The 144,179-nt window shown below is 44.8% G+C and overlaps 1 long non-coding RNA gene across 1 annotated transcript; it reads left to right on the top strand.

Moving 5' to 3' along the window:
* Positions 1-51,442: 51,442 nt before the first annotated feature.
* Positions 51,443-117,057, top strand: LOC115088818. Its single transcript, XR_003855909.1, has 3 exons — positions 51,443-51,548; positions 90,719-90,860; positions 116,920-117,057. It is a non-coding gene; the product is annotated as an uncharacterized LOC115088818 (long non-coding RNA).
* Positions 117,058-144,179: the final 27,122 nt, after the last annotated feature.

Here is a 144,179-nt window from a genome sequence, read left to right as displayed (position 1 = left end):
AAAGTGGTAAATAATAATGGAAATAAATATTAAAAGAGTCTTGCAGTGTAAGAGTAGGGGTGAGGGTGTATGAGAGGATTATTGTGTGTCTTGATAGGCCTTGATGAACAGCCAGGTTTTTAATTCTTTCTTAAATGTTTTTAAATTTGATTGTAATTGTAGTTCTGTAGGTAGTGAGTTCCAAAGTTTAGAGCTGGCGAGTGAAATTGCACATTCTCGGACTGATATGAGTTGAGCCGATCGTACTGAAGGGATTGTCAGGAGGGCTTTGTTGGCTGAGCGTAAATTTCATTGTGGAACATGAATTTTGATTGCTGCATTTAACCGTCAGCTTGCTCCTCGTATAATATTATGTGTAAAATGGTAAGTATCTTGTATTCAATTCAATATTTTACTGGAAGCCAGTGTAGCGATGTTAAGATCGGGGTTATGTGTTAATACTTTTTGGTGCCTGTTAAAATTCTGGCCACTGTGTTCTGTAGGATTTGCAGGGGACGTATAGTGGAGAGTGGTAAACCAAGCAAGAGAGAATTATAATAATCTAAATTGGAGAAAATGAGCAATTGTAAAACTGTTTGGAAATTGTCTGGGTTTAGAAATGGTTTTAATCATCTCAGTGTTAGTAATTTATGATATCCTTCTTTTATTTTGGTCGTTATGTGTATTATAAAAGATAGTTTGTTATCTATGATAACTCCTAAATTGCGTGCATGGGTTACAGGGGAAATTGCTGACTTTTGGTTCTCCAGTATTAGGGATGTAGGAAGTGAAGTGCTTGCTTTCCTTTCAAGAAGTATTATTTCTGTTTTTTTATGTGTATTAAGAGTCTCATATGGGTTAGACATTGCTTAATTATAGAAAGATACATGGCTATTTTCTTATATGTTGCGTCAAGTGTGTTTTGAATTGGAATTAGTATTTGAATGTTATCTGCGTAAAGATAATGTGTCAGGACGAGGTCTGCAAGAAGGTGGCAGATCGGGAGCAAGTATATGTTAAAGAGAGTAGCGGATAAGGCTGAGCCTTGAGGAATTCCGTTTTTTAGATAGATTTTGTTGGAAAGAGTATTATTAATTTTCACTTGGTAATTCCTATTTGCTAAGTAGGATGAAAACTATTGATGTTTTTTCTCAGTTAATCCTATTTCTGTTAGACAATCAGTAGGATTGTGTGGTTTACCGTGTCGAAGGCTGCTGATAGATCTAGGAGGATTAGCAGATAGCTTTGACTATTGTCAAAGTCTCTGAGCACTGAATCATTCAAAGAAAGAAGAATTGTTTCTGTACTGTGATGTTTCCTGAAACTGGACTGTGCAGGGAATAAAATGTTGTTCTTTTCTAGGTGTTCAGTGAGTTGGTATGTACCACTTTTTCAATGATTTTGGCAAGGAACAGCAAATTAGATATTGGACGATATTGCATATGAAGTGGACCCTTGGCCTGGGGCAGGGTTTGTCTGGCTCTCTGGTTGGACCCAGAGGGCGCCTGCCACCAGGAGGCAGAGTATAGGAGGAGATGGTCTCAGGTGGCCCTCGTAGGATCTCAGAAGAGACAATTCAGGGTAGGCCCACTTCCACAAGGGTGCACAGTCATTGTCCATAGAGGAAGGCTGGAGGTCACGGGAGGTGAGCAAGAAGAGTCCATATGGAAAGCAGGGGTCGGTACCAAGAGATCAGTCCAGAGTAGTTAGCCAAGGCAAGGTTGGGCTCCAGAAGGCAATCAGCATAGTCAGGTCACAGGCAGAGGTCCAGGCAAGTGGCAGGCAAGGATGGTCAAGGAACAGGCAAAAGGTCAGTACCGAGAAGATAGTCCAGGGGTACTACCTTGGAAGGCGAGACGAGGGAACTGGAGACATGGGAGACACTGAAGACACAAGGACGCTGGAACTGTAGGACGCTGGAACAGAAGGACGCTGGAACAGAAGGTACTTGGATCAGTAGCCACCAGAGTGGCAACCTGGCAATGGATCAACCAGAGCGAGTGTTATTCTGGACCTGGGTCCCAGCCACCACAGAAGTGGATGCCAGATGGAACGGAAGTCCCAGGAAGCCAGAACATGGGATCCAGAGCAAACACTGAACCAGGAGCAGTGGAATGACCTAATTCCAAGGCAAGGTGGAAGTGGCAACTGAGCCCTTTTGTAGGGCTAAGAGGTAACTCCCTGGGAGGAGCTTAGGGGTGGGGCCCCAGAATCACACCCTCACTGTCCCTTTAATTAGGGAAGAGAGCTGCTGGCCTGCCCCCTTAGGAGGAGCTGTAGCAGGGAGCAGGACCCTGGACAGCGACGTCCTGCTGCAGCCGTGCAGAAGGAGCCGGGGGAGGGCTGTGGACAGGCCCCGAGGTAAGCGGTGGCGTCCAAGCCACTGAAGAGAAACCAAGGGCAGTTCCAGACACAGGAGAGGTCCTGGCTTCGGCAGCCTCCTGCCACAAAGCACACAGAGTCACCAGCAGCTTCCTGCTGTGTTAGGGAAGGCCCGGCACGGCTCCTGCCATGCCGGCAAGATGGCGGCCGGGCTGCAAGGACCCCCGGCGTTGATGGCTCCTGCTGCGGGCAGGAGAAGGCAGGCTGCATCCTTACCGAGTCACGAGATGGCAGCGACGTCAGCGGCCCTGCCGTGGAGGTAAGAGGCGGCTCGTGGCTCCAGCCATGGGCCGCATCGCAACAGATGATAGTTAGAAAGGATATCCCGGTCAAGATTATTCTTTTTTATGATGGGTTTTATTACAGCTGATTTTAGGCTATCAGGGTAGTTTCCTTCCCTGAGGGATATATTGATAATTTCAGTAACAGTCTTAGTTATTGTGGTTTTCATGGCTTTGATCGTAGGTATAGGGATGTTGTCAAATGTGTGGTTAGCAGAGTTCAGGTTGTTAATGATTGCCTGAATTTCCAGTAAAGAGGTTAGATTGAAATTGGTCCAAATTGGTATATCCTTTTTTTCCATCCTGATGTTTTATATATTATCAGTGAGGTTGTTGGTAATTAGGTTATTAATTTTCGCTTTGAAAAAAAACACATGTTTATTTACCCCTTCAAAAAAATGTAGAAGATTTGTGAGGCAAGGCTTCCCTTGAGTAAATCTATTCTGGCTATGTCCCATTAAATCATGTCTATCTAAATGTTTTGTGATTTTATTCTTTATAACAATTCTATGATTTTTCCCAGCACTGAAGTCAGGCTCACCTGTCTATAGTTTCCCAGATCACCCCTAGAGCCCTTTTTAAATATCGGGGTTACATCTTCCAGTCTTCAGGTTCAACAGATTATTTTAATGATAGGTTACAAATTAATTTAAATAGGTCTGATATTTCAATTTTTAGTTCTTTCAGAACCCTGGGGTGTTTGCCATCTGGTCCAGGTGATTTACTGCTCTTCAGTTTGTCAATCTGGTCTACCGCATCTTCCAGGTTCACTGTGATTTGGTTCAAATCATGTTGGAGAAGCTAGTGTTCCTGAAAATTATTCTGCTTTTGCTTGGGTTTCCAGATTTGACATGTGAGTTACAGGATAAATGAAAGGAATTTGAAGCTGTAGCTCCTCTGCCTGTCTGCCAGCTGGGCATCAAATACCAGCAATGGGGCCTAGATCCTGCATTCAGCAACATCCAGTGACTAATTGACTGCATCTGCCTGCTTGACCCCAACATTGCCAGTTGAGCCATTCTTCAACAAACACATTGCTGCAGCCTCCAAGGTCCAAGAAGCCATTTTGAGGGCCACAATACACCAATGTTGAGTCCTGCTGTGTCAACAACACTGCCAATTGGGCAACAAATACACTCCTGCTTCCTCCCAGGCCTTAGAAGCCATTCTGAAGGCCACAACACATCAATGCTGAGACCTACTGTGTCCCCAATACCACCAGTTGGTCCACACTTTAATAAACATACTTCTGCTGCCTCCCAGGCTTGAGAAGCCATTCTGAGGACCACAACCAACCAACGCTGAGTCCTGCTGTTTCCCTAACACTGCCAGCTGAGCCACATATATCTTGCTTCTTCCTGCCATATCTCCAAAACCACCACTGGGGTCAATATACACTGACACCTTTTGCCTTCCTTGCCCTGTTTACTATCACTGGGGCTAACATGCACTGACACCTTCTGCCTGCCTTACCCTATTTATCATCACTTGGGGCCAATACACACTTACACTTTCTGCTTGCTTTCCCTTTTTACCATCACTGCAGCCAACAACATGCACTGACACTTCTGCCTCCCTTGCCTTGTTTACCATTAATGGGGCCAACAGGCACTGACACCTTCTGCCTACCTTTACCTTTTTACCATCACTGGGGCCAACATGCACTGACACCTACCTACCTTGCCCCTTATACCACTATTGGGGTATGATTAACCCTGCTACCTCCTGACACGGCCCATCAACAACACTGGGTAGTATTTGTTCTCAAAAGATGCATTGAGGTTGATATTCAAAAAGGTTTTCCAGGTGAGTTTTGAATTACCTGGACAACCCTCCAAGTTTTAAATTTCCTGCCCCTCTTAGCAGTCAAATTTTAGTTTGGAAATTTATTACTCTGCTAAAGTGTAGCCAGATAAAAAGAGGAAGGGTAAGGATCATTCTGGGGCACATCTAACTACTGTTTAACTAGTGTTGTTATTGGGCACTAGCAGGAAAAACATACCAGGGTAGGTATGGTTGGGTAAATCACTGTGTTAAAGTTACCTACATTAATTTATCTGAGTTACTTTGACTCGGTGTATTGATATTTGGTGGAACATTTATATGGTTATGCTCTGCTGAATATCCAGCTAAAGCTACCCCTTTTAATTTTTTTGCTCCCCAGCTTACTCATTATTGACTTCATTATTACTATCTAGCATTAACAACACCATTTCCTCTAATTATTCTTTACATTGTTTTCTCTTTTTCATGTCCAAGTATCACCATTTTATGCAGTACAAAAATTATTTCTATTATTCCTTCATATTTTGAACTCAAAATATAGCTTCAGTGTTGGACTATCAAGGCACACATACATCAGTAGCACACCTGACCTTTAGTGAATATGCCATCTGAGACTTATATTGTAGTTTTATTAATTTTACATTTGTGTTGCACTTTCCTAATCCTATAGTACAGAGAGGGCACAGTACTAGTGAGTGATTATGCTAGTTACATTCAAGTTGGCTACAATTACTGGGCTGAAAGTACTTTGGGAAGAATAGGATGATTTGCCAAACTGCTTAGCATATGGTAGTTTTCATTTTTTTCCAAATGTTTAGAAATCTAAAAAAATATTTTGATGTCTTCTATATTTTTTACTTTCAACTACAAAACTGAAGTGACTAGTAGAAATTGAGGTTTAAGTTGAGCTGTTGCAGAGTGGTTGTTTGATGACACAAAAAGTAAAAATCAGGATAATTTTCAAAGGAAAATTTAAATGTGACATACTATCATAATAAGTTTTAAAAGCCCATTTTCACAGGCTTTTGAAAATTGCTACAATATATGCCATTGAATTGTCAATAGGTTTATCCTGCATTAAGGGGTAGATTTTAAGAAATTGCGCACGGGTGTCCATGTGCGCGTGCTACTTGGCACGCACACATGGATGCCCGATTTTATAACATGCGCGAGCTGGCATGCGTATGTTATAAAATCAGGGGTCGGCGTGCTCAAGGCGGTGCACAATTGTGCAACTTGCACATACCGACATCCGCGGCCTTCCCCTGCTCCCTCCCAGGCTGCTCCGATTTTGGAGTGGCCTGGGAGGGAACTTTCCAACCCCCTAACCTAACCTCCGTTCCCCTTCCCCTAACCCTCCCACCCCCTAGCCCTAATGTAGAGCCCCCCCCCCCCCCCCCCGAAACCTTGTCCTACCTGTTGCGCCTGCTTCTGGCAGGCACAGGGTGTGCGTGCTGGCAGCCTGCTGGCATGTTATCCCCCAGCACAGCGGCAAATGTCTGCTGTGCTGAGAGCCTCTGACCCCACCCTGCCCCACCCCCGGACCACCCCGCCCCTCCCTGCCCTTTTTTCGAAGCCCTGGGATATATGCACCTCCCGAGGCTTTATGCACGTCACCGGTCCTTTCTAAAATAGGCCCGGCGTGTGTAACCCCACCTACGCGTGTAAATCCAATGGGCTTTTGAAAATCTGCCCCAATGTGAACTTAGTTTCTGTTAAATGGGCTTTTGAAAATTGCTACGATAGTATGTTTCAATTATATTTTCCTTTGAAAATTATCCTGTATGTGTTTTACCTTTATATAAGTCACTGAATAATCTTCAGCTATGCAAAAGCTTATCATAACATCATTTTTGCTTGATATCTTCTTGTTTTATTATGATACTTCGTGGTCCCTTAATTAAATCTAATACAGTAAAAGCCCCTTTAGCCAATATGCATTGGGAATAGGCTGCTCAGGTTAATCAAATATCCAGAAATGTCCAAGTGCCTTTTGCTTGCTGTTCTAGGAGGTAGCCTGCAGGGACTAGGATGAGATGAGAGGGGTCCTACAACAGTGGACAGAATACAGAAGAAAGCTTCTCTGTTCCCTAGTCCAACCCCTTCCCTCCCGTCCTTTCCTCTTCTATCCTGTCCCTTGCAGGAAACAGAAGGGAAGGGTGTAAAGAAGGAGAGGATAGAGCACAGAGCAGAGCAAAGTTATTCTGATAGCTAATCTATCCCTCCCTCATGTCACTCCTCCCCACAGAATTCCTGGCTGAGATGCCCATTACTTGGTCATTGCAGATAGTTGAATGCTGGATAATGGGACTTTTACTTTATATGCTACATTTCTAATTTGTGTAATTTAGGAGTAGGTGCCGGCAAAAAGAGAGAGAGAATCAGACATGCAGAACGATATATTAAAATGGATTATCAAGCCAACACGATATTTTTTAGTTTCATTTTTTTGTATTTTTTCAAGGTTAGATGTGAATTAGTAAACATTACTGAAATAGAAATTACTTTTAGCTTGTGTTAAAAATAGATATTTATTCAGAAATGTGCTTACTTTTCCAATTATATTTTCACATTGTATTATTATTTTGTGAAGCATCTATGTAAATTACATTAGATATTCTTTAATTTGTTATTTACATTCCACCTTTCCTGACACTTCAAAGCAGATTACATTCAGGTACTGTAGGTATTTTCCCTATTCTCATACACTCTAAGGACCTTGTTTACTAAGCTTTTTTCCCATAGACATAAAATGGGAAATAAATATTAGTAAATCAGGCTCCAAATTATGTACCTGAGGCAATGGACAGCACAATTTGAACCCAAGCTTCCTGATACTCTAACCAACCCCATCCTGAAAGTCGAATTGCACTCTGATGGGGCCATAAACTTATTTGGAGCTGGAACCTCAGGCTAGCTTTCTTAATGTTTCTCTTTCCCAGGGCCTGGATCCTTTTTCTACAGGGGAAAGATCTCTTTCAGGGCCTTAAGTGCTAGGGGTGACGTGGATGTACCTTCCTTCTTTTCCCCTGGGGAGTGGTATCTCTCTTTCTCAATGCGAATGCAGTAATTAGCCCAAAACACCATGCTGGAGCCACTGTATTAGTGTCCAAATAAAAGTCTTTACAGATGGGCAACAAATCTGTAGAATGGCAGTAAAAACAAAATCCTCTGCACAAGGTCTCTTTTCTTATTTAGTCTTTCTCCTCTATCTGTGCATGAATATCTGAACCAGGGTCACAGAAACTTCCACCCCGCAGGGCATGGACAAGTGGAGTTCCCAGGTGGACAGGGCCTTCTTTAGCTGGGCAGAAAACCCCTTCCAACTCATAAAAATGTTAGCTCTATCCTTTGCTCAGAGAGCCAATTTCTCTCTCTCCCCAGGGGGTGAAGATGCTGGATGTGTATTCTCAGTGAACACCATCAAGCCCCTCCAACTACTCCAAAACGCAGCAGCCAGATCCCTCACCAACAGCAAACGCTCCTCACACATCACCCCCATACTAAAAGAACTCCGCTGGCTCCCCATCACACACAGAATTCAATACAAAACCCTCACTCTTATACACAAGTCCATCCACAGCGAAAAGACCGACTGGCTAAAAGACACCCTCCACCCCTCCACCCCTACACCTCACAAAGACACCTATGCTCCAGCAGCACAGGACTACTCGCCATTCCCTCCAACAAAAAGTCCCACCTCGTTTCAACCAGAGAACGAGCAATCTCAATAGCCAGTCCAACACTATGGAACAAACTACCAGAACCTCTCAGAACAGATCCCTCACCACAGAACTTCAAGAAATCACTAAAAACATGGCTTTTCAAAAAAGCATACCCAGCCGACACCTAATACCTCGACGCCTGCACCATTCGACGCTTGCACCGTTCCTACCTCAAAACCTAACCCTAGCCCACCCTCCTCACCACTCTAAAAAACAATGGACCATCCAAACGAATCTACACTGCCAATAGCCTAGTTTTTCTCTATGCTGCTTGTATATAAATGAGACACAAATGGAACTTGTTTTGTCCAGCCCTACTTTCTGTAACTATTTTGTTACTATCTATGAACATACATTAATCTACCACTATGTTTTTATGCATGTATATACAATGATCGTGTAACAGATTAACACCTATTTAACAGTATATTACAATATATAATGTATGCCAATGTGATACCCTGAGTGAATGTCGGTTCACAAAAATAAATAAATAAATACATCTTTACTTTGCTCTTATTCACAGTTAGATGATTTTCTGTTATGTCTCTGGTTTCTCTGATTTCTCTCTCTCTTTCTCGTGGATCCCAGATAGGAGGGATCCCCTTGGAAGCAGGCAGCTTGCCCTGCTCCAATGTAGGAAGGAAGGGGCAGCCAAAAAAACTTCCTCCTGGATCTCAAACTCAAGTCCTTTCCCTTTTAACAAAGCTTAACACTGAGGTTCCTCCATGAAGCAGATCTCTACCTCCTCTGCCCTCATTGAGGGTATGGAAGGGTAAGTATTCCCTAACCTGAGCAGCCCCTGACACAGGGTTCCCCATGCCCTGAGCCCAGGTGGTACCTGTGGTATCATAAGGCTTCTGCCAAGAAAATTGTAAAAACCTGAAAAACAACCCACAGGGAAAATCCCAACCAGCCAGTGAATGGACTGGGAAAGGCACATCCTCCCGAACCTGATCAGGATCCCCAGGCAGGTTGGGCCTGGCTCCTCTGATTGAGCCTGAAAAATTAACACAGATAAAGCTCCTTACTACCTCCTAACTGCTAGCAAACTATAAGGGACTGCCTCATTGTTCTCTGGAGAGGGTTGCTTAAAAAAACCTTTGCAGGGTGATGGCCATTCCAGTACCCTTAAAGGCGAATGGCGCACTGTAAACCTGCAGTCGGACGCAGGTAGAATAGGCGCTATTCAATCCCCTAATGCAATAAGGGGAATAGCGCATATTCAACACGAGTCCAATGCGGAGTAAATTAATAGCACTCATCGCATGCTTTTCTGTCCTGCCTCCTACTTAATATCGTTGTGAGAGAGAGATAAACTCAGCATTGGTTTTCGTGATGACTGTCCGCCGGTAAGGAAAACCGATGCCGATAAACTCGGCATCGGTTTTCATGATGGCTGTCTGCTGGTAAGTAAAACCGACGCCGAGGGTTCAGGAAGCGAACACATGTCAGTCGAGCGTCCATTTCCTGAACCCGACTGTCTATTTTTTTTTTTCATTTTTTTTGTTTCTTGAATTTTTCATCCTACTTAATATCGGGTTCAGGAAACGGATGCTCGACTGACAAGCATTCGCTTCCTGAAACCTCAGCATCGGTTTTACTTAGCAGTGGACAGCCATCACGAAAACCAATGCCGAGTTTATCAGCGTCGGTTTTCCTTACCGGCGGACAGCCATCATGAAAACCGAAGCCGAGTTTATATCTCTCTCTCAAAACGCTATTGGGCGGATTTTCAAAGGGGTATACATGTAAGTTATGCACGTAACCCTGATGGCCCTTTGCCCTTACCATGTGACAGGGTATCCATGCCATTGGCCGGCCCCTGTCACATGGTAGGAGCACTGGATGGCCCGTGCCATTTTTAAAGATGGCGCCGGCCATCCAGTGTTCTCTCCATGTGACAGGGGCAGGCCAATGGCACGGATACCCTGTCACATGGTAAAGGCAAAGGGCCATCTGCGCCATTTTGATTAGTGGCAGCCGATGGCCCGGGAGTGGGAGATTGCTCCCGGGACCACCACTGGACTACCAGGTACCTGTAAAAAGTTTTTTGGGGGGGTCGGAAGGGTGGGGGAAGCTAAGGGATTAGTTTTAAAGGGTCAGGGTGGGTTTAGGGGTTATTTTTGTGTGCCGTTTTTCCCGCCCTCCCCCAAAATGATGAGAACCCCCATGAACAATTTTGTGGGGTTTTCCTATCGTTTTGGGGGAGCCCCCGATTTCTGACAATTTTGAAAATATTGTACGATATTTTCAATCGTCCAAAGCCCGATTCACATCCCTAAACCCTAATCTGCATCACCATTTAATCACAGTTACGTAAATTGCAGTCCTGTGCCTTCCACTGAAAACTTGCCTCCCCATGTGCCATTGCAGTGGATTTAAAGGGAGGCCGTGGCTAACAGGAACCTAATCACAAACCTACTGCTCTCCACTTCCTGCCTGCTGAATAAAAACAAACAACTTGCCTCCAAATCAGAGGGATGGAAGAAGAATAGAGGCAGATCTTCCACTGGGCAGCTTCTCACTTAACTGCCACATGAAGACACTACTTTCTGCTCTCTGCTGGCTATGAACAGACTGAACAGATGGCTCAAAAGCTTGCCTCTCACTGAAGACATGCAACATAAAGACACTGCTTTCCGTCCAACTTCCCACCAGTCAGAGAGACTGAAGATGTGTGGCCTGAACACACTCTTTCCCACCAATGGCTTGCCAGTGGTTTCCTACCCAGCTCCTAACCTGAACACACTTCTTGCCTGCTGGCAAAAACAACATAACTCCCAGTCTGTCCAGGCTCCCAAGCTGTTTCTACTGTATTGAACTAAAAATAAGGGGTCGTCTTATATTTATGGCTGTCATTTATTTTTTTAATCACAGCAATTACATTCTGCTCCTTTGGGCTTCAACTCAATTGGAATTGGGGTTGGAATCTGATGCCCTGAGCCCCTCAACTCACAGGGGACTCTTTTCCCTCACTGTTTTGTTCTCTCTCTCAGCTCGCCTAGTCATGGCAGCTATAGTGATTGGCTGGGGATGATGCTTCAATGTTCCCTTCTGGAAATATGGGCCCTAAATACCGCCACTGGGTATTACAGGTGTGCACATTTTTTTTTTTTTTTGGGGGGGGGGGGTGTTTTCATTTTTGGAATGGGGATGGGCCTTTTCAGTCCACCCCCGGATCGGTGGGTTTTTTTTGGAAATTTTACATTTTTTTTAAACACCACAAAACCCTCCCCAACCCTTACAATTTATTTAAATATAAAGCCCCGCATCCTCCCGACCCCTCAAGACTCACCCAAAGTCTGTGGTGGTCCAGCGGGGGGCTCGGGAGTGATCTCCTGCTCCTGGGCTGGCAGCTGCCAGTAATCAAAATGGTACCGGTGACTCTTTGCCCTTACTGTGTGACAGGGGCTACCAGTACCATTGGGCAGCCTCTGTCACAGGGTAGGGGCAATGGATGGCCCGTGCCATTTTTTTGAAATCATCCATTTTCTATTTTGTTTGCAAATGACTGCACATTTCTACTAAGTATCACCATTATGGGATGACTGGGACTCACTGCACCAGGGGCTGTGAACATTGCCTCCACAGTATCCTCAGCCCCAGCCATCCTGACGAGCAGAAGAAGATCTCATCCAGGAACTCAACACAGGTCCCCCCCCAGGGCAAAGCCACAGGCCAACCTACATGGCTGTCTTCCATTTGTGCCAATACGATAGAACCAGAAAAGATGCAAGTTGACAGTTTGAACAATCTAGCTAGTATTGATGCAACTTGTGCTTAAATCTCTACTCAGAGTTCCCTTTCCTTTTTAAAATAGAAGGGAATTCCTCCATAATTCCTCATTTCAAGTACAGTCACCTTTAAATTAGAGGGTAAGTATAGTGGTTTATACCTTATGATCTCTATAAAAATAAACCTGCTTGGTTACTAGAGATGTGCATGTCTCAAATGAATGCAGAATGCAAAAATGAAACAAATGAGGCCATTTTCTGTTCATTCCTATTTTTGGATATTTTTGTATTTGTGGCATTTTGGGAAAAGAAAAACAGGCCTCCAGTGGCCCTGGCGGGTCTCCCTGGATCCCTCTGACCTCTACTCCTGGCCCATAAAATATATTTATCCTGGCAGGGAATCTCCATGGCCTGTCCCAGCTGTATATCTTAATGGTGCTCATCAATTTGAAGTGATGTCAATTTGGCACCATCATCCAGGTAGATGGAGCTGTTTTTAAAGCACCAGTAGCCAGACAGGGGGACGTGGGTATCACTCCTGCTTTTCTTTACCAAGGATCTAGGAAGTAGGTAAGTGAGGGTTAGGGGTGAAAGTTTTTCACCTCCGGCACATTTAAATAAGGGTCAAGAATCAAGCTAGACTCAAGGCAGGTCAAGGGCTAGATCTAGGCTGAGTAGACTTTAGTTGGCTGGCTCTAGATGGGCCATATTAGATTTTTTTGAGGGGTCAGAGGGGCCCATGGAAGCTCAACCAGGACTACCAAAGTCTTTTTTTCAAATCCATTTGCATTTTGTTATGTTTAATGTTTTTTTTATTTGGTTTGGCAAATGAACCGAACTGAAGAAAAAAACAAACCAAAATGAAAAATTGAGGGCTGCAAATTCTTATTGGTTACTAGTTAAGCCACTAGATGTCACTACTGTTTTACATTGATATTTAGCAAACCATTATGGATGTGAATCGTTTTTTGACGATTTAAAATATCGTCCGATATATTTTAAATCGTCAAAAATCGTTAGAGGCGATATATAATAGGAATTCCCCCGATTTATCGTCAAAAATTGTAAATCGGGGGAAGGGGGAGGGGAAGGGGGGGGCGGGAAAAACCGGCACACTAAAACATCCCTAAAACCCACCCCGACCCTTTAAAATAAATCCCCCACCCTCCCGAACCCCCCCAAAATGTCTTAAATTACCTGGGGTCCAGTGGGGGGTCCCGGTGTGATGTTCCACTCTCGGGCCACGGGTGCATTTGATAGAAATGGCACCGGCACTACCTTTGCCCTGTCATATGACAGGGCAAAGGTAGCGCCGGCGCCATTTTGGTTCCTGTCCCCCGACGTCAGGAGCGTAGGAGATCGCTCCCGGACCCCCGCTGGACCCCCAGGAACTTTTGGCCATCTTGGGGGAGTCTCCTGACCCCCACAAGACTTGCCAAAAGTCTAGCGGGGGTCCGGGAACGACCTCCTGCACGCGAATCGTGTTGCCGTAATGAAAAATGGCGCCGGCCATATGGCCGGCGCCATTTTGCAATACGGCAATATGGCCCGAGAGTGGAAGATCACAACGGGACCCCCCCATTGGACCCCAGGTAATTTAAGACATTTTGGGGGGGTTCGGGAGGGTGGGGGATTTATTTTAAAGGGTCGGGGTGGGTTTTAGGGATGTTTTAGTGTGCCAGTTTTTCCCGCCCTCCCACTGGTCCCCAGGTAATTTAAGACATTTTGGGGGGGGTTCGGGAGGGTGGGGGATTTATTTTAAAGGGTCGGGTGGGTTTTAGGGATGTTTTAGTGTGCCGGTTTTCCCGCCCTCCCCCGATTTATGATTTACACGATATTTAAAAAAACAAAAACTGCGACGATCCGATTCCCTCCCCCCCCAGCCGAAATATAGAGATGTGCTTCGGGTCTAAATATTGTGTCAGGCTTCGTTTCGGGCCCCCCCTGTGAGAATTTTGTTTTTGCCACGTTTTTTTTTTTTCGGGGGCCCCAATTTTCGGGTTAATGTGTGCTAACCCGAAAATGAATTTTTTCTGAAATTTCGGAAAAAAATTCAATCATTTTTTGGCTCTCCCGAACCATTCCAAATTAGGCAATTTCATTGAAATTGCCTAATTCAGGATAAACAATTGCACATCCCTAATGCCGCATCTCATTTCCAAATATAATTGGTTTTTTGTTATGTTTTCACTTATATTGTCTTTGTTAGCCCATGCCCTTTGTCAGGATTATCATACCATATCTGCCAGTTGGGAAACCTTTGAATTGTGCCTTAAATATCCTTAACAGGAGGATAAATGGGTGGTTCAGTGAAGGAAAATGTGCATCCTAGCTGCAATCTATGACAGCAGGGCTTCCCAATATTTGTCAATGTGACCCATTATAACACTTGTAAAGTCACATGTGTCCAGAGCAGGCATGCAGTCACTATCCCCACAGTCCAGCTTCTCCCAACTCTCAGTCTCCACTGTCCAGTTGACCCTTTTTCCTAACTGTCCACTTCTCCAGCAGACCTCTTCTCTTGATTCCTCTCCTCCAGCTGATCCCCTCATTCTGCAGTTACTCATCTCCCCTGTTTATCCCCTTTCTCACCTATCCAGCCTTTTTCGTATCACCCTAGCTGATCCTCTCATCCTTAAACTCAACTGAACCTTTGTCACCCCCATCCCCCATTCTCTCACTTTTATCCCCATCTCTTCTCTTTCACCTGCCAGCCTCATCTCCTCTCCTCCAGTGCCTTCTCTTTCATCCTCCTGGCTGATCCCCTCTCATTCTGAGTTCCTCCCAGTCGATCTTCTGTCATTCCCCCTTCTCACACCCACCACAGCCAATCCCTCTCCAGCTGATCCAATCTTCAAACCCTTCCTGCATCGGAGCCATCCCTTCAAATAGCCCCTTCTTAAAACAACATACTGTCCATGGTCAGCGGCATTTTCCTTGGGGCTCCGGGCAACATTTCTTTCTTGCTAGGTTCAATGGTGCATGAGGAGAGAGGAGTAGTAGCAATTTCCACCAGCTTTGTGCACACTCAGCCCTCCCATCTCCCCATGGCTAGCCCCAAGCTCAACAGAAATCTGCAAGTGCAGCAGCATTAGTAATGAAAGTCAGCCAGTGCAAGCTCTTAGGCCCCCACAGTGGCCCTGATCTCTCCTCATGGAGGGCTCCAGGTTCCCATAGAAATTCATGTGACATTGGGGGCCTCTGCAGGGCCTGAAAGTGTGTGCCGGCTTACAGGCTTCATGCTGACGTCCACTACTAGTGCTGCTGGCATCTGAAGACTGCTACCATTTGAAGCACTTGTGACCCCCAGCTAATAGTTTTGTGACCTCATTTGGAGTCCCAACCTACAGTTTAGGAAGCCCTCAATTACAGCAATGTATTGTTTGAAGAAGGAACTTTGTGCTTTTGGGAAATAATATTACACTATTATAACCAAGAATTTATGCTTTTTGGGGGTTTTCTTTTATCTGAGTTTAGCCACTATCAGCTGGATTCCATGATTTCATTACATACAATATGTAATGAAAGGTACATGATTTACAAGATTGCTAAGAAGATTACAAGTAAATTAAAGGGTATGTTATGTCATGGGGGGGGGGGGGGGGTCAGTACAAGGACACCTGCATTACTAGTGACATAAATGAGAGAGCGTTCTGTTGAACCTTGCTTTATTTTAAACTAAAAAAAAAAAGATGGGATTAAAATTAAAAAGTATCATTCTTAAATGAAATTAGATAAAGTCTTTCAAGTTTAGAAAAATAAGTTTTGCCTTTCTTTATGCCTTGCTTTTTGGTGTACTGGTTAACTGAGCTCTTTCAGCTTGATAAGTGTATGCATGCACACAAAACAAACAATTCAGCTACAGACATGTCCTACTGAGTTCCAGTAAAGTCAATAAGAACTGTTCTTTCACTGGAGACAAATCTTATCAGCCACGATTATTTGTACAGCCATGAATAACTACCTATGGGCACTACAAAATTCTATAGCCTTTGAGTCTGGACTCTAAAAATTCCATTCATCCATCTATGATTGATCTTTTTTCAAAGGCTCTTGCTTAACATTCTTATTCTTCAAGCTAAGCTAATGCATATCAATTTCTAAATATAAAATGTCTTTTATCAAGTGTTGAGGTCTGATCATTCTCAATTTTGTCATAACCTATCAAAATACCTTAAGTAGAAATAGAGGATAGTAAGACCAGATTTAATGAAAAAAGCATAAACAGATGTATTCATAAAAAATTCAAAGGAACAATAAAAGCTTCTCTATGCAATTTTAGCCCCCCTAGCTTGCATAGATATACTTGGCAAGATTGCTTCAGTCTACAAAGTAAGATGATTTGAAATGAACTAATATGCTTTCTGCTTCTGTAATGCACTTGCTGTTCCCCTGGAGGCTTAGCAGCAAATATGGCTCAGACCAAACTGATGAAGTCTTGTAATCTCAGTACAGTAGAAAAATAACCACGTAAAAATATCTCACTTTCTCCATTCTAACACTGCCTCATTTTTAACCATGGGAGGAAACATATAATGAATATTTTAATTGCACAATCAGACATCCTTTCCCATATCTAAGACAAACTTTCTCAAATATGTCCTAGAGACTCCCCAGTCAGTTGGGTTTTCAGTATTATCCACAATGACTATACGTTGGGGACCCAGTACATTCAAATTGATCTCATAGATAGTCATTGTGAATATCCTGAAAACCCAATTGGCTGGGAGGTCTCCAGACCAAGTTTGAGAAGCCCTGTTCTAAGACCATTAGGTTTTTATTCCTTCAATAACTAGGTAGGGTTTAGTTAGAATTAGTACTATCTTCTGTTCTTTGATGCAGTTCAGCTGAGTGTTTTTGCAAAATTGCTTCATTGCTCTACAAATGCTATTGGTTGGGAATTCAGTGTTGAGTTAACACCATGCAGATGGGTAGTAAACCTCTCTTTCTATGGTAATACTAACTTTCAAATTGCTATTATTTTCAGAACAACAATTTAAAATCTCGTCTGTAAAGATTGTATTTTGAACTGTGCTTATAGAAAAACAAATCTTTTAAACACAGGGTATTAATGCTTTTTTTCTTATTTCTTATTTGTTTTGCAAGCTAGGTTCATGAGATGTCTGTAACATGCATTTTAATTTCCAGGATTAAAAGTGATCCCAGAACCATAGAGATATTTTGAGGATTTCTAGTGCCATTTACTAGAGACTTAATCAGCCCTAGGCATGTTTAGAGAAAAGCCAACTTGTACTGATCCTATCCTGGAATGTGGACTTGTTTCCACAATTCATTGAATCAGGAGGGTTAAATGATAAAGATACCAAACAGGGAACTGAAAAATAAACTACAATTCAATCGCAGACCACCTCCAAAGTTTCCTCTGTACTATAGTAGAGGTTGAGAACATATATATTATGCTTCTGAATTTAAGATAAGGAGACTCTAAAGAAAGGGTGACAAATCATTAGGGCTGCAGTTAAAAAGATGACAGAAGCGGTGGTGTGTGTTTGTGTGGATGGGAGCCTGCCTGGATTGTGTGTGTGTATGTTTGTGTGAATGGGAATTTGCCTGGATTGAGTGCATGTGTGTTTATGTGAATGGGAGCTTGCCTGGATTGTGTGTGTGTGTGTGTGTGTGTGTGTGTGTGTGTGTTTGTTTGTGTGAATGGAAGCTTGCCTGGGTCATGTGTGTATGTGTGAATGGGAACCTGCCTGAGTTGTGTTTGTGTGAAGAAAATGTTGTGCCATCCTCACTAGTTCACGACAAGCTCAAGGTGACAGGATATCAAATTTTTTCAGGTATGGAGAGTGGGGGATTTTTCTATTCTTATTAGTTTTAATTATTGGATTTTGATGTCTCTGCTATTTTGAAATGTTTTACTGCTATTTTAGAAAAATTATACATTTTTATATGCATTCTTAATTATTGGATGCTCTATTCGTCAGCTCTTTGGCAATATTCTTTGTATTAATAAGGTTTATTATGCTTGAGTTATATTTCATGATTTTATTGTTTGATGATTTATGAGGTATGTTTCTGTTTTTCCATTGCTGCATTGCATAAATGGTCTGGTTTGTTGCAGTTTCCGGTTCAGTTTCTGTCTCTCCATTTCTATTTATACTTTATGGTGTCTTTATTCTGCATTTGGTGAGGGTACGTCTCTGTTCGACATCTGTGACCAAGGTGGCATATTCTGCTAGCATGTAGTTCCTGTGTAGGGATTGATAAAGCCTGGTTTTGTTCAGCATTCCTAAAGTAGGTGTTCTAGGCCCTGGTGTAGTATCTGCAGTCTTGCTTTTCACAGATAAGAGTTGTTCCTGTTTGAGTGCTGACAGTTAGTACCTTTTTGGTACAGGAAGTTTACTATATCTGTTGCGCTCGGGGGTGGACCCTTGTCCTGGGGCAAGGATGGAATGGCTCTTGAAAGGGAACAGGAGGTAACTGGCCCCAGGGGGCGGAGCACTGAAGGAGACAGAGGCTAGGCAGAGCTTCACCACTGGAAGCCCAAGGTCCCCCTGGGAGGAGCCCGTAGGGACCCAGGCCGCTTGGACTTAGGTGGGCCTCGCAGGGTCTCCTGGAAGAATGGAAGACCGGCGTACCTACAGACACAGAAGGAGCACGGTCAGGTTCGAGCTGGAGCAGGGAGAACCAGAACAGAGTTGGTGATGACAAGGCAAGGAACAGAGCCAGAATCTGGAGGCGAGGTCAGGCAGGCAAAGCTCCAATGTCCAAAGGTCAGTCCGAGGAGTGGTCACCGAAGCAAGTGTCAGATACTGGAGGTCAGATGTAGTCAGGGGCAAGCAGAGGTCTAGAGGCAGGCGGCAGACAGGCGAGCAGGTCTGGAACAGGCTGAGGTCCTTGAGGCAGGCAGCAGACAGATGGACGAGTCAGGAACTAGCTGGGATTGTAGACAGGCGGCAGACAGGCAGGCAGGTCAGGAACAAGCCAAGGTCAGTACCAGTAAGACAGTCTGAGGGTACTACCTGGGAAGGCATATAGACGAACACAGGAACAGGCAGGATTCAGGAACGAGGATGCAGGAACAAGTCAGGAACGGAACTGGAGCAGAAGGATCCTGGAACAAGACTAGGAACAAACAGGAACAGACGCGGAGACAATCTACCATAAGCTGACCCGATTGACACGGCAAGGAAGTGAAGTCAGGAACTTCCTTATACAGTAGATCAATTAGGGCGCACCGCGGAACGCAGGCCCGCCCTCGGCCTTACAAGTGTTGGGGCAGGCATAATGCCATATAGGCTCCAAATGACTTTTATAAAAGGGTTTTCTGGGTGGCACCACAACAATGTATGCTATAGGGCCCAGCCAGGTGCCATTTTGTTATGTACTGGTAAGTGGGGCAGGAGTACCTGGGGATCACTTCTGCACAATTTAGGTATTTTGGACCTGTGACTGGAGTAAGATAGGTTCAGGGGATGTATCAATTTTAAAAGTATGAATTGTTGGAGGGTGCAGGGCTTTTTTCAGCACAGAAAGGGGGTATGAGACAGAGCATGAGACTATTTCTATTGTATGTTGGTTATTGGGAAAACAACAAAAACTCTGTATTAAAAAAAACAGAATGGGGGAGAGGGCCAGGGGCAGCACCGTAATTGTTCGCACAGGGCAACAAAAATGCTAGCATTGGCCCTGCTTGCAGTGTATTAAAATCCAGAAACCCCCTTACTCAATGCAATGGCTAAGGATGCAAAATCCAAGTTTTAATTTAAAGCCAGTTGCTTAATACATTTTATGAATTCTTTACATACTATTTTCACTGAGAAGAAAACACAGAGAGGTCCATCCATATTAAAAAAAACAAAACAAAACCTGATGTGGGAAGTTATCCCAGTAATTTCTCCAGATATTTTGTGGTAGTCGTTTGGTTTTGTTTTCTGTTGAATATCTGTGTAAGGTTTCTAGATAACTTTAGGAATGTTATTTGTGCCGACTGAATTGTCTGCACAAACTTAACAGGATAGCGCTAAGCATACCACCATAAAGCTAAATATGCTAGCCCACCTTGCCATACGTCCAGCCATGCCCCCTTTTGTGCAGACACAGATACCTGGACCAAGGTGGAATAAATTTGAAGGACCAAATTGTATGTAGTAAAAGCTGATTTTACCTGCATAAATCTCTTTTGAAATGGACATTTTAGGGCTTTAGTTGAAAAAGTGAGCTAAAATGTAGGATTTAGATGAGTCACATAGTTATCCTCATCATTTGCTCTCAATTTTATTAAGTACAACTGCCTTTTTGGAATGTAGAAATTGTGCACTCATGGAAAAAAAAAACTTAATCAAGACAATTATACAACTCTGTCCATTCCTTGCACATTTCTTTTACTCACCTTTTCAAACAGAGAACTTTGGACCTGATGACCTAAGCTTTATCCCAATAGGCACAGAATCGAATCTTTGATTAGAAAGCATAGGTGGTACTGCATCTGTGGAAATTCAAGTCACTCTTAATGCTGGTGACAAAGCAGAAAGGGAGCACTGCATTCCCAGTGAATCAGAAAGCAGAAAGTCCTCAGTCCCGTGATAGATTGTTAAACTCTCAGTACAAACCTTCAGTGATTACAAAGAAATCATCTACATATTCATTTACAAATGCAAGTCAAATACAGCTGGACAGTACATGCTTATAAAACCATAGCTTTCAGTACATTTTATTGAATGAAATGCTTAGAACCATTGTTGCAAAGTAACAAACCATGTAAAATATTAGAATAAAAGAAATATATTCATAAATTTAAGCTGAGAAAAGTTTTGTTTAGTCACTAGGAGCAATTTTCAAAGGGATTCGCCACAGTTAAAGAGGGGATAACCAATGAAGACCCCTTTGAAAATCATTCTGTTTCTTTGGGGAAAAGGGAGGTTAGAGTGAACCCCAAAAAGTACATATGGGGATTTCATTTTGAAATCCCCTGCCTTTCTTTACTCTACTTTATCCGGCTTACCTTGCCAGGGCTGACTACTGGCGTCCACCCACCCAGTGAAAAACACTGGCTTCACTCATGCTACCTCATGCAGTCTCTTCTACCCCCATCTCCTGACTCCTACCCAATCTTTCCCCCAACCCTTTCCCTTTCCAGTGACAAATTAGGTTTTTGCCACTTCAAGGTATGGCTGGTGTTATCACACTGATTTTTGCCTCTCCATCCAATTAGGTTAGACAACACTAATGAAGTCTGGGTTCTATACTGAATGAGACATAACCCCAGTATAAATACTGTACATCCAGTTCAGTAAACATATCTGGCATCAACAGAAACTCCTCCAAGAATGGCTGCAAAGCAGAACTAGGAGGATCTCCCAGTTCAAATCACTATACAAAATGTTGGTGGAGGGCTGGAGGGCTACTCTTGTGACCAGCATTGTGATGCTGGGTCACACTGGTGCATGTAGGTCCAGCGGAGGACTGACCCTGCCTTGTTCCTGCTCTGAAGTTTCTTGCCTTAGATCCAGTCCTGCTTGTTCCTGCTCTGCCCGTGCTTGCATGCTCTCATCTCCCATGGTGTGCCTTGAGGCTCTTCCCTGAGTCATGCCGAGGTCCAGGGCTCACGCTCTCCCATGAGCTAGCGACCGCGCTTCCACGCTCTCAACACCAACCTTAGGCCATGCCCGCTTCAGGATCCGTAGGGCTCGCGGTCGCAACAGAAGCATAGCACCCTGTAGCATAACACTCAACATATATTGCAAACCTGCCACACCAAAATAGCACTAACTCCCAGAACTCAAAAAGCAACCTTATCTATGAAAGGGCAACAGGTCGTAGAACACAATACATCTCCTATTGCAAAAACAAAAAAACAAGCAGGATTGCTATATAGTCTTATACAGAAGCTACACACTAGCAGAATATCTGATCTATACCACACACAAGAACATAGAAGAATCCTCAACAAATACACAATAAGTGACCACAAATTACAAATTGAAATAAATAAGCGAAAATTGAAATGGAAACCCCAAAAGTCAGACACTTCATGAAGTTCAACACTGGAGAAAAAAACCCAAAAATGTATTTCTTCCTATTCTATGCAAAATACAAAGATAACAGAGATGCACATTCCCAAAATTTACATAATTCATTCATTAAACTGAAAATAAAAATACTTTTCTCTATCTTTGCTGACCGGACATTTTATTTTTCTAATCAGTGGGTCCTCATCTCTTTTTTTATGCTTTCCTGTTGTCAGTCTACGAACTCCTTTCTCAGGGTCTCCTGCCCATTTTCTTTTCTCTTCTTCTGTTTTTACTTCACTCTCTACATCTCTGACTGATTTTTCCATCAATTCATTTTTCTCATTTTCTTTCTCTCTCTCTCCTTTCTTCTTCGTCTCCAGTTCTCCCTATCCCAGCCCTACAAATCCTCAGCTCTCCCCATATTGCTCCTTTTCGGTCCCCTTGCTCTCCCTTTTTGGATTGCTTCTTTCACTGCTTCCAGCTTTCTGACTCCATTAACCTTTCTCTCAACAGATGCCTCCTTTCTTATTCCCTGAAATCTCTCCCCCTCCCTTGATTTACAACAACCCTCACTTTTGATAGTGCTCTTAAGTCAGCACATACATTAGCATGCTTATATTTACACCCATGAATCTTCACCCCTTACATACCTTGTGTGTGTGTAAAAGTTATGCATCTTCTTTCTGGGCATATAATTTCTACTTTTAGTAATGTGTGGGGACACTGGGCCTGCAAGCCCAAACTTTAGGCCCAGTGATATGCAGCTTCTGGCCCAACTTATTGTACAGGAGGAGGGCTGCCTTTTCCCCATCCTTGAGGGTCAAAAGAAGGCAGAGAAGACTGGCTCGGGTGTGACATTCCCTCCCTTGCCACCTCAAGCAGCAGGTGTTCTACCCACAAAAGATAAGACTCTTCAAGGAAGTAGACTCAGGAGAACCGTGCACCGGCATGGGAAATGTGAATGCTGGTTGCAAATGAGGGGGGCCATTACCCAACACTGATGCATCACAAAGGAGGAAGACAAATATGCTATTAAGGAAAAGGCAAAGTCTTCCAGGTGGTCATACTCTGCTAGGCAGATGGGAGATATTCTTATCAGTGAGGGCAGTATAACTGGTAGACTGGCCCTCTGTGTAACTATTCAGCTATGTTTATGGAAAGGGTGTTGGGTGCATAGAATAGACTGCCAAAGAACATGTTTAAGAGAGAAATGGGAATTAAGTTCAAGAAAGCATGGGAGAAGAATACAGGACCATGTCTGCCATAAAGGCAAGGAAAGTGCTACCACAATCGGAGTGGCTATGCCCCTGGAAAGAAGCTGGCCACATGGGATGGCTGCTATGGTCTATATCTGTTCTCCGAGCATAGGTTTCCATTTTTTATGGGCCTCATTTACTAAGCATTTTCCCCAGATTACCAAATGGCCTAAAGATTGCCACTCCTAGTAAAGATTCAGAGCTAGCCTTCCAAATTGCCTCCTCCAAATGGCCAGTTCACATTAGTCTTTCACTATGCTTTCAACATGCTGCTCATCCCAGTCTTATATAAGTATCATGCTTTTGCACTATTACTGCACTGGCTTGAAACAGGCTCCGTGCATGCTACCCTAGTGCTTCCTTCAAATCTTCTTGGCACAACTTGTGTGCTAGATACATACACTTTTTGAAAAAAACAATTCTCTACTTAACCTATGTGTTGCTAACACTGACTTTCATACTACCTACTCCCTTAACCTTCACAGATAGCACCAGTTACACAGAGGAGTAGGAGGCAGAGCAGGACCCACTGCCAAGAGTTGGAGCCAGACCAGAAACCACCCCACCATCCCCAGCACCAGAGGCTGCCCCAGCACACACCTCCCACCAGTCTCCACTCCTTCTTCCTTTTTTTGTTTCTCCCATTGTAGGGCCACTCTTTGCTTTGCCCCTAGGACCAGAGTAGGAAGGTTGTGGAGTAGTACTCCATTTGGAGGAGGAAGGTCAGGATGGTGTGCTACCTCTGGCCAGGCACACACTGGAGACACCTGTAGCTACTGAGGCTGCATCTTTGGGATGACAACTGCCTCCTCTTGCAGAACACTGCTCTTATGGAGCTGCAAGTATAGATCTGGACTAGCTGTATCAGAATGTGGACACTTCAGGGTGATCTCAAGTGGATGATGGCACAAATGGGGTACCTGGGTAGCGGTCAAGGCTGCTGTATAGCCCCACTTGAGCTGTTAAGCAACTCAGCACCCTGACCCTTAACCCTACCAGGATATTTCTTCCTCAGCTCCTTGGAGTCCTTTTCTTATATCCCTTCTTTGCTTCTTAGTTCCTCTTTCTTCCATTCTCTTCACTGAATATTTGTTACAATAAATTATTTTATATTTTCTATATCTCTGGAATGATTATATTTTTGTTATGTTCATGGGACCTTGCAATCCCTCACTCATTCTGGAGACAGGTGAAACACATCTATAGGTAGGAGGTGCACAGAGAAGGGAGAGGGAACCTTAAACCAGAAGGTGTCAGAAAAAGGTAAAAGATTGGGGATCCCTTCTTCCCAAGTGTGTCCTTAGCTACACATGTCAGTAATCTCATAAAAGCATGCATACCGTCTATGCCATTCAAATCTATCCTGTGGCCGACAAATCTCCCTGCTCTAAAACAGCTTTCATTCCAGCACACAGTTGAACTCAGCAGAAATATATACCATCTCACTGAATGACACCCTCTGGAAACAGAGTCAGGAAAATTCCTTTGCATGGTAATAATTTGACAATTGTATTAAGCACAAACCAATGCAAAGCAGAGTAGATAACAGCTCACAAGTCCCATTACCCTCACAATCTAATACGCAAACAAGTAATCAGTAGCAGCAACATAAAATGCCAGCTACTTCTTGCACAGAAGTTATATTCTGCCAAACCCAGCTTCAGCATTCATTATGGAGAGAAAGCTCACACTTATTTCTTCAGCATCATGCAGAGAATTAGAAAAAATTGTACCCAAGCATGGTTTTCTTCTCACTTGTCCATATATAACTGCTAGGGGCTTTAACCCAACATGCGGTCTATGATCCCAGGAGTAAAATATTGACTTCACTCCCAGCATTCACTCCATGGGGAATTGCTTCTTGCTACAATGCAGTTAGCCTGCTCTCCTAGAATATCTTTACTAAGGGTCAAAGGTCCAAAAGCATCACACCCCTCTGTGAGTCTCATTCTATATGTATTTCAAGTAACTGCTGGTATACCCATTCCTTAAAGTGAGGTGACCCCTTAGTCTATTTCTACTGCTAAGCATTGTCCTCTGATTGCTAATTAGCATTAAAGGTTAAGTATAGGTAGAAGTTAGGGTTGGTTGCCATTTACACTTAACTGTCTCACTTCTTTCAGCTGGATTACACTACCATCATGTGGGTCACTTATTGGCATCAAATATGAAGATACAAAAGGTCAGGTGCTGACTATAACATTAGTAATCTGTACACAAATACAAAGGTCAGTGTATCAGTAATCAAACACATTGCTATCAGATATATTATAATATTCCAGATATATACTAGCAGCTACCACTATCCCAAACAGTACATAGCACATTGATACATATTCCAAAACATCCACATTTTTCTAGCAGTTTTTATCTGCACCTATATTTATTCAAAAGATCTGCACCACTAAGCTTAACCTTACAGGTGAAGGCTTTTAATAATGCAACACATAATTTACAGTTTACAAAAAGCTTTCAAAATCTTAAAATTCTCATGTACTTTAAATTAATAGTATTAGTAAAAGGATGGCTGAGCACATCATAAAAAATCAATTAGAAAATCTGATAAAACACCTTTTAGAGACATTGAAGAACACTAAGGAATATGCATGCATATGTTTGAAATATCCACGCATACAGTTATGAAATTTACATACAGACTAGGGCTGTGCATAGATTTTCACTGATTTTAGAAAAAAGAGTACACATAATTACTATACTAAACTATTTTCCAACATACGAATGCAATTACCATCAGTTACATAGTTACATAGTAAATCATGACAGATGAAGACCAAAAAGATCCATCCAGTCTGCCCAGCAAGGCGTTTAAAGTTGTAACTGCTGTTCTGTGCAGATTATTCCCATGCCTTCTGTTTAGGATTGTAATTGGTGCTCATTGCAGGTTATCCCATGCCTTCTGTTTTATGCAGAAGAAAATTTATTTGTGTGTATATAATTGAAGAGGCCAATATTTAGTAAGCTGGTCGGTGGACAAGCTATCTGGCTAAAATCAGAAAACTTGTCCCAGATATTCAGCAGGATAAATGTCCTGCGGAATATCCATGATTTAGCTAACTTTCATCCTAACTGGCTATATTCAAAAGAATATAGCTGGTTAAGTGGCAGAGATTTTTTTTTTTAAATACTACAGGCCAGTGGCCCAATTCCATGACCCCCAGGTAAGACTTGCTAAATCTGATCTTCTAGGCTGAGCTTCCCCAAACCCCCTCCAAACTCCTCTGAAATGAGTTAAGTACTAGGAATCTGGGATCTGGAATCTTCAAAATATGTCAAAATCACCCCTCTTTTGCCTCCCTCCATCCCCCAACTCCCAACCCATCCCTAATTCTCCCACCCACCAGCAAATGATAATTTTCAGTAGGGATTACAGTAGGTTGCTACCATGATCATGGCCAACACTTCCTGTGTTGCTATACTCAAAATATCCAACATTCCATTTGCATTTTGACCTCTTTCATGCACTCGACCAAGGATTTCAAGTATTGTCTACAATGGTTGTGATTCCTAATATGGAACTCAATGTCATGTACCAGGAATTTGGATTATGCTACCCTGTATATATCACTTTACACTTGTCCACTTTACATTTCATCTGCCATTAAGATGTCCAATCCCCCAGTCTCACAATGTCCTATTGCAATTTCTCACAATTGGCTAGTGATCTGACAACTTTGAACAATTATGTGTAGTCTATAAGTTTGATCACCTCCCCATAGCTCCCTTTTCCAGATCATTTATAAATATACTAGCGGTATCCGGCCACGCGTTGCAGTGGCAGAGTCAGGTTGTTTACCCTCCCTCCCCCTTCCCCTTGCTCATTTACCTCAGTCACTCATCCTCCTCCCCCTTGGTCACTCACCCCCCCTTCCCTCCCCTGTCCCCACTCCAACTCTCTCCCCTCACACTCACCTCCCCCCTCATTCTCCCTCCCCTCACTGTCACCTCCCCCTGCCTACTGCGTACCCTTCAGATCAGAAAACCTTTGTCTTTCTATTTCTGTGGGAAACCCCCCATCTCCCAAAAAAACCCCCAATCCCAACCCTTTAAATCAAATAATAACCCTCCACCCTCCTGCCCCCTTCCAAGACCTGGGAAATTAAAATTGTTGGTGCTACCTGTGGTCTCTCCCTGGGCATCTGTGCGCATTATGTAACTAAATAGGGGAGTGTCTAACCAAATTTGCACTTCCAAATTTGTTTTGTGGTCTGGGGAGGGCTATTTTGGTGCTTTCCCGATATCGTGCAAGTTTAGTGTATGTATTTGTGTGTGAACCTCCCCCTTCCCCCAAAAAACAATCCTATGAGAAAAGTTCTCTTAAATTAACCACCCCACACTCTCCTGCCCCCCTCCGCCAGCCATGTGAAAAACAGTAGCCCCCCTGCCCCCCCAGAGTTGCTGAATGAATGAAACCTGCCCCCCCTCGTGACCCCTCCCCAAGATGTTCGCAATAAATTCATCACCACCCCCCACCCTCCAGACCCCCCCGAGACCTGATAAAAATGTCAGTTGGTGGAGCGGGTGTTCAGGAGCGGTCCGGGAGCGATGTATTGGCATTGATCCGTCGGCTGCGAGCACTGAAACGGGTCCCAACGGCCCTTTGCCCTTACTATGTCAGTGGGGTGGAGCAATTGCAGCGGTAGGTCCTCTGACATAGTAAGGGCAAAGGTCCGCCGGCTGCCAGTCCTGAAAATGGCACCGAGGGGCCCTCGCCCTTACTATGTCACATGGGCTACTGCCGCCATTGGTGTCCCCAAGTGGCATAGTAAGGGAAAGGGCCGTCGGCGCCATGTTGATTGCTGGCAGCTGATGGCCGTAGTGCAGGAGATGTGTCCCGGACCGGTCCTGGCCCCCTGCTGGAGCCTCCCGGACTTCTGTCAGGTTTTGTGTGTGTTGTGAGGACCTGGGAAGTAAATACATTTGGCATGTGTGTGGGGGATGTGAGGAGGGTGGTTTTGTGTCTGTGGGAGGCTGTGGGAAGTAAATCAATTTGGCATGTGTGTGGGGGTTGTGAGGAGGGAGGTGGGTGTATTTTATCTGTAAAGGAAATAGTTATCTTCCAGCGAAAAAAGTGCGCAAATGTGTTAAAATGGAAGTGAAATGTGGACCTGGACTGGCGAAATGATTAGTGTAGCGTGTGTTAGTCTAAGTTGTAACAGATGGCGCTTACATCCAGCAGATGTTGCTGTTTTCTGGAAAAAAGTTTTAAACCTATTGTACCTGTCACAGGTGTGACATATCTGTAATGTAAGTACAGAAGAACCTTCCTGTAGGCGAAATGAAGGATGTGTCCAAATCTGAAAGCAATCGGTTCAGTGGTTTCTGAGATTAGCGATTTTGTCCAAACTATTTAACATTTTTATTTATATAGATTAAAAAGCACTGATCCTAGTATTGATCACATAGGCACCCCACACTTTATATTATTCCATTGAGAGAAATGACCATTCAGTCCTACTCTGTTTAGCCAGTATCTCTAATCCATATTAGGGCACTGCTTCCTATCCCATGACTTTTTAATTTATTAATGAGTTTTGCCTGAGGGACTTTGCCAAATGCCTTTTGAAAATCCAGATGCACCATTTCAACAGACTCACCCTTGTCTACATGTTTTATTTTATTTTATTTATTTATTTAAGGTTTTTATATACCGGCAATCATGAGAACATATCTTGCTGGTTTACATGAAACGGGAGTGCATTAAATACATCAAACTAGAACTGAGGTGACCGAAGGTACAGTTACAATTAACAAGGGTAGCAAAACTTGGTGAAGAGGAAGAAATAGGAAAGAATAAAATGGTTAAACGATATACAAGTCAAATTACAAGTTATGTGCAAATGGCATGATTAATGGCTGAATGTTTTAGAGGAGTCCTTGGATTGTGTCCTTGGATTGTGTCATTAAATTGTGTCTGGGAAAGCTTGCTTGAATAACCAAGTCTTGTCTTTTCCTAAAAGTTAGGAGGCAGGGTTCTAGTCTGAGATCTGTGGGTAAGGAATTCCACAGAAGGGGGCCAGCTGTGGAGGTGGCGCGATCTCTTAGGGTAATGTGTCTAGTCGTTTTCGCAGGGGGAACTTGGAGTGTGCCTCTATAAACATCTCTGGTAGGTCTTGTCGAGTTGTATACTTGGAGAGGGAATTGAAGATCGAGGGAAGTGCATTGATGTATAGTTTTGAAAATGATACATATGGCTTTGTACATGATACGGAAGTATACGGGTAGCCAATGTAGCTCTTTCAGGATGGGTGATATGTGGTCTCTTTTTCTTGTGTCTGTTAGTAGTCGGGCTGCTGAATTTTGCACCATCTGTAATGGTTTGGAATAGGAAGAAGGCAGACCTAGCAATAGGGAATTGCAATAGTCTAATTTTGAAAAAATGACTGCCTGGATGATCGTTCTGAAGTCTTGAGCATGGAAGAGAGGTCTTATCCTTTTCAAAACCTGGAGTTTAAAGAAGCAGTCTTTGGTTGTTTTGTTGATGTGTGCCTTGAAGTTTAGCCGGTTGTCCAATAACACTCCTAAGTCTCTAACTTGTGTGGTATGTAGGTTGGTAGGAAGAGCAATGTTAGGTGTATTGTTCTCAGGAGAGATGAGTAGGATTTCTGTCTTGGAGGAATTTAAGATGAGGTGAAGGCTGTTGAGTAGTTGTTTGATTTTTTGGTGGCATGATTCCCAGTAGTCAAGAGTTTTAGAGTATGAGTCTTTGATGGGGATGATGATTTGAATATCATCTGCGTATAGGAAGTACTTTAGATTGAGGTCAGTGAGAAGTTGGCAGAGAGGAAGCAGGTAAATATTGAATAGAGTCGGAGATAATGAAGAACCTTGTGGGACTCCTATGGTCGAGTCAAATCTTGAGGATTCCTTGTTTTGGAGTTTAACTTTGTAACCTCTGTTATTGAGAAAGGTTTTGAACCAAGATAGGACGGTGCCGCAGATTCCTATGGACGACAACTGGTTTAGGAGGATGGCGTGGTTGACAGTGTCGAACGCTGCGGATAGGTCTAACAAGATCAATAGGAAAGAGTTTCCTTTGTCGAGGCCCAGTAAGATATGGTCTGTCAGCGAGGTGAGGAGGGATTCTGTGCCTCGATTTTTTCGGAAGCCATGTTGTGGGGTGAAGAGAAGATTGTTGTCTTCGATGAAATCTGAGAGTTGAGAGTTCACTAGTTTTTCCATGATCTTGGCGATGAATGGGAGGTTAGCTATGGGGCGGAAATTGTTAGGGTCCTTCGGGTCTAGGTTAGGTTTCTTTAGGAGCGGTGAGATTGAGGCCATTTTGAGATCATCTGGGAAGGTTCCTTGGGCTAGAGAGCAGTTGATGATATTTTTCAATGAGGTGGCTATTGTGTCTGGAACAGATAGAAGTAGTTTGGAGGAGATGTGGTCTGCAGGATGAGATGAAGGTTTCATTCTTGTCAGGATGGTTTGTATTTCCGTGGAAGAGACGGGTTCAAAGGTGTTTAAGCTGACGTTTTTGTGGGCAGGTTGTTGATATGTCTGGAGGTCGGCTGTATTGGAAGGCAGTTGTGTTAGGAGATTGGTGATTTTATCTTGGAAAAACTGAGCGAGTTCTTCCGCTTTGGGTTGTGCCATGTTGCCGGGGATTTCTCGCGGAATGGTTTGAGTGAGGCTGGAGACATAAGCGAAGAGGGCTTTGGCGTCAAAGACCAGGTTGTGAATCTTAGAAGCATAATAGTCTTTTTTTGATTTTGAAGTGAGGGATTTGTACTGGTATAGTGTGGATTTGTATGAAAAGATGGTGATGTCACAAGGGGTTTTGCGCCAAGTCGCTTCTTTTTTTCTTAAACTTTGTTTTAGTTTTCTGAGTTCATTAGTGAACCAAGGTTGTCTGTTGGATGCATTGGTGTGAGATTTTTTTTGTAGTTGAAGGACAGAGCTTGTTGGCTATGTTTTCTGTTATGTTGTTCCAGGAGCGAATGGCAGTGTTCGGGTCGGTGAGGTCTAATAGGGGGAGCTGTGAGACCAATTGGTTGTTAAGGTCTTCTGGTGAGCATCGCCTCTTGTAGTGGAATGAAGGAGAGGGGATGTAGGGAGTGTTGGATTTTTTCAGCGTGAATGAAGTAGAGATGAGAGTGTGGTCTGACCATGGAACCTTTTTGTTCTTCAGATTGGATGTAGTCGTAATGCCCTTGTTGACGAAAATCAAGTCCAGAGTGTGACCCGCTTTGTGTGTGGGTTCGTTGACTAGTTGTTGGAATCCCATAGCAGACAGGGCTGTGATGAGTGTTACACAGCTGTTAGATGGTGAGGGATTGTCTATGTGCAGATTGAAATCTCCTAAAATGATTGCTGGAGTATCCAGGTTGATGAGCATGGTGGTGATTTCAAGGATGGGGGAGACATTGGATTCTAGGAGTCCCGGGGGGGCGTAGACAAGAAGGATTTGAAGATGTTGTGAGGTGAAGAAGCCGACTTCCAGTTTAGAGTTAGAGCTGAAAGGATGTTGGGAGAAGTTGAGGCTTTTTTTGGTAGCCAGAAGGATACCACCTCCTCTTTTTTTCAGTCTCGGGAGTGAAAAGAAATCATAGGTTTGTGTAGATAGTTGGTTTATTAAAGCTGTATCTGAGGGCTTAAGCCATGTTTCGGTAACTGCACAGATATCTGGCTTGGCGTCGGCGAGATAATCATTGAAAATTAGGGATTTCTTCGTTAGAGATTGTGCATTGAAAAGAGAGAGTGAGAAGAGGGAGAGGCCTAGAAGCTGGGTGATTGGTGTAATCAAGATAGGGGTGAGGGTTTTTAAGTTATTGTGAAGGGCTCGTCTGGTAGATGTTCTTTTAGGTAGGAGGCGGTATTGTAGAGTTGGTATTGGAAGAGCAAGAGACATTGTGGATGGTTAGCTGGCTGGCGCAGAGTGTAGGCGGAAGGCAGATGGGAGGATAGGCTGGGATTAGGAGATAAAAAATCGGTTGGTTAGTGCTCTGGAAGAACGCTGGAAGGTTGCTTGCTGAATGGGCGCAGACTGGTTGGTTGCTGAAAGGGTGCAGACTGGTTGCTTGCTGAGTGCTTGCTGAGAGGGCGCAGACTGGATGCTTGCTGAGTGCTTGCTGAGAGTGCACAGACTGGATGCTTGCTGAGTGCTTGCTGAGAGGGCGCAGACTAAAGGGCGCAGACTGGTTGCTTGCTGAATGGGCGCAGACTGGTTGGTTGCTGAAAGGGTGCAGACTGGTTGCTTGCTGAGTGCTTGCTGAGAGGGCGCAGACTGGTTGCTTGCTGAGAGGGCGCAGACTGGATGCTTGCTGAGTGCTTGCTGAGAGGGTGCAGGATGGTTGCTTGCTGAGAGGGCGCAGACTGGTTGCTTGCTGAGTGCTTGCTGAGAGGGTGCAGACTGGTTGCTTGCTGAATGGGCGCAGACTGGTTGCTTGCTGAGAGGGTGCAGGATGGTTGCTTGCTGAGAGGGCGCAGACTGGTTGCTTGCTGAGAGGGCGCAGACTGGATGTTTGCTGAGTGCTTGCTGAGAGGGTGCAGACTGGTTGCTTGCTGAATGGGCGCAGACTGGTTGGTTGCTGAAAGGGTGCAGACTGGTTGCTTGCTGAGTGCTTGCTGAGAGGGCGCAGACTGGTTGCTTGCTGAGAGGGGCGCAGACTGGATGCTTGCTGAGTGCTTGCTGAGAGGGTGCAGGATGGTTGCTTGCTGAGAGGGCGCAGACTGGTTGCTTGCTGAGTGCTTGCTGAGAGGGTGCAGGCTGGTTGCTTGCTGAATGGGCGCAGACTGGTTGCTTGCTGAGAGGGTGCAGGATGGTTGCTTGCTGAGAGGGGCGCAGACTGGTTGCTTGCTGAGAGGGCGCAGACTGGATGTTTGCTGAGTGCTTGCTGAGAGGGTGCAGACTGGTTGCTTGCTGAATGGGCGCAGACTGGTTGGTTGCTGAAAGGGTGCAGACTGGTTGCTTGCTGAGTGCTTGCTGAGAGGGCGCAGACTGGTTGCTTGCTGAGAGGGCGCAGACTGGATGCTTGCTGAGTGCTTGCTGAGAGGGTGCAGGATGGTTGCTTGCTGAGAGGGCGCAGACTGGTTGCTTGCTGAGAGGGCGCAGACTGGATGCTTGCTGAGTGCTTGCTGAGAGGGTGCAGGATGGTTGATTACTTAGAGGGCGCTGTATGGGCGCTGGATGGTTGCTTGGCGGAAGAGAGCTGGAAGGACGTGAGCATGTTGGATGCTGGTTGAGCTCTAGTGCGGTATTGGTGTGAAAACTGCTCGGGGAAGCGAGGGTCGAAACGAAGGGGCGAAACAAAGGGGCAGGCCCCTTTGTTGTGCTCCTTTGTGCGCGCGACGCCCAGCGTGCGACGCCAGGGAGAATGGTGGTTTAAATACCCCGCCGGTCGCACCTGTGACGTCACCGCCGCAACGTTTTTTGTGGGCGGTTCGGGGCGAAGGCTCGCGGCTCGGCTCGGGGCCTACTGGCAGCGTGGGCTCGTGGTCTGGGTCGAGGCCGGCTGGAGGCGAGGGTTCGCGGCTCCAATCAAGGCCGGCTGGAGGCGGAGGATCGCGGCCTTTCGGGTAAGTAAGCAGCTGGAGAGAAGGGCCGGCGATCGGCAAGGGAGCCCGATCGGGATGAGCGGAACAGGAGGCCTTACCCCGACGGGCTTCAGTGCCGATCGCGCAGACCAAGTTCACCGCTGGAGCCCCGTGGATCGAAAGGAGGATGAAGAGGAGAGCGGCGGTTTAAATACCCCGCCGGTCGCACCTGTGACGTCACCGCCGCGACGTTTTTTGTGGGCGGTTTGGGGCGAAGGCTCGCGGCTCGGCTCGGGGCCTACTGGCAGCGTGGGCTCGTGGTCCGGGTCGAGGCCGGCTGGAGGCGAGGGTTCGCGGCTCCGATCAAGGCCGGCTGGAGGCGGAGGATCGCGGCCTTTCAGGTAAGTAAGCAGCTGGAGAGAAGGGCCGGCGATCGGCGAGGGAGCCCGATCGGGGTGAGCGGAACAGGAGGCCTTACCCTGACGGGCTTCAGCGCCGATCGCGCAGGCCAAGTTCACCGCTGGAGCCCCGTGGATCGAAATGTTGGTTAACAGGTTCAAATATATCTAAACAGATTTGTAAAACAAAATCTGTATTATATCTGTTGCGCTCAGGGGTGGACCCTTGTCCTGGAGCAGTGGAGAACGGCTCCCTGGTAGGGACCAGGAAGCACCTGCCCCCAGGGGGCGGAGCACTGGAGGAGACAGAGGCTAGGATGAGCTTCACCACTGGAAGCCCGAGGTCCCCCCAGGTGAAGCTCGTAGAGACCCAGGCCGTTTGGACTTAGGTGGGCCTCGCAGGGTCTCCTGGAGAGATATTAGACAGGCGTGCCCACAGACAAAAGGGGAGTGCGGTCGGATTTGAGGTTGTAGGTCTGATGGAGCAAGGAACACCAGAACAGCGTAGGTGATGACATGGCAAGTTTTTGGAAGCCCACATGTTACGAGTTAAGACTGTCTCAATCCACCCTGAGGAAGCGTTAAGCGAAATGTTAACGTTGGCGGGGATTCCAGATACAGACTTGTTTAAGGCAAAAAGAGAAAGAACTACAACAAGTCTCAAGATAAGTGCATTATGGTTTGGGACAAAGATTCCTTGCAATACTCTTGTCCCTTTGATGAAGAAAAGTTAACCATGGGCTTTTAAATACAAATTTTTGTGTGGAGAAAATGCTATTAAACAGTGTGGAAGTCAGCGGCAAAAATTAGCCGCCGACAAACAGCGTGGCTGCCAGCGGCATAAATCAGCCGTCGCCAAAACAGTTGATTAAAAGAGTTTAATTACAGCAGAAGCAATTTATACACACTGTTTTAAAATGTGTGGAAGTCAGCGGTAAAAATTAGCCGCTGACAAACAGTGTGGCAGCCAGCGACATAAATCAGCCGTCACCGAAACAGATGATCAAAAAAGTTTAATTACTGTAGAAGCAACTCTTCTACACTGTTTCAAAACATTCTATAACCCAGATTTAATTTGTTACAATCATTGAACAACTAAAAATAGTTGATCTTCAGGATTACTAAGTAACTCTTCGTAAGAGTGAAGGTGTTTTTAGTAGGGGTGTGCATTCGGATTGACCGCATTAGTAAAACGCAACTCATTTTTTTTTTACTTAAAAAATTGATTCGACATAAACGATCGGATTTCCCACATATCGAACATAGATATGTTCGATATGTGGGAAATCGCGATTGTTGAGCCAAAATAAAAATTTAAACCCCCTCACCCTCCTTAATCCCCCCCCAGACTTACCACAACTCCCTGGTGATCGAGCGAGGAGTGAGGTCGCCATTTCTGCAATCCTTGGCGAGAAGCATGTGACGTCGGCGGCACGTCGAGTGACGCCGGCGTCACGTGATTCCCGGCTCGTTCGCGCCGGACGGCTCGTTCGGACCCAAAAAGAACTTTTGGCCAGCTTGGGGGGGGGTCAGGAGGCCCCCCCAAGCTGGCCAAAAGTTCTTTTTGGGCCGAACGAGCCGTCCGGCGCAAACGAGCCGGGAATCACGTGGCGCCGCGTCACTCAGACGCGACGTCACGTGATTCCCGGCAAGTTCGCGCCGGACGGCTCGTTCGGCCCAAAAAGAACTTTTGGCCAGCTTGAGGGGGTCAGGAGGCCCCCCCAAGCTGGCCAAAAGTTCTTTTTGGGCCGAACGAGCCGTCCGGCGCGAACTTGCCGGGAATCACGTGACGCGTCACGTGATTCCCGGCAAGTTCGCGCCGGACGGCTCGTTCGGCCCAAAAAGAACTTTTGGCCAGCTTGGGGGGGTCAGGAGGCCCCCCCAAGCTGGCCAAAAGTTCTTTTTGGGCCGAACGAGCCGTCCGGCGCGAACTTGCCGGGAATCACGTGACGCCGCGTCTGAGTGACGCAGCGCCACGTGATTCCCGGCAAGTTCGCGCCGGACGGCTCGTTCGGCCCAAAAAGAACTTTTGGCCAGCTTGAGGGGGTCAGGAGGCCCCCCCCAGCTGGCCAAAAGTTCTTTTTGGGCCGAACGAGCCGTCCGGCGCGAACTCGCCGGGAATGACGTGACGCCGCGTCACTCGACGTGCCACCGACGTCACATGCTTCTCGCCAAGGATTGCAGAAATGACGTCCTCACTCCTCGCTCGATCACCAGGGAGTTGTGGTAAGTCTGGGGGGGGGATTAAGGAGGATGAGGGGGTTTAAATTTTTTTTTTGCACATATGTACATATACCCAACTCATTGGATTTTTTTTATGTCCATATTGGCCGCAAGTGGGACCCCCTTTCGGACATAAAAAATATGAACATAAAATTTTGCTCTGCACATCCCTAGTTTTTAGTAAAATTAAAAAAGAGAAACACTATAAAGACTTATGATTGAGCTTACTGGTTTTTAAAAAAATCTTGGTTAACAAACCTGATTTACCAGTTCTGAGGTCTTTCTGTTCAAAAATATTTAAAAGAAACGAATTTCATCCCCATTAAATAACCATAGTTTAAAAAAGGTTGGTTTTTTAACAGCATGTTTTTCCAACAGAATTTGTGTAATCTTTTATAGCTAGTTATTTGGTGGCGATGACATGGCAAGTGACAGAGCCAGACTCAGGAGGCGGGGTCAATCAGACAGAGGTCAGAATCCGGGGGTCAGTCTGAGGAGTAGTCAACGAGCCAGAGGTCAGGTTCCAGAGGTCAGATGAGATCACAAGGCAGACAAAGGTCAGGAGGCAGGCAGCAGACAGAGAGGTCAAGGAACAGGCCGAGGTCAGTGCCAGAGAGACAGTCCAAGGGTACTATCTGGGAGACATTCGGACAGATGCAGGAAAAAAAGAACGCTAGAATAGTAGGATGCAGGAACAAGGCTGGAACAGTAGGATCCTGGAACAAGACTTAGAACGCAGAGACAATCTAGCATACAATATAATGCTGCCCGATTGCCAAGGCAAGGCAGTGCAGGCAGCGACTTCCTTAAGTAGTTTCTTCAATCAGGGTGCATCGCGGAGCTAGGATCCGCCCCTGGCGGTCCGCGTGCATGCCCGTAGGGGCATGGCCAATGCCACGGAAGATGCCGAACTCCGGCATGAGGCCTGGTACGCAATGGAAGGACCGGCGTCTGTAGCTGTGGGACGCCAAGGCCTGGAAGAGCTTGTGGCTGCTGCTAGGGAGGCTGACCCGTGACCTGCAGGGGAGCCAGAGATGTGAGCAGGCCTGTGCGCAGGCCGGGCGCAGATGGGGCACATAACAGTACCCCCCCCCCCCCCCCGATTTAGGCCTCCCTCTACGCGGTCGTCGCTTGTCAGGGTAAGTCCTATGGAAGGTCTTCAGGAGTTCCTTATCAAGAATGTTGTGGGAAGGTTCCCACGAATTCTTCTCGGCCCCATAACCCTCCCAGGCTAGGAGGTACTCCCATCTCCCTCGACGCCGATGGACGTCAAGGACTTCTCTTACCTGAAGAGATGTGTCGGGTTCGGCAGAGACCCATGGAGGAGAGGTCACTCTACGTGAGGGCCAGGAAAGGAGCAAGGGCTTCATCAAGGAAACCTGTTATGGATGCCCATGACACATAGTAGTTGGAGCTGATACGATACTGCTCCCTCTCTTCGAATCACTGGAAATGGGCAAATGTATTTGGGAGTCAAGCGATGTGAGGGAAGTCTCAATCTTATGTGTTGGGCGCTCAGTCATACCTTCTGGCCAGGACGGAAGAGTGGAGTGGGATGTCTAATGGCATCAGAATGCTTGGAACGTTCAGCTGCCTGGGTAAGGCATTCTTTAACTTGGTTCCACACCTGACGAATGGTGTGGGCCATGGATTGCACAGCTGGAGAAGGAACAGTCAGAGGAACTAGAAGTGGCAGCCAAGGTTGTCGTCCAAACACCATGGAAAATGGAGATACGTCGGTGGCAGCAGCGACGTGGGTATTGTGCGACAGTTCAGCCCAGGGTAGTAGATCAGACCAGTTGTCCTGCTGATCATTCATGTAGGAACAGAGGAATGTTTTTAAGGTTTGATTGGTCCTTTCAGCTTGACCATTGGCCTGTGGGCAGTAGGCCGACATGAAACTCAAGGCAATGTTAAAATTCTTACATAGGGAGCGCCAGTATCTGGCGGCAAACTGTGGTCCTCGGTCAGATACAATTTCCTTTGGGAGTCCATGGAGATGGAAAATGTGCTTCAGAAACAACTTGGCTAATTCTGGGGCCGATGGAAGGCCCAGCAAGGGAATAAAGTGACCCATCTTTGAAAAACGGTTGATGATGACCCAGATTACAGTATTGTTCTGGGACAGAGGCAGGTCTGTAATGAAGTTCGTAGAAATGCTGGACCAAGGCTCGGTTGGAGTAGGCCCCAAGGCCATCTGGTAGGCAGCTTCTGTTGGGCGCAGACATGAATCTACGTAGTTACGAGAATCTTGCACCATGTTGGGCCACCAGTAATAGCTTCATAACATCTCTAGGGTCCTGGCATGACCCGTATGTGCTGCCAACTTGGAATCATGTGCCCATTTCAGAACTTGCTCACATAATCTATGTGGAACGACGGTTTTCCCAGCAGGGAATGTAGTGGTCACGGCGAGGGATACACAGGCAGGATCTATAATATATCTAGGAATGTCAGGGAAATCTTCAGGTTCAAAGGTTCTGGATAATGCATCAGCAAAGAGGTTCTTGGAAGCTGGGCGGTAACATAGAACAAAGTTGAACGTTCAAAGAAGAGCGCCCATTGGGCTTTTTGAGGGTTCAAGAGCTTCTTTAAGGTATTCAAAATTCTTATGGTCAGTGAAAATGGTAAACTTGTGTTGCGTTCCTTCCAACCAGGGGCACCACTCTTGGAGTGCCAAATTGATGGCAATAAGTTCTTGGTCACCAACGGTGAAACGTTGCTCTGTAAGAGAGAACTTGTGTGAGTAAAATGAGCAAGGTATCAATTTATCCTTGGGAGAAAACTGGCTTAAGATGGCTCCTATTCCAATTGCAGAGGTGTCGACTTCAGTGACCAATGGGTGTCTTGTGTCTGGATGCTGAAGACAAGGACCGGAGCAGAATGCTTCCTTGAGTGTCTAAAAGGTGGCTTGTGCTTTGGGAGTTCACACACGAGTGTTAGCCCTTTTCTTGGTCATGGCAGTGAGCAGAGTGGCTAGGGTAGAATAATTGGCAATGAAGCCCCGATAAGAATTGGTAAAGCCAAGGAAATGTTGTAAGGCCCATAGGCCTACTGGCTGGGGCCAGTCTCGGATCCCCTGAACTTTATCTGGGTCCATGGAGAAACCTCGATCAGATATGATGTACCCTAGGAAGGGTAAGCGATTTTGATCGAAGAGGCACTTTTCTAACTTGGCATAAAGATGGTTTTCTCTTAGGCATTGGAGGACAATCCGAACATGCTCTCAATGTGATTCAAGGTCTTTGGAAAAGATCAGGATGTCGTCAAGATATACAACTACGAAGGAGTATGGGAGGTCTTGGAATATCTCATTCATGAGATGTTGAAAGACTGCTGGGGTGTTGCATAGCCCAAAGGGCATCATGGTAGTGACCATCCCTTTTATTGAATGCAGTTTTCCTGATATCTTCAGGTCCGATGTGTACCAGATTGTACGCACCCCTCAGATCCAACTTGGTGAAGATCCATGCCTTTTGAAGACGGTTAAACAGCTCACTGATAAGGGGGCAGGGGATATCGGTCTTTGCGGGTTATGACGTTGAGCCCTCTGTAGTCAATACAAGGGCGTAACCCGCCGTCCTTCTTAACGAAGAAAAATCCTGTGCCAGTAGGAGAATCAGAGGGACGAATGAACCCTTCTTCTAGGTTCTCTTTAATATACTCAGACAGGGCTAGGGTTTCTGGGTGAGACAATGGATAAGTTCTGCCTTTGTGAGGCATTTTTCCTGGCAGAAATTCGATGGGACAACTGAACTTGTGTAACAGAGGCAAGGTATCCGCCTTCTGCTTCGAGAAGACATCTTCGAAGTCTACATATTGCGTAGGCAAACCAGAGAGGGTAGTAGACTTCAGTAAAGGGACACTGGAGATACTTGATGAAGTCATGTCTTCTGGCATTTGGAGCCCCACTGCACCAACTGCAGGGACTGCCAATTGAACTGGGGTTCGTGGACCTGGAGCCAGGGCAACCCCAGGATAACAGGATGTATGGAACATTTCAACACATAGAAGGATATCTCCTTCTCATCGAGAGTGCCCATGGTAAGACGGACAGCCACTGTTCGATGGGTGATGAGCCCTGGAAGTGGTTCTCCTGGAAAGGAGGTGATGCAAAGACTCACATTTAGTGGCTGAAGAGGAATGTTCAGAAACTTGACAATGTTATCCATGATGAAGCTGCCACTTGCTCCGGTATTGACAAGAACAGTGGCAGCGAAGAAATGGGCCTCAATACCCAGAGAGATGGGAAGCAGGAGTTGGGGGCCAGTGACAGTAGCGCCTAAGCTCTGGACCCCCGCCGGGCTCAGGCGTTGCAGTTTTCTGGATGGACCGGACAAAACTGCCGAGTATGTCCGGAAGTGCCACAGTAAAGGCAAAGACCCTCCTTCCTCCACTGGAGATGTTCGGTCGGAGACAGTCTCCCATGGTTCACCTCCATAGGTTCCACCACGGAAGAGGGCACAGGTACTGGAGTCTTGGTGGGAGGACTTAGGACATGGATGGGATGTGGTGTAGGAGATTGGGAGGCATTTACTTCTAGGCGCCTTTGCTGGAGATGATGATCGATCTTCCCGGTGAGGGAAATCAGGTCCTCTAGAGACATGGGAGTCTCATGGATGGAGAGTTCATCTTTGAGAGCGCTGGAGAGTCCATCTAGGAAGATGGCTTGCAGACAATCTTCTTGCCATCCAAGCTCAGTGGCCAGGGTCCTGAACTCCACCGTATACTCAGAGAGGGTCCGCAACCCTTGAGGGAGGTGGAGTAGACTGGCAGCCTGGGTCTCCTAGGGTCTGCTTGAAGAAATCAGCAAACTCAGATAACTCAGAAAGTATGGTATCAGCACGCTCCCATAAGGGAGAGGCCCATGCCAGAGCCTTCCCTTCCAGGCGGGAAAGGATGAAGGTTACTTTAGTGGTTTCCTTCAGGAACAAGGAGGGTTGCAGTGCAAATTGCATGAAGCACTGATTGAGTAAGCCACGAAAGGAGCGTGGATCCCCATTGTATCAAATAGGTGCAGGAAGTGCCAATGATGCTTTAGGCAGCATAGAGGCCGATAGGCCCATGGGGTTGGTCAGAGTGGTATCTCACAGCTGGGAACAAAGCTCTTCCACCAAAGAGGCTAGTGCTTCCAAAACTTGATGATATTCTTTGACTGTGGCGGCCAAACCCGGTAGGGCCTGGGAGGCAGGAAAGTCCGCCGAGTCCATGGCCTTGGCAACCTGTTGTGCTCGGGGGTGGACCCTTACATAAGAACATAAGAACATAAGAAAATGCCATACTGGGTCAGACCAAGGGTCCATCAAGCCCAGCATCCTGTTTCCAACAGTGGCCAATCCAGGCCATAAGAACCTGGCAAGTACCCAAAAACTAAGTCTATTCCATGTAACCATTGCTAATGGCAGTGGAGAATGGCTCCCTGGTAGGGACCAGGAAGCACCTGCCCCCAGGGGGCAGAGCACTGGAGGAGACAGAGGCTAGGATGAGCTTCATCACTGGAATTCCGAGGTCTCCCCCGGGAGGAGCCCGTAGGGACCCGGGCCACTTGGACTTAGGTGGGCCTCGCAGGGTCTCCTGGAGAGGTAATAGACAGGCATGCCCACAGTCAGAAGGGGAGCGCGGTCAGTCTTGAGGTTGTAGGTCTGATGGAATAAGGAAGACCAGAACAGCGTAGGTGATGGCAAGGAAAGGGACAGAGCCAGACTCAGGAGGCGGGATCAATCAGACAGAGGTCAGAATCCGGGGGTCAGTCCATGGAGTAGTCAACAAGGCAGAGGTTAGGTTCCGGAGGTCAGACAAGGTCACAAGGCAGACAAAGGTCAGGAGGCAGGCAGCAGACAGAGAGGTCAAGGAACAGGCCAAGGTCAGTACCAGAGAGACAGTCTGAGGGTCCTACCTGGGGGACGGATGGACAGACGCAGGAACAGAGGAATGCTGGAAAAGTAGGATGCAGGAACAAGGCTGGAACAGTAGGATCCTGTAACAAGGCTGGAACAAGGCTGGAATAAGACTGGAATAGGACTGGAACAGGACTGGAACAAGACTGGAAAAAGACTTAAAACACAGAGACAATCTAGCATACAATACAATGCCGACCTGATTGCCAAAGCAAGGAAGTGCAGGCAGCAACTTCCTTAAGTAGTTCCTTCAATCAGGGCATGCCGCGGATGCTAGGACCCACCGCTGGCCCTACAAGAGACTGGGCGGTCCGCGCACGTGCACAAATGGGCGTGGCCTATGCCACGGAAGATGCAGAACTCCGGCGTGAGGCCTGGTGCACAGTGGAAGGCCCAGGACCTGCTGCTAGTAAGGCTGACCTAGTACCTGCCGGGAAGCCAGAGAGGTGAGCAGGCCCAAACGCGGGCCAGGTATGGATGGGGCGCATAACAATATATGTCTAATTAGTCTTTGTTTATCCAGACAGTCAGTAATGTAGCATCTGTTTTTAAAAAGGGCACACAGGTGATCTGGGAAGCTATAGAAAACTGACCAGGCAAAATGGTATAAGCTATTCTGAAAAACAAAATTAGCCACCCTCCAATCTGCTTGTACCATAGCTGATTTGAATCAGAAGTGAGAGATTACTAAGTTTGTGATTTCATTTTTTATTTATTTCAGAATTTTGGGGTATATACCATCCAGTCCCAGTGATTTGCTACTCTTTAGTTTGTCAGTTTGCTCTATTACATCTTCCTAGCTCACCCTTAAAGAATGTTACCAGTGTAAGAATCTTCCCAACACCCACCTGGGTAAAGACTGAAGCAAGGCATTAATTTAATTTTTCAACTATGGCCTTATCTTCCCCAAATGCTACTTTTATCCCTCAGTCACCAAGTAGTCCAACCAACTCACTCACTGGCTTCTTGCTTCAAATTTATTTCAAAAAGTTTTTTATTTTGAGAATTTGGAAATGAGTGTACAAATAGTTTTCCCATCCCAAAATCCACCCCCAGAAATACCTCTTTCAAATTTGCTTAAAGATATGCATGAAATCACTTCCATTCAAACTTATGCATGCAAGTCCAGTATAATTTAAAAAAATATATATTTACATGGTTAAAACCATATTTTATACTTAGAAATGCTTTTGAATATTATTCCCATTAAGAGCAGAGTTGTTCCTCATGATTCTACTAAATAAAACCTAAATTTTACAAAATGATTTTGAATTCAAAATTACTCTTTGATTACCTGAAATGAGTTTTAAGTCAGACCTATTTGTAAAAGTATTTTCTTGCAGAAATCTTTCACATTCTCATAAAAAAAAAAAAAAAAGTTTAAGCACCAAGGACAGCTCTCATTAGACACAAACTTACACTTTTCATGTTTCTTTTTAGAACGTTCCCTAAAATCCACAGATCAGCAATTTTAAAAAGTTACATGCATTTCTTTTGATCTATAATGAATTGTTTGTCTTGGAGGAACTCCTATCCAGACAGGTTTTCAAGATTGCCACAATGAATATGCATGAGATAGATTTGCATTCAATGGAGACCAAATGCTTGCAAATCTCTCATATGCATTTTCATTACATATATCCTGAAAACCAGACTGGTTACATGTTTCTCCAGGAGAGGGTTGGGAAACACTGCATTATAGTTCAAAGGAAATGCACATTGCTCTAATGGTCTTCTGATCAATCTTCAAAATCTTCTCTCATGCTGTCTGTACCTGGCTTGAGCCACTTTCTGCAAGCCAGCTCAAATCTCCCCTCAGAACTGCTCTTCCTCAAGAAGTGTATCCTTAAAACCATTCTTCTCCCCAACTCCAGAACCTTGGCCCCAGGCTAGATTTCAGTCCAGGGCTGTTTCAGCATGCCACCATTCTTTTCAACTGCATCTGGCACTTCTGTGTTCACTGCAAGTCTCAAGCACTCCCATGGTGGTGGGAGCTGTTCCAAAATCTCTCCACTACTTTCTTGCTCTTTCTCTGTGGTTGCTGACTTTCTCCTGTGCTGCCCAGTTTGGGCGTCACCGTGACCCTGACTTTACTTTTGGGTTCACTAGAAGATGCAGAGCCACCACCGTCGCTCTCTTCAGAGCCATAGTAGCAGAAAGAGCTGAATGGGAATGATCCTGCTGAACATCTCTGACTCCTATTTCCTAATGTGGCACAGGTGCCACTTGATGATGCATCAGCTTTGAACTTTACTGGGTCTATGTCTGCAATGGGCTGTTTGTTGTGAGAGGTTCTTGTTTTCTGAGGAAGTTAGACAAAGGCTAGGAGCAGCTGGCTACTATGGGAGGACTATTTGGTAGCCCTGACTCTTAGAAAGTGGTCTGTGTCAAGGTCAATAGTTTATTTTATTTTGTATAATGAGGAAAGTTTCCAGAGTATGGGTAATGTGCCAGACTACTAGGTGTGTGACATATTACCCATAGGTAAGTGGTAGGAGTGGAAAGAATGATTTTTAACCATTGACTGGGTAAGTATAATGTGGTAGAAAAGGAAATATAGCACATGTGCAAAAACATGGTCACTGATGAAGGGGCATCTGGAGGGTCCATGCCACTGGATTAATTGGTGCTACATCTGGTGCTTCCCAAGGAGTATATTGGTGAGAGTTGCAAGGACAAATCTGATCAGAGGAGTCCCTTGGTGCATCCAACAGCCCTAAGGAGTGAGGAATATTTGGAGTAACAGAGGTGAAAGGAGAGGTGCATTATGGATTACAAAAAAACCCAAAAAAACAATCATTTCAAAGGCCCCATCAGGTGATTTGTCAGAAGCTGTGTTGCAGCATAGAACAAGAGAAGACATTTTGGGATTTGGGAGTTGTATACAGAACTGTGGTGATGGAGATAGTAGTGGGGCTGGCTGGACTTAGGGGAAGAGATACTGGTTTTTCATCACAGAGCTCAGAGCTGACATTATGCCCAAGGGAGAGATGTGCACTATCCTTGAGCTGCTGCTGAAGTGTGATGACAGGATTTTAAATACTGCAAGTATGCATTTGTGTGACTTCTGTTAAAGAAAAGATAGGGATGTGAATCGTTTTTGAACGATTAAAATTATCGTCAGAGAATTTTAAAATTGTCCAAAATCGTTAGAGTGCACGATACAATACAAATGCTCCCGATTTATCGTCAGGGGCATTTGTATTGTATCGTTAAATAGGGCACGGGAATTATTTGGGGGAGGGCGGGAAAACCGGCACACCAAAACATCCCCTAAACCCACCCCGACCCTTTAAAACCAATTCCTTACCCTCCCCCACCCTCCCAAACCCCCCCAAAATGTTAAGTTACCTGGTGGTCCAGTGGGGGGGGGGGGTCCTGGCACGATCTCCCACTCTCGGGCCATCGGCGCCATTTTGGCTGCCACTAATTAAAATGGCGCCGATGGCCCAATAAAAAAAACCCCCACCCGACCCTTTAAATCGACCCCCCACCCTCCCGATCCAATTCACATCGCTAGGGAGGCCCGACCCTTTAAATCGACCCACCACCCTCCCCACCCTCCCGATCCAATTCACATCGCTAGGGAGGCCCGCACTGCTAAAAAAATAACAAAACACCTGACCCTTTAAATCGACCCCCCCCCCGACCCCCCCAAAACCTTTTAAGATTACCTGGTGGTCCAGGGGGGCCTCGGGGGAAGATCCAGGGGGAGGCCTCGGGGAGAGATTTCGTGGCATCAGCTGTTCTAAAAAAAAAAATGGCGCTGATGAGTAAAGTGATGAGTAAAGTGGCCGGCGTCATCTTTAAAGATGGCGCCGGCCATCCAGTGCTCCTACCATGTGACAGGGGCCAGCCAATGGCACGGATACCCTGTCACATGGTAAGGGCAAAGGGGCATCGGCGCCATTTTTTTTTTTAGAACAGCTGATGCCACGAGGCCCCCCTGGATCTCTCCTCTCCCCGAGGCCCCCCCTGGATCTCTCCCCGAGGCCCCCCTGGACCACCAGGTAATCTTAAAAGGTTTTGGGGGGGTCGGGAGGGGGGGTCAATTTAAAGGGTCGGGTGGTTTTTTTTTTTTTTTTAGTGGCGCGGGCCTCCCTAGCGATGTGAATTGGATCGTGAGGATGGGGGGTCGATTTAAAGGGTCGGGCCTCCCTACTGATGTGAATGGGATCGGGAGGGTCAGGAGGGTGGGGGTCGATTTAAAGGGTCGGGCCTCCCTAGCAATGTGGATCTCTCATCTCCCCGAGGCCCCCCCTGGATCTCTCCCTGAGGCCCCCCTGGACCACCAGGTAATCTTAAAAGGTTTTGGGGGGGGGTCGGGAGGGGGGGGTCGATTTAAAGGGTTGGGTGTTTTGGTTTTTTTTAGCGGCGCGGGCCTCCCTAGCGATGTGAATTGGAATCGGAAACGATTCCAATTCACATATCTTAACGATCAGATTCCCCCCCTCCCCCAGCCAAATCTGATCGTTAAGACGATCTGGCACATGATTCACATCTCTATGGACTAAGACCCCTGTAGGGTCCAAGAAGAGAGAGACTGAATGGAGAGATTTTGGTGTGGGAGAAATGAGAGAGAGATTATCACTCTGGATAATTTAGGGAAAAAGATACTTAGGGGATGTGGATTGGAGCTGCAGAGGTTCTGGAAGTTACTGAAAAGAGTGTTGGTTTAACACCTGGGAAGCAGTAAAATTAGGACTGTGATTTTTGGTGAATTAACAGTACAAAAAGGAAATGGACTTTGAAAATGGACTGGAATTGTACGCTGATGTTTTGACTACTACTGTTTGAGTTTTAAAATAAAAGTTATATTGTTTGAAGCACAAGAGCTGAGTGAACATTGGCCTTATTTTGGGAGGTCCTCAACCCATGCCCAGAGCCTTACAGGGAAACCTATCACTAACCCTTGCCCAGAGATTAAATGTGCTCCACCTTGGAGGAGATGCCCCAGTACTTCCCTAAGGCTGGAAGGTGACCTCCAATGAGAGGGGAGATTTCATATGTCTTCTGGGTAATGATTCCGGGTGAGCTGGTGAAAGTGTGTGTGCAACAGGGGAGAAAGAGGTACCACATGGAGAGGATATATAGATATATAGGATATATATATAGATATATAAGATACATAGAGCACAGTTTTCAGATTTGAATACGTTCTGAACAGGTTCAGATTTGATAAGGAAACCATAGTACATCTGAGCCAGCAGATAAAAGAGGATCTGTGGCCTTCCAAACAGATGTCAAGTTTTTAGATGTCATAAAATGACTACTTCATGGAGTAGTTGGTTCTAGAACAGACAAGAGGGATAGCTACTTTAGATCTAGCCCTCAGTGGGAAAACATAACCTGGTGCAAGGGGTTACTCTGGTGGGGCCACTAAGTAATAACAAACATAATGAAATCAAATTTGTTACAATCATTAGAGGGAGAACATTAAGTACAATTATTGCAATAGCATATGACTAAGAATGAAGACATTAATTAAAAGGACCCAGTGCAAATGTTAAAGTTTTGTATGAGGCATGGACATTGTTTAAACAGAGTCCAAATAAACTATAATTACACTATTTTGTGATTACTATACAATGACTGTTGGTAATGTTGGTTATTCCTATCTTACAAACCCCTAGATTCATCAAAATGTGATAACACCTGTGCTAAGAAAAAAGGTGCATGTTTATGGAAATTACTGACTGATAACATACTGCTTTACATTGTGTGGTAATAAAAGAGAGAGGGAGAAGGGAGGGAGAGAGAGAGACAACCTACAAAGGCCTCCTAGTAGTCAAGTATTTATATCTCTATAGGAAGGCCATCTAATAGCTCAAGGTGAGGTGTTAGTTTAGGGTTTAGGGGCCAGTTTTTCATGCAGAGTGAGACATACAAACAGTAGGGGTGTGCATTCATTCCCTACGAATTGGGAATCCACAACGTATAGGGCCCTATTCGTTGTATTCGTGGGGAAGCGAAACATATTGTGATTCCCCACAAATACAACAAATGCCAAATTATTTGGCCGCCTAAAGGAGCCAATTTAAACAAACCCCCCACCCTCCTGAGCCCCCCCAAGACTTACCAAAACTCCCTGGTGGTCCAGCGGGGGGTCCGGGAGCTATCCCCTGCACTCACACCCTCGGCTGCCGGTTTGAAAATGGCGCCAATGGCCTTTGACCTACTATGTCACAGGGGCTACCAGTGCCATTGGTCAGCCTTTGTCACATGGCCATCGGCGCCAATTTGTGCTCCTACAAAAATACCCGGCGATACTGCCTTTGCTTAGCTTATCTGGCAGCTCACCTAATTTTCTCCGAGTTTCTTCACAGTTCCAATGATCAGATACACACTATCTCATTGTTAACCTACTCCACTGCTACACATCTCCAGTATCGCTGGGTATTTTTGAACAGATGTTAAAAGTTTGAGCGATGATGAATCGTTGAAGGCTGATGACATCTCATTGTGGTGGAGGAATATAAAAATTCATTTGATAATAGTGAAAGTAGAGGCTGTAGGAAAGATTCAAAAGTGTAAGAGATTAGAAGAATGCAGCGAGTTGAGGTGTATAAGTAACAATGATTTGGCACAAGAAGTAAAATTCCCGATGTGAAATGAGGACTACAGGAAGTTAAAATTGAATGGATGCTCCCTTAGAAAAATGAAAAAATGAAGAACTAATGGCTTAGAAGTGATCCCCTGAGGAAACCAATAGGTAAAACGAGAGTCTCTTGTCGGGAGTGGAGTAAAGAAAGAATAAGAGAATATTTCAGGAGTTTTTTGAGAAGAGGAAGTTTGCTTCTTTTGGGATATGGGAACTGTTGTAGAAATATTAACAAGAAATGTTGTATGAATTTTAATGTAATCGGTGCAATAGACTATATTGTGTTTAGTGTTATGTGACTATGAGCAATAGACAATATTGTGTTTAGTTTATTATTATTTTTTATATACCAACATTCATCTCAATTGAGATATCAAACTGGCTTACATTCAGGTACTGTAGGTATTTCTCTATCCCCAGAGGGCTTACAATCTAAGTTTTTGTACCTGAGGCAATGTAGGGTAAAGTGACTTGCCCAAGGTCACAAGGAGTAACAGCGGAACTTGAACCTTGGTCTCCTGCTTCATAGTCCACTGCTCTAACCACTAGGCTATTCCTCCTCCCTAAGTGCTAATGTTGGGATCTGTGCAAATTGCTAGTGTTGGGATCTGTGCAATAGACAATATTTTGTTTAGTGTTATGTGAATATGTGCAATAGACAATATTGTGTTTAGTGTAATGTGAATGAATGTGGTAAGAGTGTGAATATTACATGAATTATGCTTATTATTTGTATGTGACTACCTATAGTAGAAACATATAAATTTAAGAACCTGGTTTTAGTTTTCAAATTTTTGAATGGTTTTCACTCCCCTTTATTAAGAACATAAGAACATAAGAAATTGCAATGCTGGGTCAGACCAAGGGTCCATCAAGCCCAGCATCCTGTTTCCAACAGAGGCCAAACCAGGCCACAAGAATCTGGCAAGAACCCACCAAGAAGATCCCATGCTACTGATGCCAGAAATAGAAGAGGCCATTCCCTAAGGCAATCTGATTAATAGCAGTTAATGGACTTCTCCTCCAAGAACTTATCCAATAGAGATGTGTATTCCTTTTTCCCAAAATGAAATTGCCTAATTCGGTATGGTTTGGGGGAACCAAAAAACAAAAAGAATTTTTCCAAAATTTTGGAAAAATTCATTTTTTGGGTTAGTGTGCACTAAGGGCCTGATTTTTAAAAGCATTTACTCGTGTAAAACTGGGTTTTACTCAAATACATGCATTTTATTCGAGTAAATGGGCCTTTGACCCAGTATGGCATTTTCTTATGTTCTTATGATGAGAAATTTGTAGGGGGGCTGGAATTATCTTTGTTATATTTTTAATGATTTTGTTTTAGATATCTGAATTTTGTATAAGAAAATAAGAGCATGCCATACTGGGTCAGACCAAGGGTCCATCAAGCCCAGCATCCTGTTTCCAACAGTGACCAATCCAGGCCATAAGAACCTGGCAAGTACCCAAAAACTAAGTATTTCATGTTACCATTGCTAGTAATAGCAGTGGCTATTTTCTAAGTCAACTTAATGAATAGCAGGTAATGGACTTCTCCTCCAAGAACTTACACAATTCTTTATTAAACACAGCTATACTAACTGAAATAACCACGTCCTCTGGCAACAAATTCCAGAGTTTAATTGTGCGTTGAGTGATTTGTGCGTTAGTTTTAAATGTGCCACATGTTAACTTCATGGAGTACCCCCTAGTCTTTCTATTATCTGAAAGACTAAATAACCGATTCACATCTACCCGTTCTAGACCTCTCATGATTTTAAACGCCTCTATCATATCCCCCCTCAGCCATCTCTTCTCCAAGCTAAAAAGTCCTAACCTCTTTAGTCTTTCCTCATAGGGGAGCTGTTCCATTCTCCTTATCATTTTGGTCACCCTTCTCTGTGATTTTTGTACATCGTTTTGGGCGATAGTTTTATCTGTGAAGCAATTCAGAAATTATTTTAAATAAATTTAAAAAATATATTATAATGAGGGCCTTCATAAAAATGTCTTTGAACCACATTTGGTCCTTATAAAATAGCTGAATTATGCTTATTTGTGCCTAATTATAAGATTATAAGAATCATGTGCAGTTTAGAGTCTTTTTCAGGAAGTTCACTCATAATTATAACCAATATTACTCACAGCTATTGTTTAGTAATCACAGAAGGTAAGTGCATTGGAGTTTAATTCTGATCCACAATACTGCCACTCCTGGCAGTTTCCGGCTTAGTTGTAGACTAGCCCTAGGACTAACTAAGGAGTCAAGCAGTTCCAAAACCACCTGTTTATCTGATTTTACCTCACCCCCTGTAAGTGGAATAAAAAAATTGATGATCATGTAGACTCCACTTTGAATCAGCAGGAACAACTTCATTGCATTCCAGACAGAATAAGACATAGGCACTGGTACAAAAAAGGGGTAAACTTGTTATTGCAGAAACTATTTCTCAAGGCATTTTGTAACATAAACTTGTTATTGCAGAAACTGTTTTGTAATGCATTTTGCAAATTTCTCGATAAGTTGTTTTTTTCAGGCCAGGTGTTGTCTATCTACTGCGGAGCCGGGGTCTTATGACTCTGATTCACTCAGCCTGGAAGCTGGCCACTTTCAGCTTAGAGTGGATAGGGAAAATAACACAAAGGCAAAGTATAAAAACAGCAGGACTTTTCAGGGTGGGCAGAAGCTCATTATCTGTAGTAAGAGGGATGCCTCCCCTTAGTCGGTGTTTCCTGGACGAGTATCTCTGCCCTCGCTGAAGGAGCTTCCCAGCTGATGTTGAATGGACAGATGATGCCTACTCTCCAGTGATGTAAGTTTTTGATCCTTGTATATTGTTAATCACTACAAAAGAGAAGCTTTGCATCTACTTGAGGAGTTGTAAATAAAAATCACTTTCTTGAAAGCGTAACTCATACCTGTTCTTTATTTGGCAATACACCCCCCAACTCTTGAGATAGCCTAGGCCTTTAGCATCCTTTTGAGTGTACACAACGCCACATTGTAGATGGGCGCGCAGAACTCTTGGCAATATCCCTTAGGTTTATTGTTAGAGCCCCTCTTCCTCTAGGGCTATTTCCACATACTCTCTTTTAACTGCTCTCAAACCTGGACTTAAAGCCTGTTCCTTTTGTTTGGATAAAGAGGTATCAGTACCTATATTGCTAGCTTTCACTTGACCTCTTCTTTTTGTCTGAGCAACGGCCTCAGCTTTGCAGTATGAAACCATTAATCTTCAGCCCAGTCTCCAATTCTCTGACAGTTTTAAAAATGCTTAGGAGGCTTATTAAAACAAACTCTTTCCCTGTCTGAAACCAACAAACTCTATTTTGCCATTCCCAGCCCTCCTTTTAACTGCAGAGATTCCCCTTGGATTTGCATGTCAAAGACTGAGCCTCAAAATCCCAACAGCTCTTTTCCTTAAAATGCCTAGAACTGGCCTTTAATGTAATGGTAACTAGCCCTCTATAAAAAGTATGAGTAGAGCAAAGTGCAGTTGATTATGATTTTTATTTCTGGTTATTCACAAACAACATTTCTCAGCTTTGCATTCAGCACATGATATTCAGGTAAGAAACAGTTCTTGTTTCCCAAGCTCCCAGTCTTTTAATAGAGTTTAAATATCACTAAACAGACAATTGCCATCTCCACTACAAGACTTTGGTTCTTCTAGGTCCCATAATCTTCTAATAGATGTAAGCTTCAGCCCAACTTCCTTGGTTCACTTTGCTAATTGCCCTAATTAAGGTAGTAATGCTTCCATCTCTCTGCAATTAGCTTACAAGCCCTTGTTCCTTTTTGTAAATGCAGTCTGTAGCACAACTTCTGAGGCTTAAGGCTTTTGTTTCTTAATTACTAGGAGTTTTTGCCATTTAAAAAGGGAAACTTTTACTTCTAACCTAATTCTCTTTAACATCAGCTACTCTAGCTCCTGTAGAAACTTAACCTTTTAAATTCCAGATAGTAATGAAAGCAAATGCACAACAGTTGACAGCTTCAAAAAAAGAAAAAAAACCCCACCACATTTCAGTATTTAAACCAGGGGCTCTGCATTGCTTACTTATGTGCTTCTTTCCCATTCCTTCCCAGGAATTGTGAAAATCTTTCTCTTGATAACTTAAATAATAGACTTAATTTATAGCTGGGGTCAGGCCTTGGAATCCAGTTCCTCCATCTCTCCAGGTGTGGCTCCATCAGGCTAGGCTCAGCTATCATATGCTGACCCCTGAGAAATCTCTCCCTACTGCTAAGGCTCCTCCTTTGTAGTGTCTGGCAGCCTATACCTGTGCAGTGCTTACTCACTCTGATGCACATTTAGATTCTCCTGGAAAGTAATCTCTAGAGAGGCTTGGAAATGTAGTAATGTCTTGGCAGCATCTTAACTTTAGGCTTATCTGAACCTATTTAGATACAATTTTTATAAGCTTAAAAAGACATCTTTCAGTTCAGGGACTAATACTACCTAGCAAACACCTTACTGTTGCGCATGAAGGTGGACCCTTGGCCTGGTGCAGGATTGGTATGGCTCTCTGGTCGGATCCAGAGAGTGCCTGCCACCAGGAGGCGGAGCACAGGAGGAGACAGAGGCTAGCTGGAGCTTCGCCAATAGCAACCTGGGGTTTCCGCAGGTTGAGCCTATGGGTACCCGGGCCGCCTGGTCTTAGGTGGGCCCTGCAGAGTCTCCTAGAGAGGAAGCGCAGGGGAGTGCCCACCATGAATAAGGATGCGCGGTCAATGTCAAAACAAGAATGTCCAGAGGTCGCAGGAGGCCAGAATACAGTGTCCGAGTGGATGGTGAGGATCAAGGCCAGAGTATCAGTCCAGAATGGTCAGCCAAAGCAGGGGTCAGTACCTGTAGTCCGGGAGTAGTCAGGTCAGCTAAAGATCAAGTTCCAGGCAGCAGTCAGATGTAGTCGGTAGACAGACAGAGGTCGGTTCCAGGCAGCGGTCAGACATGGTCAGTGGACAGGCAGAGGTCGGTTCCAGACAGCAGTCAGATGAGGTCAGGAGCAAGCAAAGGTCAGTACCGTGACATGAGTCCAAAGGATACTACCAGGAATGGAGAGACGAAGGAACAGGAGATGTTGGAACAGGAGACGTTGGAAAGGAGACACTGGAACAGGCAAACTAGAGACACCGGCGTGTACAATCCGATTGCCAAGGTGAGGAACAGGAAGCAGGGCCTTGCCTTAAGTATCCGGCCCACGTGACGTCATCGGGAGGTGCTCCTGTGGGTTTTCTTGCCATTGGCCCTTTAAAGGGCTGCAGGTCAGCCGCGTGCGCGTCTAGGGGTGAGGCCGAGGATGCTGACAACGTGGAGCCCCGATGGGAGCTCCGCTGTAAGTCCTGCACAGGAGACTGCAAATGGGGGAGCCGGGGATGCCACGAACTGGCTGCGGCTGCAGAAGAGGAGAGCCAGGAGCTCGAGGACGGGCGAGCGAGGTGAGCAGGGCTGGCCGCAAAGTGGACACGGCTGGGATGCACAACACCTACAGTATAATTATAGATTATTTGGACTCTGTCACCCTTCCTGTTGGACATTTTTGTGAACACACATCAAAAACAAAGGGTATCACTGGTCAAATTTCATATATCTTAAAGTAGTGAACCACATATATCAGGCCAAAAAGAACTCTATTTGTAGGACCTATAACTCGATGAGTTTGTCTATCATTCAAACTCATACTTGGGTACATGGTCCATTTACTTTATTAGTCAAAAACCTTTTTTTTAGTTTTTTATTTTATGGGACTCAAAAAGAGTTCTTGTTCAATAAAGTACTGTATCACTGAAGTGAAGCTGACCCACACACACACGTTAAATATCCTAATGAATGTTTGTAAATGAGTGATGACTTGAAAATCATGAATCTCCCGTTTGGCTACAAACTTGCTAAAGCGATAATGCTTGCAAAAATAATATCACTTCTACCTTCTTATATACATATTGATGATACTCATCTGAGTTGTAAAGTAGCACAAGTCCGTTTCCAAAAAATTTCCCGACATGATCATGTTTTGAACCCCACCAGGTCCTGCTTCAGGGGCAAACAGCTCGTCTGGAGAGGTTTCTCAATGTTAAAATGCAAAACTTTAGTTCAGCTTCATTCACTAAAAATGCTCTCGTGGTTGCATCAAACATTCTTCATGGTGGTCTGAATTCAAGACCGCAATTTTGCAAAAAACATGGCGAACCCTTAGGCTTTATGTACTCACGCCGGAAGTGCTAGTACTGCAGTACAAGTTCTCAACCAGGTCGTCTTTGAGAGCAGGCAACAAAAAGGTAAAAGCATCAAAATATCAGATATTTGGGGGGAGGGGGGGGAGGTCATATGCTCATCAGAAAATCATCAATACGAAGGAAACTCAAAAGTTAAAGAGAGGTCCCAAATGCTCCAAATGATCTCTAAAGAACACACTGTCTGCATCAAGTACAGAAAGAAGTTCCCAACCAAGTCCACAAAACTCAGCCAATCAAATCAAAGAATACCAATTTATTTTCTCATTGAGCCCCTGTGGATGCACAGAACGTAATTTGTAAATCCAAAAATGTTCACGGCGATTGAGACGGGCTTGGATATCACCCCCACGGGTACCCTTTTGGAGCTGTTCTAAAATAGTCCAGCGCAGATCTATGAAAGTATGGCCAGTCTGAAAACAATGTTGGACCAAAGGCACGGTCAGTTTACCAGTTTTAATACAACTCCTGTGCTCTATAAGTCTTGTCCTGATTTTCCTCTTTGTGCGCCCCACATAGATCTTATCACAAGGGCATTGAATAGCATAAATGACACAATCGGATTCACAATTAGTCAAAACAGTCTGTTGCACTACCATACTCGAATTGGGCAAACTCCACTGAGTGCCCGTGATGGCAAGAGCACACATCTCATATTTCCCACAAATTTGATGCCCTCCTGTGGGGAGAGTCATCCGTGTTGATTCAAATGCAGAACATACTACCAAATCCCGGATATTAGAAGCTCGTGAGAAAGCAAACCTTGGATTAGAGCACTTCTTTCTGTACTTGATGCAAACAGTGTGTTCTTTAGAGATCATTTTGAGCATTTGGGACTTCTCTTTAACTTTTGAGTTTCCTTCGTATTGATGATTTTCTGATGAGCATATGACCTCCCCCCCCCCCCCCAAATATCTGATATTTTGATGCTTTTACCTTTTTGTTGCCTGCTCTCAAAGACGACCTGGCTGAGAACTTGTACTGCAGTACTAGCACTTTCTGCATTAATACATAAAGCCTAAGGGTTCGCCATGTTTTTTTTGCAAAATTGCGGTCGTGAATTCAGACCGCCATGAAGAATGTTTGATGCAACCACGAGAGCATTTTGAGTGAATGAAGCTGAACTAAAGTTTTGCATTTTGACATCGAGAAAGCTCTCCGGACGAGCTGTTTTCTCCTGAAGCAGGACCTGGTGGGGTCCGAAACACGATCGTGTCGGGACATTTTTTGGAAATGGACTTGTACTACTTTACAACTCAGATGAGTATCATTGATATGTATATAAGAAGATAGAAGTGATATTATTTTTGCGAGCATTATCGCTTTAGCAAGTTTGTAGCCAAACGGGAGATTCATGATTTTAAAGTCATCACTCATTTACAAACATTCATTAGGATATTTAACATGTGTGTGTGGGTCAGCTTCACTTTAGTGATACAGTACTTTATTGGACAAGAACTCTTTTTGAGTCCCATAAAATAAAAAACTAAAATAAAGGTTTTTGACTAATAAAGTAAATGGACCGTGTACTCAAGTATGAGTTTGAATGATAGACAAACTCATCGAGTTATAGGTCCTACAAATAGAGTTCTTTTTGGCCTGATATATGTGGTTCACTACTTTAAGGTATATGAAATTTGACCAGTAATACTGTTTGTTTTTGATGTGTGTTTACAGTGTGAGAGTTCTGGAATACGTTTGGGCTTATTTTGTGTGATTAATATCGGACATTTTTGTGATACACCAAAATTTAAAAACTAACCACAAGAAGGTGTAACCATCAAAATACCAATGCAAAAACTCATACCCTCCTATCTAATTCTAGAAATGGATGAAATTGCAACTGTATATTTTCTTTTAACGATTTTTGTAAAATTATATATGGAAAAGGTTGGTGGTTTCATATGTTAACACTGTTACCACCCGGTAATCAATACCATCGTATATCTGTAATCATCAACCACCAATCTCCTTCCAACGACAGAATGTTCTTTAGAAAACATTTTTTGAAAAAGATTTTTTAAGCACTTAAAAAAATGTATGTTAAACTCACTACTGAAATAAATTGATGTGCATAATATGGCTAGTGAACATTTGGCTAATGCAGTGGAGATGGGTCATTCATCAGCACAGCACGAGAAGAAAAATATCTCCTGATGAAAGACATTGTCAGAAATGTGACCTCATTGGGAGGACTGTAAGATTTTGTATCATAATCCGTTGATGCCATGGATTTAAAAACATGTTTTGACTTGTTGGTATCACTTGAAAGCCTGGATGTTTAAATATATTGGGCACATTGATTTATTTCAGTAGTGAGTTTAACATGCATGTTTATTAAGTGCTTAAAAAATCTTTTTAAAATTTTTTTTCAAGATTTCAAAACTTTGGCGGGTGAAAATACTATATGGAGACTTGATTAGTTCCTTCATTAAATAAGAGTAAAATGGGACTGAAAAGAAGGAATTTTTTGGACTGAATATATGCTGACTCCAGCCCCTGAAGCAGCAGTTTGCGAAACATGGTACCGTGTTGGGCATGAATTAACTTCAAAAAAATGGGGAAGCAGTGCACTTTTTTAAATACTAAAAATTTTTTGCAAAAATGTTTCAAAAAGTTGTTAAAAATTTGGACCAATGATTAAAAGAATACCCCTTTGATTCATTGATAGAGCACAACGTAAGGCTCTAAAAGATATCAAAGTGAGGGGTCTGTATGAAGGTCCCTTAAGTTTATAAATTCTTTTTGGCAAATATGTCTTTCTGTAATTTGATTGTCAAATCATATCGCTTGTTAAGGCTTTTTTCTAAATTATTGTAGGCTCTAACTCTGAACACCTGCCACAGTTGTCCTTGTCTAGCACAGCCTTTTTCCTATCCTCCCATGTAACCTACTATCCAAGTTTAATAAGCACCTGAGCTGCCCACTTAGTTCCCATCAGCATCCCATTTTTTTCATGTCCAAACACAATATTTCTTGAATCTACCTCCTTGATGATCCTTACTTCTTGTGGATAGGAAGCCTGACGATGGTAGTGGCAGAGCAGGGCCTGCAAACCCTGGAATCTCAACCCAAGGTGTGTCCAGATATTCCGTGTGGGGAAAAGGAGGCCTCTTCCCAGAATCAGCTGGGAGAGGAGATGCTGGTCCCTGTGGGTAAAGTTGGGTTGGCACGCCCACAAAACCATTCTTCTTAAATCTCTGCATAAACACAGAACCTGACATCATATGCATGCAAATTATCTTTAGTGTGCATATTTTGTCTATTATGCACCTATAATTTGGGGCTGAGATACATGTATTTTATAAACCGTGTCATGGAAGAACTGCGAAAACTGCAATGTTTATAAAATACTTGCATAAATGTAGCTCTTACGTAACAGATGTTTTAGTGTGCCCATGGGCCTCAGACCGACCCCAGATGGATCCAGGACTGAACCAAGGGTTGGCGACGTGTCCCAGGATGGCAGAGACATGGTCTTACCCTCTGCCAGGCCTGCAAGCTCCCAGCACCAACAACATGAAGATGTTGGTAGGAGAACGGTCCTCGGACCGTTCCGAGCCCTTGGATCGGCATGGAGCAGTAGGCCGGCCTGAGGATGAGGGCAGACGGAGACCTTGACATGAAGACATGACACCAAGGTTGATGCAATGGTATCACAGACGAGGGTTTGAAGCGAAGACATGACACCAGGGCTGTTGAAGACATGACACCAAGGCTGATGCAACGGCATCAGAGATGAGACGAGGAACTTGATGAAGTCCAGACGAGACGAGAAGCTGGGCAGGTAGACATTGGCACTGTCTCTCAGGGTGCCCTACTCAGCCCACCTTCACGGGCGGACCCAATGGGCTGGTCGCGGACCACCCTGTCCCACTGCGTGCCCTACCCAGCCCGAGGAGGCTGGTCATGGACCACATGGAGAGCGGGACAAGCGCAGGAGAGAATCCAGTCGAGGTGGGACTCTGACGATGAAGCCGATGTCATCCGAAGCACCACAAAGGATGACAAAGGATGCAAGACCACGAGGAAATGCAGCAACAGCCCTTTTATAGGGCTAGCACAGGAAACTCACAAAGGTGGGGCCCAGGGCATATCCGGCCGTAGACACTTTAAATGTAGCAGAGAGGCATGGCCGCGTGCCTAGAAGCAGGAGGGAAGTTGTGCAAGACCGTGGACAGTGGTCCTGCCCGATGTCAACGAGTAGAAGCAGGGCTGGGCCTGGGAAGCAGGCCCCGACAACAGCAGTGGCTCCAGCCACTACAGGAGGCCCTGGGGGCGGCTCCAGTCACCAATCCAGGCCAGGGATTGTGGCCTCCAGCCGCAAAGTTGTACAGGACATCGGCGGCGGCTCCATGCCATGAAGATTGCACTGAAAGTCTATGGCACCAGCCGCAGTGAAGAGGAGACCCGATGGGCGGCCTCCGGGCCACAGGGGGAAGGCAAGTCTGTGGCTCCGGCCGCAAAGAAGGCCTGACTTTGGCGGCGTCCGGCCGCGTCGGGAAGCGGACAGAAAGAGCAAAAGTGAGGTGAGCGGGTCCTGCTTGCGGGGATTAGCTCCACGGGCAGGGTCATAACAGTACCCCCTCCTCAAAGATCCCCTCCTCAAACCTCCTGTCAAGAGTCTGAAGGTAAAAGGTATCAATCCATACCAAATGGAGGTATTCAAGGGTCCAAAAAATGGAACCTGGTAAATCCAGGGACTGAGAGAACCAGGGAAGAAACATCAGAAACACAAGAAGACAACGACAAGAGACCGAGAGAACATGAGACCGAGGGAACACGAGACCGTGCGAGCGGAGACCATGCGAACAGGGACCGCGCGAACAGCGACTGCGCGACCGACAAACAAAAAACACAAAAGAGGGAGCAAGGGAACGGAAAGCAAGGGAACGGAGATCAAGGGAGTGGAAAACGAAGGAGCGAGAGCACGGGAACGAGGAGCAAGGCAACGAGGAGCAAGGGAAACACGTGACCGGGAAGCAATAAGTGAAGACAAGACAAATGAGTGTCTGGATGCAGGCGCCTCCTGCGGGTCGTAAAAATCCAGACAGCTGGCTTCTCCAGCAGGTCGTGTACACAAAGTCCTGAAAAAAATTTTTGGTCCCAAAACTAGTCCAGGAACACAGATAAGACTCAGCAATAAGGCGGATCCAACGCCGGAACACGTTACCAGACACATGGCCTTGCATTTTCTTACATATGGCCTCGAAAGGCCTTGCATTCTGTTGTGCAGGCAGCTCGAAAGGCCTTGCATTCTGTTACGTGTCGGTCGAAACGGCCTTGCATTCTGTTACGTGACGGGTGTTTTAATGTGCCCATGGGCCTCAGCCCGACCCCAGATGGATCCAGGACCAAACCGAGGGTTGGCGACATGTCCCAGGATGGCATCGACACGGTCATACCCTCTGCCGGGCCTGCAAGCTCCCAGCACCAACAACATGAAGATGTTGGTAGGAGAACGGTCCTCCGACCGTTCCGAGCCCTTTCGGAGCTGCCGCTTGGATCGGCATGGAGCAGCATGCCGGCCTGAAGATGAGGGCAGACGGAGGTCTTGACACGAAGACCTGACACCAAGATTGATGCGATGGCATCAGAGACGAGGGTTGAAGTGAAGACATGACACCAGGGCTGTTGAAGTCATGACACCAGGGCTGTTGAAGACATGACACCAAGGCTGATGCAACGGCATCAGAGACGAGACAAGGAATTTGATGAAGTCCAGACGAGACGAAAAGCTGGGCAGGTAGACATTGGCACTGTCTCTCAGGGCGCCCTACTCAGCCCACCCTACTCAGCCCACCCAATGGGCTGGTCACGGACCACTCTGTCCCACTGTGCACCCTACACAGCCCAAGGAGGCTGGTCACGGACCATGTGGAGAGCGGGACAAGCGCAGGAGAGAATCCAGTCGAGGCAGAAGTAGGGCTGGGCCTGGGAAGCAGGCCCCGACGATGGCAGCGGCTCCAGCAAAAGTGAGGTGAGCGGGTCCTGCTCGCGGGGATTAGCTCGATGGGCAGGGTCATAACAGTACCCCCTCCTCAAAGATCCCCTCCTCAAACCTCCTGTCAAGAGTCTGAAGGTAAAAGGTATCAATCCATACCAAATGGAGGTATTCAAGGGTCCAAAAAATGGAAGCTGGTAAATCCAGGGACTGAGAGAACCAGGGAAGAAACATCAGAAACACAAGAAGACAATGACAAGAGACCGAGAGAACATGAGACCGAGGGAACAGGAGACTGTGCGAGTGGAGACCATGCGAACAGTGACCGCGCGAACAGCGACTGCGCGACCGACAAACAAAAAACACAAAAGAGGGAGCAAGGGAACGGAAAGCAAGGGAACAGAGATCAAGGGAGTGGAAAGCGAAGGAGCGAGAGCAAGGGAACGAGGAGCAAGGGAAACACGTGACCGGGAAGCAACAAGTGAAGACAAGACAAATGAGTGTCTGGATGCAGGCGCCTCCTGCGGGTCGTAAAAATCCAGACAGCTGGCTTCTCCAGCAGGTCGTGTACACAAAGCCCTGAAAAAACATTTTGGTCCCAAAACTAGTCCAGGAACACAGACAAGACTCAGCAACAAGGCGGATCCAACGCCAGAACACGTTACCAGACACATGGCCTTGCATTCTCTTACATACGGCCTCGAAAGGCCTTGCATTCTGTTGTGCAGGCAGCTCGAAAGGCCTTGCATTCTGCTACGTGTCGGTCGAAACGGCTTTGCATTCTGTTATGTGACGGGTGTTTTAATGTGCCCATGGGCCTTTGCCCGACCCCAGACGGATCCAGGACCAAACCGAGGGTTGGCGACATATCCCAGGATGGCAGAGACACGGTCTTACCCTCTGCCGGGCCTGCAAGCTCCCAGCACCAACAACATGAAGATGTTGGTAGGAGAACGGTCCTCCGACCATTCCGAGCCCTTTCGGAGCTGCCGCTTGGATCGGCATGGAGCAGCATGCCGGCCTGAAGATGAGTAAATATACAAAAGGGTAAATAACTACAACTCTCTATCCACTTGTCGTATAATTACATATAATATAGAGAGCCCAACAATAATATATGAAATACAAAAATTTTTTATTTAAAGATATCGCACAAATATACCTATATAGACAATAAAACTGAACTAGCACACTCACACATTCATACCCACAAATTAAAAAATATGTTGTATTGAGATACAATATATAACTTAGTTTATGTTACCAATAGAAGTATACAAATAATATTTCAATTGAAACTCAATAAATTATTGTAAACTTTGAATTAGAATTATGTACTGTTTGTGTCCACAAACAGTACATAATTCTAATTCAAAGTTTACAATAATTTATTGAGTTTCAATTGAAATATTATTTGTATACTTCTATTGGTAACATAAACTAAGTTATATATTGTATCTCAATACAACATATTTTTTAATTTGTGGGTATGAATGTGTGAGTGTGCTAGTTCAGTTTTATTGTCTATATAGGTATATTTGTGCGATATCTTTAAATAAAAAATTTTTGTATTTCATATATTATTGTTGGCCTGAAGATGAGGGCAGACGGAGGTCTTGACACGAAGACATGACACCAAGATTGATGTGACGGCATCAGAGACGAGGGTTGAAGTGAAGACATGACACCAGGGCTGTTGAAGTCATGACACCAGGGCTGTTGAAGACATGACACCAAGGCTGATGCAACGGCATCAGAGACGAGACGAGGAATTTGATGAAGTCCAGATGAGACGAAAAGCTGGGCAGGTAGACATTGGCACTGTCTCTCAGGGCGCCCTACTCAGCCCACCCTACTCAGCCCACCCAATGGGCTGGTCACGGACCACTCTGTCCCACTGTGCACCCTACACAGCCCGAGGAGGCTGGTCACGGACCACGTGGAGAGCGGGACAAGCGCAGGAGAGAATCCAGTCGAGGTGGGACTCTGACGATGAAGCCAATGTCATCCGAAGCACCTCAAAGGCTGGCAGGACAAGATGGCTCAGGAGCACAGGACCCCAGTCCACTGCCGGCATCTCCCATGACGGCGACCCGTCACCCGGAGATCCACGGCTGGCAGAACAGAAGGCTCCAGAGCAAGAATGAACAGCAAGGAGGGCTAGAACACCAGGAAGCGAGACATCAGGCGATGAGACACCAGGACACCTGGACGGGGACCTCAGGCAATGAAAACATGGCATGACGAGATGACGAGACGAGACGAGGAGCTCCACGAAGAAGACAGAAGACCTGACGGAGCTCTGGCAGGCAGGAGCCTCCAGGAGTGAAGTAATTCCGATGCAAGGCGACGAGGAAATGCAGCAATAGCCCTTTTATAGGGCTAGCACAGGAAACAGTCACAAAGGTGGGGCCCAGGGCATATCTGGCTGTGGGCCCTTTAAATGTAGCAGAGAAGCGTGACTGCATGCCTAGAAGCAGGAAGGAAGCTGTGCAGGACTGTGGACAGCAGTCCTGCCCTACATCGATGTGCAGAAGCAGGGCTGGGCCTGGGAAGCAGGCCCCAACAACGGCAGCGGCTCTAGCCGCTGCAGGAGGCCCCGTGGGCAGCTCCAGCCGCCAATCCAGGCTGAGGCTTGCGGCCTCCAGCCGCGAAGATGTGCAGGATGTCGGCGGCAGCTCCGTGCTGTGAAGATGGCGCTGAAAGTCCACGGCACCAGACGCGGTGAAGAGGAGACCCGATGGGTGGCCTCCGGGCTGCAGGGGGAAGGCAAGTCCGTGGCTCCGGCCGCAAAGAAGGCCCGACTTCGGCGGCATCCGGCCGCATTGGGAAGCAGGCAGAAGGAGCAAAAGCAAGGTGAGCAGGGCCTGCTCATGGGGATTAGCTCCGCAGGCAGGGTTCATAACAGTAGCTGTGAGTAAGTGCACATTTGCTCACACATTTGAAAATTTCCCTCTTATGAACAAGGAAAGAGTCAATCCTGTGATGAAAAAAAATCCCTTGTGAGTCCAATTTTGCCCACTTCCAAAGCAAAAGACACTATCAGTGTGAAATTTCTTCTTCATCCTGCTCTAGAATTTGAGTCAGGGTCATACTGTAAAAGGGAACTTGTCCCCTATGCTCTACTTCACTAGAGTTCTTTTTTGCCTGGCCAGTGGAATTTAATTGGACTTTTTAATTGTTCGTAGAATTTCATCTGGGAGTTTAATAATTTCTTAAAACTAGAACCTAAACATATCCAGATGGAATGTTTCCCTTTACCTTGGGGAATTTGAGAAGACACAATTTATTCCTTTTAAAGATATTTTCCATACATTCAATTTTCCTATGCAAGAAAAGCATATCCTTAAAATTAGAGGTACATTCTGCTTCTGTAATAGGGAAACTCTCCCTTCCAGGATAGTCACATGAATAATAGTCCTGAAGTAAATCATCATGGACATTAACTCTGGATTCAAAAGTTTAGTTTCCAAATTATCCATATTTATTTATTTTATTTATTTAACATTTTTATATACCGACATTCGTTTGGAACATCACATCGGTTTCCACAGAACTGGTAATGCAGCTAACAGAGCTTTACAATGAACGGTTTTAAAACAGTATTAAACATATGAGCTGAAATATAAGTCTCTATCCTAGAGAAAACTCTCCAGATTTCTTTTGAGTATGAGGTTTTGGGGTTCAAACATGACACCAGTCCTTAGTTTTCTGATCAACCTAGAAGCAGTTGCCATTTCAGTGGTACTCCCAATATAAATTCGCTAAAGAATTCCTGAAGATCTCCTATTAGGGATGTGAATCGTGTCCTCGATCGTCTTAATGATCGATTTCGGCTGGGAGGGGGAGGGAATCGTATTGTTGCCGTTTGGGGGGGTAAAATATCGTGAAAAATCGTGAAAAATCGTGAAAAATCGTGAAAAATCTAAAAATCGCAAAACCGGCACATTAAAACCCCCTAAAACCCACCCCCGACCCTTTAAATTAAATCCCCCACCCTCCCGAACCCCCCCCAAATGAGTTAAATAACCTGCGGGTCCAGCGGCGGTCCGGAATGGCAGCGGTCCGGAACGGGCTCCTGCTCCTGAATCTTGTTGTCTTCAGCCGGCGCCATTTTCCAAAATGGCGCCGAAAAATGGCGGCGGCCATAGACGAACACGATTGGACGGCAGGAGGTCCTTCCGGACCCCCGCTGGACTTTTGGCAAGTCTCGTGGGGGTCAGGAGGCCCCCCACAAGCTGGCCAAAAGTTCCTGGAGGTCCAGCGGGGGTCAGGAAGCGATTTCCCGCCGCAAATCGTTTTCGTACGGAAAATGGCGCCGGCAGGAGATCGACTGCAGGAGGTCATTCAGCGAGGGTTCCGGCGCCTCGCTGAACGACCTCCTGCAGTCGATGTCCTGCCGGCGCCATTTTCCGTACGAAAACGATTCGCGGCGGGAAATCGCTCCCTGACCCCCGCTGGACCTCCAGGAACTTTTGGCCAGCTTGTGGGGGGCCTCCTGACCCCCACGAGACTTGCCAAAAGTCCAGTGGGGGTCCGGAAGGACCTCCTGCCGTCCAATCGTGTTCGTCTATGGCCGCCGCCATTTTTCGGCGCCATTTTGGAAAATGGCGCCGGCTGAAGACAACAAGATTCAGGAGCAGGAGCCCGTTCTGGACCGCTGCCGTTCCGGACCGCCGCTGGACCCGCAGGTTATTTAACTCATTTGGGGGGGGTTCGGGAGGGTGGGGGATTTAATTTAAAGGGTCGGGGGTGGGTTTTAGGGGGTTTTAGTGTGCCGGCTCACGATTCTAACGATTTATAACGATAAATCGTTGGATCTCTATTGTATTGTGTTCCATAACGGTTTAAGACGATATTAAAATTATCGGACGATAATTTTAATCGTCCTAAAACGATTCACATCCCTATCTCCTATTGCCTCATTTGGCCAAGCTATAAGCACTGGAAAGTGGTTGAGATTCCTGCATCTATTAACCCTAATTTTTTCACCAGTGAGAAGACCTTTGGGTTTGGAGAGTCCCCATTGTCAAGAAACATAGAAATAATGGCAGAAAAAGACCAATAGTCCATCCAGTCTGCCCAGCAAGCTTCCCGGGATAGTATCTGCCGCGCGGTGCAGGTTACTCCCATGTATCAGTCAGTGCTGTTTGACATGCTTTGCTTATGGACTTGGCCGTAGAAGTAGTCTCCACTCTGAGTATTGCTCCAACTCCAACACCTGCAAAAAACCACTGTGATGAAAGTTGAAGGAGGGTAAAAGTTTGCCCAGAGCTAAGAGGAATTTATGGATATGAATGGCACACTGCAGAAAGATCTCCAGTGGTTCCACTATCCAAGGATGCTCCAGAAAGGCTGGCATAAGGTGCAACAAAGAAATTCAGGGGCCCAGATGCAGGCTGGGTACCCTTGGCAGGGTAAGACTTAATCTTGCCTTTCTTCGTGTGCATGTTAACAGGTTAATATCTATCCAAAAGGCAGGAGTTGGACACATATTGGAACTCAACCTGCAAGCATTTGCTGGGAATTGCAATCTTGAGCACCTCTGTGTTACAGGAATACCTGACTTAGTTGTTCCTTCATCTCAAATGGCTCCTAGCTCACAAATGATACTCATTATCAATTAGAGGAAAGCAAACAATAATCTCTTCTCTGTTTTACTGGAAGTGCATTTTTGCTGCTCTCATATTACTGACAGTTCAGCACACTTTTAATTTAAAAGAAGCAATTTGTAGTCCATATCTCTCTTTTCTTATTCAGCTTGCCATAAAGCTACTGAAATGCCAGTGCTTAATTCACTCTAAAGTGATAGTAAATAGAGCTATTGTTATTGCTTAGATACCAGGGGATGCCAGCTTACTTACAAGCAGCAAAAAGGTCCATAAAATCTCATAGCCAAACACACATTATGCTGATTTTCAGTTCCTGCAAGGACAGTTTAAATAAATTAGCATGTAAATTAAGCCACATTCCCCCAGATCTGCTATTTGACTATACAGGATGCTTGTCTATTAATAATTATTTTTTTAACTTTATTTTAAGAGTCCTTTGAAAGTGGCTTATCTGGCCAGGGGCAATCACTATTCCTAACAGCACTCAGCTGAAGATAACTTCCCTTGGATTCTAGTGCTCTGTAAGGATGTGTATGTGTGACCGAGATTACTTATGTATTTCAGACTTTATGAGCTGAATTTTCATAGCCATTTACATATTTTGAAACATGTTTTTATGCATGTAAATGGTTATTATAAAATTGCCCAGGGCTCAGTGAATTCTCGTATACTGATTTCGTGTGTACCTTTATATGGATAAGTGTTCCAGAAGCTGACTTGGGACTTAGGCACAAACTTTTATTTATTTTCATAAGTATGCATGTACAGTTAACCTGCACAAATTATGACCTGAGAAAAGCTGGTGTAATATTGTGTGCACATGGGTGAAAAAAAGATATAATGTTCATGCACGATGAAGGGCAATTGCCTGAACATTTTCAAACCAAACTTGTGTGCATAAGTTTGCTTTGAAAATATGGGAACAGCCATCTTCTCTGGATTTCAAGATGGTGGAATGCTGAAGGTTCTCTCCAACTTGGCTTCAGTTGAAGTTACCTATGGTGAGCGAAAGGGTCATTACTGGGTGTCCCCCTCCAACTCAGTGAGTCCTTCCAATTGACCAGTTTACCATTAAGCTGGAGGCTCAAGATGGGATATTCGGGAAGGTACAGTTCAACTGTTCTTTTGGAGTCGGCGACTCTTCAGATGTCCTTGGCCTTGATACCAAGCTGAGTCCTGAGGTTAAGGCAGAATCACAGAAACTCAGGAGAGCCCCTATTCAGGGATGTAGCTGCCCTGGCATGGACCAATGACATCTTGGATATTAGTGCAGCTGTAGGGAGTGAGATGGTGGCCATGTTTTACAGTCATTGACACCCTCATTGCCTATGGAAGGAGGTCCTGCCAAAACTGCAGCATCTTTGCAATTTCAGGAGTTGGATACCTGTATTGGAGATGTGGTACACAGTCGAAGATCTGTAGGTCTTACTCAAGGTACAATATCACAAGGGACTGTTTTGTCTGGAATTTTTATTTTATTCTGTCCTAAACACTTCAGTATGGAGTCTTTTTGGGAGGCCTTGGTAGCAATGGGGCAATCTCTACACAAATGGCTCAAGTTACCTTGAAAAGTGATTCCATTGTGGCTTCTGTGGTAGAACATGAGACTGAGTTATAGGTATGTCTAGGAAAATTGAATATTTGAACAAGTTTTCCAGACATTGTAAACCGTGTCATAAATTTCCCAAAACTCTCCTCTGTTACACCTATTAATTTATTTAAAAGATTCCTCAAAGAATGCTTGAAAATTCCAGAACAGAATATTCTGCTGATTTCAAGAATTTACTATGTGCCACAGTCAAAAAAGGAAGCAACTCATGGCCCAATTTATGTTCCTGTCCCTGATCAAGAAATTGATTTCCTAAATGAAACTGATTTTTTGGAAAGATCTGAAGTAGAGTCTGCCTTATCTACTACCTTGCTGGTCTCTTTAGTTCTGAATTCAGATAGGGAATTACTACTATGACTTTCCTCAAAGTTAGAAATGTTTCCATTTGGAATTGTAAAGTTAGAATGTTCCCTGTCATATCCAGGAGCACCCAAAAGAGACATAAACAGTTTTTGTTAATGCCTCCTGCAATTTTGCAGTTAGGAGCAATGTTCTTTTTAAAATCCCCTTGCAAATGTATTGCTAAATTTCAATCAAATAAGTATATATTTTTTTATCCTCCTCAGCTTACTGCATTTCTAGATGCAAAGATGGATTTGAGATCCCCAGTGGCTGAGTCAACTGCCACTAGCGTAATGTAATCCCTAACTTTATATATATCTATATTTATATATCTTGATTTGCAATCCTTTTCTGTGTTTTTCTTTTCCTTTCTTGGATTACTTCAAGAAGCTATGGTTATTGGAATTAGACATTTGAGGACTTAAGTTACGGAGCTATGTTTGTATTTTTCTTCATATTTGTTTTTTCCTGATTCTTTAATAGGCATATCTCTCTATATATCACCTTTCAGGTTTTGCTTGATATTATATTTATTGCAAATTTATTTAAAAAAATAAAGAAAATGTGGGTGCAATGGGCCGACTTTATCCCAATCCAGTCACAAAATTACTTTCAAGAAGAGTAATTTTGTAACTGTGCATTGTGGGAGGATAGTGTGTGCCTAACGTTCACGTGCAGACTTTACTCCAGATTCCCAAGTGACTTTATGGACATACGTGCACTTTCAAAATGTGTGCATAAGGCACATAAACTCCCAGACACAAGATTACGCCCGTCGGTTGGAGGACGTAAACTGTGTGGTAAACGTACACTCACAGTTTTTAAAATTGAAAAATATCCGCATAAGGTCCAGTTCCTGCCCCCGTCTTCCCCCAGACTCTCTCCAGTTTCTGTAACATTATGCATGAAAATGAATGGCGTGCACAAACCCTGTTCAATTTCAGAGCACTCATCTATGCATGTACACCTTGTTTTATTCACATGAACAGCGTTGAAAATCAGAACCTAAATGTGTAAATGTGTGTCAATAGGGTACATCTGTGACTCTGTGACTGACCACACACATATCTGAGTGACTTTGGCTAAGGTTGCATCTGTGTGGCCTATACAAGGGGAGGGCAATTTTCAAAGGTACCAGGTACAAAAAATGACGTGATTGATCATTGTCCTCAAAGATGGCTAAAAGTTTTCTGGAGTTACATAGTATGAACTTTTAGCTGCATTGAAAAGTGTTGTTTTTGTGTGTGGGAGCAGCATGCATACATTTAATTTTCAAAAGTGTGCACCATTTTAAACTCTTTCCTCTGCTCAGACAAAGAACAGGTGCAAAGTGCGCGCACCTTTGTACATGCGCATGTTACGCTTGCTAATTTTCAAAGTGAAGCCATGTAAGTGGTTTATTTTTGAAAATTAGTGTAAAACATGTGGCTGTTAGAACACTGCCCTCAGCTGCACCTGATCTCTCACCATGTCCCCTGAACTATGCTCACAGACCTCCAGTTTGCTTTCAGCTGGAGGCTGAAAAGTCTGAAAACCAGAAAGTAGAGAAGATCCCTGCCAGATAAATGGAAGGACATTCCTGCACCTTGTACTGCTTTTATACTTTGAAATCTTGCTGCAGTCAAAGAAAATTGCTCATTTGTTAATCTTGAGAGGAAGAGATGTTCCTGGACTGTATTTGCTTATTTCTCAGTCCTGCAAAATAAAGACTTTCCTAGACAATTTGTTTGTTTATTTGCAAGACTTGACAGGTTTTTGAAAATAAATGCTTTGCTTCTTGTAGCACTATATTTTCTCTATTGTGTTTGTTTCACGGCTTTCCCCACCCCTCAGCAGCTGTTATGCCAACCCACCACAGCTTAATTCACTCAAAACAGGTGTTTAAAACATTGCTAGCCCAAAGTATTCATTAATTCAAGTAAATAATAAATGTGTATCCTATCTTATAAAAATACCCTTGGGAGATGTGAATATACTGTATATCTTGCTACTTCTGAATAATTGCTTTTTTTAGTATAGTGCTGGATGACCTCTACTCTGTCACATGGGTCGCATTATCAGTTTCCCTATGATTTCTCCTCTCCTCATATATTATTTTTGGAAATGCCTTCCTGGGGATAACATCAAATATATCTTGACTGGAAGTGGAGCAATAGTGGCTTGGTCAGGATCAGCAGACAGAGGAGACAGAGATGGGCTGAGTAGTAGAGCAGGCACCATGACCAAAGCCTCTCTAAGCCTGCAGGCATCATGCAGGTATTTAGGAAGTCATGGGGCAAGCAGGCTTAGATAATCTTTGGCCACAGCACCTGGCAATTACCCAAAAACTAAGTCTATTCCATGTTACTGTTGCTAGTAATAGCAGTGGCTATCAACTTAATTAATAGCAGGTAATGGACTTCTACGCCAAGAACTTATCCAATCCTTTTTTAAACACAGCTGTACTAACTGCACTAACCACATCCTCTGGCAACAAATTCCAGAGTTTAATTGTGCGTTGAGTAAAAAAGAACTTTCTCCGATTAGTTTTAAATGTGCCCCATGCTAACTTCATGGAGTGCCCCCTAGTCCTTCTATTATCCGAAAGAGTAAATAATCGATTCACATTTACCCATTCTAGACCTCTCATGATTTAAAACACTTCTGTCATATTCCCCCTCAGCCGTCTCTTCTCCAAGCTGAAAAGTCCTAACCTCTTTAGTCTTTCCTCATAGGGGAGCTGTTCCATTTCCCTTAAGTTCCATGTAAACTGCCACATGGCAGTAGTTATTACCGTTTAACTGTGAACCGGAGTGATATGTATTGTATACAGGAACTCCCGGTATATAAAATCCATAAATAAATAAAATAAATCATTTTGGTCGCCCTTCTCTGTACCTTCTCCATCGCAACTATATCTTTTTTGAGATGCGGTGACCAGAATATTTTGCATCCGTCAGTCGCAGATGGCTGCGACCGCTCTGCCTCACCTCTTTTTTGCCTTTCTCTACCTCCATGGGTAAGATGGCTGCCTCCAGTGCCTAGTGCTGAAACCCTCAGCGTCTCCAACTCAGTATGGGTGTCCCCGTCTGCCATGCTCCTTCCCGTGGCATCCTAGGGCGCACGCACACTGCCTACGCTTATCTATATGTCATGGCGGGAACCTCGGGGGCGTCCCCACCGCATGACATCAATACCTCTGGGTATTTAAGCCTCCACTCTGCTCATAACAAATGAGCTTCAATTTAGCTACTCTGACTGCTTCTAAGCTGCACACTTAGACTCCTCGCTACCCTCTGGGGTATTTCGCTCCTGAAGAAGCTCTGGGCTCCCGCTCCTCAGGGGCCTCTCGCTTCCAACTACCCTTCGCGGTTTTCTACTACTAAGACAACTGCTCCTCGATGGTCTTTCTTCTCTTACAGGATCATCTGTGCTTCCAGATACTCGCTCCTCGAGGGCCTATCCAGCTCAGACATATCCTGCATCACGGACCGCTGGTCCCACCTTCACCAACTACCAGGAGGATTCCTGCACTACTCTTCAGTGAGTACCTCTATGATCCAGCTCTCCATTTCCACCCACCAGGTTCGGCTTACCCTGCTCTGCGGAACACTATCAACCTTGTACATCTGGTTGAGACTTTTCCAACTGAGGCACCTTTCTGGACTTCAGTGCCATCTCTTCCTGCATTATTACCATCTATCTACAGCAGTACAATAAAGCTTTCCATCTCCAGTGTCTGCTCGCTGAGTCTAGCCTATCACTGTGGTTCCCCATAGGGCCCCTCCCTTTGGGAGGAGTCATCTCCACAGCGACTAAGAGTCCACACTATGCCTCAAACCCAACAGAATTGTACACAGTATTCAAGGTGTGGTCTCACCATGGAACAATACAGAGGCATTATGACATTTTCTGTTTTATTCACCATTCCCTTTCTAATAATTCCCAACATTCTGTTTGCTTTTTTGACTGCCGCAGCACACTGAGCCGACGATTTCAATGTGTTATCTACTATGACACCTAGATCTCTTTCTTGGGTGGTAGCACCTAATATGGAACCCAACATTGTGTAATTATAACATGGGTTATTTTTCTCTATATGCATCACCTTGCACTTATCCACATTAAATTTCATCTGCCATTTGGATGCCCAATTTTCCAGTCTCACAAGGTCTTCCTACAATTTATCACAATCTGCTTGTGATTTAACTACCCTGAAAAAAATTTGTATCATCTGCAAATTTGATTACCTCACTCGTCATATTTTTTTCCAGATCATTTATAAATATATAGAAAAGTAAGGGTCCCAATACAGATCTCTGAGGCACTCCACTTCCCACTCCCTTCCACTGAGAAAATTGTCCATTTAATCCTACTCTCTGTTTCCTGTCTTTTAGCCAGTTTGCAATCCTTGAAAGGACATCGCCACCTATCCCATGACTTTTTACTTTTCCTAGAAGCCTCTCATGAGGAGCTTTGTCAAACGCCTTCTGAAAATCCAAGTATACTATATCTACCGGTTCACCTTTATCCACATGTTTATTAACTCCTTCAAAAAAGTGAAGCAGATTTGTGAGGCAAGACTTGCCCTGGGTAAAGCCATGCTGACTTTGTTCCATTAAACCATGTCTTTCTATATGTTCTGTGATTTTGACGTTTAGAACACTTTCCACTGTTTTTCCTGGCACTGAAGTCAGGCTAACCAGTCTGTAGTTTCCTGGATTGCCCCTGGAGCCCTTTTTAAATATTGGGGTTACATTAGCTATCCTCCAGTCTTCAGGTACAATGGATGGTTGTAATGATAGGTTACAAATTTTTACTAATAGGTATGAAATTTCATTTTTGAGTTCCTTCAGAATGCTGAGGTGTATACCATGCAGTCCAGGTGATTTACTACCACACAGGCCTACCACATCTTCTAGGTTCAACGTGATTTGGTTGTCCATCTAAATCATTACCCATGAAAATGTCTCCAGTACGGTTACCTCCCCAACATCCTCTTTAGTAAACACTGAAGCAAAGAACTCATTTAATCTTTCCGCAATGGCCTTATCTTCTCTAAGTGCCCCTTTAAACCCTCGATCATCTAACGGTCCAACTGACTCCCTCACAGGCTTTCTGCTTCGGATATATTTTAAAAAGTTTTTACTGTCAGTTTTTGCCTCTACAGCCAACTTCTTTTCAAATTCTCTCTTAGCCTGTCTTATCAATGTCTTACATTTAACTTGCCAGTGTTGGAGAAGAGACGACTGAGGGGGGTTATGATAGAGGTGTTTAAAATCATGAAAGGTCTAGAATGGGTAGATGTGAATCGGTTATTTACTCTTTCAGATAATAACACTCCATGAAGTTAGCATGTGGCACATTTAAAACGAATCAGAGAAAGCTCTTTTTCACTCATCGCACAATTAAACTCTGGAATTTGTTGCCAGAGGATATGGTTAGTGCAGTTAGTATAGCTGTGTTTAAAAAAGAATTGGATAAGTTCTTGGAGAAGTCCATTACCTGCTATTAATTATGTTGACTTAGAAAATAGCCACTGCTATTACTAGCAACAGTAACATGGAATAGACTTAGTTTTTGGGTACTTGCCAGGTTCTTATGGCCTGGATTGTTCACTGTTGGAAACAGGATGCTGGGCTTGATGGACCCTTGGTCTGACCCAGTATGGCATAGAAACATAGAAACATAGAAACATAGAAATGACGGCAGAAGAAGACCAAACGGCCCATCCAGTCTGCCCAGCAAGCTTCACATTTTTTTCTCATACTTATCTGTTTCTCTTAGCTCTTTGGTTCTATTTCCCTTCCACCCCCACCATTAATGTAGAGAGCAGTGATGGAGCTGCAACCAAGTGAAATATCAAGCTTGATTAGTTATGGGTAGTAGGGGAAGTAACCGCGGCAATAAGCAAGCTACACCCATGCTTATTTGTTTTACCCAGACTGTGTTATTCAGCCCTTATTGGTTGTTTTTCTTCTCCCCTGCCGTTGAAGCAGGGAGCTATGCTGGATATGCTTGTAGTATCAGTTTTTCTTCTCCCCTGCCGTTGAAGCAGAGAGCTATGCTGGATATGCGTGAAGTATCAGTTTTTCTTCTCCCCTGCCATTGAAGCAGGATATGCATTGAAAGTGAAGTATCAGGCTTATTTGGTTTGGGGTAGTAACCGCCGTAACAAGCCAGCTACTCCCCGCTTTGTGAGTGTGAATCCTTTTTCTTCTCCCCTGCTTTTGAAGCAGAGAGCTATGCTGGATATGCGTGAAGTATCAGTTTTTCTTCTCCCCTGCCATTGAAGCAGAGAGCTATGCTGGATATGCGTGAAGTATCAGTTTTTCTTCTCCCGTGCCATTGAAGCAGGATATGCATTGAAAGTGAAGTATCAGGCTTATTTGGTTTGGGGTAGTAACCGCCGTAACAAGCCAGCTACTCCCCGCTTTGTGAGTGTGAATCCTATTTTCTTCTCCCCTGCTTTTGAAGCAGAGAGCTATGCTGGATATGCGTGAAGTATCAGTTTTTCTTCTCCCCTGCCGTTGAAGCAGAGAGCTATGCTGGATATGCGTGAAGTATCAGTTTTTCTTCTCCCCTGCCATTGAAGCAGAATATGCATTGAAAGTGAAGTATCAGGCTTATTTGGTTTGGGGTAGTAACCGCCGTAACAAGCCAGCTACTCCCCGCTTTGTGAGTGTGAATCCTTTTTTCTTCTCCCCTGCTTTTGAAGCAGAGAGCTATGCTGGATATGCGTGAAGTATCAGTTTTTCTTCTCCCCTGCCGTTGAAGCAGAGAGCTATGCTGGATATGCGTGAAGTATCAGTTTTTCTTCTCCCCTGCCGTTGAAGCAGTGAGCTATGCTGGATATGCGTGAAGTATCAGTTTTTCTTCTCCCCTGCTGTTGAAGCAGGGAGCTATGCTGGATATGCGTGAAGTATCAGTTTTTCTTCTCCCCTGCCGTTGAAGCAGAGAGCTATGCTGGATATGCATTGAAAGTGAAGTATCAGGCTTATTTGGTTTGGGGTAGTAACCGCCGTAACAAGCCAGCTACTCCCCACTTTGTGAGTGCGAATCCTTTTTTCCACATTTCCTCTTGCTGTTGTAGCTTAGAGCGATGTTGGAGTCACAGTAACCATGTGTATGTTTATTGAATAAGGGTATTGTCTCCAGGCAGTAGCCGTCATTCTGGCTAGCCACCCACTCTTTATTGACGGCCTCTTGATTTTATGGATCCACAGTGTTTATCCCACGCCCCTTTGAAGTCCTTCACAGTTCTGGTCTTCACCACTTCCTTCGGAAGGGCATTCCAGGCATCCACCACCCTCTCCGTGAAGAAATACTTCCTGACATTGGTTCTGAATCTTCCTCCCTGGAGCTTCAAATCGTGACCCCTGGTTCTGTTGATTTTTTTCCTACGGAAAAGGTTTGTCGTTGTCTTTGGATCATTAAAAGCTTTCAAGTATCTGAAAGTCTGTATCATATCTTTTCCATTGAAAAGCAAACATTAGAAATAGGGGTCTTGAAATGAAACTCCAGGAGTGATGACTCAGAACTAACATCAGGAAATATTTCTTCATGGAGAGTGTGGTGAATACTAGAGTTGTGAATTTGACTGGGACAAATTAGACAATTTCAACGAAATTGTCTAATTTGTCCTGTTTCGGCAACCCCGAAAAGCGAAGCAAATTTTCCTGAAATTTCAGGAAAATTCATTTTTCAGGGTTGGTGCACACTAACCCGAAATTCAGGGGGGGGGGGAGGCGAAAAAAAAGGCCCAAACCATGGGAAACCAAAATTTCCCACGGCGGGCCAATAACGAAGGCCGTACCGAAAGGTTTGGCTGAAGCACATCTCTATGAATACCTGGAATACCCTTCCAGAAGAGGTGGTGAGGATGAAAACAGTAAACAAATTCTAAAAGGCATGGGATAAACACAGTGGATCCTTAAAAGTTAGAGGTGGAAATGAAGAAAAGGGTGTATGGGGTAATCTCAGTGACAAACCGAGGGGGGAGCAAATCCCCTGGGCACAGGGCCATAAGTGGGCACTGATGGCTGATATAGGGAGGCCCATGTGGCTATCAGTAGACCCCCATCCCCTCGGCGACTGAAAAATGGGGAGAGGGCCGTGCCATGTGGCTGCTGGTGAACCTCATCCCACCAGCAACTAAGCATAGAAATGCACCCTTCTCATTGCCTTGCCAACCCCATGGTATTAAAAATGTGTGAGGGTAGTACCTTTATATGCTGATTTCACAATGCACGAGATCAGCACCATAGAAGTGCTAGCCCCGTGAATTTGTAATACTGCGGGGCCTGCACAGACAAGGCAGCAGAATGGGCTTCAGTACAATGATCGGCCCCTCCCAAATTGGCACACAGCAGTGACAGTGGGCAGTGGCAGCAAAAGAGTGAGAGAGGCTCCAAGGCTGCTGGCTAATGAAAGAGAGGGGGCTTGCCTTCAGTATGTGTGTGAATGGGAAGCATGCATGTGTGTATGAATGTGAGCGTATAAATGGCTACCTGCCTGGGTGTCTGTGTGTGAGAACGTCTGCCTACCTTTATGTTTATGTGTATGTGAGAATGAATGGGTGTTTGCTGGGGGGTGGGGGGGGGGGGAGGGGAAGGAGTGAGAATGACTGGGAGCCTGCCTGGGGATCTTTGAATGTGTGTATAAGAAGGAATGGAGCTTGCCTGGGATGTGTGTATATGAGAGAGCTAAAGAGAATGAGTGTGTGTGTGTGTGTGTGTGTGTGTGTGTGTGTGTGTGTGTGTGTGTGTGTGTGTGTGTGTGTGAAAGATCCTGTGAGATCGAGTGAGTAAAGTATACTTGTACCTGTTATTTCTATTATATTTTATTTTGCCTTTCTAAACTTAAAAAAAAGAATCCATTTCATAGAGACAGATAATTAACTTCTGTCTACAGATGTATCCTGTGAGATAGGGTTAGAAAAACCCAGCACCACTTCTTCCTAGCTAAGAAGTTAGAAACAAAGGCAGGAAACTGATGGTGGGAAGCAGAATGGATTAATAAGATTAAACTAACTGCTACAGATATTAAAAATTACATTGTAGCAGGGAGTGATATGCCAGTGTGAAGCAGACAGAGACCTGAGAACTGTGCAAGATTTCAGTACAGCACTAGAGGATATTCAAACAAATGCTTGCAGATATAAAACTCAGTAAAGTGCTGTGAACATTTTTGCTAAACAGACCATGATTAAAATTAAGGTCTAATTCCAATACACACTCCAGGCATGCTGTGAATCTAAACTAATCCTCACACAAAACAGCACCAAAGCCTTATATAAATAAGACACAGTTGCTCAAACCTTGCACCTCAACAGCCGGAACCGCTGCGGGGAAACACTAACGTCACTGGAACTATGTCATAAAAGTCCAGTCATTTTTGTATTGTTTTTGTGTTGCAAGTAAAATTTTTCAATTTTTCTTTGTAGCAAAAGACTCTCAATTCTTCTTTTATATAAAAAATGACTTAGCTTAAATAAGCGAGGAATACAGTCAACACCCGACACTGGCAGCATTTCGAGAGCTTATTCAACTGCTCTCTGCTTCAGGGGAACTCGCCATCTTGCCCAATCAAATCCTTCTTTCTACTGGACAAAGGTGTTTGTAGTAAATTTTTTCACTACTTCAGGGTTTCAAAATAACCAATCAGAGTTGCTATTTGCCACAAAATGTCAATCAAACGTCACAAAGTGTCAAACCAATCGATATCTTCATTTAAACCATTCGGGGCTTTTGCATCTAATTTAAAGATCCACATCTGATCCTTCAAAGCTAATTGCTTCTCCTGATTGCCACCTCTAATAGATTTTGGAGCATGATCAATAGTAGTCCATGTCATTTGTTGAAAAATATGTTTATAACTTAAAAAATAAGCTACTAAATGACTGGGAGACCTAAGGGAGCTCTGAGGGAGGGATCTCAGAGAGATGGTGGTATAGATCCTGCCTACATCCGTTTTCATTACTGGCAGATGGCTGGTTATGAAAACTGCCGCCAAGTTTATTGGCGTCGGTCTTCATAACTCGCCAGTCTGCTGAGGTATTTTTTTTTTTAACCTAAGAAAAGAAGTACAGAAAAACAGTTTATTCTGCTTTTCTGTACTTCTTTTACCTGCACTCAACTATTAACACCTGCTCCAGGCAGGTGTTAATATCTGAGAGCAAAATGTGCATCTGAGATGCACACTTTTTTTTTTGCTTGCGGAGTGAATGAGTAATAGCTTCATTCACATGCATCTGCATGTGATGAGAATATTGCATTCACTCAGGGTCTGATGCCGGTTAAATAGGCGCCAATCCCCCTTTTGCATTAGGGGGTGGATTAGCGCCTATTTAACCCGCGTCGGAGTGCGGGTTATACAGTGTGCTCGGCTGAGTGCACTGTATTGCATCGGCCCCTAAGAGAGGACAACTGAACTGCTAATCAGATAAAGTAACTGAGAGCTTGTAGTGTGGGGGAGGGACATTCCAGAATTGCTAAAGAGAGAGATTTTTGCAGTTTAAAGTACTTGAGCTTTACGAAAGTGGAATTGGCGCTGCTGCATGAGAGGTACAGCAGCACTGCCAAGTAAGGCAGAGACTCTGAAGGAATATTTTCTATTGAAGACTAAGGAAGAATTTGAGAGCAGTGATGAAAGTTTGAATTGTTGTAAAGGGATTATGATAAAGCACTTCCAACAATACCAAGAGCTGGAACTATGATGATAATGTGATCTCAACAATACTTAAAGCTAGGACTGTGATAGTGCATTTTCAGTTGTGCTAGAGGTTGGGAGGATGGTGATGTATTTTCAGCAGTTCTAAAATTGAATTTGTGATAAGGAAAGTAAGGCAGAACCAGCCCAGCCATAAAGGGTTGAAGCTAGATCGGAGGCTAATTTGAAAGAAGTAAAGACTGATGATCTTGATTTTGAAAGAACCTATGGGTTGATTTTCAAAGAAGCACGCATGCATCCATGAGCGCCGGATATTAAAATCCGCGTGCGCATGTGTGGACAGCGCGTGCTGGGGGGACAAATTTTCCATTGATATGTGCGGTGATGCAATTGGGCCTCCCCCAGTTCACTCCCAGTTCACTCCAATTAAGGAGCGGACTGAGAGGGAGCTTCCCTACCCTCATGCCTAACCTTCCTTCCCTTTCCCCTGTCCACCCTGACCCTTATATGTAGCCTAAATAATCCTTTTTTTTTTGTTTCGTAATTTACTTGCTCTGATAAGCAGAAGTAAGTTACATGTGCTTTCCTGGGATAGCATACAATGGCGCTATCCCCGCCCACCCCCTGCCACACTCCCCTGCCCAACCCCTGGTCCGCCCCCTTGGAGAAGCCCGGCACTTGTGCACGTAGCAAGGTTTAAGTGCGTGGCTCGGCCTATATTAAAATGGCAAGACCATGCCATGCACTTAAACCCCTCTTTTTACATTCGCAGGCCTTTGAAAATCCACCCTATTGGAAATATACTAGAAGTTACTCAGAGAACAATATAGAATAGACTTTTGAGACTTTTTCTTGAGCTTCAAAATCCAAGATCCTGCAGGGGCAAATAGGAGGGAGAGGCTGCATTCTGAAGGATCCAATCAGCTGGAGGATGAGGCCCCACATTACAAATATTTGCAAGTCATTGAAAGCATATACTTTCTCTACCTATTTTATAAACATATGCTTATATTTTATATGCAAAAAAATATAACTTGAATGCATAAAACCCTGATTTATATATGGAAGTAAGAATATTTTAAAATATACGCTCATATTTGAAATCCTCAGTTTACTGATACCTCCACCAGTTCATCCAGTCTGTCTCCAGTTCACCGAAATCCTCTTACTACTACCTCCTACTAGTGGTGTGCATCCGTTTTCCACGTATTTGTAATCCGCAACTTATTTTTTGCTATCTGTTAAATACGTGGGGAGGCGAAACGCATCGCGACTCCCCACGTATTAAACAGATTTCTGTTTAATTCAGCCTAAATAAAAATTTAACCCCCCCCACCCTCCTGACCCCCCAAGACTCCCCAAAACTCCCTGGTGGTCCAGCGGTGGGGTCCGGGAACTCACTCAGACCCTCGGTGATAGTTTCATCATGGCGCCGATAGCCTTTGTCGCAGGGGCTACCGGTGCCATTGGTCTGCCCCTGTCACATGGCCATCGGCACCATCTTGTGCTCCTACCATGTGACAGGGGCTGACCAATGGCACCGGTAGCCCCTGTGACATAGTATGGGCAAAGGCTATTGGCGCCATTTTGAGTCCTGGCGTCGGACGGCAGGTCACTCCGGGACCCCCGTTGGACCCACAGGGACTTTTGGCCAGCTTGGGGGGGGGCCTCCTGACCCCCACAAGACTTGCCAAAAGTCCAGCGGGGGTCCAGGAGCGACCTCCTTTCACGCCGGCCGTTCGATCCCAATACTCAAAATGGCGCCGATCGCCGCCATTTTGAGACTCAAAATCGCCATCCCGCCAATACTCAAAATGGCGCCGATCGCCGTCATAGTGAGGGCAAAGGCGATCGGCGCCATTTTAAGACTCAAAATCGCCGTCCCGCCAATACTCAAAATGGCGCCGATTGCCATCATAGTGAGGGCTCCGGGACCCCCGTTGGACCCACAGGGACTTTTGGCCAGCTTGGGGGGGCCTTCTGACCCCCACAAGACTTGCCAAAAGTCCAGCGGGGGTCCGGGAGCGACCTCCTTTCACGCCGGCTGTCCGATCCCAATACTCAAAATTGCCGTCCCGCCAATACTCAAAATGGCGCCGATCACCGTCATAGTGAGGGCAAAGGCGATCGCGCCATTTTGAGACTCAAAATCAACGTCCCGCCAATACTCAAAATGGCGCCGATCGCCGTCATAGTGAGGGCAAAGGCGATCGGCGCCATTTTGCGTATTGGAGGGATGGCAATTTTGAGTCTCAAAATGGCGCCGATCGCCTTTGCCCTCACTATGACGGTGATCGGCGCCATTTTGAGTATTGGCGGGACGGTGATTTTGAGTCTCAAAATGGCGGCGATCGGCGCCATTTTGAGTATTGGGATCGGACGGCCAGCGTGAAAGGAGGTCGCTCCTGGACCCCCGCTGGACTTTTGGCAAGTCTTGTGGGGGTCAAGAGGCCCCCCCCAAGCTGGCCAAAAGTCCCTGTGGGTCCAACGGAGGTCCTGGAGCGACCTGCCGTCCGATGCCAGGACTCAAAATGGCGCCGATAGCCTTTGCCCATACTATGTTACAGGGGCTACCGGTGCCATTGGTCAGCCCCTGTCACATGGTAGGACCACAAGATGGCGCCGATGGCCATGTGACAGGGGCTGACCAATGGCACCGGTAGCCCCTGTGACAAAGGCTATCGGCGCCATGATGAAACTAGCACCGAGGGTCTAAGTGAGCTCCCGGACCCCACCGCTGGACCACCAGGGAGTTTTGGTGAGTCTTGGGGGGGTAGGAGGGTGGGGGGTTGTAGTTAATTTAGTAGTAACGTATTTACAGATCAACAACTTATTGAATTCTCCATACTTCCGCATGAAACGGAATTGACCCCCCACAAATACGGATCACATACGCAACGAAAACTTTTTGCCTGCACATCCCTATCTCCTACCCAAAAATAGCAAACAGACGAGTCTGGTACCAATTGCACTAGTTAATTAGCAAGTGTAAAATTGCATGGATACATTGCCTAATGTATTCATGTAAATCTCTTATAAATTAGCACTTTATATGTGAACCTCTTGGCCTGCTCAAGATCACCCCTAAACTTATCCTTTTTAGCACAAGTAAATATACACACAAAACAAAAAATTTGCTTGCATCTTTATAAAATAACATGTATGTGAATAAAAGCTACTTGCACATGAATATGTTAATTTCATACCTATAACTGCTTTGAAAGTTAACTCGTAAGGATTTACGTTTTGTGTCATCAGGCTTATAGTATAGATGCCACGCTCATTTAGTAACCCTCTTCTTGGCTGCCTCTGGTGTATAATTGTCCCACCTTCTTCATCCCATTTATTAGCTTTGGTTTAATAATATTCAATCTGAAAGGAATTTGAGAATACATTTGCATTATGCTTCAGTATAGACGAAACATAAGTAGACAGTCATTCATTTCATCCTCACTTCTAACTCATAGATCAATAAATATTTTTGATTAGTCATTAGTCTCAATATACTTCCTATTAAACGTGTTCATGTCAGCAAAATCACAATCATGAGTAGCACCAAATCATATCCTTGCTGGACGTCTACAACTGCATCGTCATATCCTTCTCTCGCACTGGAAATAGCCTCTTCAGACAGGTTGACACATGTTAGAAGGACAGTATGGGGAATCTGGAATTGTTTGTGGTGTTCTGTGAAAGAAGGAATGACTTCAATGTGTAGTGCTACCCATACCAAGTTAAAAGAGAGAATTCTGAACATAACCTTTAAAACTGGGAAGTGCCACTGAACCCATTCCTAGTAAAAAAAAAAAAAAAAAGCATTAGGTACTGATGTTATTTAACCAGTGTCTGAATAAGTAGATAAAACTGATGCTTCTCTTACAGTTTGATTAGATTTTGTGTCAATCTTTACAGTGACAGATTTAGCAAAATGTAATAAAAAGAACTAAATGTGATTTAAAAATCAATAGCATGTATTGAAGTGCAGACAGTGGATATGTGCACAGTGGCCAATTCTGCACTGTAGCATTGAGTTCTGTTTCTATTATTCTCCTTCCTGTTAATTTATTTGAGCAAAATTGCTTTCTAAGGATTTTTTTTGAAAAGACAATGGACAACATTCTTTCTTTTGTGCTCAATTTAGTGTCAACAAACACTAGGACCTTCATTAAATTTAGTTAGGAGGGGTTATATCCACTGGGAGTACTGTTCATCATGTTTCCTTGATTCTTATTGTATCTGCAATGCAGCATGTTTATTAAGGCAAGGTTTGATTAAATCTGAAAACAAATAGCCAAATGGATCTATTTTAATCCAGTTAGTCATTAAAACTTTATTACTTACCTTAAGCTAGCCTTAGTTTAATTTGCTAGCTCAGTGTTTTGTGGGGCTTTTCAAGTTTTCTTTCTGCCAAGTTGACATTCTTGAGTCATGGATCATGACTTTAAATCTTATAGAGGTCGATATTCAGATGTAGCCAGCTAAGGCCTGGATTTATCAAAATGCACTAAATATAGCATGCAATAGAAAAAGGGGCATGTTTTATGGTAATAGGCATTTTGCGCTAATACTTATGCGAAGAGCTAAGTTACCACAAAATGTGATAACTTTTTCACATTTTGAGATAGGTGCCAGAATTGTGGTATTTCCTACATGCAACCACTGGGGGGACCTTGTTTAGTAGTTTTAAGGTCCTGGAGAACCAGCCTAGCTGTCAGGAATGCTGCTGGGGGGGGGGGGGGAGAGAGAGAGAGAGAGAGAGAGAGAGAGAGAGAGAGATGGACGCCCTACCTGGGTAACATCAAGCTAGGTTGAGAGAACATTGCACAAATCTCATCTTTGGGTGAGTTTCCTCACTCCGAAGGTCATCAAATCTTCACAAGAGAGCACTGTTCTGTTTGTACATCTCACTTTGAATGTCAAAGTGGCCCCTAACCACCTACACTAATACCTAAACCTTACCTCGAGTTACTAGGTGGGCCTCACATAGAGATATAAATACCTATCTAGGGTGAGGGCATTATGGCTAGTCTTGTGCTCTCTCTCTCTTTCTCTCTCTCTCTCTCTCTGAACTGCTAAAACCAGCATTGGAGAACACATCACAAAAAGCAATAAAGTCTTAGCACAAGCTATTGCACAGCTTAACACTACTGAAAAAGGGGTAGCAAAAATCCATTAAAGCCATGCAACAAAATGGTAAGCCCACCCCTAACTCCTCCTCTTTTTCAGAATTGCATCATTATGGTGCTATCGCATGCATTAACAGTGCTTTTCACATGCAATAAGCTCTTAACACATGCAAAAACACCTTATATCATTTTGATAAATGACCCTATAAGACTTATCTGGCTAACCTAGTTGGGATATTCAATTAGCCGGATAACTGGCTAACTATACACCTGTTCAATAGTAGGTCAGATACATATGTTTGAATTTGCTACTTATCTGGCTAAGTTAGTCGGATAAGTAACTCCTCCTAGTTATACTCCTAGAACGCCTATTTTTATCCAACTAGATTTTAGCTAGATAATGGCTTATCTAGCTGGATAAGTGGCTGAATATACCAAAACTTGCCATTTAGCTTTCAATGGCTTTGAATGTCTACTTCCAAGTGTTCACGATACAAATAATAGCTTTATTACATACATTTTGTCATAGAGAGCCAATATCTGCTACACATGATGCACCGTTTTAAGTTAAGATCAATTTCATGGTAGTTTGTGAACGAAAATTGGTAGCATATACTATGTTGAAGAGTAACTATTTATTCTTTCTTTGGGGTACTATTGTTAACTTTAAAACCTACGTCAATAATCTGTTATTATGAGGCATGGAAAGACAGAATCATGCACATATATTTCCTCTCCCCCCCACCCCCACTGAATGTTTTTGGCAAGCTGATGTACATTTTTGAACTGTCAATTTAAAAGGAACTTGATTTAATTTAATTCTAATATATATATAACCAGCTTTCCAATGCCCATGGTACGGTAACAATAATCAGAAAATATAAAGAACAATAAATTAATAAAAGACTGAAAAATCACAAAATAAAATTTACTTTTCCAAGTACATAAAACATCATAGCATACAAATAAATAAATACACAATTCATTTAAAACAGGAGAAAAAATGAATTCTAAAGATGAGATGAAAAGGTACTGAAAAATATAATTCTGGTCCACTCTTTGGAAAACGTTTGTATTTGAAGGTGTAGGTTTACTTATTGGTACCTGGAAACCTTCAAGTCATGTGTACATATCTTAAATTTTAGATCAATTTCTGTCAAGTAGTTAGTTTTAGAATGGCAAGGGTTCTAAATTCAGATATGAGCCCAAATGAATCCAAATATGTCTAATGCTTATTCTTTGTGTATGTATGAAAGACAGGCGTGCATGTGGCTTTCAAAAAATTGAAATTAAAATTCTCACTATACATGGTTGGGTGACAGAACACAGAAATACAGAACTCGTCAGCTGATCAAGACTATATGGACTACCCAGTCTGTCCATGTCATATTATTAGGGCTGAATTAAGACTTGCAGAGGCTCTAAGCTATGGGAAGTTTAAAAGGCCACATAATATTAGCAAGAAATTTGGTAATTAATATTTAGATCCCTCCCTCATAATCTGAGGCTCTTAGCTTTAGCATAGGTGGCATGTGTCTAAATCTGGCACTGCATACAACAATTACTTGAACCCAAGTACTATTTAGAATGCAGGCAAATGTGTACCTCGCTCAGTCTAGTTTTAAGAATCTGAGAGGTTTTAATTCTAGTTTTATTTATTTAACACTTTTCTATACCGACCTTCATGGTAGAGACCATATCAGGTCGGTTCACATCGAATAGGGGAACTGAACCAAGAACAGTAACCAAAACAAAAGGTTGAACGTGAAAAAGCAAAGTTACATTTAACAGGGAAATTAAACTTGGAGGCATAGACTGCTGGAAGGAAGGAAAGGCTAGAGATAGCGGAGAAATTATTAGTATAAACAGAGCAGTCAGGAGGCTCTTATTCTTATAGTTTTCAAATAAGTCCAAGAGGTGCAGTGCATAAAGAGTGCTTCTTATCAGATAAATACTCATTTATTCAGAAGTTGCTCATAGGGCTGGTAACTTTAATACTGGTGACAGGTACCCTTGTATGACGGCTCGCATCGAAGGACACAGCCGTATTATAACATAATCACATATATGCGCGCATGATATAAAATAATCTGTATGTGTGTACATGTGCGCCCAGTTTTATATGGGCATGTGCATGTGTGCGCAAATACCACCTGTACTGGATACGACTCAATTACCAGTTTCCCTAGTTCGCTCCCAGTTCGCCCAAGTAAAGGATAGAACTTCCTAACCCCCCTGTTAGGCCCTACCTTTAAAACCTCGCTGACTAGCCTCATTTTTTTGTTTTAGGACTTGCACGCCATGCATAGCAGAAATAAAATTATGCAGCAAGGGTCCATGGTGCGTATTTGTGTATGTAAATACTTATGCACACATTTCATGTTAAAGTCCTGGAACACCCTTGTCCCGCTCATGCCCTGCCCATGTCCCACCCCTTAAAAAAAAAAATTTGTGCGCACACCGGGAGATATGCACGTATGCAGGCACAATTTAAAATCCGTGAGATCTGCACCAGCCCCTACTTCTGCACATATCTCCTGGCTTTGGTGTGCACCAGGCTTTTAAAATTCACCCTTAGGATTTCAAACAAGAGATAGGTCCCCCAGTATGGTCCGTGTTTCCATAGTGAATTGCATCGGGGTGGACAGCAATCTAAAATGCAAACTAATATTATACTTTGCCCTGCCCTCTACTTTATGTAGGCAAAACAAAATGATTGCTCAAGACCAGGATTTTTGAAAATCTGAGCTGCATACGACATACTTGTACTGAAATTCCATTGGTTGAACATTGGATGTCAACTCATCACTTAGAATCAGACCTACTTTTTTTGTCATTTAATAGTGTAGACTGTTTTCCCTCAGAAAAGGTGACTTCTCTCGTTGCATCCTCCATCATGAGCAATGTTGGATATTTACTTTGATGTCCCTCCAATCTTAACAAGGAGATAGACTTGTCTGTCTATTTATAGATGTTCTTATTTAACCCTTTGCTGGAGTTGTGCTGGTTCCCCTAGGGCCATAAAAGTATTTATAAGTCGGGGCTCCTCTTGCCATCATTCCCCTTCTTCCTGAACTTCCCAGGGAGTGAGCTCATTCTGTGGGGGAGAGGAAACCCTCTGTAGCCCAGGTGATAGAGAGTCTCTTCTATGGTGTGTGTGTCTTTCTGGTGTGGTGTTCTCAAGGACAGACAGGCTGGACTCACACTAGGTGTTCAAATGATATTTACTGATCATTTTCAAAAGATCAATAACTGTACCTCATTCAACAGCTGAAACTGTACAGCTGAACTATTTCCACAGTGTCCCTACTGGGGTGCTGGTGTCCATCTCTCTCCAGCAACTAAGAGTGAGCTTGCTAATGCCTACTCATCCGTGCAACAAACTAGAAGAGGGGGGAAATCCTATGGGGAAACCCCAAGCCATAAAAAGATCCTCACTGAGTCCAAAGTTCAGTCTGACGCCCACGGCCTGTGTCCTGATTCCTTTGGGGATGGAGATCCAATTGGGAGTCTCTCAATGCTTGATGCTATAACCTTGAAGGATCTCTCAGAGAGAGAGGCCCAATGTTCCAGTTCAGCTTATATTCTCTCTGTTTCCTTCACCAGGTTGTGTAGAGGGGTGGGACAAATACCTCCACATGAACAAAAAGGGGAGAAATTCAAAAGTCTCTATCCAGAAGGTCTCACCCTGGGTAGTGCTGTCACTGGTCTTGCTTCTCTATGGGGTAGAAGGGGTTGCTCACAGGTCTCCAGCCCCTGCTCTCAGGATTAGAAGGCATAGATTGTTCCCCAACATAAGAAAATTTATCAAAAGCTGGGAGGCAGACTTTCTCAGACAGGGAGTGTACTGAGAAAAGATCTCTTCTAAATGCAAGAAAAATACCAAGCTGGGTTAGTGGGCCCAATTCAGCAGTGAGAAAACAAAAAAAGCTACTTTCTCCTTAACTTCTCAGTCAAAATAAGTACACTCTGTACTCCCCAACTCCACCTTATGGCCCTGGAATAGCCAATCCAGTCAACTCAGTGAAGAGAGTAAAAGAGAATGGAAAATCCCATGCTGTTACTAGACCTAGTAAGGGACCTAGGGCCATCTAGTGACAAACCGAAGGGTTGGTCACATTATGGGCTGGATTTTTAAACTTACGCACGCAGGGTACATTTGTACGAGCTACCCGGCGAGCACAAATGTACACCCGATTTTATATCATGCGTGCACAGCCACGCGCATGTTATAAAATCTGGGGTCAGCGAGCGCAGGGGGGATGCACACTAGTGCATCTTGCGCGTGCCGAGCCCTAGGGGATCCCCGAATGGCTTTCCCCATTCCCTCCGAGGCTTTTTTATTATATATCCTAATTTCACCCCCTTCCTCTCTCTCCCCCTCCCTCTTCTTCAAATAATTTTCCTCTATAAACTTGTGCCTTCTGTCTCATTGTCAGCATTTAGGTTAATTATTAATGCAAAAGTGCATTTTCAAGTTATTCATTTTTGTGGTGTATTGTGGACCAATTTTGGGAGTCATACAGCTTTTTCTGCAATTTGCTTACATTTTCTCTACAATATAATTTATTTGCCTTTATTCATATAGCTTCATTAATGTGAGACTTTCAATTATTTGGTCCATTTCTATGTAAAAGGTCCCCTATCTAACCCACCCCCCAGCCCTACCTAAATCCCCCCTACCTTTATTTTATAAATTACACCTGCCTCTGGCAGGTGCAAGTTGAGCGCACGGGCCGAGAGCCAGCGAGCGATCTCGGGCACAGCAGCAAATGGTCCCTGTGCCTGGAGGCTCTGGCCCCACCCCTGCCCTGCCCCTTTTTGTAAGCCCCGGGACTTACACACGTCCTGAGGCTTTACGCACGCCACCAGGCCTTTTGATAATGGGCCTGGCATGCGTAACCGCCCTACGCACGTAAATCCAACTGGATTTACGTGCGTAGGGCTTTTAAAATCTGCCCCTACATACTGTATCTCTACAGGCTGATACAGTCATTATGGGCTGTGTTTCTATTATTCTGGCATATGCAGCTTTTTTATTATATATACTAATTTCTAGAGATGTGAATCAGAACCGGAATCTGATCGGTTCCGGTTCCGATCCAAATCTTAAAATTTTTATTGCCCAGCCCGATTTGAGTTCTGATTATCGGCTGCGACCGATCCGATAATCAAAAAACCCTTCCCCACCCTCCCGAACCCCCAAAAAAGGTTTTAAAATTACCTGGTGGTCCAGCGGGAGCGCGGGGAGCGATCTCGCCCTCTCAGGCCATCGGCAGCGTTAATAAAAATGGTGCCGGTGCCATTTTGAATATTGGCTATATGGCCTGAGTGCAGAGGATTGCTCCCGGACCCCCGCTGGACCCCCAGGGACTTTTGGCCAGCTTGGGGGGGCCTCCTGACCACCACAAGACTTGCCAAAAGCCCAGCGGGGGTCCAGGAGCGACCTCCTGCACTCGGGCCGTATTGCCAGTATTCAAAATGGCGCTGGCGCTACCTTTGCCCTCACTATGTCATAGGGGCCGACGGCCGGCCGACCTGTTAATTATTAATTAAATTAAATTAATTAAATTAATTAAATTGACCTATTAATAATGAACATCTTCTGAATAAATGAGTAATTATCTTAAAAAAGAAGGACTCTTTAAATGTATGCACTATACATCTTGGACTTATTTGATTAGATTTTTTGGTGTGTGTGCTTACCACTTTTTCTCCTGTGCCTTAGTTCCAGTTTTAAAAACTAATTATAATTTGACTACACCAAGACGGAATATTAAGGCATGACAAGGTATAAAGTTTTGTGCACCATATTAACACTTCAGTATGACTAGATTATTAGTTCTGAATTTTGGGCAGAACTAACTGATGAACCCATGGTTTTTTTTATCCTGAGACAATTGTAGAAGTAGAAGAGATAAAAAAAAAAGTCAGTCAATAAAAGAGTTACTGGAATAAATTATAACACAGTAAAAGAATCCAAGGGAAGAATGGACTAAACTGAGAATGAACATAACTGAAAGCTAACTCTTTATGTAGGGTAGAAAAGTCTACTGGGTCTCCATTAAAAGGATTGTTCCATCATAACAGGGGCAACAGAAATAAATGCTGGTTGGGTTTTAGCTCCTCATATGTGGAGGCTGGCATAGTGGATTCCACAGAGTATAAAACTCTGAGTGACCATTTTACAGTGTGGATTTTTATTTATCCCTTATAGGGGGCATGATGTTTCTGTTCTTGCTCCTGATTCTGTTTTATTTTCTTCTGGTAAAGAACCCTTATACCTCAGAAAAGAAGGTCTGGTAATGGCAAGAAAGAAAAGTTGCCTTGTACCAACTAATATTGTCCGGTTTTGTCCTTTTCAGTTGGGTTAAAGTAAGTTGTTTTTGTTTTTTTACCCTTCCTTGATCCATTTTATTTGTATTTAAAACTGTTTTTTTTCCCATTCTGCCGGTGATCCAGGGACTCAGTGCTTAACATCCTAAAAGAGTTGGGAGTCTGAGAAGTATTCGGTGGATGTCCTGAAAGGAATGAATCCCCATTCCCCATTCAGTCCTGAGAGGAGGTGAAGTGGACTTTGGAGAAGGCCAGTGGCATCTATCAGGTGAGAACCACTACGATATCATTGAAGAGAGGAATGAGGAAGTACTCTTCAGGTGCCAGCAAGGACATTGAGGAGAATGGGTAAGAGGAAGCATGGTTAGTATTTCAGGATAAAGATATGAAAACATGGGACTTTAATTTATTACATCTAAATTGGGATTTAAGAACCTATCCACCACAATTTTGGAGGGAACTAAACAACTATCTCTAAAATTGGAATGGATTACTAAAACCAAAGCAAATTAAACTATGAAGTCACAGATTTATTGTTAAAGACCAACAGTGTAAGTTTTCATCTGTTTCTTAGTAAAGTTAAATTGGAAACCACTATCCACTTCCAGTGTGATCATTACTGCTGTATACCAAAACTGTGATGAGAAAAGCTTGCCTTAACAATGCTCAGGGCATTGGTGTTAATTTTCTCCCTTGACTTCCCCACCCGAAAGGGAATTTTGGACTCAGAGGGACTTAATGACCATAAAGACAGGTTGAACTTTCAAAAGCCCTTAAATGTAAAGGTGTCTTTGGTCCTGTAATGGGACATCAGCCTGAGGGTTATCTGACTTTCAATAAAGCGAGCTGGGGATGAAGCTACAATTTTGTGTTTGTGGGAGTTGGGACCCAAGTTATTATGGAGGGACCTTTATCTGACTTTCAATAAAGCGAGCTGGGGATGAAGCTACAATTTTGTGTTTGTGGGAGTTGGGACCCAAGTTATTATGGAGGGACCTTTCTTCTTGGCAGCTTTCATTATCTTCTGTCTTTGGATCTCCTTTTTTAATTTGTTTATTACTGTATTAATTTCACCTTATTCACCTCCTCCATTATTCATCTCCCTCACATCATCATCCCTCAGTCAGTACCTCTACTCTCCTGCTCCTTTATATTCTTTCTTCTTTATTACCCTTCTCTTTTTTCATCCCTCTACTCTTCCATTTGTTAATACTCTTCTCTTTCACTCCATTCTGAATTCATCTTACTTTCATCTCCCCTCATGTTACCTCCCTTTCCATCCTCCAGTTCCCCCATACTCCTGTCAAAGGTTGATTCTGTTTGCTGTCTGTAGTAATATGGGGTACAGAGGATGTTTCTGTTCCCTTTATCTCTTCATATATAGGCACCTGCAATCCAGAAAGGAGTAAAAGTGGTGTCATGCTATAGTTAGTCAAATTTTGGGCACTATATCACCTGATCTACTACCAACCTGATCAGTCCACTGGGGCATGCTGGAATGCTAGATAGGACAGTTCTCCCTTGCTCACTCTTCTCTCTTGAGGGGAGAAAGCCATTAAAAATACCTTCTCCGACCTTCGTGTTTTCTTTCTTTTTGCTCCCCCTGTATATGTTTTGCACTTCCCTTTTCTTTTTCTCTTTCTCCCTTGGTGTCTTGATTCTAGTCTATCTCAGCCTTCCTGGTCTCTTTCCCTTTCCTGTTGTTTTCTTATTCTCTCCTCCCTTGGTTGCTTGGTCTCTCTCTGCTTGTCCATTTTGTTCTCTCTCCATTTTTCCTTGTTCTGTCTGCTCCCACACTTCCCTTTCACTTTTTTCTCTTACTCCATAGTTGCTTTTTTCTCTTAACTTTTATCATGGTATTGAACCAGTTGTACTGTCCTACCAATGAAGCAGTTGGAGTATTACTGCCCTGCTTGCTCCTGGCCTTGCCATCATGGGTATCATTTTGCTCCCTCCCAATGCCTTGGGTGTTTATTCCACTGTGCTCACTGCCTTACCCCACATGTTGATACAAATGTGCTGTTTGCTCACTCTGGGGTAGATTTTGAAAAGGAGCACGCGTGGTGTACATGTGTGCATGCTACCCGGCGCATGCACATGTACACCCGATTTTATAATTTGCGCGCGCAGGCGCGCAAGTTATAAAATCAGGGTTTGGCGCATGCAAGGGGCTGCACAATTGTGCCGAGCCACGCTGCCTTCCCCCATTCCCTTCCCCCTAACCTGACCTTCCCACCCCTTTCCCTAACCTTTCCTTCCCCTAGCCCTACTCTAACCCCCCCCCCCCAAATGATTATTTTACCTTTTGTGCCTGCCTCTAGGCAGGCGCAAGTTGCTCATGCCAGCAGCCTGCCGGCACGCGATCCTCCAACACAGCGGCAATGGCCACTCTGTCGGAGGCCTCTGACCCCGTCCCTTTTTTAAAGCCCTAAGACTTACACGCATCCCGGAGCTTTGCGAGCATTGCCGGGCCTTTTTAAAATAGACCCGGTTACGCGCGTAAATCCTTTTAAAATCTGGCCCTCTATGCATTGGGGTGTTTATGCCACTGCTGATGCTGCTTTGCTCCTCTCATATGCTTTGGGGTATTCATGCTTCTGTTTGGGTTGTGCTTCCCTCTCACTGTCTTGGCATGACTTGGTGCCACTAATGGTGCTGCTTCACTTCTCTTTTGGTGCTTGGGGTTTTCCTACAGATGTACTTGGTGCCATTTGCCTCTTTTTTAAAGCCTTGGATTGTTCCTGACATTGGTGCTACTTTTCTGCTCTCACTTTTCCTTGGTGTATTGATGTCTTGGGCTATTTTGCCATATAAAGATGTCTTATGCTACTTATTGCCCTCTTGGTGCCACTTTGCTCCACACTTGGTTTCTTGGAGTGCTCGTCCCTCTGCTACTGATGTCTGTCTGAAAGTTTCACTAAATTAGAATAGAAAATCCCAGTTTTTGAGCCCAAAATACTATTCATTGACTTTAATTGGAAAAGGCAGGGATTTTCCATTCTCGCAGAGAATGGTGAATCCCGGTGGTAACGGGGGGCGGGCCTGTGAAAGCCGGCAGCAATCGCACCACCGTGGTGTTATCGCTGCTGGCTTTCACACCCAATAGCACCACCGTGAAAGGTGGTGCTATTGGGTGCGCTACTGGCGGCGATAACGAGTCTTACTTTATCACCACCAGCAAAGTTACTGCCGTGTCCGCCTCCTCGCCGTCCTGACTCCTCCCCTCCCCAACTCCGCCCCCGGCAACCTATCACACGCGAAAAGTCCCTTTTCGCGTGCGATAGGCTTACAAAATAACCCCCAAAGAATGAATGAATGAAACAAAAAAAATGAATACCAAATAAAATAAATCACTGAGCCAAACAAACCAAACCAACATTTTTTCCCATGGTTTTCCAGGTGCTGCTGTTCAAAACTGTCCAGGTTGATAACCTGGCATGAGCCAGAAAGCCAACTCTTATCTAGATGGTATGTTTCATGTAGAGAGAAATTAGATGTCTATTTTATTCTCATATTCTGCCTTTTTTCATTTTACAGGGAAGCCAAAGCAGTTTACATCTTAGTTGCAATAAAATACAGCAGTACAGCATAATATAACATATACTGTAATGAATTTCCCACGTGCATACTTAGGAAATATTTCCTCCTGTTTTCTGCCGAGTATGAAAATCTTTAATATCTGATCTAGACATAATTATCATGCCATGCAGTTATTAAATATGTATAAGAACTGAATCAGGCTGGTAGATGTGTCAGTTTCAAGTTTCCACATATGGAAAGTGCTCAGCATGACTGGAATATACAGGATGCCTGCATTAAGCTGCTAGGAATAGGGTCTCTAATCTGGCCGTGTGCTTTAAATTTGCAAATTAAAATGGGTGCAATTTATCAAGGTCTTTTCTCATACATGCAACATGTGAAAAAAAAGCCTTACGGGCAGATTTAAAATTGCCCGCGTGCGTAAAAATACGGGGTTTACACGTGCAGCTGGTCCTTGAGCGCGCTGCGTGCATTTTAGAAGGGGCTCGGCTGCTTTACATGCAGAAGTGCCGGGCCAAAGAAAAGGAACGGTCTGGGGGCGGGGAGGGGTGGGACTTGAGGCACCAGTACAGGGCCATGTGCTGCTGTGTTAGGGAAGTGCGTGCCGGCACTCTACCGGGGTGCGCACCTTGCTACTGCTCTTGTTGAGGAGCAAAAAGTAAAATGAAGAAAACAGGTGTAGCTAGGATAGGGATAGGGGGTGGGGAAGAGAGGGGAAGAAGAAGGGAGGTTAGGGTAGGGGGTAGGGAACTGGGGAAGGCCGCGATGCGTCGCCACGTGAAAATCACATTATTCCACCCACCCCCTTGGGCGCACCACCCCAGATTTTATAACATGTGCTCACTGGCGCGCACGCTATAAAATCACATATCTATGTGCGCGCGCCGAGTAGCATGAGCACATGGAAGCGCCAGCGTATGTTTAAAAACCTGCCCCTTAGTGAACAGATTTCAATAAGTCTTAAAACATTTTACCTTTCCTCTTTCTTTCCCTCTCCTTCATATGTTTTTCCTGCTTAATTGTCAGCATTCATACTGATTTATTTTTGTTAATATTTTGCTTCATAAAATTTCCCAAAGCTACTCTTGTATGATTCTAACCAGTCATATGATGTTTTGTGTATGACCTAAAATGCAAATAAAAATAAATGTTCTTTTAAAAGATATGTTCTTTGTTTCACTGTCTTGGCTCTCTTGGTACAACTGTGCATTCATGTGAACAGAAAATATTTTTCTGAAAGTAATTCAAAATGGTATGTTTATAAGTTTACTAATGGACATATGAACAGCAGATTCAGAAAATGTTTAACTCAGATATTTAGCATAAAAACAACCTAATAACAGTGAAACTGAAAAGACCTTGCCTAATACAAATCCCACTGTCAGATAGTCAGTCCTTGTTTGAACTCTGTCTACAATTATTGGCTCACTAAAATATTTTCATCCTTTTAAGTCAAGAGATTGAATATTATGTTAAGTGAATGTGTCAGAAGTCAATAGTTACTGCTCTATGTCTAGAATCCTGTCTTCGTCTGCACATCAGTCCAGTATAGAGCAACCTCCCTCTATCTTTTCTGCTCAGAACAATTGCTGATTTGTACTGTATCGCTCTCCCTTCACTTGCATTATTATTGGTAACTGGAAAGATCAATGTTGTTTGATTAAAATAATTATGTGGAAAAAGTAGCTCTGTCAAATGTTCTTACAGTTTTGGGCAGTAATAAAACTTATAGAACTTTCAAAGCAGCTAGCTAGAGATTTCAAATATTAATTCCCTGTACCTTGACTTAACTGCTCCTTTCTTATTTATTTCTGGGTCTTCTTTTTCTTTTGCAATAATTAATTTTTCTCTCCTCCACTTTTCTTCCTTTCAAGGTTTGAATTTCCCCACTGCCCAAAGAAAACATCTACGAGCCATTACTAGCCCTGAGACAATCTTTCAGTTCCACTCTTTGGGGTAGATATTCAAACATAAATGTCTACGTAAGTTAGCCGGATAACAATTATCCAGCTAACTTACAGGGTCATTCTTTAAACTGCAATGTGCCATTATTGTAGCAGTGCAATTTAAAGCAGGGGAAGGGGAGGAGTATGGGCGGGTTTATGGCCTGGCAGCGCTGCTGGCAATAATGTTTTCCACATTATCGCCAGCAGTAATGTGGGAAATAACACCTTTTCCCATGGAGGCATAGGGGAAAAAGTGTGCTGCCTGGCCGCAACCGTGGTGGGTAAAAATGCACCGCCATGATGCGGCCGGCTGCATACGTTCGCCCCCGCCCCTTTTTATCCTGCGTGCCATCATTCCACTATATTTATCTATATTTATAGTGGAATGTAGAGATGTACTTCGGGTAAATATTTCGTGTCGGGCTTCGTTTCGGGGCCCCCAGCGGGAATTTCATTTTTCCTGTCGTTCGGGGGTTTTTTTTTGGGAGTCAGAGTTAGTGCGCACTATCAGGAGTTAGCTCACATTAATGGGCCGAAAACGAAGCCCGAACCAAATGGTTCGGGCTTTGCACATCCCTAGCCCTTTCTGTACTTTAAATGTAACATGCCAACGGTGGAGAAGGTACTGGAGAGGTTCCAGCCCATCTGCATATTTCTTTTCAGCCTCAATGGTCGACTTTGAAAGACACTACGACCCACCTCAGGCCTGAGCTGCTCCTATCCCACATTCCTCGAGCATCAGGCCAGGTACTGGGAAGGTTGCAGACCTCTTTTTATTTCCTATGGCTCCAATTAGTTACATTTTCTCTTTGGATGCTAATCCTTCCCAAACTTATTTCCTGCTGCCAATTACTCCTGACATCAAATCCACCTTCTCCATTCTTTATCTCATTTGCCATTCTGTCATCTGCACTGTCCACTGCTCTTGAACTTCAAAGTTTTCTTCCTCTCATCCAGCTCTCTTCACTCTCTCTGATATTTCATTCATGTACTGCTGTCACATCTCTACCTCTATTCTACATTTTCTCCTGCTGCTGCTCCTCCTACTCTCAGCTGGGGATATCAATCCAAATCTTGGCCCTCCTAGGCAACTTTTACCCCATCAGTGCACATCAAACCATTACCCCTCCAATCTATTCCCCTTCTCTTCCTTTCTCATGCTTCCTATGGAATGTCCACTTTATTTCCATGAAGCTTGCCTATATTCATGATTTCTTCATACACTTCTCCTTGCCTTGACTGAAATCTGGCTTTCTCCTGAGGACTCTGCTTCAGTTGTTAATCTCTGTCATGGAGGTTACCTTTTCTCCCATATACCTCACATAGTAGGCTGTGGTGCTGGTGTTGGACTGCTGTTCTCCCTACCTTGAAGGTTTCAACCTCTTCTTCCACCTCAATCTTTCACTTATTCTTCCTTTGAGGTCGACTCCATCTGGATATTCACCCCACTACTTCTCCAGGTAGCTGTCATTTATTGACCCCCCTCATGATAAATCCCCTCCTCATTTTTATTGATTTTGATTCTTGACACATCTTTGATTCTTGACCCATCTTCCCCATCCCTTATTTATGATGATTTTAACCTTCATGTTGATGACCCCTCTGGCTCTTATGCCTGAAAACTCCTTTCTTTAACCTCCTCATTTGATCTTCAACTCTGCTTTACCACCCCTGCTTACAAGAATGGTCACTGGCTTGACCAAGTCATCTCCTCTAACTGCTGGCCCTCAGATTTCTCCACCTCAGTTGTTCCTAACTCAGACCAATTTGGATAACTTTCACACTAAACCACCTCCCCACAGGCTCATCCAGTCACCACCAACACCTTCAGGAATCTTGCATCCTCTTCACCACCATTTCATTTCTCTTATTTCTCCACTACATTGGCTGAGTCAGTTGACAAAGCAGTTTCTTCTTACAACAGTATACTCCCCTTCTCTTTAAATATTCTTGCTCCTCCCCTTACCCATTTGTAAGACACACCTAATCCTGCTTTGGTTTACCCTAAAAATTGCTTCGTATATTCCTATGCTCACTCTGCAGTGTCTTGGGCTAAATCCCGTGTCCATGAAGAATTCATACATTTCAAATTCATACTGACCTCCTTCCAGTCTGCTATTACACTAGCCAAGAAAGATTGCTACATTAATACAAGCATCTGACTAACAAACTTGCATCAAATTCTTACCATCTCTTTGGCACACTAAATTCCCTTTTCAAACTTCCTTTGCCTCCCTCTCCCCTTTCACTCTCTGCCTAAACTATGGCTAACTACTTCAATGACAAGTTTGACAAAATTAGCTTGAGTTCTCTACCAGGTCACCTCTATCTCCCTCTCCCCACTTCTTTCCTCTCCCCTTCCCCTGGCTTCCACTACTATTTTCTTCTTTTCTGAAGTCACAGAGGAAGAAAATGTCCATCTTCTCCCTTCCTTCAAACTTATTCCTCTGACCTCATTCCCACTCAGTTCCTCAGTTATCTTTCCTTAAATCCTCAGTCTATCACATTTTACTACTACTGTTCCTGCTACCTTCAAACATGCTGTGATCATACCACTCCTCAAACACCCCTCCCTGGACCTTACCCACACTGCCAACTATCATCCCATCTCCCTCCTTCCTTTTGCTTCCAAAGTACTTGTCAGTTGTTTACCATCACTTTTGTGACTTTCTTTCATCTCAAGCTATTCATTATCTGCTTCAGTCTGATGTTAGCCCTCTACATTCCGCAGAAACAGCCCTTACTGAAGTCTACAATGAATATGGATATGCAGGGAAAAAAATGTGTTTTTGTTTCTCAGATCATTTTCAGGAGGTTTTTTTTCACATTAATTTTGGTTCATGGAATGTTTGATTTGTTTCATTCATGTGAAAAAAATGAATCAAACATAATCCCCCCCCCCAAAAAAAATAAATAAAATAAAGGCCAGGAAACAAAAGCAGGACCTCCCAAGGCCTCCCATACACCCGGAAAAATGCCAGAGCAGGATCCCTCCCCCGGCCCCCACTTACCCGATCCAGTTGGCATACATTAATTGAGGCCTAGGCACAAGCACAGTAGATTACCGCAATCTCGGCCTCATTTACACTAATTTAATATTTAAAGTTCTGCTCAGGTAAGAAGCAGGGAAGATCAGTTTAATTAATAAGAAAAAGCTGAAACATGGAAAAATGTATCAGCTTTATGTTACGCCTGTCGGTCGCAGACAGCTGTGACTGCTGTTGCTCACCTCCTTCTTTGCAGCTTTGACTCTGTTGGGAAGACTTGCGGCCTCCGCCAGCTATCGCTGGCCTGCCTACCGTTCCCAGGCCTCCCTGGATGCCGCGGATACTGCCGACTGCCATCTTGCCTTCAGAATCCCCTAGGCACGCGTGCGCGCGCTCGGGCCAGTCTTCGGCACGTTATGGCAGGAACCTCGGGGGCATCCTCTCTGGATGATGTCATCCTTCCACAACATTTAAGCCGGCTGGCCCTGCCTACCGACGACTTGGCAATGAGTTCCCTCATTGCTGAATCTGCTTCGCTCACTACAGACTTCCTGTTCCAGTTCCTACTCCTTGGCGTGAGACGCTCTGGGTACCCACTCCTCGGGGGCCCTTCCTCGTCTCTGGCTCTCAGCTCCTCGGAGGGGCCTTTTGCCTTAGACTACTGCTTGCTCCGTTTTCTGGGGCCTCTCCTGGAACCTTCGCTACTGTGAGTACCTTCGGTCTACAGACCACTACCGTACCATCTCTAGTCTGGAATCCTCATCGATGTACCCCGCACTGCAGGCCACTACCACACCATCTCTAGTGAGGAACCCTCATCGGTCTACCCCGCTCTGCAGACCATTAGAACATAAGACATTGCCATACTGGGTCAGACCAAGGGTCCATCAAGCCCAGCATCCTGTTTCCAACAGTGGCCAATCCAGGCAACAAGTACCTGGCAAGCACCCAAACTCTAAATAAATCCCATACTACTGATGCCAGTAATAGAAGTGACTATTCCCTAAGACAACTTGATTAATAGCAGTTAATGGACTTCTCCTCCAACTTATCCAAACATTTTTTTAAACCCAGCTACACTAACTCCACTAAGCATATCCTCAAGCAGCAAATTCCAGATTTAATTACACATTGAGGGGTTGAATTTAAGATCTGCATGTGCATTCATTTGTGCATGGTTCCTCTTCAAGAGAGATGTCAATTATTTTTAAGAAAGTTTTTAAAACACACATTTCAGCATCTGATTTGGTTTTCCAAATTCTCCATACTGGAGCACAGGAGATTGTTCTGAATTGATCCCAGTCTACCAGTAATTTTTTTCTACCTATGCCATTCTTTTATCCTTCTACAGTATTTTATCACGAATCTACTCCACTGCTTTTCCCAAAGTCAGCATCTTTTCTACCAAAGAAGATATCGGTTAGAGATGTGAATCGGAACCGGAATCGGTTCGGATTCCAGTTCCGATTCACATGTGGTTTTTTTTCATCGGGCCCGATCACGGTTTTGTTTATCGGCTGCGCCCAAGCCGATAAACAAAAATCCCATCCTGACCACCAGGGGCTTTTGGCATGTCTTGGGGGACCCTCCTGACCCCCACAAGACTTGCCAAAACTCCAGCGGTGCCATTGGTAAGCCCCTGTCACATGGTAGGAGCACAAGATGGCGCCGGCCATCCAGTGCTCCTACCATGTGACAGGGTCTGGCCAATGGCACAGATACCCTGTCACATGGTAAGGGCAAAGGGCCATCGGTGCCATTTTGATTAGTGGCAGCTGATGGCCCGGGAGCGGGAGATCGCTCCAGGCACCCCCATTGGACCACCAGATACCTGTAAAAAGTTTTTTGGGGGGTCGGGAGGGTGGGGGAAGCTAAGGTATTAGTTTTAAAGGGTCGGGGTGGGTTTAGGGGTTATTTTTGTGTGCCGTTTTTCCCACCCTCCCCCAAAATGATAAGAGAACTGCCACGATCAATATCGTGGGGTTTTCCTATCGTTTTGGGGGAGCCCTCGATTTCTGACGATTTTGAAAATATCGTCCGATATTTTCAATCGTCCAAAGCCCGATTCACATCCCTAATATCTGTCCCATAACAGAATGCTCCAGCCACACAATTACCTTCCAGATTTCCTCTAAACTCCAAGGGCCTTACCAGATGAAAAACTCTCTGCTTATTCATTACTCATAAGAACATAAGAAATTGCCATGCTGGGTCAGACCAAGGGTCCATCAAGCCCAGCATCCTGTTTCTAACAGAGGCCAAACCAGGCCACAAGAACCTGGCATTTACCCAAACACTAAGAAGATACCATGCTACTGATGCAATTAATTGCAGTACCTCGCGCTGAGGACCACTACCATATCATCTCTTCTGAGAACCCATCACTGGTGTGCCTTGCTCCACGGACATCTACCGTATCATCTCTACTGAGAAGCCTCATTGGTGTACCCCACTCCGCAGACCATTGCCGTATCTCTATTACAGAAGTATTCCCCTTGGGTATACCCCACCATACAGACTCTGTGTTTCTCCTGCACTCCCCACTTTATGGGCAGTGCCTCTCTATTTCTCTAATAAAGACTCTATTCCAGAGCTGTGTCTGACGTCTGCTGAGACCTCGCCTTCCCATGGTGAGGCTCACAGGGCTCCTCCCTGTGGGCGGTACCATCTCTCACCTCAGCCCAGGGCCCACATACCTACAAATCCTAACACTTTAGACAGGAAATGGCTGTAAATGTGCGATGATGGTGGCTTAAAAAAAATAAGTCACAGTATATACTGTAGCTGATATTTCGTGATCCTTGCAAAGAAGGTCAAAAATCATAAACTGAAAGAACCCTGCATGTCCCAAACTTGAGCATACTTGACAAAATGGTAGCTTAATAACACCTTTACTGACTTAATATCACCAATTTTATTTAACTAGAAGGTGGAATTATTAATAATCACTTCTTCAGTCACAATAATATTACTTCTCATCGGGAAAATAAAATTAAAAGTTTTAAAAGTTGTTCCTTTACTGAAAAACTAGTAGGGATATGCATTCATTTTCAACAAAACAGACACAAAATTGTCTATTTCATCTTGTTTCGGGAACACCCCAAAACAAAAACAAAAATTGACGAAATTTTGTGAAAATTTATATTTCATGTTAGTTCACACTAACGGGTCTTGGTGTGTACTAACATTATTTATTTATTTATTTATTTATTTATTTAGAGTTTTTATATACCGACATTCTTGAAAAAAATATCAAATCATATCGGTTTCCATTGAAACAGAACAATCGCGGTTATGGCGTTACATTAAAACAAGTCGTCAAATAACAAATATAGATAACAAGTATAAATAGAACAGCAAATATAAATAACAAATATGAATAACAATATAAAATCAAATATAAATAACAAGTATAAATAGAACAGCAAAACAGTGGTAATAGGTCACAAGTTGACAAATAACGAATATAAATAGAACCGCAAAATAGTGGTGATAGGCGTTACATGAAATAAGTCATCAAAAAAGGGTAACACTATGAGCTTGAGAATTAAATAGTAGAGATGTGAATCGTGTCCTCGATCGTCTTAACGATCGATTTCGGCTGGGAGGGGGAGGGAATCGTATTGTTGCCGTTTGGGGGGGTAAAATATCGTGAAAAATCGTGAAAAATCGTGAAAAATCGTAAAAAATCGAAAAAACGTAAAATCGCAAAACCGGCACATTAAAACCCCCTAAAACCCACCCCCGACCCTTTAAATTAAATCCCCCACCCTCCCGAACCCCCCCCCCAAATGACTTAAATAACCTGCGGGTCCAGCGGCGGTCCGGAACGGCAGCGGTCCGGAACGGGCTCCTGCTACTGAATCTTGTTGTCTTCAGCCATAGACGAACACGATTGGACGGCAGGAGGTCCTTCTGGACCCCCGCTGGACTTTTGGCAAGTCTTGTGGGGGTCAGGAGGCCCCCCCCAAGCTGGCCAAAAGTTCCTGGAGGTCCAGCGGGGGTCAGGGAGCGATTTCCCGCCGCGAATCGTTTTCGTACGGAAAATGGCGCCGGCCATTCGCGGCGCCGGCCATTCGCGGCGGGAAATCGCTCCCTGACCCCCGCTGGACCCCGCTGGACCCCGGAAGGACCTCCTGCCGTCCAATCGTGTTCGTCTATGGCCGCTGCCATTTTTCGGCGCCATTTTGGAAAATGGCGCCGGCCGAAGACAACAAGATTCAGTAGCAGGAGCCCGTTCCGGACCGCTGCCGTTCCGGACCGCCGCTGGACCCGCGGGGTCCAGCGGCGGACCGGGGGGGGGGGGTTCGGGAGGGTGGGGGATTTAATTTAAAGGGTCGGGGGTGGGTTTTAGGGGGTTTTAGTGTGCCGGCTCACGATTCTAACGATTTATAATGATAAATCGTTAGAATCTCTATTGTATTGTGTTCCATAACGGTTTAAGACGATATTAAAATTATCGGACGATAATTTTAATCGTCCTAAAACGATTCACATCCCTATTAAGTAGGGCGTAAGCGGGGACCCTATAGGATAGTGGGTAGCAGTGTGGGGAGAGGGATAAGAGGAGCGGGCTGAAGAACAGAGGGAGGGAGGAGGAGGAAGAGGGAAGGAAAGGGTGGCATTAAGTCATGCTAAGGCGTGACTTACTGACTTAACATCTAGTTTTCCTATTTACAGGCTTAGTGCGCACTAATGGACTTTGGAGCGAACTAACAAGAAGTTAGTGTCCATTAAGTCCCATTAGTGTGCACTACCTAGTTTTTACTAATTTCAGAGTTAGTGCACACTAATTTTACTAATGTTAAAAAGTGTCAATTGGGAAGCAGTTCATTAGCTAGAGGTGTGGTTCTGCATTCTCATTAGCTTAGTTGTAACTAAGGAGACCACCAATGGGAATGCAAAACCATACCTCTAGCTAATGAACTTCTCCTCAATTAACACTTTTTAACTTATTGATAACATTTTTGTTAGTGTGCACTAATTTTAATTAGTGCACCATAACATCCAGTTAGTGTGGCCTAAGTCCTATTAGTGCGCAATAACTCCAAAATTAAGAAAACTAGGTGTCGCGCACTAAGGGGCGGATTTTAAAAGGCCCGCGCGCGTAAATCCTTTTGGATTTACGTGCGCAGGGCCCTCGTGCGCCGGCACGCCTATTTTGCATAGGCCGCCGGCGCGTGTAAAGCCCCGGGACATGCGTAAGTCCCGGGGCTTTCGAAAAGTGGGCGGGAGGGGGCGTGTCCGGGGCGTTCCCGAAACGCCGCGGCATTTTGGGGGCGTGCCTTGGCGTTTTGGGGGCGGGCCCAGGGGCGTGGCACTGGCCCAGGGGATTGGTCGAGGCCTCCGGACCAGCCCCCGGGACCGGAGGATGGAGCGGGGCTGCCAGCCGACACGCGCAAAGTTATGCCTGCGCGCGTCCGAGGCCGCTCCGAAATTGGAGTGGCCTCGGAGGGAACAGGCAGCTCGCGCTGGGCTCGGCGCGAGCAGGTTGCACAAATGTGCACCCCCTTGCGCGCGCTGACCCCGGATTTTATAAGATACACGCGGCTACGCGCGTATCTTATAAAATCCAGTGTAGTTTTGTTCGCGCCTGATGCGCGAACAAAAGTACGCGCTCGCGTATTTTTTTAAAATCTGCCCCTAAGTGTGCACTAAGCCCTAAATTAGGAAAACTAGTTAGTGCGTACAAACTCCGAAATTAGGGAAACCTAAAATAAATACCTCCTGAACCATTTTAAAAACAAAATTTAACAGATAACGAGCCAAAATGAAAATGACATAAAAAAAAATCAGTGCACATCCCTAGATACAGGGAATTTGAATTATCTTTTGTTTTTTTATTTAGTTAGCTAGTAAATTCAATAAGGGTACAAGACACATATAGGGAACATATAAGCATATTGGAAGTTATTATCATGAAGAGAGTCTTTGCATTTAGTTTTCCATGCTACAGTGACAGTACAAGTGTATTCCACCCTTCTGAAAATATGCTTGCCATGCACAAATCCCAGTTATGCATGCACATTCCTCGCCAAAGTCTCTGAAAATTACTTCTTAATTGAGTAACAAGCTTTTATTCAGATGAAGCGGCCTCGGAGGGAACTTTCCTTCAGCCCCCCCCCTTGCACCTTCCCCTCCCTTCCCCTATCTAACCCACCGCCCAGCCCTAACTAAACCCCCCCTCCGACCTTTGTCGGGGCTTGTGCACGCTGCTGAGCCTATGCTCAGCACGCGTAGGGGAAGGCAGGGGTAGGTTTTCCGGGGTTGCACGCATATCTTACACACGCAACCCTTTGAAAATCTACCCCAATATGTATAAGCCCATTCCTAGCCAACCAGAGATATATAAAATTGGATGAGACTGAGAAGGTGAACCAAACACATTGCTGTAAAGTACTACTTATTGAGAGACTTATACCACCAAGGTGCTGCTGAACTTCAGTACTGTCCAGTGGAGAATATAGTTGCAGATATGCAGAGCATGCTACTGTCCAGATACTCCTTCAATGTCCTCATAGTGTGAGAGATCATTGCCAGCTTGTGGATGGCTCATTTTCCAAGAGGAACTCATGCTGCTCTCCCACCAGCAGGTGTCAGTATTTTTTCCTTGGCTGGTTTGGTCATTCCTCCAGCTTTATGATTCCGACTTTCTCTCAGGTTTCATTTTACTGGAGATTATTTCCTGTTCTGTTATGTATATCTACTAATACATTGCTTTCTTTCTTTATCAGAGCTTGGTCCTATTCTACACTATGGGATAGTGTACCTGGCATGCACACATGTATGCCCGATTTTAAAACTTGCGCATGCCGGTGCTTGCAAGTTATAAAATAGGGGGTCGGCGTGCGCAAGGAGGTGCACACTAGTACACCTTGTGCGCGCTGATGCTCGTGGGCTTCCCCTGTTCCCTTCCCCCTAACCTAACTTTCCCACCCCTTCCCCTAACCTTTCCTCCCCTAGTCCTACTCTAATCTCCCCAAATTCTTATCAAACCTTTTGCGCCTGCCGGCAGCCTGCCAGCACACAATCCTCTGACACAGCAGCAAGAGGTGCAGTGTCGGAGGCCTCTGGCCCTGCCCTTTCCCCACCCCAGACCACCCCTTTATGCAAGCCCCAGGACTTAGACATGTCCTGGGGCTTTACTCGCACCGCCGGGCCTTTATAAAATAGGCCTGGCGTGCGTAAGGCACTCTACGTGCATAAATCCACTGGATTTACACACATAGAGCTTTTAAAATCCGGCCCCATGTGTCACATGATGCTACCAGTTTACCTGCAGTGGTCCTGTTACTCCCTAGATCTCAACTCTTTGTGGTGTCTTCTTTCGGTCAAGTTTGAAGCTTTGGACGTGGCCGGCCCTATCTCTCAAGTGGACCCTACTTATGAGAATGTTCAGCTGGATTTGTCTTCACGGCTATGTTCACTGTGTCTGGTGTCCTACCCTTAGTACTAGTCCTGAGCAGTCAAAGACCTGGTGGACATCATCACCCAAGCACTCAACTTTATGGGAAGATGGCTAATACAGGCAGAAGCCCACACACTTTCCTTGTTCCAGTCCAGGGATGCTTCAATGGCTTTCCTTAACCCAACCTTGTACTCTAGTCTCCTCTCTATCTCAGGGTACCCCGTATTGATGAGAATCATCACATGCAGAGAAAATGAATCTTGGGAAATAATCTTTCTGATGTTCAGAAGGGGTGTTGGAGAAATGACAACAGCAAATTTCCACTGAGACAACAAAGAGATAACCTATACTATTGCAGTTTACCTGCCCTGGAGAGAAGGGGGGATGTTGCCTAATAAGCTGTGACATGCTAATTACTTCTTGTGTCCTGATAATCTGAGTAACTTCCTTCCCTCCTGCTATGCATTCCCTTCAGTACTCTACTGTGCAATGATCCTTTTATGTTTCCCTTGTTTTATCTTAAACTCTGCACTTAAATTTGCTAGTTACAAATTCCAGCTAAAGTGATAACTCTGTTAACAATAGCCTCTGTAATAAGATAATATAAGATCAGTGAAAATAAAAGCCAGTTCTTACACAAATGCCTGGACAATTTGAATTAACAAATAATTTTTTTAAATCACATTTTCTTGCAACTCACAGGGTTTGTTAGCTTTCTTTCTGCTTTAAAAAAATCACTTCACTTGAAACATCTATTACCAAGCTCTTTTTGAATGAGATTCGGCCATGCATCTAATAACATCATACATCGGATCTTAGGATATGTAGATTATCAGTATGAGAGATACATGGCTGGCAAAGATTATGAGCAGCAAATTACAAAGCTACCTTAACATCTGTTCTAATGATTATTTAAAAAAAGAACACACTGGAGGTGATGGTACAGGGTCTGACTATATATTTCAGAAATGAATTTGTAAATCTGTTTAATGCAATACTGTCTTCCAGCCATATAGCAAGTCCATGATGACCATATTATGTTAAATGGAATTAATAATAATAATGTTGCTATGTCCTTGTCACAAGTGTCAGTTCCTGTTTTAACTCCCTAGCTGCTAGAAAATTCAGTAGCTGGTGGTATTGCATGCATCATTAATATCAATTAATGGATTTTCTAAAGAAAGATTTGGGAATAATGTTTATGTGTTTAAATTAGAAAAGGAAATGAAAAAATACATAGTAGAGAGGTATAGGAGGATTATGTAAGCATTTATAGATAGAACAATAGACATAAAGGGGGTACTTGCAAAGGTTTATGCTGGAGCTGTGTGCATAAAATCAGCATATATGTACCTAAGTAGCCTATCTGTTCAGTAAACAAATTTCCAGAAGAGCAAGATTATGCATATACTGTTGCTGCCACATGGATGTACATGCATGCGCAAAGAGGGCATTTTTAGGGCATTTGGGGGTGAGTTTTGGAAGTAAATGCTCATTTTTGTATTTTATAAACAGAGTATGTATCTACATAATCAAACATGGATGCATGTTTTCCTGCGGTTTGGGCCTTTAAAATTCGGGGAGACCCGAATTTTGGTTTAGTGCGTGCTAACATTTTTACGTTAGCTCACTCTAACGGGGGTTGGCATGCACTAACCCTGAAACAAATTTTTCCCAAAATTTCGGGAAAAATTCTTTCGAGTTTCGGCCTCCCTGATCCAAGATGAATGCACATATCTATGATTTTACATTTGCTAATCAAGTTGTGGATATTAAATCTGACTTTGCTTTTCTTCTGCAGTTTTTGGTTGGGGAGTATGGATCAAGTGGTGGAGGGTGTGCATGAACTAATGAATGTCTAGGTCAACTTGTGGAGGTCTTGGTGAACTAGTGCTTGGAAGTATGTGCATAAGTATTTTAATAAGTGAGATAGGCAAATATATCAACCAACTTTATAAAATCCCTAACTCTGCACATTGACTGAGGTTATTACATGCATATGTTAGAATTATTTAACAGAGGGATGGTAACCTTGATACCAATGCATTGGTGCAGATGTACGTGCTTATGCTGGCTCACACCAGAGGCCAGCTACAAATGCAGAGACTTCAGCCTAGGCTGGGGCCCGAGCCCAGGCCCGATGCTGTGAACCAATCCGGAGGCCATGTCCTGAAGCCAGGCCCTTGTCCTGGACCCAGACCTGAGGCCAGGTCCTGATGCAGGGGCTTTGGCCTAGGCCGAGGCCCAAGTCCAGATCCAAAGCCATGACCAAACCCAGAGGTTGGATCCCAATGCTGGGGCCTGGGCCCGGACCAAGTCCCAAATCCATGACCGACCGAGAGACCGGGTCCCAATGCCGGAGCCTAGGCCCGGAACAAGGCCCAATGCCAGTGCCTTGGCCTGGGGGTCTGGTCCTGATGCTTGGCCTTGGCCCATGATCAGGTCTAGGCCTCGGTGTCCACGCCTGGGAGCTCCACAGTTCATCATCTTCTCTCTTCACCTATTCAGTGCTAAATGACAGCATCCACTGGGGTCGTGCCAGAGTCACCCCAGTGGACCACACCATTTTGATGTACAGCAATGCCAAACAATGTCATACATCATGATAGTGCCATCCACTGGGGTGAGTATGCCAGAGTTAATAACTCTGGCCAGACCCTTGGCCAGGAGGCCAGGGTCTGGCCTCCTGGCCAAGACCCTGGCATTGCACCTGGGTCCAGGCCCAGGCCCTGGCATTGAGACTCTGTCTCCAGGTCGGGTCATGGTGTTGGGCCTGTGCTCAGGCCCTGACCTGGGCGCAGGCCCTGTCATTGGCACCCTGCCCAAGGGCTCGGTTGCAGCATCAGGACTGGGTTCAGGCCTAGGCCCTGGTGTTGGGACCTGGTCTCCAGATTAGGTCATGGTGTCAGGCCTGAGCTTGGGCTTCGGCCAAGGATGAGGATCAGGGTTTGGGACCAAGCCTCCAGACCAGGTTGTGACATCAGGCTTGGGTTCAAGCCAAGGCTCTGGCATTGGAACCTGGTCTCTGGGCCAGGTTGCAGCATCTGGCCTGGGTCTGGGCCAAGGCCCTGGCATCGGCATCCTTTCTCTAGGTCTTGTCACGATGTTGGGCCTGGGCTTGGACCCCAGCCTAGGATGAGGGCCTGGCTTTGGGACCCAGCCTCTGAGTCAGATTGCAGCATTGGGCCCCAGCATCAGCACCTGGCCTTCAGTTCAGGTCACAGTGTTGGTCTGTGTCCGGACCCTAGCCTAGGCTGAGGCCTTGGTATCAGAACCCAACCTCTGGACCGGGCCGTGAAATTGAGCCTGGGTTCAGTCTCCAGCTTAGGACCAGGCATCAGCCTCGAGTAGGCTGAGTCTACGTGACCTACTGTGGGAGGGATGCTTATTTTTTGTTTTTTGACTGTTTTGGGTTTGTTTGATTTTTAATTGCTTGATTCATTTTTATCAAACAATCAACTGTATCAAGAAATCAACAAACTGAAATTCATGGGGAAAATCCTCCCAAAAACAAACCGTAAAGCAAAAAAAAAAATAAATCTTTTTTCCTTGCCCATCTCTACCAGGGACATCCAACAGCTGGAGTCCCTGGTGGTGGAAAAAGAAGCAAATTTGTACTTTGCTCCAGGGGTCTCCTGGGAACTCTGCCTCAACAAAAATGAGTGCAGTGAGTTCCAATGATTTTTACCCATGGCGCCTCCTACCCACATGGGGTAAGGAGGGGGAATTGAGATGGAGAGGGTCAGACCATGCATGGGGAGGCTACTAGGGGGGATAGACAGGGTGTGGGAGGGGTGGGTAGGGTCAGCCCATGCATAGGGAGCTACTAGGAGGGGAAGAGGGGAGTGGAGTCATGAGTGCAGAGGGTCAGGCTAAACATGGAGCGGGCTACTAGGAAGGTTATAGGGGTGGGGGCATGAGTGGAGAAGGTCAGGCCATGCCTGAGGGTTTACTGGAGATTGGGGGTTGAGTGTTATACAGCTACTCATGTCTTACAGATTAATAATCCATAGTAACATACCAGTAAGGCACTCCCTTTGACAGCAACTGTTGCATTCATTTTTCTCTTATAAAGGTTTTGAAAACTTTGGGCCTTATTTTCTAAGGCTATCGCAGGCTTGTGCTAACAGCGCAAGCCTGCGCTACCTAAATCGTGGTGGAGTCAGCCCCGGAAGAGGAGGAATCGGGGCGTCACCGGGGCTGACTCCGCGAAGATGCTGCGGACGGCGAAAAGGTAAGCGCCTTTTCGCGTCCTACTTCACGTCCAATATGTACACCTTCTATGGCGGCGCTATTGGGTGCGAAACCGGCAGCGATCGCACCGCGGTGGTGCGATCGCTGCCGGCTAGCACAGGACCACTCCCCCGCTTCGACCCCCCCCCCCCCGCCCCCATTAGCACAATTTTCTAAAGTATCGCAGGCCTGCGATACTTTAGAAAATGAGGCCCTTTGTATTTCAAATCTCTGGATTTGTGTTTGATTTATCATCCACTGGTATCAGAGGCTGTTGATATCTTATCATTAGTAGAGGTTTTTATTTCTCTCCAGTTATCAACCAAGAACTTGATATTTTGGGAGATTTTAACTTGCATATTGATAAGCCTTTTATTGGCCAAGTGGAAGATTTTGTGATATTTATGTCATCTTTATAGCTGTCTGAGCTCATTATATTTCCTATTCACACCGCTACGCATACTATTGATTAAGCATTTGTTCCCAAGGTTTGGTCAGAGCAGGATTTGATTCAGGAACTGCAATCAGTTTTCTGTCTATTGTTCTGATCATATTTTGATATAATTTAAGATATCTCCTTCAGTAGTGCCCATAGCAGCTAATCCTTCCTTATTTCCTAGATTTATTTGTGGAGCAATTGATCAGGATAATTGAGAACAACAACAGATTCAATAAAAATCAAATTCTGAATGTGTCACTACTAAGGTAGAAAAATACAACAATTCTATTTTGCAAATACTGAATCAAGTAGACCCACATAAGATAGTTTACTTGCATAATTCTCTTCAAGTATAATGGCTTGCTACTGAGTACATTGAGTTAAAATGAAGGGCGAGGTGAATGGAGAAGAAATGGCCTAACCTTTGATGTGATACTGGCAAAACTGAGTTGCGGAATGGATTAATAATTTATGTCGGCATTGTTGAAGGCAAAAACCCATTTTTTTTTAGTTACTCTATTTCCTTAAATCAGCCATAATAACTTTTGTATTGCTAAGCAGCTGTGGATCAAGTTAGGGCATCAAATGAATAATTTCAATTTAGATATTGATATTCTTACAGAATTTTTGCCTTTAACATTTTTGCTTTCTATGTCTCCCTTGATGATACCAATTTATTTAGAAATTGCCAGGATGTTACTGATGATCCCCTACTCACTTTTTCATGGGCCAGAAGTAGCTAACTGGCCTCTTTTCCAAACAGTGACCCTCAAGAATCTCACTGAACTATTAGCCTCATTTATGCCCACAGGATATTCAGTAGATTCCTATCCATTTGGGTTAATTTGTGGATTAAAGACAACCTTTTTTGGTTTTATCACAGACATCATTAAAGCCACTTTCTGTGAAGGAATTTTGCCGGAACTGTTAAAAAAGCTATTCTATGGCCATCATTAAAAAGAGCAGCTTTAGCCCCCAATGATTCAACTATCATTGCTCTGAAGGACATTTTCAAAATGATTCACATTTTGTTATATCGTAACAATTTTCAGAAGGCCATATAGGTGCTTATAGGTGACTTTTAAAAGAGTTGTTCACGTAAAAAGACCCATATATGTGAATATATGGGCTGAACATGCGCAATTCTTATTTTAAAAATGGTTGAAGTATCCGTGTGTATGCGCATGCATAAGTAAAAAAATGCACATGCAAAAAAGGGTAATGTTTGGGGCGTATCCTGGGTGTGACTATATGTACTCGCATACTTACATATTTTGAAATCGATGCACATGTGCATGTACAAGCAATTGCACACATGGGGTGGATTTTAAAAGGGTTACGTGCGTAATATAAGCGATTTCGGAGCGGCCTCAGAGGGAACGGAGGAAGGCTGTGCGGCTCTGCGCACACATGTTGCACAATTGTGCACCCCCTTGTATGCACCGACCCTGGATTTTATAACATGCACACGTAGATTTGTGCGTGCTGGGTTGCGCGCACAAATCTACGCCCGCGCACAATTCTTAAAATCCGGCCCATAGATTTGCTACAGCTCAGTTATGCATACCCCCATGAAAGAGATTTTTGAATAACGACTTGGCATTAAGTGAACTATCTTCTCTGGCAGAGTGGAGACAAGAACAGTCCAGGGAGGGGGAGCAGGGAGTACTCCAGGTATGAACTGGGACCAACGGGAGGATGGGAAACCCTGGGTTGAACAGTTTTGGGAGCTAAATTAAGTTGCAAAACAAGAAGAAGAAGAAAAAATAAGGTAGGGTTTAGGGGGTTGGGAGGAGAGGGTAAGGGGAAGGGAAGTGAAGTTAGGTGGGGGGGGGGGGGTAGGGAAGTTCCCTCCCAGTCCGCTCCTTAATTGGAGCAGACTGGGAGGGAACTGGGGAAGGCCGGGATGTGTATCTGCACAAAAATTGTGGAAGTCTCCCCCCCATTGAGAGCACCACCCGCACATAAATCTGGCGTGCAGGTGTGCGCAGCCCACCAATTTTATAGCATGTGTGCGCTGGCGCACCTCACTTCCTGCCCCTATAGCCCTCTAGGGCCCCCATGCAAACTGTAACCTATCCCACCCCCTATAACCTCCCCTAGTGCCCCATGCATATCCTGATCTATCCCACCCCCACTCCCACCCCTCTATTGCCACCCAAGTGCCCCTCCATGCATATCCTAACTTATTCCACACCCCATTCCCAACCTACTGCTACTCCATGCATATTCTGACCCATCCAACCCCCCACTCTCCACATTCTGCTTACCCCTCATGGGTATGAGGCATATCAGTTGAAATGTGTGCACACTAGGCACTAGGCATTTTTTTGTGCCTCAGGTTCCGGATCACCTATAGGAGGAAGTGTATCTCATGTTCCACCACTTTGGACGCAGGCATTAGATGTCACTAGTGGTGAAATTTGGCTGCCAGGCTAGAGCTGACATCATTTGTATGGCATGCCCCTGAGAAACTGGAAGTCATGTGTCACATGTGAACACTTCGTGCTCATGATCACGTGACCTAACTTACTCGAGCACATGTACACTGAAATGGAGCATGTAACTTTGCACACTAAGATGTGGGTATTTTCTATGATGCATGCAAAATTTTTGCTAAGGATATAAAATAAATAATAGTGCATGAGCATGCATGCCTTTACACTTGCATATAGAGGCACACTCACTTGTTTCAAAGTTATCTTCCCAAAGTGCACTTATGCATGTAAATTCTATTGAATTCAATAGCATATATAGTAGCAATCTTCAAAATCCTACTTACGTACTTAAAGTGCATTTACGTGTGTAAAAACAGTTTTAAGCATATAAATCTTTTAAAAATTACCCCTTATATTCCTATTTTGAACCTGCTAGCATGAAGTAAAATCATTGAAAAGTGTGTGCTAAATCAATTAAGAAGTTATATTGATGAACATGAAATTCTAGATCTTCCCCAATGTGGATTTAGTTAACCATAGTACAAAGATATCGATGGTCTAGGTGAGATGGACAGTGCTCTTAGATTTGTCATCAGTCTGTGATACACTTTGCCACCAGATTCTCTTAACCAGAATTTCAGAAATTGGCATTGGTGGTCTCGCATTAAAATGGTTTAACTCATTTCTATGTGCCTAAACCATTCAGGTTAGGCAAAATGAGAACGTCTCAGCTGAAAAGGCTGTTACTACTACTGGAAAACAACAGGGTTCATCATTATCATTATTTCTAGGGATGTGAATCGTTTTAGGACGATTAAAATTATCGTCCGATAATTTTAATATCGTCTTAAACCGTTATGGAACACAATACAATACAGATTCTAACGATTTATCGTTATAAATCGTTAGAATCGTGAGCCGGCACACTAAAACCCCCTAAAACCCACCCCCGACCCTTTAAATTAAATCCCCCACCCTCCCGAACCCCCCCCAAATAACTTAAATAACCTGCGGGTCCAGCGGCGGTCCGGAACGGCAGCGGTCCGGAACGGGCTCCTGCTCTGAATCTTGTCGTCTTCAGCCGGCGCCATTTTCCAAAATGGCGCCGAAAAATGGCGGCGGCCATAGACGAAAAAGATTGGACGGCAGGAGGTCCTTCCGGACCCCCGCTGGACTTTTGGCAAGTCTCGTGGGGGTCAGGAGGCCCCCCACAAGCTGGCCAAAAGTTCCTGGAGGTCCAGCGGGGGTCAGGGAGCGATTTCCCGCCGCGAATCGTTTTCGTACGGAAAATGGCGCCGGCAGGAGATCGACTGCAGGAGGTCGTTCAGCGAGGCGCCGGAACCCTCGCTGAACGACCTCCTGCAGTCGATCTCCTGCCGGCGCCATTTTCCGTACGAAAACGATTCGCGGCGGGAAATCGCTCCCTGACCCCCGCTGGACCTCCAGGAACTTTTGGCCAGCTTGTGGGGGGCCTCCTGACCCCCACGAGACTTGCCAAAAGTCCAGCGGGGGTCCGGAAGGATCTCCTGTCGTCCAATCTTTTTCGTCTATGGCCGCCGCCATTTTTCGGCGCCATTTTGGAAAATGGCGCCGGCTGAAGACGACAAGATTCAGAGCAGGAGCCCGTTCCGGACCGCTGCCGTTCCGGACCGCCGCTGGACCCGCAGGTTATTTAAGTTATTTGGGGGGGGGGGTTCGGGAGGGTGGGGGATTTAATTTAAAGGGTCGGGGGTGGGTTTTAGGGGGTTTTAATGTGCCGGTTTTTCGATTTTTCGATTTTTCGATTTTTAACGATTTTTCACGATATTTTACCCCCCCAAACGGCAACAATACGATTCCCTCCCCCTCCCAGCCGAAATCGATCGTTAAGACGATCGAGGACACGATTCACATCCCTAATTATTTCTGTCCGAGATACAATATACATTTTATGCAGGTGATTTTCAATCCATTCTTCTCATTGCGGTTTCTGTTCCTGATGCATTAATGATAATGTCAAACTACGTACAAGCACTTGAGAGCTGGATGACTACCAACAAGTTAGTTTTAAATTTAGCAAATACTCAGATATTATGAGTTATTCACTTGTGACTGTGAATACCCAGTAGTTGCAAATTAGAGATCAGTCCTTTCCATTTTTAATGGAAGTGCGGGATCTTTGTGTTATTATTTTAGACTCCAAACTCACTTTTAAACATTAGATAAGGGAAGTTTTAAAGGTTGCCTTCCTAAAACTTCATTTAGTGAGATACTTGAGGTACATTTTAAACCTGAAAAATTTCTGATCGGTGGCTTAGATGGTGGTTTTATTTGTCTTTCATTATTGTAATGCTTTTTATATTCCTGAAAAAATACTTTAGAGTGCTTGAAATTATTCAAAATGCTGCAGCTCATCTCATTACAGGTTGTGGAGGAAGAGAGCATATAACAACCAGTCTGTTACAGTTACATTAGCTTTCAATAGCTGCTAGATTAAAACTGAGGTTTCTTTTGTTATTATGTAAGCCAAAGCAAGATGATGGGCCAAAATACTTAAGACTTATTATCATACTATTTACCAATTTGGATCTTATAGTCAATTGATGAACAATACCTTGCAATCCTGTTTATTAGGGATTATCAGTGCAAATGACCTATTACTGGCTTTTTCATTTGCAGGCCCACAATTGTGGAACAGTTTACCACATTGCATTTTTTGCAAGAAACTGATTTACTAACATTTAGGAAAAAAGTTGAAGCATTTATTCTTAGCAACTGATTGGAATTCTTGAAATGTCAGGATTTTTAATGTAGAATTTAATATAGTTGTTTATTTTAAGTGTAGATTGTTATTATTTCTAGGTGTTTGCTTATATTCCTGGATGCTTGTCATATCTTGATGTTTGATATAAAAAAATGTATAGTCTATCTAGTACAACAAATGAGAAATAGAAATGTTTTAAATAAATAAACAGCAGTATGAGAGCACAGAGGAATTGTGATTGGGGAAGGTGATCCATTCTATGACTATTTTCCCTGTACATATCTGTTTTTTTTCCACCATAGAGTCAGATGTGTGTTTGTGTGTGTGTGCCATGTTGCATCTGTATCTTTCTGGCATGAGGGTATGGTTTCTGCCACATTTTCCTGTCTTGTTTGTGTGTGTCATTTGGTCCAAGCTCTCCAATGTCCCTGCTTCCTCTTCCTGTCCCTCTCTGTTCTGCCTGTGCGAGTTTGTGCTGTGCCATTGTTTTCTTTCTGTGCTTTAGCCATGACCCTCTGTTGTAAGCAATAGAAAGGCACATACTGAGGAGTACCTGTCTTTCCTGGTTACATTGCATGCCTCCTCTCTTCTAGGCAGGAAGATCATCTGGATGAAGATGAGGAGGAGGATGCACATGACCTGAGTCAGGAGGAACTGAAGGAGATATATCGCCAGGCTCAACAGCAGGTTATACAGGAAAGGAACACTCTGATACAAAGACATTTTAAAAGATGAAGATAAATGTATTTACATGCAGTGCTAAGGTAATTTAGAAGGTGAAGATGAATTTATTAATATGGTGTGCTCAATGTAATGATTATTAAATTCCATAAATTTAGTGCTTCCTTGGCTGGCATCTTGGTGTGGGGAAGTTCTGATGCCTTGGCCTGTTCCAATCTGGTGCTTTTCCACACTGATATATGATCACATCTAATGATGCTTTTGGAAGGCCTGGGAAATGGGGGCAATGGAACATCATTATAGCAACTAGAAGGACCTAGAGGGCTACGAGAAGATGTGCTGGGAGTTGTTGTGGGCCTCTCCTCTTCAGCTTCCTGTTTCCTCAGAGAGGGTGGTGCAGTTATGATGCTGGCAGTGATGCTGGAGGCTGAATCATTGTGGGTGGTGGTGGTGGTGGTGCTGCTGCTGGTGGCAAAAGAGGATGTGAAATAACAATGGGGGTGGTGGAGCTATAGGTGGAGATGCCCATGAGGCTTGGAGAGGCACCATCCAGGTTGATGGTGCTGCAGCAAAGGCTGGAGGGGGCTGCATGCAGAGAGGCATCAGATAGTAGGGGGATGGTGAGGGCAGCTTCTGGTAGGGGAACATTCTCTGAAGCATCTCCTTCCACACTGCAGTCTGGGCCTACATTTTGAAAAGAATGCCTCTTAACTCTTGCTACACATCCTGCATCGCTTCTTGGACAATATGGGCTAGATTTTAAAAGCCCTGTGCACGTAAATCCTGCCAGATTTATGCGCGCAGGGCACTCATGCGCTGGCGCGCCTATTTTGCATAGGCCGCCGGAGAGCTCAAAGGCCCGGGATGCGAGTAAGTCCCGGGGCTTTGTAAAAGGGGCAGGTGGGGGTGAGTCCTGGGGCGTGTCGGCAGTCCAGGGGCATGTCCGGGGGTAAGGGGCAGTCCGGGGTGGTTCCGGGGGCGTAGTGATGGTTCAGGGGCGGGCCAGGAGGGCGGTCCCAAGTCCCCTGGCACTGTGGCCTCTGCCAGGGGATGCTGAGGCGGCAGGCGTAACTTGCACAACAAAAGGTAGGGGGGAGTTAGGTAGGGCTGGGGGGTGGGGTAGAGAGGGGAAGAGAGGGGAAGGTGGGGGGACGCGGAGGGAATGGAAGCAGGCTGCGTGGCTCGGCGCGTGCAGGCTGCCGATTTTGCGCAGCCTTGCTTGCGCCGACCCCAGATTTTATAAGATACGCACGGCTACGCGCGTATCTTATAAAATCCGGCGTACTTTTGTTCGCGCCGGTTGTGCAAACAAAAATACGCGCGTGCGTACTTATTTAAGATCTACCTCTAGAGGCAGGATGGCGTTTTAAGCGTGAACCTGCTTAAAATGCCGGAGAGAAACGCTGCCTCATTTCGGATTTCCTTACTTTTATTTCTTCTAAATATGCCGCATACAAAAAGAAAAGGGCGACTAAGAGGTGAGAGCATTAACTCACCTTTAGCCGACCCTCGACAGCCTACTATCCCCGGTTTTTTCGCTGGAGCTGCATCAAGTAATCCGGAGAGCCAGGTCGCTGGAGGTACGACGCGGGAGCAAGCGCCGACCTCCCTGACCCCTGACACCACCTTGAGCCCCGGATCACCATGGAAACCTGCTCCCCCTCAAAACATCGCGGTGCCTTGCCTTGCTTCGTCTGAAGCTGGAGCGGCCATGATGATGGCCAGAAATGGAAGCTGTGAGACCCGGGACGAGGAGACCTTAGGAGAGAGTGGAGGAGAACATCTTTCAGGTCTGGAGGACCCACTAAGGACTTCAACTCCCCGGGAATTGGAAGCAGCCATTACAACTTCTGCTCAAGGTATGGGGTTAAGAGGGGGAGCCGATGAAGTACAGGGAATAAGTCAGCTTCGAATGATTTCAGAAGCTCCTTCTACTTTGAGATCTGATGTAATAACGTTGGAGGGAATTTGGAGCATATTAAATGGAATTGAAATATCGATGAAAACACTTGCTAAGACAACTGTGGAAATTCAAAATCAGACTTTGATTAACAATAATTTAATATCTAAATATACAAATAAAATGGAAGTATTGGAAAAGAGAATTTCCTCAGTGGAGGTTAAACAAGAAAAATTAATTCTCTCGGAGAATTTAACATTTAGAAGATTAGAAGCTGTTGAAAATGCCCTATGGGCTCATAATCTACGTATACTTAATTTTCCAGTAATTAAATCAATAGCGCCATTGGAACTTTTCAAACTTTATATGAAGAAAAACTTAAAAATTCCAGATACAGCTTTGCCGGTTATTGTTAAAGCATTTTATTTACAGCAAGCTTCTCAACCAGAACAACAAAGTCTTGATTTGAATCTCACTGATATACTGGAAATGTCTTCTGAACATCAAATAATTCAGAGGAAACCTCTCCTAGTTTCATTCACATTTTTATCAGAGCGAAATCATATTATGAGACTGTTTTTCAGAAATCGTCTGATTTTATGGCTTTCCTATTTGGATATTTCCAGATGTGATCAAGTCTACTCAGACACGCAGGAAAGAGTTTCTTTTGATGCGGCCAGCAGCCCTTAGAATAGGGGCTAGATTTACTCTGAAATATCCCTGCAAGGCTTGCATCAGGTACCAGAACGTGAATTATATGTTTCTTGAACCTGATCAAATGAAAACATTCCTAGCTGAGAAAACCCCTATGGAAACTTCATCAGAAATGGTGTGAAAGGAAAAAATGATGCAGATGCCACAACGAACCAAGTATACTTATGGACTTATTTTCTTTATTTTGTTATTGCTCCTACCGCCTCCTAATTGCTAATTTGAATTTTCTTATAATTTAAATGTCGATAACCTATATGCTGAAATATGGATAATTCTGAATGTTATTGTTTTCTTTTTGACATTGATTTTTCTGAAAGGAGTTTTCCTGGTAAATAAGTTTTGAAAAACTTGAAAATAAAGAATTAAAAAAAAAAAAAAGGATCTACCTCTATGCCTCAAGCTCTACATTTCATGCCTCAGTCCTGCCATCACTTCCATTACTCAGGCATTCAATTATATTATACACCTAGGGGCGGATTTTCAGAGCCCTGCTCGCCTAAATCCGCCCGGATTTAGGCGAGCAGGGCCCTGCGCGCCGGTGCGCCTATGTTCAATAGGCCTACCGGCGCGTGCAGACCCAGGGACTCGCGTAAGTCCCGGGGTTGTCCGAGGGGGGCGTGTCGGGGGTGTGTCGGGGGCGTGTCGAGGGGGCGGCCCTGATCCGCACGGCGTTTTCGGGGCGGGACGTAGCGTTTTGGGGGCGGGCCCGGGGGCGTGGTTACGGCCCGGGGCCATCCGGGGGCATGGCCGCGCCCTCCGGACCAGTCCCCAGGTCGTGTCCCGGCACGCTAGCGGCCCGCTGGCGCGCGGGGATTTACGTCTCCCTCCGGGAGGCGTAAATCCCCCGACAAAGGTAAGGGGGGGGGGTTTAGACAGGGCCGGGCGGGTGGGTTAGGTAGGGGAAGGGAGGGGAAGGTGAGGGGAGGGAACGGAGGTAGGCTGCGCAGCTCGGCGCGCGCCGGCTATTCGGAATCAATAGCCTTGCGTGCGCCGATCCCGGATTTGCGTGGCTACGCACGTATCTACTAAAATCCCGCGTACTTTTGTTAGCGCCTGGAGCGCCAACAAAAGTACACGAACGCGCCATGTTTGTAAATCTACCCCTTATCTACTACAGTGTCCTGTACATGCTCTTCTCTAGGAAAGACAATGTCCTCTGCCTTCCTTCAGGCTATCGGCATGCTGCCAGAGTTCTGGTATGCATGACAGAAATCACTATAAGTTGGGTCTCCTCCTCCTCCTCCTCTTCCTCCTGGTGTCCATGCTCTGGCATGTTCCTGCTCTCATCCTCTTCACTGTCCTCTTCTAGGCTGGCAAGCAGCACCCATGGGCACTGCCTTGTAGGGATGTGCAGCCAAAAAGTTTTCGTTGCATTCGTGATTCGTATTCGTGAAGGGTCAATTCCGTTCATGGAGAATTCCATACGTTGCCGTTCTGTCCATACGTTTCCCGGTTCCCATTAAAGTCAATGGGGGAAGGATTACCAGCCTATTTTTGGCTGCAGAATTGGGGTTTTCTTATCAATTTTCATGAAACTTCTGGGGAGCAACCATCACAACAACAAGACATCTCCAAGGTACTTAGACTGTGGCAAAGTGGCACCAAAGTGGCATGAATAGCCTAAGGCACTGGAAAGGTGCAAAGGAGTACCAGAAGTGGCAAGAGTGCTTTAACAGAGGCACAAAGCAGCAGTGAGAATGTCAAAAACACACCACAGCTTCAAAACAGAGCACCGATAGCAGATACATGAACCATCAAAGGCAGCACGACAGGCAAAGTGGCAAGACAACTGGCATTGACATCCAACAGCACAATGAAGGGGGAACATAGCAAGCAGATAGACTAGCACCAACACACTGAGGAACCATGAGAGTGGCAAAAACACCACAAGGAGTTAAGTGAGTCATCTGGTGTATGGCAGCAAAGCAGAGTGGCAAGGGGCAAGACAGGCTGGCAGAGTGGAGGTAGTCTGGTCCCTGTGGTTTTCATAGGGGAAAGACAAGCTGGCCCAGGAGAGAGTTCCCTTTCCTTTGTGCAGGGAAGGACTCCCTGGAATGGGTTCACCCTTAGAGTGGGGTGTACCCGGTGTTTAAGTTGGCATCTAGTGAATATCATTGGCGTCTAGTGAATTCTGTTGGCATCTAGTGAATTCCGACTGTACTTACGCACTTCAGCTGATGACAAAGGAACTTGAAGAGCTCTCAGAAATAAGAATACAGCTACTCAAGTCCAAATCTGCAATATCAACCTATGTTGACTTTGAACCGTAGAGGTCTGGACTGGACTGGCACAGCAATCTAGGTCAAACACTGGTAGGAACACAAGGCCTGGACAGCAGATGGTCAGGCACAGCGATTCATGTCAGGTACATGTGCTGCAGTGCTTACATTATCTGGAGCATAGAAGGCAATTGGAGCTGCTGCAAGGCTTTGAATAGCTTTTATTCATCTTGCCATTCACAGGGAAAATTTGGAAACCCAAGCAAAGGCAGGTTTACTTTCAAAAACACTAGCATTTCCATCAACTCTGGTGCCAGCCTTGAGCGGTGAGGGCTCATGATATCCCCTGTCATTGAAAAGACACGTTCATTGGGCACACTGGTTGGTGGACATGACAGATATCGCTGAGCCACTTTGGCTAAGTGTGGCCAGACAGTGGACTTGTGTGCCCAATATGCCAGCAGATCTGTCTGCATTTTCTCTATCGGCTCTGAGAGATACCGTGTCACTGACAGCTGTGCTGCTGTCTCCTCCCGTGCTTGGGAGGGCTCAGAGTCACTCAAACCAGCTACTTTCTCTCTCGCCCATTGCACAACTGATGAATCTTTATGGCCAACATGCCTTGGGCATTCTGACGTGGAAGAGGAGGTACTATCTGTCGCTGACAGAGTTCTGCTCCTGCCTGGGCTAGCAGCACAACTCTCTGACGTGCCTGCTGTTTCCACCTCTGCTTCAAGCCTAATCTGTCTCTGCCTATGGCGCTCCTGTTCACGGACCTTTTCTAACAGCAGCTCCTTCACAAATGACAGACAATTGGTCTGTAGGGCGAGTTTACCTTTCACATGGGGATCACAGACAGAGGCGAGCATGTATGTGTGGTCGTCTGTTAAAGGCCTTAAATTGTCTTTCACCTGCTGCTGCAAAACATCCAGACACTGCAGCACCTCAGCAGTCATTCCCTCTTCCCGTTTAAAGGCCTCCAAATGTTCATCCAGGAATTTAACTATAGGGATGATGTCAGCCAAGGTGGCACTTCTGGAACTCAGCTCCTCCGTGACATCCTTGAAGGGCTGCAGGATTTTTACCAGCTGACTCATGACTAACCAATCATGATGCTCTAGGGGATTCTGCATACCTATGTCTATTGTAGCAGAAAGTTCATGAAGGGGTGTCTGCAGCTCCAGTAACATCTCCAGCATCATAAAGGTGGAATTCCACCGGGTGGCAATGTCTTGAATGAGACGCTTGTGAGGCATATCCAAATCAGTCTGCTTTTGTCAGAGAACCTGCCCCGCCTTGACACTTCTGTGGAAGTGTGCTGCTATGTTCCTGCACTTCTATATTAACCTATGCAGGTATTCATTCTCCTTGTCATTGGACTCCAAGCCCAGAGCTGACTTCACTACCAGGTGCAGAGTTTGTGCAAAACATCGGATGTTCTTAAACCGCCCATCGCTTATTGCCTTAACCATGTTTGCACCATTGTCTGTGACAAAGAACCCTGCCTGTGTTTTCTTGTCTCGCTGGTGTAGTTGCCAGCCCTCCAGCATCTTTCTGATGCATGCTAGAATATTGGGTGCGGTATGGGCCTGGTCCGTCAGGTGGGTGTGCAGTAAAGCCCACCTCCACCCTGATACTTCTTCAGTAATAGAGCTGCTGGCTGCCCCTCCCTCTGCCATGTCCCACCAGTGTGCTGTCAGAGAGAGGTAAGAGTGTGCAGCATTCATGGCGGTCCAGATATCGCAGGTGAAATGCACTCTTCCGTCTGCCTTAGCTAGCAGTGCTTGCAAGCGACTGCAACACTGCTTGTACAGGTTGGGGATGACCTTTCTACTAAATGTGGTTCTGCACGGGATTTTGTAATTTGGAAGTACGACCTTCAAAAAATGCTTGAAACCCACATTCTGCACTAGCTGCAAGGGCTGGTCATCAAGGGCAATCATTTCCCCAATGCTCCCGGATACAACTTTTGAGGCTGCCTGCCTCCTACCACGGGATAGTGTTACCGCACTCCACCCCATTTCCTCCATGGTGGTTTGTCGCTTCTGCCACATGTCAGGGGGTTGCTGGCCTGCCGCCTGACTGCTAGAAGGGTATGAGGGCGTGGGCAGACTCTGCTGCTTTCCTACCACTGCACACTGGTTGGAAGGGGTTCCCCGACTGGAACTGCCACCATCCCCAGATGGCAGTAATCTTGTTGGGTGTTGCCTCTTCATATGATGGTTCATTCCAAAATTAGATAGATGTCCCATTTGCTTGCCTCTGCTAATATCCCTGGCACAGTAATTACACCGAGCATAACGCGGGTCTTCCGTTACTTTAAAGTGTTTCCAGATCGGAGATGTCTTTCGTGATCCTCCCCTCTCTAACACCTTGGGGGTGGATGCTGGCACTGGAGTTGAGGTAGTGGGTGCACCCTGAGAAGCAATGCCAGAGGGGGCACCAGTCACCCTCTGTCCCTGTACTGACTGCTCTTCCTCCTCCTCGATATCACTGTCATCTCTCCCCTGCTGCACATTTCTGGAGGCTAAGACAGTACTAACTGATTCTACCGAAGATTCGTCAGCTATTACTTCTTCCGTTTCTGATGAGAATCCCACCCAAGAAGATTCTTCATCTGAATCAGAAGCTAACAGTGACTGCGCTACCTTGTGAATGCTAAGTGTTAGTCGAGACTTCTGTGCCCCTGCTGCTTTTGTGTGTCTACATTTTGTCTGGCATGACTCTGCCTCCCCTTCCCTCTCCTCCAAAATTACAGGGCCAGAAACAAGTGGTGGCGATGGCGATGTATCATGGTCAGATTTCATTTTTTTTGGCATGGAACTGCCATCCCTACAAAGAGTTTAGATTGCGACAGTTTTCTTTTTAGCTGTACTGGTGGTCTTGCACTAGTGTCTTTTGGGGTGCCTCCTCTGCCAGTCCCAATAAGTCGATTGCATCTCTCTTTCCCTGACATTATGGATTTTTTGTCACTGAGTGGTAACACTGCCCACTGTCCCACAATAATAATGTTCAGTCTGTTAAAAATGCCCACCGCGCACTGTCTCGCTGCCTGGCTGTGCACTAATGTGTGTGGTGTGCACACAGATCCTGCTTGCTTGTAAGCACAAAAGAGGCAGACTACTCCCCGGGCACTTGACTGCACAGACCCACTCAATAACAATGTTCAGTCTGTTTAAAATGCCCACTGCCCACTGTCACGCTGCCTGGCTGTGCACTAATTGTTGCGATCCCCCCTGCTGCTGCGCTGCAGGAGGTCTCTTACCTTCCTCCAGAGGCCGCTCTGAAGCCAGGGCCTCGCCTGCACATCATCCAGGACTTGCTCCAGGGCCTGAGAGGCCTAGCTGTGCCGGTGGCTTGCAGCCTCAGTGTTTGGACTTCCTGTTGGGCGACGCCCTTCCCTAGGGGCTGGCCCGCAGCTCTCTACCCTAGTTATAGGACCAGCGGTGGGCGGTCCTGGCAAGCTCCTCCCAGGGAGTTGCCCTCTACCTCCAGTATTTAAGGACTTTCTGTTCACTGTGTCTTTGCCTTCGGATTGGGTTACACAGTTGCCTGTGGCCTCTCCTGATCCAGGTCCTCTGTGACTACGACTCCTGCTTGTCGTCAGCATGCCTTGACTCTGGTCCGTGACTCCGACTCCTGCTTGTCTTCAGCCTGCCTTGACTCCGGTCTGTGACTCTGACTCCTGCTTGTCTTCAGCCTGCCTTGACTCCGGTCCGTGACTCCGACTCCTGCTTGTCTTCAGCCTGCCTTGACTCCGGTCCGTGACTCCGACTCCTGCTTGTCTTCAGCCTGCCTTGACTCCGGTCCGTGACTCCGACTCCTGCTTGTCTTCAGCCTGCCTTGACTCTGGTCCGTGACTCCGACTCCTGCTTGTCTTCAGCCTGCCTTGACTCCGGTCCGTGACTCCGACTCCTGCTTGTCTTCAGCCTGCCTTGACTCTGGTCCGTGACTCCGACTCCTGCTTGTCTTCAGCCTGCCTTGACTCCGGTCCGTGACTCCGACTCCTGCTTGTCTTCAGCCTGCCTTGACTCTGGTCTGTGACTCCGACTCCTGCTTGTCCTCAGCCTGCCTTGACTCCGGTCCGTGACTCTGACTCCTGCTTGTCTTCAGCCTGCCTTGACTCCGGTCCGTGACTCTGACTCCTGCTTGTCTTCAGCCTGCCTTGACTCCGGTCCGTGACTCCGACTCCTGCTTGTCTTTGGCCTGCAGATTGTGCATTACAGTTGTCTGTAACCTTGCCGGTCCAGGTCCTCTGTGTCTCCTGATGCCTGTCTCTGACCCTGCCTAGATGTTGTTCCTGTGCCTGCCAGCCGTAAGGGCTTCGGATGTGAGTTTCCCAGCATCGGAGTCCTGTTCGCCTGGGTCTTCCCCGCGCCCTCCTTCTCAGCGTGGTCCGTGACCAGCCTTCCTAGGCTGTGTAGGGCGCGTCTGGGACAGGGTGGTCCGTGACTCAGTCCCACGGGTGGGCTGAGTAGGGCGCCCTGATGGACAGTGCAATGTTCCCGTCCAGCCTTGTCTCCAGTGTCTGCTTCAGCCCTTGTCCGGATGTCTACCTGTCTCTGCCTTGACCTGGTTCCTGAGCCTTCTGTCCTGTTGGGCCCTGGAGTGGCCAACAGGAGGGATTCGTCCCACGGGCTCTTGAGCTTCTGCCAGCCGAGGGGGCTTCGGATGTGAGTATCCCAGCATCGGAGTTCCTGCTCGCCTGGGCCTTTCCTGTGTCTCGCTTCAGCCCTTGTCCTGATGTCTTCGTCTTGCTTCTGCCCCGTCTGATGTCTTCAGTTTAAGGACTCTGTCTGCCCTCGCCTCTGTCCGGCCTGCTGCCCATTGCCGTTCCCTGCGGCGGGTCCGAAAGGGCCGGGAACAGTCGGAGGACCGTTCACTAGTCAACTTCCCCGTGTTGGCTACCATGGGCATGCAGGTCCGGCTGAGGGCCGGACTCCCTGCTTCTGTTCCTGCCTGCCTGGCTCACCATGCCTGCTCAGCTCACCTCCCACGGTGTGGCCTTGGGCTCCTCCTGGGGTCCTGCCGTGGCCCAAGGGCTCACCACCCGCCCGAGACGACCGCGCCCGCGCGCGCTCGTAACACTAATGTGTGTGGCGTGCACACAGAAGCTGCTTGCTTGTAAGCACAAAAGAGGCAGACTACTCCCCGGGCACTTGACTGCACAGACCCACTCAATAACAATGTTCAGTCTGTTTAAAATGCCCACTGCCCACTGTCACGCTGCCTGGCTGTGCACTAATGTGTGTGGCGTGCACACAGAAGCTGCTTGCTTGTAAGCACAAAAGAGGCAGACTCCCTGGGCACTTGACTGCACAGACTCAGCCTATTAAACTTCCCAGTGAAGCCCAGTGCACTGAGAGACTAAGTAATTGGAATTTTAAAAAGCAGGAATTTTTGTCACTCCAGAAAAATGGATGACATTGAAAATAATATCTCTCTCCAAGCCAGCCCAACACCCTAAATGGTAAATGGTGGTCAGTGCTAGCTGACCTAGCACAGTCAGCTTCTCTTCTCAGTCAGAGATGAGTCTGACCAAAATAAACTGCTTGAAAGAAACAGGAATAGTAGTGACTGTAGCTGACCCCCTGGCACTACAGCAAGACAAGGAATATTTTTCTTTCCTTTGCTAGCCTATCTCTTCTCTATAAGTTCTGCTTGCCTGCTCCCTCTTCCACCCATCAGCCAAACTCCCCACAGCATCGCTGGAAATAACTGCATGCCTCCTCGTGCTGTTTATATACTGCTGGCTCGTCAGTAAAATCCACAGAGAGCACTGAATGACAGCGCGATTGGCTGCATTCAGTGCTGCTCAGAAAATGTCAGCGCGGATACGCTGTGTCCCAGTATCCATGCCAACCTGTTCGACCCTTTCCTGTGAGTCACTGCGACTCACAGGAAAGGGTCAGACAGGTCGGCATGGTTACCGCAGGGGCGCCGCCATTTTGTGGTAATCCTGGGTAACTCGCAGCTAATGTCAGTGAAGAAAAGCGTGTGCCTCGCTGCGCGCCGAATAAAACAGAAATCTGTTAAATACGTGGGGAGTCGCGATGCGTTTCGCCTGCCCACGTATTTAACAGATAGGAAAAAATAAGTTGTGGATTACAAATTCGTGGAAAATGGATGCACATCCCTACTGCCTTGCCTGTCACAGGCTACTGGATATGGGTGCATCAGGGTTATCACCTGGCTAATCCATTTGAAAAAGGAAGTATGTACATCCTTTCAATATGCAAGGTATTTGGCTTTTTTTTCTTCACACTCACTGGACCTTTCTTTATGCCTAACAGAACAGCTCAATGGGTTCTACTGTAGCACCTCCAGCTACATGATTAACTGTATAGAAAGCATTCAACCCTAGATACACTTGTAAAATACCATCAGCCAAAACAAAGAGATGACTCAGTTATTGATGTGACTCTTGATTAGCATTGACAACTAGTGCCAGATTTTCAGGACAAGTTGTTGCAGTCCTTGATTTATCCAGTTGTATTCTGGGACTTGTAGTTCAGTCTTCCTGATTGCATTCCCTTAAAAAAGCAATAATAATAGTATCTGCATGCAGTGTGGTAAAACCAGGACTGAATCAATCTATCCAGAAAATATTGAGCCACTTGGCTATCCTACTCTCCAGTGCTCACCCTATCTGACTTGTGCACCATTTCATGTTGCTAACCAGTAATACATTTATATGTAAGGTTGGGGGAATTTATGGCCCTTGAAATATGTTTCATCCTCTTACTTACATCATGTATATGACCTTAGCTGTTCAGTGTCCACAGTATGACAACAGTATGACTAGACTTAGCCTGTCTGATGTTAGCTTAGTGTCAATATACAATGGAGGTGCTCCATTCCCCTATTGGGTGGGATCTCTCCAATGAGTACCAGCAGAGGGACAGTATCTTCACAGAGGAGGCTCAGAGGAAAGTTGAGGAGAGGATTTCTAGGAAAGGACTCCTGGTAAGTGTAGAAGATAAAATAAATAAAGAGGTTTCCATAAGCTGAGGACTAGTGTACAGGGAGGTGCTAAAGGTAGGGCATTCCACCAGAGTCTGAGTCATTTTTCACTATAAGCAGCCCTAGACTTTAAAGAGAGCAAACATAACCCAGGAGTACAAGATTTAAGCTATCATCTATTGGGGAGGGGGGGGGGTCAGGGGGGCATATATAGGGTTGAAATAGTACCTGTTCCAAAAGTCTGACCAATGTAGTGGGTCTGGAATTGATAATAAAGTGGGTTCTAGTCATCTGTGTGTGAATACAGACACTGTGGCAATAGTATACAAAATGTTTCTTGGTTAGACATTTATTTCCCTGCCACCACTTAGTAAAACATTACATTTTTTACTATTGCACAGGTGTGCAGTGTTTTAATGTAGAGAGTAAGACTGACTAATGATCAGGAAAAGTCTCAGTGATTAAAATTGCACTATGGTAAATAAATAACTCATGTTTTCCCCCCTTTGCAGGAACTCTAGGTGGTCATGAGGACCTGGATGCTCCAATGGCACTCCCTGTGGCCCAAGTGCCAAGGACCTTTATTGGACAGGGACCACTTATATAAATGTATAGTACTATACTGGTACTATACTGCTGCTGGTATCTGTTGCATAACCCGCTCTTTCCAGGATGATGGTTTTGACCACGGAATAGTTGACTCTCCCATTGGGATTAACCACTTGGAAGGCTGCTTGACTCTTGCCAGTGTCTAGGTTTGCTAGGTATGTTGCCCAACTAGTTTCTGACAAGTTTGTCAGGTGGGCAGTTCTTTCATATTTGAGTCTTCCCCTACCTTCATCTTTAGAAAAAGAGGAACTGGAGAGTGTGACTGTGTTATTGTAGTTTGCATTGCATGTGCCAACTGGGTTAGTACCATTTGTTGTTGCTCACCCAATGCCAGCTATGGATTGCCCCTGTGGATCATCCTCCCCCTAGTTTTCTGCTGCCCCTCAGTGAGGGCCTGCATTGTTCACTCCATGTTAGCCTTCTAGCTCTGGTACCACAAGAATTTGCTGAAGGGTTCTGCCCTGTTATGGAACACACAGTCACACCGTTCTTTCTCTTTGTAAAAAAAATAAAACAAGAACTGCCTGTTCAGCTCTGACTCACTGAATATATAAGTCCCTCATTCTAAATGAAGCTATCCCTCTTAGTGTAGTGTAATTAAATGTTTGGCTGTGGCTGCAGTGAGTTCCAGTAATGGAAAAATCTCCCTTTTCTTCTTTTGTCATGGTTTTTCTTCATGAGCAAGGATTTAATGCAGAAATACAAATTCTGACACCATATGTGGCACTGTGAACAGACTGTAAGCAAAATCTTTCATAAACTTCTTTTTTTTGTTACAGAACAGACAAAACAGCTCTGCTTTTCTTTGCAGTTCAACAAAACAAATGAAATACTACAACTTACAGTTCAGTGGTATTCTCTATCCTTAGGCTTCCTTCTCTCATTTCAGTCTTACCTCACTGGACATGGTTAGTTATACTGCTTTCTCAGGGCTCCACCCAGGACCAGGATTCCCTGCTGAATCAGGTTTAAGGTGGACTGGGCCAGATCTCTAGAGCCATTTCTATAAGGTGTTCTGGGGTTTTCTCCTACATACCCTTTCAAGAAAAGCACATCAAGCAGCATATTCTGAATTTTCAAGAAGGCTCCTCAACCTGTAAAAATATTGCTAATTTTGCTAGCAGTGATTTTTTATGGGTTTGACAGTTGCTTGGTTTTGATTGTAAATATTACTACCCTTAAGATGCACCAGAATAGATGGACTATTTGGTCCTCATCTGCCATCATTACTATATTACTATGTTACTATGTTTCACAGAGTCATCATCTAGAACTTGGAATCTTGTAGACTATACATTGAATTCCTCAGCATATTGTGCACTGGCTGTCAAAAAGCAAATAAAATGTTAGAAATGAAGAATAAAATGGAGAATATCATATTGCCTCTGTATTGATCCATGGTGTATTGATCCATGGTGCAACTGCACCTTGAGTGTTGTAAGTAGTTCTGCTCACCCCATTTCAAAAAATACATAATGGAAATAGGAAAGATAATGTGAAGGACTATAAAAATGATAAAGCGGATGGGATGGCTCCCCTCTGAAGAGGAGATACACAGATTACAGGTCTTTGGCTTGGAAAATAGATGTCAGAGAAAAGATATAGAGATTTATAAAATCATGAGCAAGGTGGAAGGGGTAAATTAAGGATGGTATTTACCATCTGAAATAATTCTAAAATAAGGGGATACTCTAAGAAATGAACAACAAGCAAATCAAATCATAGAAAGTACTTTCTCTGCTAACGCACAATCATACTGTGAAATCTGTTGCCAGAGTGCATGGTCAAGGCGGCTGGCATAATGAGATTTTAAAGAGGTTTGTTCAAGTTCCTAAAGGAATAGTCCAGAAATTAGCCAGGTAGACCAACATGGTAAATGATCTCAGATAAAGACCAAATAGGCCTGTCTAGAATGTCCAGTCATGATTTTATGTGCATCTACACAAAGTAGATCAAGTTCCCACATGGAATCCAATGTGTCACATTTAGAGTTGCAATTGCTACTCTGTGCATGTTACCTTCCAGGAAGCAAAATGTAATCATATCACTACTGCCTTGGGCTGCAACTGTCACTCACTAAAGATTGCCCAGTACTTCATTAGCATTTTCTTTCCACTAGGGATCCTCTGTGCTTATCCCATGCTTTTTTGAAGTCTATTACTGTCCTTGTCATCACCATCATCTCTGGAAGGGCATACCAAGCATCTACCATGATCTCTGTGAAAAAATACCTCCTGACATTTTTTCTGAATCTAGCTCCTTTGAGCTTCATTTTGTGACCCCTAGTTCTACAGTTTCCTTTCTGTTAAAATGGCCTAGCTTCCTGGGCATTAATACTTATCAGATATTTAAATTTATGGGGAAAAGTTATTTCAGTCTCATCTCATAGGGCTTTTGATACCCTGCATCAACACTATTCCTGGAAAGAATTAACAAGAAAAAGATAGACCTTTTGGAATCTGCTGGGTACGTGACCAATGTCAGAGTCACGTCTTGATCTGCTCCAGGATGATATACCTTTTTATGTTCATATTACTAAAATAGGAATTGCCATATACAGTCTAAATAAAGAAAATATTTTACAGTGAGCACAGAAAGAAATTTATTATAATAACAGTTTCTAATAGTGCATGTCCTATATGAAATATGGTTGCATACAGTGCTATCAGTACACTGCACATCAATTAATTTCATCTCGTAAAGCACAGGAGAGGGCAGTACAGACTAAGCATGCTCTCGGTTTGTTTAGATATTCTTTTCACAAATCTTGCTGTAATCACAGTCAATAAACAGACATCAGAGCATTCTGTTATTTAATAGATCTGAGTATAAATTCATTTATTTTTAGTTACCAGTATTATATGTACTTTTGATGTTATATGCATGGTATACAATAGCAAAGGCTGGACACATGTGAGTATCAAAAACTTTTGCTTGAATTTTAGTAATTGCTTGTTAACATTAGTTTCAAACAGAATATTAAAACATATATAGAAACTAAAGGGATGTTTGCTTAGATTAATTATAATATGGAAATTTGATTTTAGTATTGCCAACATGAAACTATGTTTTATTGACAGTCTTGCAGATGTCGACTGACAATTTTACATATTTACTGGCACACATTCTACAATCATCATTTTGTGCATAGGTAGAATTTCTGTGCTCATTTTCACCCCTTTTTTTACAAAAATGTAGTCCCCAGTTCTCAATAAGTGCAGTCTTATGCAGCCTGAGCCCACTTCAAAGGAGACAGGTCATATCACTCATGATGTTTTTACTGATATTAAATTATTTTTAAGACATATTTTTTGCTCAGTCTTCTTTTTACTACCTGTCAGTGGCCTAATTAATTTTGAATGTAGTATGAAGCTATATATAAGAGAGTATGCATATGTACTGAGAGGGTATGCATAGCCCTGTACATTCTCTACACATGAAACTTCTTCCTTGATCATGATATCATGCCTACTAAGATAGAAATCTGCAATAAATATTAAAATGTGGGCTGCACTGAAACAGTAAGAAACCAGAGGCAGTGATTCAAGAATATCTGTGTCCAGCAACAACAACAAGCAGAAGCCCAAGAGTGCAACACGTCCCCTGTTTATTAGTTTGAATAAGCTCAAGTTGGCACGGATAGGTTTTAGCTTTAAAACCTGGCAAAATGAGTACTCCACCTTTCTAGACAGCCCATGCTTTGTGCAGATTTAAAATCATTAGTAGCCTTCTTGAATAAGTAAGAAAGGATTATTGTTTGAGAGCTAACAACTCAGTACTTAGAAACGAGAAGACAATTTTCAAAATCATTTACGCAGGCAACAGCTATTGTGCATGTGAATTGTCTGTCTGAAAAATAACTTCTCTTAACATGGCTAAATGTGTGTTTGTTGCTTTCAGGGCCATATATTGACAGGGATGAGAAAATAATGCACAGAGATTGTATTTTCAAATCTGTGCACATTATTTACTGAAGGAAATCTACTTATGACAAAGCAAGTGCAAATTTCAGATGGTAAAAAGCACCCACAAACTTTGTCCCATTTCATGAAGTTTGAAAATTTCCCTCTAAAACTGAAAATCTTTGCTGAAAACTTGGCACATGACATTTAGGAATGGTAATTTTCAGACAGCCTGCTTAGTAGTAACTGTATATATTTTAAAAACATAGACTTCACCAAGCATTTTCAAAGTGAACTTATTTGTGTAAGTTTGCTTTATATATTTAAAAAATCTTACATTCTGTGATTCCAAAATTGTCCAACATGGATTACCTCATACATACATAATTATTAAAACAATAATTATAACATAAATATATACATTAATACAATATAGACTCACAAACACACTCATTTAAAAAGAAATTAAAAACCAACACAATTATATTCATCATTGCACACTTGATAGACTATGACAATTCTACTATAAATTATAACTTTAGTCTGAGTATGCCTTAAAAACAAAAATGCCTTAACCAGTTTATAAAATTTTATATAATCCTTCTCCCTCTGCAGCTCAATTGGTAATTCCTTTCCATCCAATAAGATATATCACAGAAAAGGCCTTAGTGCTAGTGGTCGGTAACTTAAAATCAGTAATAAATATCACTGTCAACAGATATTGAGAAGTAGACACTAATGAACGGGAAGGGACATGCTATGTAACCTATCATCATGATAATAAGATTCCTGATAAATTCTTTTATGCAATAAGGTATAAAGCATAAATAGGGAATGCTGAGCAATAGGCAACCAATTCAATTCCTTCAAGGATGGTTTAACATTCTCCCTCAAATGTACCCCACACATAACCCACACTGCTGCATTATTATACTATTTGCAACACTCACATCAGTTACTTCAATAACCCTATATATATAGTGAATTAGAATAATCTACTATACTAAGCACCATCACTTGAACCACCAACCAGAAACCCAATTTCTAAATGGGTGTACTAATCTCAGCTTATAAAATGCAGTGCTTGCTACATTCTTAACATAATTTTTCAGTTATTTTAGAATCTATAACAACATGTAACACCCCCCCCCCCTCATTTTGGGGGCAGTGGATTAAGGGAGTCACCCAGTTCCCAGGGCAGTTCCTCAATATTTCAGACCTCTCTTCATCTGATACATTTTCCATGTCAGCCTCCGGGAATGCTGGGGTTCATCCAGTGACAGGGAGGTTCAACCTCCTGGGCCTCTGGTGCAGTGGTGGGTAATACAATCTTAGACATGTAATCACACCCCAGCTCTCTCTTTGTCTCTTTCATTGAATAAAACATGGAGTTGAGGGATGCTGTTTAACTGAAATGTACTTTAACTTAAAAAGAAGGATCGAAGATAGGATTGTAAAAATCATGAATAGTAAAATAAAAATCAATACAACAAAAGCAATGCTCTTTTTGTTCATAGCACCTCCTCCATTCTTCTTTCTCTAACCAAACCAATTTCCAGAATCCCTTCCCTGTAACCCCAATATTTAAAAAGGGCTCCAGGGGTGATCCGGGGAAACTACAGACCGGTTAGCCTGACATCAGTGCCAGGAACAATAGTGGAAAGTGTTCTAAATATCAAAACAGAACATATAGAAAGACATGGTTTAATGGAACAAAGTCAGCATGGCTTTACCCAGGGCAAGTCTTACCTCACAAATCTGCTTCACTTTTTTGAAGGAGTTAATAAACATGTGGATAAAGGTGAACCGGTAGATGTGGTATATTTGGATTTTCAGAAGACGTTTGACAAAGGTTCTTATGAGAGGCTTCTAGGAAAAGTAAAAAGTCATGGGATAGGTGGCGATGTCCTTTCGTGGATTGCAAACTGGCTAAAAGACAGGAAACAGAGTAGGATTAAATGGACAATTTTCTCAGTGGAAGGGAGTGGGCAGTGGAGTGCCTCAGGGATCTGTATTGGGCCCCTTACTTTTCAATATATTTATAAATGATCTGGAAAGAAATACGACGAGTGAGATAATCAAATTTGCAGATGATACAAAATTGTTCAGAGTAGTTAAATCACAAGCAGATTGTGATAAATTGCAGGAAGACATTCTGAGACTGGAAAATTGGGCATCCAGATAGCAGATGAAATTTAATGTGGATAAGTGCAAGGTAATGCATATAGGGAAAAATAACCCATGCTATAGTTACACAATGTTGGGTTCCATATTAGGAGCTACCATCCAAGAAAGAGATCTAGGTGTCATAGTGGATAACACATTGAAATCGTCGGTTCAGTGTGCTGCAGCAGTCAAGAAAAGAAACAGAATGTTGGGAATTATTAGAAAGGGAATGGTGAATAAAATGGAAAATGTCATAATGCCTCTGTATTTCTCCATGGTGAGACTGCACCTTGCATACTGTGTACAATTCTGGTCGCCGCATCTCAAAAAAGATATAGTTGCGATGGAGAAGGTACAGAGAAGGGCGACCAAAATGATAAAGGGAATGGAACAGCTCCCCTATGAGGAAATACTAAAGCGGTTAGGACTTTTCAGCTTGGAGAAGAGACAGCTGAGAGGGAATATGATAGAGGTGTTTAAAATTATGAGAGGTCTAGAATGGATTAATGTGAAACAGTTATTTACTCTTTTGGATAATAGAAAGACTAGGGGGCACTCCATGAAGTTAGCATGTGGCACATTTAAAACTAATCAGAGAAAGTTCTTTTTCACTCAACGCACAATTAAACTCTGGAATTTGTTGCCAGACGATGTGGTTAGTGCAGTTGGTGTAGCTGTGTTTAAAAAAGGATTGGATAAGTTCTTGGAGGAGAAGTCCATTACCTGCTATTAATTAAGTTGACTTAGAAAATAGCCACTGCTATTACTAGCAACAGTAACATGGAATAGACTTAGGGGTAGATTTTTAAAGTTATGTGCGGGCGTAGATTTGTTCGCGCAACCCGGTGCGAACAAATCTATGCCTGATTTTATAACATGCGCACGCCGAGCCGAGCAGCCTGCCTCCATTCCCTCCGGAGGGAACTTTATTTCCAGCCTTCCCCTCCCTTCCCCTCCCTAAGCCATCCCCCAGCCCTAACTAAATCCCCCCTACCTTTGTTCAGAAATTTACGCCTGCCCAAGGCAGGCGTAACTTGTGCACACCAGCCAGCTGCCGGTGCACCATTCCCCGGCCCAGGGGCTGGTTTGGAGGCCTCAACCACGCTCCCAGAACACCCCTGGGCTGGCACCACGCCCACGGTCCTGCCCCAGAACGCCCCTGAATGCTGCGTCACCCCCGACATGCTCCCGACATGCCCCCGACACGCCCCCCCCCCCCCAAGCAATGCCCCGGGACTTTGCGCATGCCGGCGGCCTATGCAACATAGGTGCACTGAAGCTCAAGTCCCCTGTGCGCGTAAATCCGGGTGGATTTACGCGCACAGGGCTTTTAAAATCTGCCCCTTAGTGTTTGGATACTTGCCAGGTTCTTATGGCCTGGATTGGCCACTGTTGGAAACAGGATGCTGGGCTTGATTGACCCTTGGTGTGACCCAGTATGGCTTGTTCTTATATGATGGGAAAAGCTTCTTCAGCAACCAGCATAAGGCAAAAGGATAGGATGGAAAAAATCCCCTTTATCCAGCAATTAGATATCACAAAATATTCTTCAAAGGTCCTTACAAAAATCAGCAGCTTTTATCCACTGTTTACTGGTCGTGGAATAAAACAGCTAACTTCCAAGTACTATAGCAATGCGATACCGACTCTACTGCGAAAACTGGCCACAAAAATTTATAAATCACTAGCTTCACTTCCATAGTCCATGCCTGACTAATTACAGGGCTCCAATAGAAAATCCCAGACCAAATCCAGTTCTTCTAGAGTGAGGATAACTAGCCCTTCTAGTAGAGCCTGGTCTAAATATATACAATGCTTTTCAACAATTCATTCCAAAACTCACACCTCACAAACACATTTGGATCAATGCACGGCAAAGCACAAAGACCATTTGCACATGTTTAGGAGACAATTTATACCCCAAGGTCCATCCCAAAAAGAACAAAGGCAGGGAAAAGACCGCAAAAATGCAAAAAAACCCTTCTATGACTGGAAAAATATGAACTTAGTGGCAGAGTCAAGGCCCTGCTATTAGCATAAAGCTGGGGCATTAACAAAGGTTGATAACTGATTTTCTGGATTTTATCTATGCCCTATCCAAAGAATTGATGTATTTTCAGAGCTCAATACTAAATGGTTAACTGCTAATGAATCCTTAATTGTAATATAATGGCAATCAAACAGCTCCTAATGAAATTCCCTCTTTGATCTACAAGTTATATAAAACTGCATATCATCTGCATACATTTTGTATTTCAAACCCAGTGATGCCATCACTGCTTCTATTGATTGCATATAAATGTTAAACAGTGCCGCAAACAATGCAGAACCTTTTGGAATACCTGCAATGTTCATACTCCAGTGAAGTTTGGAACCTTTCAGACCTACCTGTTGACTTCTATCCTGCAAAAAAGATTGAAAACATTTTAACGCTACTCTGCCAGTACCTGTAAGCATGTAAGCCAGCAACAAGCAAAAAATGGCAAATTATATAAAACTCCAATGATATATCAAGCTGTAAAAGTATCCCTGATTTATTAGAATCCAAATTTACAATATATTTCCTCAGCATTTCAGTGTCAAGATTTTCCTAAATCCAAATTAACCTTTATCTCCAATATTGAAAATACAAGTTATTGGCCACAATGTATGAGCACACATTACTTCACCTAAAGCTCTTCAGAAAGCATAACATATGCGGGTTTAACTTAAGTGCCTTCTTTTAAAAATCGAAAAGTTATGCATAAGTTCCAACTTCACTCCAACTCTGGCCCTGCAATGCTTCTCTGCATTTCATATTAAAGTAGGGCCAATATGAAGTATTAGGTGGACCAGGCAGTCACTTTCAGAGCCGGAAGTGGTCGGGGTGCAGTGGCGTGACACGGGGTGCAGTGGCGTGACACGAGGGCAACCGAAAGTGAGCGAGATTGTGATCTGGAACTAATGAGATCTGGGTATCATAATGGATATTGCTGTCTGGAGAGAGAGAGAGAGAGATCACGTGACAGACTGATGACATCACTGCCTAGGGCAGTTGGACTCCCTCACACTGACACTGCATTAAAGTATGCATGTAACAAAGTTATATATGTACTTTTACATACCCAGATCATGGATGACCTATTTTAGTATAGCCATTTACTAGGGGTGTGCATTCGTTTGCAACGCATTGGCTATCCGTAACATATATGTCCATATTTGTTGTATTCGTGCGGTCGCGAAATGTATCACGACTCTCCACAAATATAACATATCATCTGTTCCATACGTTTGGCGTGCTCGCAGATTTCTTAGTGGCCATTTCAAATAGGAGATTGCCATTTGGGTGTATCCAAAGCCAAAAACCAGCCCTTTCCTGTGAGTCATCATGCAAGACAAAATGGCGACACCCAAAAGCAGCAGTGCAACAGCAGTCTCAACTTAGCATTGACAATTTAGCGCAGGCACTGTTTGCTTCTGATTCCAATGAAGAATCATCTTGTATAGGATTCTCATCAGAAATGGAAGAAGTAATAGCTGACAAAGATTTAGGAGGATCCATTAGTCCTGTCTTAGCCTCCACTTCAGTGCTGCAGGGGAGAGATGAAACTGATGATGAGGAGGAAAAGCAGTCAGTGCAGGCACAGAGTGTGACTGATGCCCCTGGCATTGCTTCTCAGGGTACACCCACTACTTCAGTTCCAGTGCCAGCATCCACCCCCATGGCTATACAGAAGGGAGAATCATGAAAGACATCTGTGATCTGGAGCCACTTTAAAGTGATGGAGGACCTACATTTTGCTTGGTGTAATTACTGTGGCAGGGCTATTAGCAGAGGCAAGCAAATGGGACATCTATCTAATTTTGACACGATGCATCATATAAAGAGGCAACACCCAACAATAGTACTGCCATCTGGGGATGGTGGCAGTACCAATTAGGGGACCCATTCCAAGCAGTGTAAAGTGGTTGAAAAGGAGCAGAGACACCCCACACCCTCAGCCCCTTCTAGCAGTCAGGTGGCAGGCCAGCAACCCCCTGACATGTGGCAGAAGTGACAACCCACCATGGAGGAAATGGGGTGGTGTGCAGTAATGCGATCCTGGGGTAGGAGGCAGGCAGCCTCAAAAGTTGTAACCAGGAGCATTGGGGAAATGATTGCCCTTGATGACCAGCCCTTGCAGATAGTGGCGAATGTGGGTTTCAAGTATATTCTGAAGGTTGTACTTCCAAATTACAAAGTCCCCTCCAGAACCACATTTAGCAGAAAGGTCATCCCCAGCCTGTACAAGCAGTGTCGCAGACGCATCCAAGCGCTGCTAGCTAAGGCAGAGCGGAGTGTGCATTTCACCTGTGATATCTGGACCGCCATGAATGCTGCACACTCTTACCTCTCCCTGACAAAACACTAGTGGGACCTGGCTGAGGCAGGGGCAGGCAGCAGCTCTATTAGTGAACAGGGTCGAGGTGGGCTTTACTGCACACCCACCTGATGGACCAAGCCCATACCACAACCAATATTCTAGCATGGATCAGACAGATGCTAGAGGGCTGGCAACTACACCAGCGAGACAGGAATCCTCAGGCAGGGTTCTTTGTCACAGACAGTGGTGCAACCATAGTTAAGGCAATAACTGACGGGCGCTTTAAGAACTTCCAATGTTTTTCACACACTCTGCACCTGGTAGTGAAGTCAGCTCTGGGGTTGGAGTCCAATCAACAAGAGAATGAATACCTGCATAGGTTAATACAGAAGTGCAGGAACATAGCAGCGCACTTCCACAGACGTGTGAAGGCGGGGCAGGTTCTCTGACAAAAGCAGACTGATTTGGAGATGCCTCACAAGCGTCTCATTCAAGACATTGCCACCTGGTGGAATTCTACCTTTATGATGCTGCAGAGGTTAGTGGAGCTGCAGACACCCCTTCATGAACTTTCTGGTACAATGGACATAGGTGTGCAGAATCCCCTAGGGCATCATGATTAGTTAGTCATGAGTCAGCTGGTAAAACTCCTGCAGCCCTTCAAGGATGTCACAGAGGAGATGAGTTCCAGAAGTGCCACCTTGCTGACATCATCACTATAGTTAATTTCCTAGATGAAAATTTGTAAGGCTTTAAACAGGAAGAGGGAATGACAGTTGAGGTGCTGCATTGTCTGGACGTTTTGCAGCAGCAGGTGGAAGAGAGATTGCCTTTAACAGAAGCCCAGACATACATACTCGCCACAGTCTGTGATCCCCATGTGAAAAGGAAATTCGCCCTACAGTACGATTGTCTCCTATTGGTGAAGGACCTGCTGTTAGCAAAAGTCCATGCATAGGCAGAGACAGATTAGGTGTGAAGCAGAGGAGTAAACAGCGGGCACTTCAGAGAGTTGTGCTAGCCCAAGCAGGAGAAGAACTCTGTCAGCGACAGCTAGTACCTCCTCCTCCTCCACTTCAGAACGCCAAAGGCATGTTGGCCATAAAGATTCATCTTTTGTGCCACGGGCTAGAGAGAAAGCAGCTGGCATGAGTGACTCTCAGCCCACCCAAGCAAAGGAGACACCAGCACAGCTGTCAGTGACATGGTATCTCTCAGAGCCCACAGAGGATATGCAGACAGATCCGCTGGCATATTGGGCATACAAGACCACTGTCTAGCCACACCTAGCCAAAGTGGCTCAGCGATATCTGTCATGTCTACCAACCAGTGTGCCCAGTGAACGTGTAATTTCAATGACAGGGGATATCATGAGTCCTTACTGCTCAAGGCTGGCACCAGAGTTGATGGAAATGCTAGTGTTTTTGAAAGTAAACCTGCCTTTGCTTGGGTTTCCATATTTTCCTTTTGAATTGCAAGATGAATAAAATCAATTGAAAGCCTTGCAGCAGCTCCAACTGCCTTCTATGCTCCAGATAATATAAGCACTGCAGCACATGTACCTGACCTGAAACGCTGTGCCTGTCTGTCCATTGTCCAGGCCATATGTCCCTACAAGAGCCTGACCTGAAACGCTGTGCCTGTCCATCCACATTTGGAATGTAAGAACATAAAAAGCTGACTTAAGATGTTTGGAGCTTACATATTTCATATGCTCAATATTTTTCATGACCTTGCCAACAGTAATGTTTCTAGTTCTATCGGAAGCTGGTGGCAGTTGCACTCTAGTTCATCCTTTGTGTTCCCATTGTTTACAGAGGAACTGTGTAAACCACAAAGTCAACATAGGTTGATTTTGTAAATTTGGACTTGAGTAGCGGTTTTCTTATTTCTGAGAGCTCTTCATGTTCCTTTGTCATCAACTGAAATGCATAAGAACATGGGCTTGACCTCTTTCCTCGAATGCTGTGCCTGTCTGTCCAGGCCTTATGTCCCTATAAGAGTTTGACCTCTGTCCTCAAATGTTGTGCCTGTCCGTCCAGGCCTTATTTCCCTACAAGGGTTTGACCTCTGTCCTCGTATGCTGTGCCTGTCCGTCCAGGCCTTATGTCCCTTCGTTGGCTTGACCTCTGTCCTCGAATGCTGTGTCTGCCAGTCTTGGCCTTATGTGATGATTCTGCTCAAGAGCAATGAAACCTTGCTACTCCTCTAAATACCGCATTCGCATTAGTTCATCTTCAAATAAGTGAACTAACACTAGACCGGATTCTGTTATGTCTCTCTTGTATTTAGTTTAATTTAATACCCTCTTCGGGCCTTTTTATTCCAGCTGCCTAAGCTTCCAAGTTCACAGTCCTTGTTAAATGTAACTTTTGTTTCTTGATTATAAAAAAAGTTGTTCCTTCTGTTATCTACCCCTGTTCGATGTAAACAGATCTGATATGGTATTTAACCATGAAGGTCGGTATAGAAAAATGCTAAATAATAATAATAATAAATAATGTCCCTATGTGGACTTGACCTCTATCCTCAAATGCTGTGCCTGTCTGTCCAGGCCTTATGTCCCTACAAGGGTTTGACCTCTGTCCTCAAATGCTGTGCCTGTCCATCCAGGGCTTTTGTCCTTACATGGGCTTGACCTCTGTCCTCGAATGCTGTGCCTGTCTGTCCAGGCCTTATGTCCCTATGTGGGTTTGACCTCTGTCCTCGAATATTGTGCCTGTCCATCCAGGCCTTATGTCCCTACAAGGGTTTGACCTCTGTCCTCGAATGCTGTGCCTGTCCATCCAAGCCTTATGTCCCTACATGGGCTTGACCTCTATCCTCGAATGCTGTGCCTGTTCATCCAGGAATTATGTCCCTACAAGGGTTTGACCTCTGTCCTCGAATGCTGTGCCTATCCATCCAAGCCTTATCTCCCTATGTGGGCTTGACCTCTGTCCTCGATTGCTGTGCCTGTCCATCCAGGCTTTATGTCCATACAAGGGTTTGACCTCTGTCCTAGAATGCTGTGCCTGTCCATCCAGGCCTTCTGTCCCTATGTGAGCTTGACCTCTATCCTCAAATGCTGTGCCTGTCCGTCTAGGCCTTATGTCCCTACATGGGTTTGACCTCTGTCCTCAAATGCTGTGCCTGTCCCTCCAGGCCTTATGTCCCTATGTGGACTTGACCTCTGTCCTTGAATGCTGTGCCTGTCCATCCAGGCCTTATGTCCCTACATGGGCTTGACCTCTATCCTTGAATGCTGTGCCTGTCTGTCCAGGCCTTAGGTCCCTACATGGGCTTGACCTCTGTCCTCGAATGCTGTGCCTGCCTGTTCATCCAGGCCTTATGTCCCTACGAGGGCTTGACCTCAAATACTGTGCTTGTCCGTCCACATTTGGAATGTATGAACATAAAAAGCTGACTTAAGATGTTTGGAGCTTGCGTATTTCATATGCTCAGTAGTTTTCTTGACCTCCATAATATGAGCCATATTCCCTAAATCTTTCCTATGTGTCAACATTAATGTTTCTTCTAGTCTCTGGCAATTCAAACTACTAATCCTTCACAGCATGGATCCTTAAATAAAAAAAACCATTTTCTTTAGTTTCAGGGCAGAGAAGAGAACTTCCTCCATCTTGATAATGAAGTCATGATCTGTTTGCAAATGCTTAAATCCATCAATTTGTATCATTATAAACTGTACCCATTCCAGGGAGCCCTTTCCTACTCAAAGGAAAGGGAACTCTCCCAGGGTGTAGCAGCCTATCTCTTAGCACCTGTTGACCCATTTTCAGAATGAGAAAAGAGCTCCAAGTTACTTAGACTGTGGCAAACACAGTGAGACCATGCTCACAGTGAGACCATGCTCCACATCGCCACGCTTTGAAGGCGCATGCTCCACTCTAGGGGCCAACCCATTCCATGGAAGCCCTTTCTTGCTCAAAGGAAAGGGAGCTCTCCCCGGTGTAGCCACTGCCAGCCTATCTCTTAGCACCGGTTGACCCATGTTGAACCACTGTTCACATGGCACCCTGCTCTATGTCACCATGCTTTGAATGCTTGTGCTCCACTCTAGGGGCCAACCCATTCCATGGAAGCCATTTCCTGCTCAAAGGAAAGGGAACTCTCCCCGGTGTAGCCACTGCCAGCCTCTTAGCACCTGTTGACCCATGTTGAACCACTGTTCACATGGCACCCTGCTCTATGTCGCCATGCTTTGAAGGCTCGTGCTCCACTCTAGGGGCCAACCCATTCTGGGGAGCCCTTTCCTGCTCAAAGGAAAGTGAACTCTCCCCGGGTGTAGCCAGCCTGTATCTACCCTCTGACCCATGTTGAACCGTTGTTTACAAGGAAACCTCCTCTGCCTCAGCC

This window comes from Rhinatrema bivittatum, chromosome 3 (assembly GCF_901001135.1).
Source record: "Rhinatrema bivittatum chromosome 3, aRhiBiv1.1, whole genome shotgun sequence".
Taxonomy (NCBI): Eukaryota; Metazoa; Chordata; class Amphibia; order Gymnophiona; family Rhinatrematidae; genus Rhinatrema; species Rhinatrema bivittatum.
Note: the sequence above shows the minus strand (reverse complement) of the source record. Positions and strands in the feature narration are given on the sequence as shown.